This window comes from Lepisosteus platostomus, chromosome 3 (assembly GCF_059453375.1).
Source record: "Lepisosteus platostomus isolate fLepPlt1 chromosome 3, fLepPlt1.hap1, whole genome shotgun sequence".
Taxonomy (NCBI): Eukaryota; Metazoa; Chordata; class Actinopteri; order Semionotiformes; family Lepisosteidae; genus Lepisosteus; species Lepisosteus platostomus.
This window is the reverse complement of record NC_142613.1, coordinates 10,372,427-10,516,605: the sequence shown is the minus strand read 5'-3', so window position 1 is coordinate 10,516,605 and position 144,179 is coordinate 10,372,427. Positions and strand designations below refer to the sequence as shown.

Here is a 144,179-nt window from a genome sequence, read left to right as displayed (position 1 = left end):
ATGCAGAAATTCCATGGGAGAAATGTGGATAGTTCCCCTATCTGTTGAGGATCTCATTAATTGCAGAATTCCTGACTGCACTCCTAAAGATGCAGTAGCTTTGATGCAATCAAAGTCAAATAGATATTGGCTTAGAGGCACTGCCAAGTCAATGTAGTTTCTGAATGTTGGCCTCATAGCAAAGGAGAGGCAATGCTGAAGGCATAAGAAACTGATGGCAGCGTTCCAGCCTTATCTTGTGAACCCGGAAGAGTAAGTGCTTGTTCCTAGTCTGCATCTTGACCTCTTAAGTGCTAAAACATGCTACGAACTCCCCAGTATCTAGTATTGTCCCTAGTGCTGCATTGTAGGGACGTGGTGATGTTTTTGTTAATGTTAATGCTTCCTTGACCATCTCATCCTGTCTGTTGTGTGCAGGGATCCCGACCCTTGGGAAGAATGTGGTTGTAGCTGGCCGCTCGAAGAACGTGGGGATGCCCATCGCTATGCTGCTGCACACCGATGGGCGTCACGAACGGCCAGGAGGTGAGGCTGGAACCTGGGAGGGGGAGGTGGTCCCTCTTGGATGGGGAGGGAGGCTGTTGTTCCCGCTGGAAGCACACTTTCCATTGTGCCGTAGGAGTTCAGTCCAGCCTGTATGTTGCTCAGGTGCTAGAACCTTGCACAAGAGATTAACGGGGGGAATGTGTTGGAACGGATTTGGAAAAGGTCCAAATTAAAAAGTAGTCCAGCTTTGTCCTGTGAAGCAACACACAGCCTGTCTCCTGGGTGAATTATGGAATTATGGAAGTATATTTAAATAAGCAGTTTTGATAATACTTGGGATATTGTCATATGCATGTAGTGTGACACTAAAACACCAGACGGTACATGCACAGAGCCAGAAGGCTGGGGCAGGTAAGTTAGGGCTATAATGGGACTGTGTTTTGACATGTTGTTCTTTGTCTGTAATCAGCTACATGAGATTAACTCTTGGACTCCTCCCCTCCGTCCCCTCAGGTGACGCAACAGTGACAATCTCTCACCGTTACACACCCAAGGAGCAGCTCAGACAGCACACTAAAATCGCCGACATCGTGGTGGCTGCAGCTGGTAAGAGGACGCCTCTTCTCCCTCTCCTCCTTCCCCTCCACCTCCTCCCCCTCTCCCGCAGGCTGGCGCTCGTGAACCTTGTGTTCCAGCTGGGATCACTCGGGCCTGACTCTATTCTTCTGTGCTCTCCAGGAATTCCCAATCTGATCACTGCTGATATGATCAAGGAGGGAGCGGCTGTGATCGACGTCGGGATCAACCGGGTCCAGGATCCAGTCACCGGCAAACCCAAACTGGTCGGGGATGTTGACTTTGAAGGTACATAACTCGAACGCCGGATTATTTCAGAAAATAATCACTTAGATTTGATTTTTGACAGCAAGTCTTTACATCAGGTGGCAGGATCCTAACTCTAAGTGTTGGATATGCCTGTATTTAGTTTCTCTCCCTCCTCCTGTCTCTCCAGGTGTTCGTCAGAAGGCCAGTTACATCACCCCCGTGCCTGGTGGAGTGGGACCCATGACAGTGGCCATGCTAATGAAGAACACCATCATTGCTGCCAAGAACCTGCTGGTTGAGCCAGAGCGCCTACACATGGTGGCATCCTAACCAACACCATCCCTGTCACCGTGACTACACATTCCACGCCAACGCCCACTACACAGCTGTCTACGTTCTCAACGCCCAGCCAAACAGAGGCCGACAGCATTGCAATACCTTATTTATTTCCGGGTCATTTGATGTTATTTATATATGTATATTTTTCTTTCCATTTTCAGTGTTAGTGTTTTTCTTACAGTGCATCCTTAAATTTGTATTTATTTTTTTTTCCACGGAGTTGCTGTTCTGTTTGAACACTTTGTTCGTTTTTGCGTTATCCTTTTTTTTTTTCTCTACAAGAAAAGGCAAACACAAAGGAAAATGGCAAGCTTTTGGCCCTTCTAGCCTTTGATCAAGGAGTGACAAAAGAGACAGAAAGAATATTTCCTAAATTTCAAGGTACTTTATACTCTCTTGCAAGAAAACCAAGAGCAAGGTGAGGCGTCAGGGTGCCCTGTTACACCCGGTTTCCTCCCACTGGGAGCTGGTACGCTGTGTAGGAATGGGCAGGCCAGCTGTTCGGGCACAGAGTTGACTCAGTGTTTTAGGAGGAAAGCCTGGCTGACAAAGTCAGTCTAAAGACAAATTATTGGACAGACTTCTTAGTTGTTAAAAGAATTCTGTTCCTTCCATAAGCGGTTATATAGAACACATGGCGTGTGACCCAGCCAATTATGGATCAGATAGGTCAGTTCTGTGGCATTGCTAAAAGAAATTGCCCACTATGAAATGCTGGAACTGTTTAAGGTGAAAATTGCCGAATTTTACAACAGGAGTTTTCTGGTCTCCCTGCGGCAACCAGGGGGATAAACGGGCAGTGCAGTTTGGTAACAAATGTTGGTCTTCTTTCAGAACTATAACAAACCCAAGAGCTGCTTATACCAAAAACTTGGACAGAAGGGCAGAGTTGCTCTTAAAGACTTGGTTTGAGTAGCCAGTGCTGTAGCTTGGCTGCTTGCAGTGCTGATGGGCTATTTATGTATTCTTTTTCTTTTCTAATGAGAGTGGCTTTTAGCTTGATGCTGAGATCCTAGTGCAGGAGATCCAGTTGAGCTGTTGCAGAAGCAGCAATCTTTTTGTTGACGGGACAAAAACGTAAGGGCTATTTCTGATCAAAATCCCTGAGTAGCCATGAAAACAAATACAGGGATGAAATCAGTTCCTCCACCAGCGTTCACTTAAAGACCCACAGACCAGCAGAGAGTAAAACTGCTAGGTGAGGAACATAGTGTTCTATACTTTCTGTGCAGGTTTTACAGTGAGTCTGTTATGAGTTGACATTGCTCACATAGCATAGGTCAACCTGACTTTGGCAGATCCCTTGTTAAAAGGAATAATGTGTGCAGTGACGATTTACATTAAACACTATGCAAGTGGATCAGTCCTGCAGTTACATATGAAACTCAAAAAGGCTTCTGAATGTTTTTTTTTTTCAAGTACATTTCAAGTATACATGTATGTCTGGGAGAAAAAATGATTAGGGAACTGCTTTAAACAGCAGGCAGTAAATGGCACTTATCCAACCCTTGAACAGAGAATATTGCTTCGTTCTTTTGTTTGTCAAAAGCCCTGGAATTCCACAGTGGAGAGGTTTTAAACTGTCTGGCTTCTATCCCCTCCACATACAGATAAAACACCTCCACTAAATGAGAATATCGTATCCTTGACTAATCGATAGATATGTTTTTCTCCAATCTTTTCTCCGAGTACATCTTGCAATGCTGAGAGTTGTTTCAATCCTAGGCTAAATAATCCACACCCTGTGTGCTCTGCATTGTATATGTTGAAGGATGTTGGGAGACTCTTTGGCAAAATTTTGTAATGAAACAGATGAATAGATCAGTTTGAGTTCTGAAATTTGTTTAGTAAAGGATATAGCCAGTTGGGGTCAGAGAGTTGATCCCTCCTGGTGAAAGAGTGTTTCTTAGATGCGATTCATGTAATGTATCTATTTTCAGACTCTTGGGGAGGTATTTCAAAATTGAGATTACAAAGGGGTATCTAGGCCAATAACGCATATGCTGTTTCACTAAGCATTTGTCCTACTTAGAATACATCTGATGTGATTGCCCTTGTTTAAGTATTATAAAGATTTCCTGATATTTTTTGAAAGATTTGCATTTGATACTTCTTGTACTTGAAATAAAAATAGAGGTTTAAATACACATTGTGTGTGGGATAATTGTTTTTTTTTTGTTCTCTGTTTTAAGTCCTGTTTTAATTAGGTGTGAAAACCATCTTATTGAACTGTAGATCTGCTGGTACCTGTTTATCAGGGTAGTGTTATTGTACAAACGTACGCACTATTAACAATTTTTGTGAAATATTCATTAATCTCTGGTTCTCTCTATCGATGCATTGGTCTGCAGGATCATTTCCATTTAATAGTAGTATTCAAACAGACACTCACCTACTCTCCAACATTGCAGGGCTTCATAGAACCATCTCTGTCACTTGGTCTCGGTCTGAATAAATGGTAGAATCCATTCTCATCTGCCTGGTTAGAGTGAGAAATTGCACAGAAAGGATTAATATTCGCTACAGTAAGGGAATGTTAAAATGAGAAACCTGATGTTGTAAAACAAGTTCCATTTGAAATACTGAGAATTAAGAACTGCACAGGTGTGGTGTCAAATGCATACACAAGGTCCACTAGAGTAATCACTCCTGTATCATTCAAGAAGGTGTGACCAGCCAGCCACTTGTGACCACAATGCACTGTGCTGTGGTTATGGTGCCAGTCAGGGGAAAGGCATGATTTAGCATTCTGTTATGTAGGTATGCAAGGAGTCTTAGAGGGAGGGAGAGGGGGCAATCTCGTTACTGATTGCACTGTGTGTATCTCAGTATCCTCCTTTAAAGTAAATGCAGCGACTGAATAGAGCGTGATGCATTTGTTTTGTTTGAGTTATTTTGATTAGATATATATCATTATAGCAGCACACCACACTTTCTCATGCTGTGGGTACCAGCTCAAATGAGTGCAATTTCAATTTGGATTTAAAAGACTCAGCCTTACCAGTATTACTGATGTGATCAAACAACTGCTTGATATGGCTGCCGGCCAGCAGCCATATCACCCTGCAACTCACAACTGGCAACCCACTGAAGCTAAGCAGGTGTGAGCCTGGTCAGTACCTGGATGGGAGACCTCCTGGGAAAAACTAAGGTTGCTGCTGGAAGAGGTGTTAGTGGGGTCAGCAGGGGGTGCTCGCCCTGCGGTCCATGTGGGTCCTAATTCCCCAGTATAGTGATGGGGACACTATACCGTAAACAGGTGCCGTCCTTCGGATGAGACGTAAAACTGAGGTCCTGACTCTCTGTGGTCATTAAAAATCCCAGGGCGTTTCTCGAAAAGAGTAGGGGTGTAACCCTGGCGTCCTGGCCAAATTTCCCATTGGCCCTTATCAATCATGGCCTCCTAATAATCCCCATCTATGAATTGGTTTCATTACTCTGCTCTCCTCCCCACTGATAGCTGATGTGGGGTGAGCGTTCTGGCACACTATGGCTGCCAGGTGGATGCTGCACAGTGGTGGTGGAGGGGAGTCCCATTTACCTGTAAAGCGCTTTGAGTGGAGTGTACGCAATTATTATAATTAATTATTGATAAACCTACCTGTTGTAGGCTCAGAGGGGGGGTCCGTGTCCCAGGGTCTTTTGAGATCTCACTGTTCTGGCTTCCAATGTGCAGCATCAACAAGCCACGAGACAGCTGTTTCTTTGACATCACGTGTGCTGTTCTGTGTAACAGTACATAGACGTTGACGACGTGTCCACTTCAGGCCAGTGTGGGCACAGTGAAAGCTAATTCAGTGAGGTCCATAGTCTCGGCAGCCTTCTGGTCTTGCTTATCAAGCTGCTATATTTTCATATTTGTACAGCTATTGTTCTAATGAATGAAATCTTCTTTCCACCTCAATTACAGTAATTTACAGTGGCTGTACGGCCAGAATTGGCAAATCCTGCAAAAATATGAATGCAGTAATTTGTTTTAAATTATAGTCATACTTTTTCCTTCACCTATATCATACTGGCAGGTATGTAGCGCTCACCCCAGAAAAAATTTTTACTCAATTGTTCATGTCTTTTTAAGTCTCATTAAGACGTACAACTCACAAGGAATAGAGCTTTCTTTTCATTCCTATAACTCAAATAAAAATAAGCTTTTTATAAAAATAAAAAAAACAAGAATCTGATGCTGTTTTTTTAAACATAAGTTTATTGCTAAATGTAATAATCTTTACATTCAACATCAAATATACATTTGAGGTGACAAGGAATGGAGATTGTACACGAATTAATTGAATTTCACATAAATGAATAATAAATTAATTACTTCATAGCTCAGATTCTTCATTTGGTTACCACAACTATGTTTTTTTTTTACATCTACCAAGTTTTTTTTTTTCCTTGACGTGTAGTATATATATATATTTTACTTTTGCACTACTACATCACAGCAGGCTGGAACGTTTGCAGTGGAGTTTACAGCTTGGAGAGGAGAGGGGAGATTCCACAGTTCTAGGGTCCAGTTTTGTGGAAGGGTTCTGTGGTCACTACTCTGTTGTCAGTTCCGCATGAACCTGGCTTTTCACATCTTCTCTCTTGTAAGAACACCCACGCACCCCTCAGTCTAGAACAGCATTTCTTTATTGCTATTAATGTGAAGTTTGACAAAGCACATATTCTTAATATGATTACTGATAGACTAATTGCTTCTGACCGGAATAAGTGAAATTATTCTGCTGCACTTTGAGATGCAAGAGATGCGAGCTTAAGGTGAAGCACATCGTAGTCAATAATAAACACTATGGCTGAGGGACAGAGACGTTTTTCACTGGGGTCCTCTTTGTTTTTCAACTAATCTGGCTTTTTGGTAACTGATGGGATGAAGCAGGGTACAGCGTGTCAGCTGGGAGAAAAGAAAATGCAAAAGGCTGTGACACTCCAGTCCTCAACAGTCACAATCCTGAGGGCTTTACAGGTATCTTTAAATGGTCAAGTTAAGTCACCTCTTCCAAAGGGAATTAAGAATGGTCTTTTACAATTTACATCCTATTAAATGTCAGCAACTGGAATTTGTAAATTATGTTCTCCTGGGGGGTGGTTCTTTGAATGACAGTTGATTTCTTATGAAAATTGTACTTTTTTTCTCAAATTAAGCTCATAATTAGCTCTGTCCAAGGTTTTAAAACCCAATGCAGAAAAAAAACAGAAAATGAAGTTTGACACAATCTAAGATCAGATTTATGTTTTTAAAAATATTCTTCATACTCCCAAACACGCAGATGAGTTTAAAATTATTATATTGTTCGTTATTAATATGTAATATAATCAATAAATACAGTGTGAACTTTTAAAAAAATTAACAGTGAAATATTAAATTACTTACAAAACACATTTTCAAACTAGAACACTAAGTCTTATGTTAAACAGTTCACCTGCTTTGCACAGTCACTCTACACCACTCACATCTTAGCCTTGTTGGCATCATGAAACACAGCCTGTTACAGCTGCTCAAGATGCTGTGTTGCTGGTTCGAACCCAGACCTTTACCCGTTTCTCAAAAGCCCTGGGCCATTTTTGCATAAAAACTGGACTAACAACAAAGAGTTTCGGCATGATAAGTGTACTGGCCCCTGTGGCCTCTTTCCATTCACCAAAAACAAAGTTTAGGTTTCCAGGGACGGTGTAGAAGGACATCTGACACACCACATGCAGGAAAAGAAGCAGATGAACTGAAAATGCATCAACATGACATTTAATGTCCAGCTTGTCGTGAATTCCTGAGCCTAGGTTTCAGTTCAATTTGGAGCACAAAAACAGCATCCACAAAAGGACTGTCACATTTTGGCATGCACACAGGGAAGCTAGCACACAAATACAAGGAACCCTTCACACTGCACATATGCAAAAGCAAGATGTCAACAGACATATAGACACAACCACACATGCACATGCAGAAAACGCTTGCTTGGAACTGTCTCTTGTAAAGATGCACCCTTGTGAGATGAGCACACACACATCTCAAAACTACATATCATATACAGTACAAACACTTACTTCAATGCAACAGACTCCCATGGTCCCATGGTTAAAATTTGCCTGTGCAGTTGCCTACCCCTGCATCCCTTGCCAGACTGCTTGAACCACAATTCAGGACATCACAACAGATCTCAAGAAAATACCCAACCGATAGAAGAAGTATTCTGAACATAATTCACAAGAAGGTCCTTACAGGGTTAGATGCTCCATTCAGATAACTGGATTGTAAAAACTGTAAAATCATCAAAGCTTGAACACATGCTGTACAAAAGGGGCTATGAAGAACATGTTCCCATGTACAATACAGTACACACCAGAAAGCATGATGGGGTTCATCAGAAGGTGAGTGGTCTAGGGAATAAATCCTGTTATATATGTCTGGTGTTTGTGCCCTCTCATGTGTATTGCTACTGATAACATTCAGTATTCCCCACAGCTGAAACAGGAGAAGTACTAAATTTCACTGCTCCACAGCACGATTTTCATGAAACAGCTGTCAGAACAGGCCAGATAATTTTCTTATAAGTGCTTTACATAAACCATCTGCTCCAGTCTCATCTTTATGGCAGACTCCCCCTTCTGTTTCATCTCACCCCCATCTCTCTCTCTCTCATCGTTTTGAATTGCTCTGTCTCGTGTTGCTGCAGACGTGGTTTCAAACACAGAAATGTTAGGTTTTCTGTGGTAGGATGAATTAATGGTCCACAGAGTCTGCCAGTCAGTTTTCTGTTAAAGAGAATTCCCATTGAAAGGTCAGGGAAGGCGGTGATGAACAGGTGTGGAGATCACAGTGTTGGGTGAGTGAGAGAGAGAGACCACGTGCTTGCATATGAAAAAAAACTGAGTGTTTCCCCCCTGTAGGCAATTTATTTAGTGTTGAGAGGGCACTGTGCACAGTGGAATTAAGGACTCTTGTTTTACTGAGCTATGAACACGCACTCTTGCAATGCCCAAGCATTTGCTTGTTCTTTCTACAGTGTGCCAGGCAGTCAGCTGGCCTGGCAGGTTTGGTAGGGGTACACTATGTGCTATAAAGTGGTCTCACTGCCCATGTCTCTGTGGTGTCTGTGGTGTCTGTCTGTGTCAGTGTCATCATAGTCGGACTCCATCTCTATCTTCACCTGGGGCACGGCGAAGGCTGCGTTCCGGGACAGACTGACAGCGGGGGAGGATGGACACGAGATCTTCAGGTGCAGAGTGATGCTGGAGTGAGGAGCGCAGAACAAGAACCGGGTTAGAACACAGCCAGGGCCAGCCGGCCCCCCGCTCACCCCCACTGGGCTACACCTGCGCCTGAGACTATTTCACATCTGCTCTCCTTGCATTTACCTTCCAGTACATGTGTTTACATGTGCACAGGACTTGATAGTCATTTACAGTGTCGGAAATACACATCCAGCTATAATTCAGCAAATCATGAAAGAGATACAAAATATTTCAATAATATGCTAAATGCTAAATATCAAGCAGCATGGCCTCCCATAAAATGGATATATATTTTAAATAAGCATTTGAAAACAGAACTTACACACTTTGGCTATTAAATCTTAAATCATTACCCTTATATACTATATAGAGGTATTTACACACCTCATGAAACTAGGTATTGAAGTTCTAGCTAATGAAACAGAGGAGACAAGAGGAGAGACAAGGACAGAGGGAGGTCAGCTTAGGGAAGGTTTTAGAATCCAGCTTGCAGCTGGGGTTTAGTTTTCTGCAGACTCATTTTGATCTTGTAATGCATGTTCTCCTAGTTTAACCCACTCGGTACATAAAGGAGACTGGTGATTTAACTCCCTATCAGAAATTATCAATGGATAGTGTTGACCAGCTGAGCCATGGAGCAGTCCCTAGGAAGCAGCCCCTTCCTTTCAAAGCATATTCATATTCTTCCCCAGCATGCAGCAAAAACCTGCAACACTACTAGCCACTTCACAGCTTCAACATTGTGGGCTTGGGATGATCAAGATCCTTTTTCCCCATAAGACTTAAAATTGACAAACTATCATCGGCATTGCAAAGTGTAGTGGAATATTAGCTTCTGTCTCTCCTCTTACAACATATGGACAGAGGGGAATCAGAGCTTGGCACAGCATTAGCAAGCTTGGAGAGACTCGGTGAAGCACACCAAATGCATTACATTTAACAAAAGCATACTATATGCCCGGGCACAGCATTGTACACAATGCACAATTATCATGCACCACCTCCACTGATATTAATCTTTTCTAAGGAACTCTCCTTTATACAGTATATATAATTTCCTTGTAATGTCAATGTAGTGCTTGATTAAAACAGGGTTGTGCATTTCAATCTGAAATTAACTCCAACTCTTCAGTCTTTTTTTTATTTCCTGCTACTTTTTCTTCCCCTACCAAAGGGACAAGAGGTCCTTATTAAAGTACTAATGACTTGCTGCAATGTGAAGATCCTGTCACTGGCATTCTCACTCCCTTATACCTTTTACCCTGCGTACAGTATTCGAAAGCAATGGTGAGTTACAGTACTGCAAAGTCTTAGTCTGTGATGTTTATCATCCTGCCTAATGGTTTCACTGCAACTGTTAATATGTAAAAGTCGATGTCTTTGAAAATAAAGCAAGCTGCCAAAAGATTTCTGTGAAGCGAAAAGAAATTCTGAAGTCTAGCATGGATACAAATTCAGCTAAAGGGGAGGTGAAAAAGGTTTTCTTATGGCTGGTAGTTCCCTGCATTGCAGCCATGGCACGGTTCTTAGAAAAGTAGTGGTTACTAAATCCAAGCATGGGGATGACTGTGACTACCGGTTTTCATTCTATCTTAGCTTTAAACCTCTTAGTGCTTATTAGCACTAAGGTAGTGCACAGTAATTAGCACTAATGTAATTTTTAAATGATCTGCTTGCTTGTTTAGACTTTTGGTTTACTTGTTTCTGCACTCAGTCCCAGATTTCTAAACTAAATAGTTGTTCGAGGACATACTGTACAATTTACAACAAACAGGCACAGGTGGGATTGACACTGTGCCAGACACACCCATAGTAAGGCTTTTTCTGCAGAGGTCCAGTTGGTTACTTCTCATGCAACACACAGGACAGGTCTGATACCCCAAAAATACTCCAATTTGACTTTTTGAGAGCTGACAGCAAGCAAGTAGATAAATGGAGTTTTAGTATAAAATTGGTAGGAATGTTTGATCCTTATCTTGCATTCTTCTGCTTGCCTATGTACTGTATATGCGTCTCGCACCCTGGACTTCCTGTAGCACATCTCTCTAGAGCCTCTCCTGCCACCCCATCTACACCCCTGCTGCAGCTCCCTGGCTCAGTTCTCACTGAGAGGTGGGGTGTGGACAGCCTCTCCCTTCTGGCAAGGTTGCAAATTTCCTCTGCCAGGAGAGTTCCTCCAAATACACTCTGCGGATCTCGTCTCACTCAGCTTTTATGAGGAGCTCACAGAACTACTGAACTGAAATTCGTCTGTGATTAATAACTCGGCTGGAAAAACCAGAAGGCACTCCCAAGACTAGGGTCTGAAAGCACTGTTACAAAACACCGCCTGTAAACTCCAGAGCCTTGGCTATAACTAGAGGAGACAGCGTATAAGCCATTAACTGCAGGATAGAATCATATAAATGTGCATTCCTTTATTCAAATAATGTAACTGCGTTCACAGTGCAGTCTCCACAGAGGTTCAAGTCTGGGGCCTGACAGTACTGAGCTGCTGTCTATGCATCCTACTTCAACATATCCTTTGTTTTTAGAAGACTGTGATTACTTTTAAATCGTTTCTTAACCTTGTGTGGCAGTCATGCAGGAGATTGTTATTCTACCCATTTTTGTATTTCCAGTCAGATTGGTTTGTCTTGTTTCCCTCACTGTCTGCAATGCTACATGTTAAATTTGGTTTTAGATTTTATCGTGCAGCAGCCTGAGATCCTTTTTCAGGAAACCATTGTGTAAGTGAAAATATGTGAAGCCTGACTGGTTGCTTTGTTGCCTGACTGACTCCGTGTGCTGAGGTCCCGGGAAACGGGGTGACTAGTCCACAGGGGCTCTGGAGTGCGAGATGGGCAGTACTGGCATGCAGAACTGAGGGTCCACCAGGCCCTAGGAAAAAAGTGTGATCCATCGCGAGAGATTTGTATTGTAGCCAGAAGAGCAATTTTGCAGTCTATAAACCTTCTGGACTGAGGCAGCTCTTACTCTTCCACAGTTCATCAGATAATACAGTATATAAACACACAGCCTAGTAACTAACCTTCAGAGAGTTAACAGAGTCCACACTCTCTGAGCTGTTGTCATGGCGGAGATGTTATGTGGTATATTTTGTAGGGTCAGCGTGCTTTTCAGAGCTCTTTCAGACCATTGGTTAAGACATACAGTAGCACTGCATATACTGTATGTCACCTAACTGCAACTTGTCTATTTGGCACAATATTAATTAAAGTGAATCACTAGTTTCTTTTATTTTTTTCAGATTGGGGAACTACTATGAAAAATCATCCTAAAGACATAAAGATCCAGAGAGGCATAAGTAAATTTCTACCGTTGTATAATATTGCAGAATTATATGTATTTAGTTCACAGAGCACGTAATGCAACAATCCAGTGTAAAAATGTGGCAAACAAATTTTTAAACAGGAATCTGCATCTGGAAGCGTTATGCCCCTTTGTGAATACAAATAGACCTTTTCAAAACCTACTGTATCAACGGGGATTGATTTACAAAGATAAAAAATGTTTCTTTACTTTAGGGCTACGTAATGCATATTAACCTCCTGAGATGTACTCATTAACTCATAGGAAGCAGCAAAAATGCAGTATAGGGACAAAGTGGATTTGCAGATAAAAATACCAGACCATCCACTACAGGGAAGTCTTTTTTTAAAAGTGTATATAGTGGACCTTAGGGTAACTTCAGTACTCAAAGAGTTGTGGGAAATGACTGAACAACATCCTCAGACCAATTATCTGCTAGCATCCGAAAAAGGAAGATGGGTAGATTGAGCTCCTCTCATTGTACATTTTCTTCTATTCCAGTAGGTATCGTGTATTTTTTAAAAGCAATTTGCAAGAAAAAGTTCATTACAATTTTGCATTGCTTTCAGGAAATGTAATTTAAAGGCATGTAATTTCAGTCAATCACATCTTGTACAGTATATCCAATACACTGGGAGTGAAGAACAGTCTTTTAAATTCGGTACCAATGTAAGTGTACCAGCGTCATTCCTGAACCAGTATCTGTACAACTGCTATATAGTTCATAGTAATCCTGGGTGTTGAGATATTTGAAGTATATGACATGTGATGAGTAACCCATGTACTACCTGTGACATCTGCAGATGGACAGATAAAATTGTCATCTGATGGGATTTTTTTGACATCCAGTAGAATGGGAACGTTACCCAATTGCAAAACATATTCAAATTATTTAGGCCACATTGTGCTATACTAGGCATAGAACAATATGGTCTGAGTTTTTATGTAATTTGGTAGGAAAACAGGAACTTGCATAGCTGTTTATTTCTTTTCAGGTTTTATGAAGTGAACGCTTTTGTACAGAATGTGACTGCTGAAAAACAAAAATCATGTGTTGTTAAATAACTGTTTCTTTCCTTTGCACTCTTAATCAAGAAAACTAAAAGAATCCTCAAATATTCAGCACCCAGGTTAGATTTATAAGACTCAAACTGATATTTATGGAAGTAGAACTGTACTCAAAAGCTCATAATTTTCCTCTTAGCTCAATCACTGTATAACCTACTGTCCAAACCCCAGGCTACAATACAAAGGTTTAAAAATAATTCCAATGAGAGGGCTGGCTGGAGTAAATCTGGGCAACAGGGCTTAGGATATTCTGGCTATTTGCAGATCATATGCAAGACCTGTAACAGCTGTCCAAAAGACCCAAGACAAGAGTTTCCAGTAATTATGGCATGCCTTAAAAAAACAGGACTGTGGGACTCTAAAATATGTGGAACAACAGAGATGATAAACTACATTGCCCTGTCAGTTTAAAACAAGCAATTCCTAAATATTTCCAGATTTTCTCAATGTATTTTCTTTCCAATGAACGATGCTGCCAGATAAGGTGGTTGTGTATTCCATTTTGTGTCCAGTGCTGTGTCACATTACTCTTTGTATTACTTTTGTTTTCCTGCTCATTTTAATACACCAGAGATCTCCATCTACTTGGAGACTAAAATTTCTGTCCTAACAGGGAGACTCCAGCTAAAATTTGTGAGCCAAGTCTTGCCAAAAACAGTTCTTAACTATTACATATCAACATTAGAGAATAGTTACCGTGTACAGTAATAGAATTTGAAGTGCCATTAAAACTTGAATCATCTGAAGTGTTATTGTATGTATTTTCCTAAGAGTCAGTCACCAAAAGACTATCTACCTATGTGTATGTTACTAAAATAAAGAAATAATTAGACCTTTGCCTAAAATGATCATAACTGTGAAATTCAATTCTAATACTGTACATATGATCTACCCAGAAGCTATTTAAAGATGCAGTGACAAGTTAGCTAATGTAGATGGCGACTCGGTCTCTAATATATTGTGCAGGTCACGGGATGAAATTGTACACATATATCGCATTACATTGTGCTGTAAATCAGGAGTTCGAAGTCTGGTATGTTGAACACAACAGGCTGGGCTCTCTGGAAAACTAAATGCTGCTGCTGGACTTTACCACTGCCTGTGCAGGGGTGTATGTGTCTGTGGTCTGAGGGTGTTCACTCCCACTGTCGGCGTGCCCCACAGTCAATCTGGGAGCTGGCGGGCTGCAGGAGATCGTTGTAGGGGACATGAAGAGTCAGCACACAATACCTGCGGTCCAGGTCCGAGTCGCATGGGGAACAGTTAGAGTGAGGGTGCCCTTTCTCCTGCAAGAGAGGGAGAACAGGGCCCAACATGAGCTGTGTGAATGGCCCCCCTCTTATGGATAACTATTGGCAAAGCTAGAGTTGTATTCAAATGCAAAGTTGTTTTAAATGGGTAAAACAATGTAGACACTTTGACACTGACCACATGCAAAAAAATGCCAAAATTTTCTTACAGGAGGGTATAGGTCCGCAACTCCTGCAGGTTTTGCCAAATCAGATAAACCATCATTTATACTACAAATAATAAACACATTTTTGCCTCATGATATAAACACAGTTGGGTGGTAAGATGGCTGCAAACGTTACTTACCGTCCAGCCTCAGTGAGTCAAGGAGAGGGGTGGGACTGAGGGGCTCCATGGGAATCTTCACAGGTGGGGAGGCAGGAGGCTTACGCTAGAGGCAGACAGGGGAAGCAGCCAATTGGCATGCGGGAGGACAGGGGGAAGGAGAGGAGGGACAAACAAGAAAAAAAAACAGGAAATGTGGCAAGCCAATCAACACACAGAAGGGGAAACCGTGACCCAAGGGAATCAGCTCACAAGGAAAGAATAATGTGGCACTCAGGGTCCAATGCAAACAGAGAACAAGGAAAGGAATGAATTCAGGAATGTTTCCGGAAACTAAAGAGCAACCAGCCGTTTGTGTACTGCAGCTTCCGATGGGTTTACAAAGGCCTTAAAAGAAGCCCTTATATGCTGTGTAAGTCCTCAGAGGCTGGAGAGGATTCTTGTTCCTATTCTAATCAAACCTTCCAATTTATTGACCAAACTAATATATTTTGAGATTGATGAAATGAAGGACTGTATCTGAGGCAGAAGCAGGTAGAGACCTAAAGAGCTAAAGGGCGGCTCTGCAGTGTTCCAAGTACTCTTGTACAGTAATTTATAGTGCTGAAGAATTGAAAGGCTTGTCCTCTCAGCTGAGCTTCTTGTGTCCTCTGAATTCCAACATTCGCTTTGTATTGGCTTGGCTGGGGGTTTTCAATGTGTTGATCAAGATTACTTTTCATGATTTCAAAACTTTACCCTAGTCAGTGAGCATAAGCTACTGTATAAGTCTTTTCCAGGCCTGACTTGAATTGTTGAAATTGTCCAGTCAATGAAACGATCAGACCAGGTAAGGAAAGGTCTTATCTGGAATGAAAGCTCACAGACTTTGCTGTATTGCGTATAAGCTAGGCTTGGCAGCCATGTGCTAGTTTAAGAAGTGTTTGCAAAAGCTTAGTGCAAGATTGTTACTTTATCTGGCATTCTTGCTGTGCTGTAGCAGCCCTAATTAACTCCAATTTACATTACAGTACATTCATCTACAGTACATCTTCATTTAAATACGGAGCCACTTTAAAGCAAAAAGGAAAAAACTAAATGGTTTCAAAGCAAAACATATATTCTGTTGGTATGTCAGACCTCATCATCACTGTTATCCCCTCCTCCTCCTTTGGATTTCTTCTTTTTTTTCTTGTCTTCCTCCTTTTTCTTGTCTTTCTCTGGCAGGATGTCATCCAACCAGGCGAGATCGTGCTGGGAGAACACCAGATCCAGCATCTTCCTCACCACGATCAAAGCCAGAATCTGAGAGAGAGTTTTATACAGACACTGCCTGACTGACTGAGTAAAAACAGCATCCTAACACTTTCTTTAAAGGTCAAGCAGTGTTCACATTAACAGGTGAAGTTCAAACTTGATTGAGTAACAAAGAGGGATAAACTGCAAAAAAAGACCAAACAGATGAGGAGAGAAAAGGTGAGCAAAAACAGTAAGCAACCTTATGAACAGACAGGACCTGAGGAATTGTGTGATACTGTGCTTGTAATCACCTTGAAATTGTAATAAAACTCTACAGTTTGTGTAACTAGCTGCTATTCTTTTGATTACACCTTGTTGTTGAGTGACTGTTGCTAAGACAATGAAGAAAAAGGTTAAGAGAAACCCTGAAAGAAGAATCAGAACAGGTGCATAAATATATTAGCAAAATAAGTCAAATTGTAGCCTTTAAAAATAAATCACAGGGTTATAGTACTGATTTAAGGCAGTTTGAGGTTGTATCTATGACATTTTGCTTTTTATAATCTGGCAGCCTCTCATGCCAGAAGAAGATATCATGTGTAAGAAATTTCCCTTCGGACAGCTCTATTTCTGATGACACTACAAATAAAATGTATCCGTGCTGTAAGGAAGAACGATGAAGTGAGCATACAGCGGGAAGTACAGGGTTTTTGTTCACGGCTCGGAGATCTCTCACCATGACTGGGAAAATGATTGCCGCCACGGTTGACTTGAGAACCCACAGGACAGCCAGGCAGATCACCTGCACAACTGTGAACAGGTGAACCCTTCGCAGAGGGACATGGCGCAGGTATATGTAGTCTGGCTGGTGCTTGGCTGGCATCAGGTACAGCTTACACCTGTCCCAGAACTGAAGGACCACACAGATACCACCATTGGTAAAGCAGAAAACCCAGATTCCTCAGCCCAGCACAAGCTGAGATATTAATAATAATAATAATAATAATAATAATAATAATAAACTTTATTTTATATAGCGCCTTTAAAGGTGGCTTCTCAAAGCGCTTTACAGGATGACAATAACAATAAATAAGAAGACTACAACAATAAATAAGAAGATTTCACAAGATATTCACAGAGCAAAGCCGGCTCTCCATTTCTCCGACAGTGATTTGCCATTTCAAGAGGTCAAAACCGAGCAAGAGTGAGTTTAGGTATAGAATAAAGAAATGAACTTAGAATTTCCTTAAATTTCCTGGAGTTAGACAAAGAGGAGGCTCTTTTAATATTGAAAAGGAAAACGTTAGTGAGTATGAAGTAGAAGGAAAACAATCTGGAATTCAGGTGTTGCAAGGTGACAGTCCAGTCAATATTCTGATTTAACTAATTATGTTTTTGATTGGTCAAATCCCATTTTTTCTCAGGTCTCTCCCTGAGAATCAAAGCAGTGTGTAATTATTTCAGAGAACCTACATTCACTTTTATTGCCACAGTCAGTGTCAAAACCATTACTGAAATAAGGTTTCTTTTGAACTGGAAAAACTCTAATACTCCCATTGCTAGTTAGTTTTGAAGAAAAGTACTGTTAGACTTATGAGTCTGGAACTGATTTCACTGAAAAGCTGTAACATTGATTCATTGAGGCATTTGTGGGCTAAAGCGCATTGTAGAGTGCTGTTAGTTATGTTTCACAAACGTCACATTGCTTGAGTGCCCTGGAGAACAATGAGTTGAGGAAATGTGTCCTGCAAATTGCAAAGTCAGGAGAGAACGTCTGTGACGCACCTGTATTCCATTGAGCGAGGCCACTCCCATGTAGAGGAACACACCATACAGCACAGGCATGGGGATGTACTGTGAACGACAAGGGGTCAGCATGGGAGGTGAACACATCTCATAAGAACCTGTTCACTCCTCACATCATCAAGCGGTTTCTGGTACTTCCATCTAGTTTGCTGCAGTGAAGGGAATTTTCATACTCTGTTCATCTCAAAGCCTTTCTATGTATTGTAAAAAACATATTGATATTAAAAATGAACATATATCAATGTATTATTAATAAATAAATGATATGTTATTGGTGCAGTAGTCACATTATGTGATTTTATGTAATTTCCATCTAAACACATCCTCAGTTTTCACCCTTTGAAGTGAAGAATAGCAACATCCAAACACAGCTCAATACTCTCAATATTCTCCCATCAGTAAGATGTTTGATGTTATTACCGGCAACATTTTACGTGAGCCTAGGGCTACAAAAGCACAGCAGAAAAGAATAATATATAGGGGAGTTTATAAAATATAACCACCGCAAAATACTTTTCATAGGCTGAAGATTTTTGTTTCATCCCTTAAGGGTTCAAAACTATCAGGCTGGTCTTGCTTTCAATACCTCATAGAAAAACATTTTAAAGCAATCGTCGAAGACCTGAAGCAGAGCTTTTTAGTATTGGTATTTGGACAGATAAAACATATTCACCTGGAGAATGGGGGCCATGAAGATGGAGACTCCAGTGAGAACAAACACCATGATGCCAGTGAGCCTCTGTTCTCTGCAGCCCAATGACCATCAGACAGAGGAGAGAAAGCATTAAAACTGCCAGGAGAACGACAGACACAGATCACCTCCCAGGCTGCTACAGCAAAACCTGCTTGCTCTGCCCTCCAGGAGGACAGTCAGTTTGAACTAGTGCTGTTTCCAAAGAAGGAACCCATCAAGTGTGGACTTGGAGCAGCGCAGTCATCACTTCCTGATTTACTGAGCCCTATGTCTTTTGGAAAACAGGGTATTCAGGTTGGCAAAGGTACGGTGCAACACTGAAGTTTTTCTATAGGTCTCTCCCTTTTCATTCTCCACTCCTCTTTCATTCCAACAGAAAACTTGTTGTCCAGGTAAATAATAATTAATAATTGCTTACATAGTATATAGCGCTTTTCTGGACACTCAACACTTTACAGGTAATGGGGACTCCTCTCCACCACCACCAATGTGCAACATCCACCTGGATGATGCGATGGCTGCCATAGTGCACCAGAACGCTCACCACACATCAGCTATGAGTGGGGAGGAGAACAGACAAATGATGGGGATAGATGGGGATGAATCATAGATGGGGAATATTAGGAGGCCATGATTAGTAACGTCCAAAGGACAATTTGGCCAGGACACTGGGGTTACACCCCTGCTCTTTTCGAGAAACACCCTTTGAATGACCACAGACAGTCAGAACCTCAGTTTTACGTCTCATCTGAAGGATGGCACCTTTTTTTTTTTACAGTATAGTGTCCCCATCACTATACTGTTTTTCCCAGGAGGTCTCCCATCCAGGTACTGACCAGGCTCAAACCTGCTTAGCTTCAATGGGCTGCTAGTTGCGAGTTGCAGGGTGATATGGCTGCTGGCTAATGCAAGATACTTGCTATGCTGGTATTGACAATCTACTGTAGGGCTGTCACAGACGTGTTTGTGGGGAAAACTGGAATGTTACAGTTTGGGGCATGTTCACTTTAATAGGGAGTGATATGTATTTGGATGGTATGTCAAGGCTCCCACAAAGGATGAAGGGACAGTTCCTCACCGGACTCCCAGGAACTGAGGTTGCTCCCCAGGTGCGCTGGACTCGGTCTCCATTTTCAAGCTGTCAATGTGGGCAATCGAGATGACGGTCGCGGCCACGTACCAGGGCAGGCCCATGAAGGAACACACCGCCATCAGTACCCCAACCCAAAACAGGTCCAGGTGGTATCCTCCTCCCTTCTGCAGAGAGCGCACAGAGGTGCAGCATGTCACTCAAAATGTATTATAGCATCCCGCACCCCCCTGCTTTGGACTGTACCATGACCTTTTCCCCTTTACCAGGGCCACTCTTTCCTCTTCCTCTCCTGTTCTCCCTTCTTTGTCATTGTGTCTATTCAGCATATGCTCTACGTTTTTTTCAGGACATCCAGCTATCTTCCTGCAGTGACTAACATGCCATTCTATAAATCATAGGGCAATAAACCTCTGTAAGCATGTTTCTCCTTCTGGGCCCTGTCTTTCAACACTGCCCACACTAGGAAACACCAGCATGCAAAAACACAAGGAGTTCCCACAATAGGTAACACACGAAGACTAACCAGCTACTGTATGTTATTCCCGTGATGTGTTCTATGGCACTGCACAGCCTCATTTTTCTCTCAACTAACTAACAAAAATCAAATAACAAATCCTTTCCAGTTTGAAATTATTGCCGGGATTTTAATGTGCTCAACGGCTCAATCTGTTTATCTCGCTGTTTTTTATCGCCTCCAGGAACACGAAACTGACGGAAATGCTGTGATATCTACATGGGTAAACGCAGCCACCTTGAGCTTGTGCTCCTTGCGGTTGACGATGACGGCACTGATCTGCTGGTCCATGAAGATGAGGATGGTCACGAGCAGAGCAGGGAGGAAGCTGGCCAGGTACACCCACCAGGGGTTCTTCCCGAACGGCAGGACGATCCAGCCCCTGCCTGGGCGTGTGGGCTGAGGAATGACACACACTGCACACATCACACCACGCACAAACATTCTCCAGCTCTGGAGACTGTTGCATGCAGCACTGGTATCCACTACACTACATTGGGCAATCTTTTTTTTTTACTTTGACCCACTGTGCCCAGTGATACCATTACATCCATTCCCGCATCTAAAATGTACAACAAAATTCATCCTCACAGTTTCCAAGCAATCAAGAATTAAATAAGCCTCTACAGTACTTCCATCTTGTGGTTATAAAAAATGGTGAAATAAATGTCTAATAAGTCCTAACAATGGAACTGATGTCTTACAATAACTAACATTTTTCCAGTTGTGGTCAGAGCTAATTATATTCCTACGTGACACTGCTGCATGAAAATGTGGCATGCCTTTACAGTAATTCTGCTGATTGAAACAGTAGCACTAAGAAAAAATCAACATAGTCCTTTACAATCATAGGAAAGTTAAATCAAAAGACATTGACAAAGAACATGAATAAACATGACATTAGCTTGTTAGCAAGTGAGGATGAACCCTGTATGCAAACAATTCAAAACAATTCAATTCAAGGTACAGTACGTCCGGGCCTGCTTTACTTTTGTCAGCTACAGTTATGCAAACCCAGTGTTTGAGTTGGCAACACGTGATCTTGTTTAACAGCAAAACACTGGATAGCAGATGTATGTTGTAGCAACACCTGCTACCAACACATTGCCAGCAGCATTTCTGCCTTCACTTGTCACATTGGTCTTAGCAATGCTACTATTAACTTAATCCCAAGGCTAAAAAATCTGACAAAATGCACATATACCTGATGTTCAGAGATTCAAATGAAAGAAGAAATATTGATTAGAATGGACAAAATACTGACAGCCTGACTCTCTACTGCTGGTGCTGGAGGTTGTCTTTGTCCTGTTCTTTCTTGAGTCATTTCTGAAGCAATGGGGAAGCAATAAGTATCTTGCGAAAATCAATACCAATGAGGCCGAAACTCCCCCTTAGAACCCCCTTGAGTGTTAGGTGTTCCTGGCCCAAGCAGCTGTAAGGACCAATCTGAACTAAAACAGCATACCATGGGCCTTTCACCCACATTTTATTTAAAAATCAATTGTGGTGAAAATTGAAATCCTCTAAAACAACCGTCACACTGCATTAAACTATCAGCCACCTGCCCCAGTATTGTCATACCCACCTGAAACCTGGAGCACATTGCACTGGCAATTCTCAACATTGATTTTGCTCCAAATCACACTACTGTCTCTTAAGAAAGGGGTGGTAGTTACAGTCATCTGCCACTAGAGGCCACTATGTGGCTTCTAATTACATTACTGTACTTGTTAATAGTCCTGCTAGGGGCGAAAACCTGGTAAAGGGTTTAGAGTTTCGAGACTTTCATGTGGTAAATAAGGGGCATGCACAGGGCTGGGAGGGGTGCAAAATGCTGTTTTATTCTAAGACCTTGTAAAGGCCTACACTAAACCCTCTTGACATTCCCTTCTTGGGAATGATTGTGGTCTTTGTGGGTTTTTGTGTGTGCAGGTCTCCAGGACCACGCTGGTTGAGGGGGAGACTAGTATAAACCAGTCAAAGGTTCTGGTTATATTTATTTCATAATTAAATAGCCCATGATTTCTGATGAAAAGACTTTTTGACACATTATAAACTAAATCTGCTTGAACCGTTACACACAGTAGCTCCCTGATGTGAGGAGTAGAAGAATGTACATTAGCATTGCGGTATGTACACTAAGGTAGGAACTTAACTCTTACCTTGAACTCTGTGGGCACAATGAGTTTGGGAGTATTGAGCCCTGCTAGCATGTCTATACCCACAAACATCATGATAGACACGAAGATGGAGAAATCGCTGATTAGTTTACGTAGCTGGACAGGACAGACGGCGAGAAAGGAAGAGCAGGAGAGAGAAAAAGAAGAAATGATGACAGAAAAAAATGAAGAGGTTAGTATTTCTCCCTCAATTTGTCAATGTGAGCATGCTGTCGTTGGAGAAATTTCTTAAAAATGTTTTTAGGTTTGACTGCACTGTTCCAGTACAGTGATGATTGCTTCATTGATATTACATAAAGCATCTTTGATGAAATATCTTCCCTCGCTTTCTCATTCATCTGCTAATGTGTACATAAAGGGTTTGGGGAACTTACATCTTTCATTATATTTGTTTTTTGTTGCGTTACATTGCGTACTTTTCATTATAACAATGAAACAAATGTCATCTCACTTTTAATATCACCACATATACAAGTCATACCACATTTTTCAATTAAGTGACCAATAATTGCATAATGCTGGTGGATGTGATCCAAGTATTCAAAATTTTCAAAGACATTAAAAATTTCAACCCAGTGGATCTCTTTAAAGTATACTATGAAGCTCAATTAGAGGACACACATGGAAAGTATGTAAAAGAGTATTTAAAACTGAGACAGGAGGCACTTCCTTATAACAAAGGGTTGTGGGAGTGCTGGACCAGCCATGCTGTTGAAGCCGATACTCTGAGTTCTTTCCAGGAACAAATCCTTCAAATCATCATGTCAATTAACTACTAACTGCCAAATAGGTAGGATGGGCCAAATGTAACCTTTCTTATGTTCTTATTGATGCCTTTTCTCAGGCTGACATGCAAAAAATGTAAATAATAAGGTAATCTACACTGTCATTATGGTTTGATTGCTGAATGATTGGATACTTTTTAAATGATGATCTTTGTAATTACCCGGTTTGTCAATCAGATCATTGAACCCCAAGACACCACCAAATAAATAAATTGAGGTCTCCTTACTGGGGAGTTGACTTTTGTTTGACAAGTAAAAAGGTACCTTGCACCTTTCTCCAGAGAAAACATTATTCTGAAATAAAATAAGCCTTCAGTCTGCGAAGAGAAGTATGCTCTTCCAAGAGAGGAGGAAGATCAGATCACCATGCAAGGAAAGGGGACAGAGCAGATGGTGTAGAAGAGGAGAGGGACTCAGACCTTGATCTCTGTGGGCACGTGCAGTTTGGGAGTGTCCAGAGCCAGCCAGTAATCCACCATGCAGAAAACCAGGATGGAGAGAACGATGGAGAAATCACTGATCAGGGAACGCAACTGGGGAGGAAGGAAAGATGGAGGGAAAGGGAAGCAGAGTGAGGTGTGTAAGAAAATAGAAACAGGTGGGGGAGTGGGGTTGAAGAGTGAGAAGAGTGTGTAGAAAGAGGAACAGGTAGGGTAGACAAAGAGAGAAGAGGAAAAGGGTGGAGAGGGGATCAGGGAAAGGAAACAGGACCAAGTACAAAAATGAAGAGGAAAGGTTGAGATTGAGAAAAGTGCGGAGAAAAACAGATGCAGAGAAAGAGGGACAAGGAGGAAAGGTGGAAAGGGAACATCAGGTCAGGGCATGGAAGAACACTTTTCCACTCTTAAAATGACATTCCTCAAGATCTGATGAAGTCCAACAAATACAAACACATGAGATACACATAAAACTGAAACCACTCAACACCCCAATTCATTACTTTCTGTCCTAACTTATTCCCCTCATAGCAATGTCCTTTAATAATCCCACCCCATCTGCCCGAAATAATATCACAATGGTGTACTTCTCCATCCCTTCCTCTAGCAACAGGCCTGGATTAATTAATGTGCCCCCAGCTTAAAAGCTGTCCCCCACACACTGACCGGCAAACGGAAACAAAGTTTTTCAATAGACCCACTTTAAAATTGCCGTAGCTGAATTGAAAGAAACACACTGCTGTCACAGAGAGCATTATTTTAAGATGTCTGGTTGCTGAAAATATGTAAACAGTTCCACCAAAAGAAACTTGGTTTAGGAAAAGAAAGGTGAGGAAAGGATAGGAAGTATAGTTCCTGTGATCTGAAATGGTTCTCTTTGAAACTGCATTCATGGTAGAGCTGTGGAGTCACAAACTTCAGTAAATTCCTTCAATAAGGTCCAAACTTCAAACAAAATGGAGATAGACCCTGATTTTCCCAACTTCCATAGCTGCTGTGTGTTTTTGAACACAGCTGAGAGTCACCGTTGACTGTGTGCCTTCAAAATGATCTTGAGGGATATTGGAGTGGCGCTAATGATTTTGGCTTCCCGATCAACTCTGATGCCACAGAGGTCTGACATCCTGCAAATAAATTCAATCAGCAGCAATGGCTTTGATTTACTCATCTGACCTCTGGTCTTAAGCCTGCTTTTCCATAAGACTGCTCTTCTCTGTCTGGGTGCCTGGGCTCACCTTGGTGGGGAAGTAGCGGCTGGACTTAAACTTCTTCAGTGTGACAGTCATGGTGTAGGTGCCGAAGAAGAGGATGAAGGACATGAGAGCCAAGTCGGGGACATACTTGCAGGTCTTGCCCACCAGACTGCCCCCATACTTCAGACACTCCTTCTTGCTCAGTTGGCTCCAGTCCAGCGCTGTGACATTGACAGGATTGTACTGACAGGGACACACAGACACAGAGAGAGAAAGAGCGAGAGCAACAGAGAGAGAAACACAGAAAAAGAGAGAGAAAGGGGAGCCAATAGCATAACTCAGAGTAGCACCTTAACATCCAGGTCACTCACAACACATGAAGCCAGCAGCCCTCTGTTGCAGCCAACAGTCCAGGATCATGCTACTGTATATGCAGTCTATGAATATATGCATGTTCATTGCCATAGATACCAAACTATTAACCTGACATCAATGAACCTCATCTCAATTAGCTTCCAGTCATTTGTAAGTTGCGATGTTAAGATGCTTTAAAAACTAAAGCTGGTCTACATCATACCCGTCAACACATTTTCATACTCTTTTGTATGATTTACTGATTTCAAACATTTAAAATCCTTAAAACTCTCCAACGTGGGGGATGTACCCCCCTCCTGCATATTTCAATACATAGAAAGCTATGCTTCCTGCACTCGGGATCAACATTAAAAATAAAAGGCAAGGCTACTGTCAGCTTTCGGTCTTCATCATCTCTGAAACGATGAAAGGCCACAAGACACAGAGTCATCTGTAAAACGCGACGTCTGCTACTGTGTGCTGCTGTAGCAGGCCGGCTGTAAAGATGGCGGAACTGTCTATTGTTTTCAAAGCCCTTCCAGAGCTCTGATGCGCGCAAGTGATCATGCAGATGTGTCCGCAATAGACCCTGCACGGCAGACAGATCTGCTGTGGTGCCTGGGTCTGCTCTGACGACGGAGTGGATGTTGTGTGTCTCTGATTTTGAAGGCAGATCCTATTCCTACAGTAGGGCTGTGAGCAGGCTGGGGTACCGGAGCACAGCCGCTTCACATGCCTTCTAGATCGAGCCTCTTGCCCGTCTTGTACCGCCAGTCGCTCCCCTCAGTGGTTTCAGCTAGCCTGAGCAATGGCTGGTGCCTGGGGTTTCCAAATATATTCGGTTGGAATTAAAAAAAAAAGACTCCCTACTGTACATGTCCAGATTCCAGTTTTAATTGAAAAGGCTATATGGAAAGGAATCGAAACATGGAGGACAGAGGAGTTTCTGATTAAACCTGAAGCGATGCAGCTAAATCTGTCCAGCACAAAACAAAGCAACTTACCACAGAGATATTAGTGTTGTTTGGGGCCGACAGAGCTGAAACATTGAAGGTCATTGTAGCCACTGTTTAAATACAAAACAAGGATAGGTTAACATTCATTAATTGTACGTTTCAGATACTGTAGATGTACTAGATGTACTTTTTCCACAAAATGCAGACATCTGTGGATGTCTTGGCAATATTTTGGGATGTATTTGAAATGTAAGAAAAAAGTTGTTCAGCTGTTTCCTCCATTTTTTTTCTGGATCACATTCACCATCTTTGTTGCATTTGTAAACCTTTGTTGCACCCTAAAATGGACATGATCAAAATCACATTCTACATGCGGAACTCTCTTTTTCTTTGCAAGTAAAACAAGTAAAATGATAAGTATAGTAAGATTTTACTGGTAATTCTAATCCTAACCCTAACTCAAACATAAAAAAGCTGTTTCTGGCATTTCTGTAGACTACATTAATTCTATATTTTAAAGATCATTTGTTATAATATCAATAATGACATACTTTTCATGTGATTATGAGATAACTTGGTATTTTTGTCCTTGATGACAGTGATTTGCTCCAGACTGCTTTTTAATAGCATGTTACAAAAAAAGCATAGAAATTAAAACAGTGTCACAGCAGATGCTTTTACAGTAGTGAATAGCTAGCACACTGATTGATTCTGACTACATTCTGGTTCATTAAACCACAGTTTCAGCTCATTAATTCTTAGTTTACATCTAATTTCTCTGCTTTTTTAAGGTGTTACCAAATACTCAGGTATCTTCAGTTTGATATACCACTCTCTTTTGATCATGTGATCTCATTTGGTAATGTGAGATGATCACAGTACAGAAATAGCCTTAAAGTCAGAACAGGGTTAAGGAGGGTGCTGAAAGATACCATTTCATATGCAAACCAGAGGTGGATCCTGCATACAGCTTTAGAGAAATGTGAATATTGTGATCTGTGAGCTCATAGTCGCATCTGATCTTCAGACAGGCTTTTTAATAAAAGAGTACAAGTGGCATGGTCAATTTCTGCGGGGCAATTTGTATTTGGGATCCAGATCTGAATCTTCAGGTGATAGCATGTTTGTTCAATCACACTCAGCACCATAGCAGGACAGATTATGTCAGAGCACATTTTGCAGAGCTGTAAATAAATGTGATACTCACTCAGAATTAATAGCAGCCGAAATGTGTGTGTGCAGCAGAAAGAGACATGGTACAAATCAGTTACAACAGTTAAAAATCACAGACATTTTTAAAATGCAACTACATGGAGGTCTTTATATCATAGGACACTTCCTTGGGTTTTGGAAAAAATACCAAAACACAATTTAGTGGTAAACTGATTCTTTTGCAGTCTGTTAAAGACAAATCATTGAAAGAACTTGTGATTATTTATGATTATTACATTATGGCAGAAAAATCTAAATTTCCTCAAAAACATAACACACAATAATTCAGACATAAAGACCTCACAATATCTTACGTCTATACATTTTACACAGCCACACCAACCCAATTATTATTATCTTTTAAATATTCCTTAAGGTTCAAGCATTGTGGTGGGAATATTTTGTGCATGTAAGAGAAGAGAACCTGCAACTTCAGTAAATACAGTATGTACAAAATGACAGATAATAAGACAGCCTTTTCATTTTTCAATACCTCCTTGGTGATAAAGAATTTTGGCAAGATGAGACAAAAATCTACATCTCAACATTTTGTATAGTGGAAGACAGAGGTCAGGTATGAAGCAAGATTAATGATGATCAATAATGAAGATTTTTTAAGATACACCCCCTTTTTGACTCCCTCAAGTGGAGTCAAGCTTGAAATACATCTCATTATGGAGTGATCTTGAATCTCCAGAGATGAATGAAATCTCTGAATGCCTCTATACAGATAAGCAGATACATCAAGCAAAATACATATCACCCCTATTTGTGCAAAGCTGGCTAAAAGGCACAACACTGAAAAGTGTCCAGTTACATTTCTGGAGAGATTTTAAGTGTTTGTTCCTTCAAAAGTTGGAAGGATAACAATTTAAATTTCCTAAGGTACAGTATGCTCAGGATTTAACTAACTTTCTATATAGAGTTCTGCTAAAATCTACTTGCTTTACTGTTTAATTTATTGATCCACCAAAACAGCTTTAGGATGGAAATATCAAAATGGTCCATATCTTAGGAGTAATGAACCCCTTGGGACTGTAATTTTTGGTGAGCTCAAAGATAAGAACTTGATGGAATTTAGGGTGAGTGAATTGACTTGGAAATCTCTTCGATCTGTAGTTTTACAAATGTACAAATACGAATTGAGCACACTTATATTGTTTTGGGTTGCAGAGATACAGCACACAGATAAACAATATTAATAAGCAGTTTGAGTTTAATTAAAATGTATATTCATGCACCAAGAAATGTATACAAGTGGCCGTAAATGTACTGTCTAACTAATGTAACAAAAACATAGATCCTAAAGTTATTTAAGGTTGTAAAAGCCTTTAAGACTTTAAGACTAAAAGGGGCTGAAAGAACTGATGTTTTTTTCTAGAAAACCACCATGAAACAGAAGTTTCTAAACCAAACTTTTGAAAACTCCAGACCCGATTTTCCACTGTGGGGAAATTATGGGCAAACTGCCCAAATAATTAACTTACTAATGATTGGGCAGTTTGCCTAAAGAGGATAATAAGTACCTTAGAGTGAAAGGATACATTTAAAAAGAGATTTTTAAGTTCTTTAAGCCAGAAAACTGCAAATGAAACTGCTGAGCAGATGTAGAATAACTAGGGAAAAATAATTAAAAACAAGGCACTGTCAGTGACTTCACCCTCCTGCCCCACTCCCCTTCTGTTCCTCCCCCAGAGGAAGTGAGCCAAGGGCAGACTCACCTGGATCAGGGGCCATGCATTCGCACTTATACAAGGTCACGTAGTCGGATTTGAAGTCAGAGTTGATGGGGTAGTACTTGAAGGCACCTATCATTTTCTTGATGGCATCGTAGATGAAGATGAAGGAGATGAGCGTGGAGAAGCCCTCTTCGGTGAAGCGGGTGATGTATTTGATGATGAAGCTAGCATCTGTGGCGACTAACACAAAACACTGCAGACAGGAGTGCAGCCCAATCCACAACCGGAACTCCAAGTAGTCAATGTCGTTTCCCCTAGGACAGGAATTACAGTGACACTCACTTAAATACACACATGTTGGTATGTTAGGGATTTTATCTTACTGCTTTATTTTATTTTTTGCTAAGAATGCACAGCTTGCAACTGGTGTGAATGTGCATGTATGTATGTATATGTCACTGTGCACTGCTGATAAGTGGAGAAGCCCATAGATTACATTATTTCTCCTTCAAATTCTAATTAATTGAAAGAAACCTAGCTGTAACTAACATTTACATGAAGCACTGGTATTGTCAGAGATTATGTAAAATATATGACAAAAGAATGTCTTTGACAGGACATCCAACATAATTTATATATTATGACATACTTTTTTTAAGTCTGTGTGTTCACTTGCCTGTGGAGGTGTGCATGCATACCTGTATATTTATGTGTATCTGTATGGATTTACAGCCCATAGGTGTATGCAGAACACTTACAGCCTGTAGGCTCTTACTTGCTAAAATCAAACAGCAGCTTCTCGAAGATTAGAATGGGCCCTGTGCTGCTCAGGATGATGAGTGGCTGTCCCCCAAAGAAGCAGAACACAGTGCCTGCCATTGCCGTGCCCAGGAAACTCTCCATCACGCCCTGGCACAGACACAGAAAAACCATCATGCACAGTTCTGCACACAGGTGAAATTTCTCAGTACTATACAGTATATTGACAGCGCCAGCCCTGAAGGCAAAAGCCACAGACACAAACCACAGGTTTCTTAAAGTTCTTCTTCTATCAAGGTAAGACTCCAAGCCGATGTGTTCATTCTTAGTTCTTGGAAAACAGAAACACGCTTGATAGTTGCAAGAAGAAGGTGGATTAGACAGGGGTGAGGATCAGAGCATTTCCTGTTTCCAGTGCAGCTTGAGCAGGACCACCGTCCTGGAATGTGAGGGTACCTATCTGTGCATGGCAAACAGTACGATTAGATTGAAAAACATGTGACTTCAATTACACCCATTACCTTTTAGACTTATTGAACACCCTTTTCATGTACAGTAGATGTTATCTGATGGCTGTCTGTTGTATACAGATGTTGCTTTGAGTGCCTTTGAGAGACACTGTGCGGGTGTAGGTGTGAAGAGCGAATGGTGCAGGATGTACCTGGTAGTTGTCTGTGGCATCTCCCAGCAGCCCCCCGAAGGTGATGGCATTGGTGATGCAGCCCAGGTAAATGAAGAGGATGGTGGAGATGGACTGGATATGGAAGCCCTCATATAAGTCACTGGGAAACCACGGCAGCTTTCTCTTGATGTCGAGGAAAAGCCCTCCGCAAAACCTGCAGCAGAGCATGCCTCAGGTCAATGTAGAAAACAAGTCAATGTAGGAGCACACAAATGCCACAGCTGACATCTGAGAGTGCTTTTCAGCAGCGATAACACCATCATCATCATCGTCAAGAATAAAAATTAGAATAAAAAACAACAGTACATTAAATCAACTTAGAATTAAACAAGTAAAACCACTTAGGCTTACTTAAACAAATGAGAGTTTTACACATTAATAAAACAGGGTCCGGATCCCATTTTGTGGACAGCTCCAGAGTCACACCACCCTACCAGCCAACAGTCAGAGCACAGATCTGATCGTATGCCTACGTAGGAACGTGTGCTCCTCCAGACTCCCTGTTGTCCGAGCATACCTCCCTGTCCAGAGAAGTTCCTCGCCCACTTCGTGGGGTGCTGGCATCTCCTCGTCCTCACTGACACCTCCTCCACCTCCTGCCATCCCATTCATTTGTCCCGCCTCGTTCACAGAGAACACAGACTTCCTGTGGAGACGGCAGGCTGATTTCACACAGTGCTTTTGAAAGCAATCATCTCAAAACACTTTAGTCATTTTGCATGTGTTTCAGATGGTGTACATTTAGCAGCTGTTTTAATACAGTACGTATTTCTTTCTCAAATGAACACTGAATGCCGAGTAGCTGAAGCATTTATTTGGATAATTGGTGCAAAGAAGTGTAAATGTTCTTAATAATAGGAAAGAAAATCTCCAGACCCCAAGCAATGCATGCATGTGAAAAAATAAGGTGTGAGATACACATCGCTGAACAAAGTGCTTGTAATACAGTAACAGTTTGTCATACTGATTAACAAAACCTTCCTAGAACACCTGTTCTCACCTACTGTGTTGGTGCATGGGATGTTTATCTGGTGTGCAGTGAATGTGGGTCTTCAGTGTGAATCAGTGTGAGTATGCAGTTTAATAGTGCATGCAATATCAAAGAAAAATATGTTCTGTTTAGCTGATCATTTGTTTCTGGGTGGGTGTGAGTGTCCAGTTTACTGTTTGTGTGAAAGAGGTCATTCAGCTGACCTCTTCTCAGCAGAGGGCAGTTTCTTTGGTGGTTCTATGCGGATTGTGGGGTCCCACTCTCCAGGAGGAAGAACAATGACCTCATCCAGAAACTCGTCAATGCCTGCGATCAGGTCCTCTCTGTCCCGCGCCTTATACGCCACATCACTGAAGAGCTGCACAACATGGGCAATCACGCCCCAGAAACAAAGACAGACACAGATCACATCACAGAGATACCATGCAGCACACAGATAAACTATAAATAACTATACTATATACTCTATATATAAACTATATAGAATACAGTATACAAGAGAAGGAAAGCCATTGATTGAGCAGTAAAAATGTATTTACTCAAGTCCTAAGCAAAGTTTTAAGAAGCGTTTGAGAAGCTAAGTGATTGAAGAGTTAGCAGAGCTCAGGGGCCTATTCAAACGCCATTAACAACCACACTAAAGTTAACATCTATTTAGTTTTATCCCATATAGGAGATTAACACAAAACTATCTGGAAACTGAAATAAATATTTGAAGGAATCCATTTTAATGGAGAGACAGGCCTTGAGAAAGATCTTTGGAGTGAAAAATTAGCTTTCGTTTAAATCCCTGTTTGTGGAGAAGTAGCTGTGCAAGAAGGATTATACTGTACCTCTTTTACAAATGTTAGTTTAAACATTTTTTCTTGATACTGATATTATATCAGATGGCTATTGACTTTAGGTTACTTTTTTCCTTTAATTACATGGTAAATTAACATTGCAAATGTTGTATGCATATAGACCGCTGAATTCCTTAAGCCAGGAACATCCTACGCAATGTGACCACAGTTCTTCTCTGGGGAAGGCAGCCACAAAGAGCAAACTTCTGAGAAAAAGGCATCACACACCGCCAGATGCAACTATAGAATTGTGCAGTTTATACAGCAACAACAGGGCAATATACAGTACATGATTAAACTGTATATTGTAATTTGGAATTAAAATTGTAATGCACAGCACTGTTCACACAACAATGTCAAACATGATGACAAGAGTAAAAATGATATGCACTTCAAATTTCAATGCTGTTTGCAAATCTTCTCATGCCTTGGTCTTTATTGTCTTGTCACAGAAGGATTTGAAAGCAATATAGTAAAAGCAAGAGTGTTCTTGCCATTTTGGACCTGCATTGTTTTGCTGCTGTTCACAGCTTCTGCATTAAGACAATTTGTGGAAGGTTGATGCAACCCTGCAAACCTCATAGCCCGACGTACTTTCAGTGTGATTGAAAACTCGTGTTGGCTTTGATTGCTTTGGGGCTGATGTGCTCCTGAGTTTAAGTGACAACTGCAGTATTGCTCCAATGAAATCAAAACTTTCACTCTAAACTGTGCAGATTAGCTGGTCAATGGACAGATGTCACCACTCGAAACTACTGTTGGGCAGGAAGGATCATTTTCCTTTATTTTTCATGTTATAAACATTCAATCTGGATATGCTAAAAGTTTCTGTATCTGAGCTGACAGCCATGACTCCTGCAATATACAGGCAGAATAAAGACGACCTGACAAGCAAGTTGTCAGAATCTTCCTGTTGCCCATCGTTTGGCACCGCACACTCTACAGAGAATCACAGGAGAGTCCGCTGTTAGGCTCCCAGAAAAGAGTCACGGCTCTGCCGAGTGCCCGAGGAGTCCTAACGGATTAATCCCAGACCAGCCCCTGGCAAACACTCTGCTGATTGTGCGTTTCAGGAATACTGGTCGAAGACAACTTCTGACATGACCCAGGCTTGGATCTGCATCTTGGTGCTGTACAGCTCAAACCTTTACCATCTGAGTCTTTCCGGAGCCTTCTGTTCGCTTTTGATTCAATTTACAACCTAGTACTTGGACCAATCTGGTTACAGCCCAGAGCTCCACAACACAGTAATGACATACAGGCCAGTGACTCGACGTTCTCAAGCAAGCATCTTTCTTGTAGTCTCATGCTTACATCATCCACCATGAGCGTGGCAATGGCCCTTCCTATCTCGTTGTAGGATTTCGCTTTTCCATGGGGACCAAGCAAAACAAACAGGAACCTGGGGGACACAGGGAGAGACAGGCAAAGTCAGAGAGAGTGCACTACGCAGCTGGCTGAAACAGTAACAAGCAGAATACAACTCTTTAGCAGGTTATGGTCTGATTGCTTTCTCCAAGTATAGCTGTAATATATACAGGTATATACTGTATATTGTCAGTATTACAAGTCCTATATTTTGTCTGATATTCAGTAGTGATCGCAGAGAGAGATGTTTCAGAGAGAGATGGGAGCTGGCAGGTGGTGTAACACTGTGACCCTGTGTAAGATTGATGTCTTAATCTCTCCCAAGCTTGTTGAAGTGAGAACTGGCTCTTCTGGGATGGTGGATACCTAATGTCAAATAGACCTCAGCCACTGCTCTGTTCTGGGCTTTGCATCAGTGGATGCTCCCAGAGTCACTTTTTCACCGTCGGGACATGGCGAGGGCTGACCTGGTGGGCACGGGCACCTCGGTGAGCCCGCCCAGCGTGGTGGCCTGCGCCAGCCGCACAAACGCCACGAAGGGCTTGTCCAGGAAGTCCACCTCCCCCACCAGCACGTTTGAGGCTTCGGCGTCCCGCGGGATCTTCTTCATGAACTTGTTCTTCAGCTGAGGACACAGGCCAGAGACAGAGTTAGAGCAGGACACACCTGGGACCCCGCCTGTGACGCAGGTACTGATCTTCATGTTTGAACACACTGGGAATGTGATGCTCCCACACTACTGCTTGCACGTGTTTCTCCATTTACTCTATTAACTGGAAGCTTTAGTACAAACTGCAAAAATGAAAGAAAAACACTTACAGATTTGTTTTTTTACATGAACATGTTTGCCATTAAAACAAGGTGACAGGCTTGAAATGACCAACAACTAATATTGCTTTCTTCATGTAAGAAACTTACTTATAGAATTATGTAAATGCAATAAATGCAGCCAATGCGATAGGGGCAATATACAGCCCTGAAAATATTACTGGGAGCTTGTACGCTTGATAAATACTGTAAAAACTTGTATTATTAACTTTTAGGGATGACAGATTAAGGGGAGGAAGGAATGAAAGTATTAGATAATTCAGTTGTACCTCTGAATTTCAGTTTGTCCAAAAATCACTAAGATGTGCAGTTAGACAAAGACAACGGTAAAATAGAATGCAGGGAGCAGATTTTTCCTTTGCTACAATGCACTCTACAGTGGCCAGGAACTTTGATTTAAGCTTCCAGCTATGGGTTGCTTAATTAAACTGGCCAAAATCAATCAGCCTGTTTCCTACCATATCTTACTGTTTTTTTTTATTTAAACAACAACAAACATTTCTATAATGTTTGCTTCTATAATCAAGCGCAAAAAAATAAACTGGTCATGAATATAAACATTCATGATAGACAGTTAACCACTTGGAGTTTCATCACTGTAGTTCTGAGTTGCACTAAGGAAGGCGGAACTGGATCTGGCTGCCATGATTGATCATCATGCAGAAAGTTAATTTATTATACCATGTAAACAGAAAGCACAATTCCAGGGGCTTTTGTAGTGTGGTAACTTCTCACCCCATAATCACTGTCTATGGAAGTAGAACACTGTGACAGCAACTTTCAATTAAATTAAAATGTAATGGAAACAGGGTGAATCATTGTAATGTGGATTAAAGGACCATGGTAAAATGCAAAAGTCACCACATTAATCATGGAAAAGTTTCATTAGGCAGCGGTGTGCAGCAGACATTGTTTGCCAACTGTTAAATGTCACTGTCTCTGATGACTACATGTGACACTATGAAAACGTGGGCCAGAGAGAAAACTCTGCAGTTTTCAATGCAGCTCAATACATTTCTGTACAGACATCCTGCCATGCCCTCTGGTATTCTCATTAGGACACCACTGAGAGTCAATATTCAAAAAGAGCACTGGGGTGTTTGGCCAAGCCTCTCTTGAGGGAAGCATTTTAAATCTGCATATTGTACCTGGTAAATATACAATAGGTATTTCAAATATGCTGATCCTGAAACCGAAGGAAGGAAACACCAGGTACCAAGAGTTATTTGTAGTCCATGTTGAGTAATTACACTACCATGATTGCCTTAATACTTGCTTGGTATTCACATTTTGCAAGATTACTATAAATATATGGTCTCTATTTCATCATAAAAGACATATACTATGTAACACATGGGAAAAAAAAACATGTTGGGAATATTTTTTTTGATAACACAGGAATTGTCCCATCTAAATCTAAACACAGAAGAACACTGAATGTTCCTTCATTGAGCGTTTTATAGTGTCAAGAATGTTCTGCCTGCATGATTCAGGTCTCCTACTGTAAAGAATGACAGTGCACCCTGTTAGGTTTCTAAGAAATACTTGCCCTCCCACCACGTGCACAAGGAATGGCAAGTGCTTAGGCAAAATCATTTCATAATCTTTTAATGCCACTTTGAAAGTCAAATTGATGTTGTTTTTTCAGCAATATGAACAAGCCTGAATTGTTGTTGCTTTCCCCCCCATAAGTCCCCAGTTAAAGCCCAGACTGCGTGTGTGCTTGGGAGGTAAAACTAAAATAGCAGCATGACTTCAGACCTGGGGTGCTTTCATGCACTGGGGTTTCTAATACAGCCCCCTGGTACCATGCAGTGATTTGGCTGAGGGAAATCAGTTTAGATTTTTGGGTTTTTAAGTCTCTGAGCCAGATCCCACTGTGAACAAGGACACCGACGAACAGATGAAAAGGAGGCATAGCAGGTGTTATATTCATGTCCAGTAAAAATGAATTAATCCCCAGCTAATGTGGGAGGCTGCGGGGGGGGAGCTTTGAAGATATAAAACCTTTGTCACCAGGGTCAAAACATGCTGCCCTACGATCTATGGTGACCCCAGGTATAAAAATAATATAAAATCAGATTGTGAATACCTCAGAGTATTAAGTCACTTTCTTCTCCATTTCTTTAGCATGACCGAAGAGTGACCTAACAGCAGGTTTCGGCCAGTGGCTTTTCTAAAATGCCCTCTTTTGCCTTATATTCCAGCAAGGTATCCCAGCGGCTTTGGAGGCGAGTTGTAAAGAGATTAAGGTCCCTTCACATGACTGTTTACTAGACCAGGATTTCTCCCACCTCCAGAGAATCAAACCCAGCCTTGTTTATGATGGTAAATAGGAACAAGGCCTGACTGTTACCTTCCTAAGCTCCCCGAAAGCTGGAGTGACAGCAGCAGTTAATGAGGACGCAAAAATAAACAATAACGGAATTGAGACTGAGGTACCAACTCTTTGAAAAGTCACAATATAATATAGATTGCTTTAAAGTAACACTACTTGTTTACCGTTATCTTGAAAAAGAATAGATATTGTACAAATGTTGTGCTCTGTATATTTAAGAGGCGGTTTCTGAAATCACTCCAAATAGAAGAAGCGTTGATTTACCTGGTCAGTGCTGGGGGTGTCAGAAATGTCATTCATGCTCCTGCTTTGTGCATGACCTGCGTGGAACCAGGGGAAATAAGAAAAGGCATTACCACTTGAACCAGCAGTGACATCAGCATCTCATGAGTCAAGATGGTGCTCGCTGCTCTTTTCACGCGCTCTTGCTACTCAGCACATGGGCTTCTCACACAGAGGAACCTGGGGCACCTGTGAGTTAGGAATAGTTTGCCACTCCCGAAGCACTTGAGCTGCACTGTGTAACAGCAGCTTGTGTGAAAGGAAGCACTTCTTTTTTGACTGGTTGCTATACCTGCTTTTGAGCATTCTCCAGTTCTCACTCTCAAATTGTGAAGTTCTGGTCTTCAGTGTCTAGTAGCCTTAAGTGAAATAGCATAACTCAAGTGGTGTAAGGAGTAAGGAGCTATTTGTCTGTACAACTTGAAAAGAACCAAGTTTTTGCTTTGTGTGGGGACTTGCAGTTTGCATCATGAAGCTTTGAAATTGTAATCTCTTCTAAGCTCTGAGGAGTTATGTTAAGCTAACCAAAGCCTGGAACATTATATAACACTCAGCAATCTACCAGTTTTCCTATGTGGACTGACTCAGACTTCCTGCATTCACAGAGGCTGTCTTGGATCAAACCTTAAGCCTCTGTCTCTGTCCCTGCTGTTATTTGTTTCTGTATCACAATTATTTCATTCCAGGCCTTGTGCCCTTGTTGCCCAACACAACGGTCTACTGTTGAGGGCTGACCCAGCCGTGACCTCTCCGATTTCCACCTGTGCCTAGTAACATAATTAATAGACAACTAAAATAGGAGGGGAAAGAGGTCAATTGGAGGGAAAAAGTAATGGACACATCAAAATGCTTTCCTTTTTACCCACTATTCCCTTTGGGCATGCTGTAACAGGTTAAGTGAGAGGTTTGGTGTGAGACATTAGAAAGGGGCTTAGTTCTGCCCGTAATGAAATTAGGAATTTTCTGAGGAACGGATGCAGCACTGCCATATTGCAGCTTCCGTACGAGCCTCCTTTCCAGTAGAGGAGGAGGAGAAAAGTTGGATCAGCAGGACTTACGCAGACGCCCGTAGTTCCTGGCCTGCCTCATGCACAGGTCCTCTGTGGAGCGATGGAAACCAGCCCCAGCACTGGGACTCCGGCTGGGGCTGCGGTCTGCCCCCAAGCAGGGGGAGAGAAGGGGAGAGAAAGAGGCCGGGGGGGGGGGAAGAGAGACAGAGGGAGGCAGTTTTGAGAGGGAGAAAGGGGGCAGAGACCGAGAAAGAGTAGGGTTGAGACAGAAGAGAGAGTGGAAGAAAGAAGATGGAGAAAACAAGAAAAAAGTGTGGATTTATGAAGAGGAGAAGAGAGAAAAAAAGGTAAGAGTGGGGAAGTGGTCCCGAGAAAGAACACACAGATGCAGAGAGAAAAAATATCAAGACAAGACGGGGTGGTAAGATTTGGGTTTAGAGGGAAAACAGAAAAGGAGAAGAACGTTAGTGAAAGGGCTGTTTGATTCAGTTAAAGATTACAGTTGCCCCGGTCAGCTGAATGGCATTTTTTAAATAATCTCTGCGTGTGACATAATTTTAAATGGGGGAAAAAAAAATCTTTCAAGCACTGCCAAAGTTTTACATCACAACAAAGTGCTGAGAGTTACGACTTGTCAAGAAACATACCTGCAGTATCTGCCACTCAGCTGACTCTCTGTAAACCAATCACCATTCTGATCATAATAAATCATTACAGAAGAACTTCACAGGGACCTCATCCTCTCTGGTACTGAAGGTGGGGACAGAAAATAGTAAAATAGAAAAAGAAGATCCCTACAAAATAGGCCTTGTATATTGGTGCTATGTTCTCTGATGTTATTGATGGTTACATTACCTACATGCTGTATGCAGAACATGAAAGTGCCTCGAGATGTGTAGTTTAGGTTAATAGTCTCTAAATTGCCCCTGTGTGTTTAGTGGTGGTCTGGCATCCTCTTCAGGGTGCATGTTGCCTTGCCTCCATTCTCAGTTAGGAACTGACACACTGTGACGTTCGTTGGAGAAGCAGCGGGATGAATGAACCTGAAGTGTTTCAGATGTTCTTTTTCAACAATTTGTGTATGAGAGATTTAGGACTATGCAACTCTTTGCATTTAAGAATTTAAAGAATGTTTCCAGAGAGATTGTGAGCAGAAAGATTGTGAACTATAGTCCAGATAAAATAAGCTTTTTCTTAATATTTAAGCAGACACATAACTTATGCGTATATAATATGCAGTGGGTGTCATTGTGTACCCAAATGAATCCAGCAAAACCTGAAATGGACCATTTTCTACATGATGGGAATCTTGTTTCTCATGGTTACATACTGTACAACCCGTTTTTCCAAAACCGTATTACAGGATCCAGCAAGTCTCTTCTGGCTTGTGATCCCAATTTATAAGGTCACACCTGTATTAAAATGTCGGCCATCGCTATTTTAAAAATAAATTCAGTAGAGTCTCGACATCTGGGAATTAAACATTTTGCGAGTTTTTTATACGTTATTCGGTCTGGACAACAGGATATTGGATGAAAGAAGAGCAGAGTGGGATGAAACCAACCCAACATCTTCTAGTAGCAGCTTTCAAATTAGCGGCGCAACAGAGTAGCATTGTGTGACGAATCTAGCTAGTGGGTGAGCCTCTTCCTGCCCTCTGCCCATGTACCCCTTACCCAGGATGTGCGTCTCAAGGTGTTCTTGTTTTTATATTGCACCGAACGCTCCAGTTTCCTTGTTGCCAATATGGCGAATAACAGGCTGGAGATGTCTTTATAGGCTCACCAACAGTTATATTGCCAGTTTCATTACAGTGAGGTGTGCCAATCAGCAAAGAGGCAGAGACTGAAAGTGCAGGCATCTGCTGGATGCAGAGGAGGGATTCATGTTGTCATCTTAAAGCTTCTTACACTATATACATCTACCGTCGCTCTCCTAAGTCAATAGCTGTATTGATTATTGCTGTTGGCCAGGAACTGATGTCATCTGATGGAATCCAGATTTCATCAGGAGTTTTGACCCTTATCCATATTGCCCTCCTGCTGGCGGGTCAGCAGTGATAGCCAGTCACTACTCATCTCCTCCTGGCCTCCAGAATAAGGTTCTCTCTCTTCGCTGCCTCTCCCAGTCTTTGAAATGCTGTCTTTCTGTCCCTCCCAATCAGCGCAACAGCTGGAACCATTCTCCACGCTGATTGTGTGGGAAATCCTCTGCACCAACCTTCACTGGGAACAACCATGTCTGGGACCCTTTCCCTCTGTAAATCTGTACGACAGTGTACTGTATGTGGCACTTATGCTCTTAAAGACCTCCTCACATCCTTCCTCCAACGGTACCATCAGCTCAAAGAGGATGATCTTTCTCACTTCTGTGGACCACATCACCACATCTTTATGGATGCTTGTACAACATCTGGAAAATGCAGCCTTTCTCCAAGATCCACTCTCATGTCTCGTGATGGAGCTCTATACAAGACAGAATCTTCGATTTTCCTTGACCTTGTCTGCTTCTCACCCTCCTTGACAAATGCAACTGCGCTTGTAGATCCTTCATGAGCTTGCCCTTTCTTCCTTCTCTCTTTCTCCAGGATGTCCAGAGAGGATATGTGTCATGGTACCCCCTCTCCTCTGAGCCTGCACAGTTGATCTTCCCTCACTTGGATAGATTTGTCGGTGATGGGAGGATGTCATAGGCTGCCCACAGCAGAACGTTGTGATTACTCATGTTTTTTAATTTAAATTAATAACTTATAATACTAATAACTTAAATCCAGTGCATCAGTACTTTAATTATCATATAGGGAGGGTTACTTACTGTATGTCTTTCAACCATACATATACCACTGAACATTAAGTGACAGTATAGCGGTGCACTTGGTTATATGTGAATTTGACTGTTCAAGACCTCAAGAATGTCAAGACCCTACTGTACTGGGAACTTAACAGACCCTGTTTTTATAGAGCAGGTCACACATACATTCTATACATAGTGTACAATACAGAAAGAGAGGCAAGGCCAGACAGGGAGGTGGAGTTCCGGGGACTCACTGGTGGAGGAGGTGGAGACGGACTTGCCGATGTCCGCCAGCGAGCGGTGGATGGGCTTCTTGGTCTGGTGCCGGTGCTTCCGGAGCAGCACGAAGCTGATCTTGTCCCGGAGCTCGGGGTTGATCAGCCCTTCCTCCACCTGACGCTCGATAATATCGTCTGAAAGAAACACATGCGGTCTGGAAGGATAGCATCTGAATCATACTCAGATTGTATCGCCCGAGCTTGTATGTCCTGGACTAGTCTGCAATTGAATTTGACTTCATTCTAGACAGGCTGTACATCAGTACAGATATTCATTTTATTTAACGGTGGGACTGTTGCCTCCATTTCTCATTTCTACAATCTCTAACTGTTTCGGCCATGTCATCTCCTGTCTGTGGTCGTCCATGGACACTAATGTGAGCATTAGTTCTCTTAATGCTTGGAACTGCTAAAAATAAATAAATTCATTGATCTGCTACATGGTAAGCACGGCATCTCCTGCATGTCGTACCTACGATCTGTGGCAGGGAGTAGCCATCAAGATCCAACAGGATGGTGCCAGTCTGCAGGCAGGTGCGCAGCTCAAACAGGCTGTGCAGGGACAGTGTGGACACGTGGGGCTTGCTCCACCTCTCACCGCCTTCTTCCACCTTCTCCTCAAACTTCACCCACCTGAGAGACACACACACACGCAAACATGAGCTCCAGGCTTCTGCTGACCTCTAGAAGAATTCTGCCCTCTGCACCTAACTTGCACATGGTCCTCTTAGAGAGGTCAGGAGCTCCATTCTCCTCACAAGCCACCAGCATTGATCTTCAAGTGCTAGATAGAGTGTTAGATAGAGTGTGTAATTGTGTTTATGATTTTCATAAGACAAAAGCAAGGACCATAAACCCTAACCTAATTATGATTTTTCTGATGCTGTGTAAAGCTCCAGTATTAACTGGTTCACCAATTTATGTATCTGCTTTTTCATCCATGATGTTGCTCTACCTCAGTGACTAACATTATTAAAAGCAATATTTTATATTTTCTAATCACCTGCTGCCTTTTGGAGTCCCCTGGTTATACATTTTTAGACCTAAAATATATTTTTCTAGACTATGAGAACTGAAAATTCACTGTAAAGCAGTAAAGATTTTGGAGAAAATTGGTTGGATCAAAATCCTGCAGTGCTAGTTTGTCTCTAGAACTGGACCAGGCATCTCTTCTCTCTTTTAAGAACAGGCTTCCCAATCTTTGCTCCCATGACCCCCAGTATCTTCTGACTTTTGTCTCCACTGTCTCAATTCCTTAACTGAAATGTTAATGGGAGCAGTGATTTATTAAGTGTGGTGTTTAACTTAATTTTTGTTAAAAAAACTAGAACACTAGGGTAATTAATGCCTGGGCAAAGAATCCTAGTTTTATAACCTCATTTCTGTATATGCAAACTGTTACAATTTCAAACAGTTGGGGTACAGAGGTAATGAGACAAAAGGTGGAAAAAGGTGTTTGATTCGGTGAAAGGGGTGAAAGTTGAGAGGCCAGTGAGTGTGAGAGAGTGTGGCAGGAAGAAAGGAGGGGTAAAAGAGAGGGGGGATCTTATTCTTAGAGCTTACTAGCCTGTTATATTAAGGCACAGTTGTATTCTTCCAAAGGCTTTGGCAAGGTTAATATTGGCGTTGCAGTAGCCACTACTGCAGCTTCATTAGTTAGGGATTTACCACTGAGGGGATGTGCTTTTGAAGATGTTATTAGAAAGGCATTATTACACTGGCATGTTGTAACATGAGGGAAGCCAGGAGGACCAGCCCTCTTTTCCACTGCTTTTGTAGGCTCTACTTCCAAGTCATATCCCAGCAGTGGACTCAAAACACACTCCTGTCGAAGTCCCAGAGAAAAGTGGCATGCAAGGGAAAATTAGGGTAAAAAAGTGGGATACAAAGGAGCATGGAGAAACCAGGGAATAAAGAAAAAACTAAGGAAGGAGAGAGAGAGAGAGAGAGAGAGAGAGAGAGAACACAAAGACAAGAAGAACCACCCTCAGACACACATTGAATGACAGAAACAGGCGACAGAGGAAGCAAAGAGTATTTGAAAATAAGCCATAAAAGTGCACAGAGACAGCCAGCGCAGACAGGCAGATTAACAGAGACGCAGTGTGAAGTAGCAGTAGTAAGAATACCATTGATTCACTCTGAAGGATTTCAATATGTTTAACATAGGAGGTCATCCACTTCACTATTGAAGTGCAGCACCCACCTGGGTGATGCTGGGCAGCCATTATACTGTATACCAGTAGCCCCACTACACAGAAGTGTGAAGTACTGAGGCAAACAGTGAGACAAACTGACCAAAAAGAAGCAAAACACACATTCCAAGGCAACAAGATGACGGCACCAAGACAAAAAGTCAGATACGATCTCAAACATACAGAGACACACCCAAAGGAGTGGCAATTTGCAGAGGCTGAAATCAATGATACTTTTGTAAAAATGATACTGATTGGACAGAAAAGAAGTACAGTACTCCACTGGTGTAAATGTTTTAACTCGGTGAAGGTCAATGGGCCTTTTCTTGTTTTCTAGTTTTGTCGGGAAGAACAAGTGATGCAATTAATTAGGTTTGAGGCCTGAGGGTGGCCATCTCTGGCTGGACATAGCATGAGACGGCAGCGATTGAGACTTGACCGGCCAGTTATTAAGAGCCATAAGGGTTTCTGGCTTTCATCGCGGTTGTTCTCTTAGTTATGCAATTGAGCTAATTAGTTGATCAATTGCCTGTGTTCTTTCCAAGTGTTTAGCAACAGAGGAGGTAAAGATTACAAGACAACCTGCTGGACTATAGATTATGTGGACTGGGCTTTAATTCCATGTATGTCTCTGCACGATCATGCAAAAAAAGGCAGATGGATGTATTCTGCAGCCTTTGCTGGGATGTAGACTGCATACACAATTTTACAGCTGGGTACAAAGTGAGACGGATGAAACCGTGCGAGAGAATTCCTGTTTTCTCCGAGAAAGTGACCTGGCAGACTCCTTCCACTCCAGCTCCTCGCCGTCGTGCTGCAGGGTGTCCATCTCAGTGAAGAGGGTGGGGGTGGGCACGTCGTCCTCTTCGCCCAGGATATAGCGGAGCCGCTCTGCCGCTGGGGACACTGCCAATACACAGCGAGTACGGTCAGACTGCATGCACTGACACAGGCTACAGCTCTTCCTCAGCCACTGCGTGCTCTAGGCCCGGACATTTGCGACAGCACAGGGGTGGACAAGAGAAAATAAGCAGAATATGATGAGAAGGTTTTTCATTAGTGCAGTCAACTTTGAAAGTTGTCCTTCTAGTTTTTCTTTTTTATTTTCTTCTTTTAAAACAAGAATAGCTGTAAAGCTTCATCACTTGCATTCATACCAATGCCATATTGGGTTGGCTGGTGACATATTTTAACACAGCAGGTTAAAACATGTCGGCGGGTTCTGCTTTTCCTTTTTATGAAGAAACAAAGAGTGAAAAGAATTCTCAAAGCTTATTTCAGGATCGGCGTTACTTATCTGTAAACAATAAATGCACACTGCATGAGAAACTACTGTACCTTGGACAGTAACAATATAATAAGGGGAAAAAAGGATAAGAGAAGAAGAAGCCCACATCACAATCAGCAAATTCAAAATAAACCACTGAAAATCAATGCAAGGCTGGTGAGATCATGGAAAGATCCAGACCAGACTGTGTGTGTGTGCGCATATGTTCATCAGGGATTGTGAGGCATGATGATGTTAATATTGGTATCCAATGTGCGACTCTTGCTTCTGCCTGTGACCAGGAACTGGAAACTCAAATTCCACGGCCCTCAGGGCACAAACTCTGCATGCTCCCCATTGGAGCTAAAGATCTATAAAAAGCGTCATGCGGACACTGGAAAACCACAGGACAGTTTTTAATGGGTTTAATTTAATGAGCCTGACCCACTAAAAGCATTCAACGTTTAAGACATAAGTATACAGTATGAACCCTGTGTGTGAGACCAGGTTATATACTAATTTATTAAGTGGAATAAATATTATACAATTGCACAAAATAATGCTGGTCTCTGATTGGTCAGTCTGGGACCAGCTTGACATTCCAGCAAGTTGAAAATCTTGTCACCAGGTACTGTATACTCTAGGTTGCCATGCAGTTCCAAAGTTGACAGATGTGATATTATGTTTCCCAAGTTATTTATTAAAACTAATTTAAAATACAAAAAAACAGTCATTTTTTTCTGAAAAGGGTGCTTTAACAAGGCAGAATTCAGCTCAGAGCAGATGCTGGGGTAACTTCAGTTCTGATGCTAATGTCAGATTTCCAATATTTCTACATACTGTTCTTGATAATGTTTCTCAAAAGAGCATAATTCGATCAGAAATTCAAGTAGGTAGCCGTGTCAGCATGTATAGGCTGAAAAGGAACAAGTAAAGATTTATTCCATGCTGAACAATTTCAGCACCTTGTTCCATAATTTGATCAGTGTGTTTACTGATCAAATTATTCTGTTAAAGCAGAATAATGAACTAACAGATTCTACTGTGTTAGTGTGTGTTCCATTTGAGCTCAGTGTTTTACCCTAGTTATAGTAACCAATATGTTAAATCTAATGTGTGTTTAATTTGAGCCTGGTATTTCAATCTTGTTATAGTTACCAATGTGTTAAATCTGCTCCTTTTAAAGCTGTATGACTCCGTAAGTATCAACACAAACACTGTATTAGTTAGTATTCAGTTTGAGAGTTAATATATATAACATACTGCTGTAAAAAGTAAGGCATCCATACCTATACCATATTACCAATACAGTATCTTTACAGTGATCTAACTCTGAAATCCTGGATCTGTATGAAATTGAAAAGATAAGTAAAATTTTCAAACTGAAATATAAGTAATTCCTTCAAATCATGTCATTCATGTCTCTCGTGTCACTACAGTCTACTCCTATGTTTTAGGCTTGGATTTGGATCTTGGATCTTTCTTGGATTTGTATCACACACAGGGCGCAGACAGCCATGCTAGTCATGATCTCGGTTCAGACTGCCCTACATTTCCTGTGGAAGTCTTTTTTTCCCCCTCAGAACTGGAGCTTATCAGCACGTGCCGGTCTTTCCGTTTTAGTGAGGAACAAAATAATCCAGTTAATCACAATCCTCGGCAAGCCTCGTTCTCCTGCTTCGGGCTACAACAAATGTACAAATGAAGTTTGCTCAAAAACGGCAATGAAAATCGCTTAAAGAAACCTTGGCATTTGCTAGGAAATCAAATATCAAATTGAAATTTAAAGCAGTTGCTACTACATGCTGACATCTGTCATGAAAAACTAAGTGAAGAGAAACTGATCAACTGCAAGGTTTGCCAGTGTAGATCTACTGAGATTAAGAGCTGGTTATAAACATTATCATACTTAGATAAATTGCTAGACAGTCATTGTGCGGACGACACTTCTTCCTTTGGACTTGTATTTCCAGATTAATGTCCCAGATTGTTGACGGAAGGTTCACTGTAGGTGGTACCTGTACTGTCCTATGGGTAAAATGTTAAACAAAGCTTCCAACTTCTGTACTGGGTCTTTAGAAATCCCATAGCATTGCTTATAAGAGTAGGGGTGTTAACTCCAGTGTCATGGTTCAATTTCACCATGTCCTATATGCGAGGTGCTTTGGAATCTTTTGGGAAGAAAGGCGCTCTATTTCAGCAAACAATCAGTTTTTATTATTATGTAGGTGTATATACAATTATGGACTTAAACAAGTTTTAAAAGAGATGGGTGTTCAGAAATCCCCCTAAACTGAGCTAAGTGGATGTGTAGTGCATTAATGGTAGGCCAGTCTTGAACATTTCTCTGCTGAGTTGCAGGACATTACTAAGGTACTGTATAGTATTAGTAAAGTCTTTCTCCTAACAGACATTATACAGTATCCCATCCATGCTGCAGTGAAAGCCATAAGCAGAAATAAAGAAGAAACTTCTGTTAAGTGTGACTTCCCTAGTGATGCTTGAGTCTTGCATGAGTAAATACTGTATGCCTTTATGCTGTAAGAATACAGTCTGTTGCTTTCATTTCTGCAAACATAAACCCACAGGAGAGTTTCTCTAGAAGTCTTTTTCTCTCAAGGGTCACTGATTATCCACGTCCAGGATGTCTGTACACTAAACTTTCTGAAGTGTCCTTCCCCTTCAGAAGGCACTGGGGCACCTCTTCTAGAACTGAGGCCCAGGTGAGCCAGCTGTGTTTCCGATTACTATGCAGACCAGGCTTTTGGAGAGCCTACTGTATGTCTTGCGGTTTTATTCACAAGTTGACAAGTCTCTCTGTCTATTCCATTCAACCATTTCACTGATATTCCAGAAAAAGAAGTATGAACAGGCTCGGGGTGCTTGTTACTGTGAAGAAGGTGTTGGCTCACGAACCACTACTGTGTCGTGCAGTAAGTCTGAGTATGAATGTGCAGCTAGCTTTAGGGATACTAGGGTAAGTGTGATGATTGACGCTCAATGTACAGCCACTAAATCCTCAGACTCAATGATTCCAAGTATTTAGTGACTGCACCTGTGCCAACAACTACCACATAAGCTTAAGTGGCTTAAACCTGTTACAAACAGGTTTACTAACAACAATTGTTTCATTGCGTTTTTCCCTTTAAATGCTATCCTTATTTGCGGATTGAGAAGAAATCATCATTTACAGCACTGAATCCCACTAACAAAATCCATCGATCAGCATACCTGAAAATATCAGGAAGTTTTACTTACACTTGCACATGAGAATGATCTACGTACTATATTACAAGCAGTACATAATAAGTTATGGATTATTAAGGCGCTCTTAGGCAAGGAAACATCTATATAAACAGAGGTAATGTTTAGAGTCCAGAAACAGTAAATGTATGAAATAAATATGATGTTAAACTTGTCGTGTACGCACAGCACTGCTAAAAATTCTACCACAAATACTAAACACTAAAAACTTGAGAGCTCCAGCAGCAGACCACAAGCGAATTTGCTAGCAAGAATGAATAATTCTCAAAGTTAGTAAAGAATCCCGGCTCTGTTTACAAATGCAGATCTGATTTAAAAACGTGGAGGGCCCTGCAGCTCGTTTAAGCATAAAAGGTCTAGATACAAACAACGCAGAAAACAAGAGACACAAAAACAGTACAACACAAACTGCAACTGGCCCTTGTTTAACAAAATCAATCTGCACAAAGGGGCTGTGCTGCTGCCATTCGCCACAACACTTGATTTCAACTTGACGCAACTCTGTGATCTCATGCGTTCTTGATGGCTGCGTCGCACGAGAAATAGTTCTCTCTCGCTCTCTATTAATTTCCCACAAAATGCAGACAATCCACAGTTTGGCTCCTTTACCTGGCATGATGGGCAGCATCAGTCCATGTGTTCCTTGCTCTTGGATCTGCGCATCTGTGGAACCCAGAACAGTGCCAGGGCTCTGCACCCTGTCCATGACTTGGCGTGAAGCTTGTGAATCAAACCACGGGTGTGGGGAGTGGATTAGTGGACCTGTGGCATGCACCTCACAGTTCCTGATTCACGTCCTGCTGCTACTGTAGCTGTAGCAAATCCAGGGCTTGTTTAACCCAGCCTGCACAGGTCCAACTCTGAGCGCGAATTCTCCCCCGATCCCCCTCCCCAGCTCCCTGGCAGGGATTAGCAGAGCAGAACTGCGTGTTCAGTGTGGAAAACTCCAAGCATGGGCATTCACTACTGATCACGGCTGAAGAGCCATTAACAGTGCATGACATGGGGCAGAGGTTTTGAATAAATAAAAATAAAGTAATTGTTTAAAAAAACAGGGCACTACAGGGTGCTACACTTCAGTGGCAGATGAAGTGAACACTTGATTTTAACCTGATGACAAGTCTGTCTGGGACCTTTCAATAGAGCTAGTTTGTTTTGTATTATAAATCAGCAGCATAACGCAGTTTTCACCCAGAAAAACAACTTAAAGAACATTTTTAAATGCTGTTTAAATAGCCTCAGAAATATTTCCCAAAAGCATGAAAGAGCAACAGAACCCATCAACTTTTTACTTATCTCTCTGCTCAAAGGAACTGTTGAGGCTACAACACATTAGTGTAGTTCTGTATAATACTTAGAGAAAAGCTCTGTGTGCTGTTTTTGAATCCTACACAAAACTGTCAGGTTTACCGGGCAGAGCAAGGGTTAATAAAGATGAGCAGCAGTGGAATGCATACTTGCGATGTTTCCATTCTAATCTGCTTATGAAGTTCATCCATCACCACTATTTATATTTTACATTTATTAAAAAGCAATACCTCATGCACAGAGAAGAATGGTTGTTGTGCAGCATTCGATACATATTGCTCAATATCTTCTGATATTTTCGGTTATCAGTGTGCGGGGTGTGTTTTTACACTGTGCGCATTTGAAAAGCATTTATTCTTAATAATCTTAAAGACTTTCATATATTCAACACTGATGAACACAATTTCTTGCAGATGCAAGGGTTCTTCCTGATATGTCTTCTATTTTATTACCCACTCATTTCCCTGTAGTGCTGCAGAAATGAGTGTTTCATAGACACCTTAGAAAACACAATATTTCTCAAGGGCTGACAATTGTTTAAGGTTTTTGAATTCAAACCAAAATGTGTTTGAGTTGAGTTCAAACCAAAATTGCATAATGTTAAATATTACATAGAGCATTTTCTTGCTGCGGTGACACCTACCGCAAACATTGAAAAAATGTCCAAAGCTAATATGCATTTGCTTGACAGTAAAAAATATCAACAAAGTCAATCCACTCATTTTCAAACAGTATCTGGCCCAATACAAACCCAATCTAGTAGACCATGTCCACAAGTCAGGATAGACCCTGGACAGGATGCCAGTCCATTGCAGGGCACACACACATTTAGAGGCAATTCAGAGATGCAATGACCCTGGGCAGCATGTTTGTGGACTTCAGGCAAAACTGGAGCCCTTGGACAAAACCCACATGGGCATGGATAGAAGATGCAAACCCTGCAGAGAAGATGCCCCAGGGTTTAAAGGAACCTAAGATCTGAAAACCAGCTGCTCTCACCACCATGACACTGCACCCACAAGAAAAGTCAATATTGATGCAATTAAATCATTAGCAGATCTGCTGGACTGAAGACCAGCACCACAGGTGCAGCCCACTGGTGGCAGAACATGAGTACCAGTGTTGTCAGTAATGAAACTGGGGTCTTCTACTTCTCACTCAAAACGTCAGTGTTGGTCTCCCAACAGGCAGATGGCGCCATACTCACTTGTGCGGCTGAGGTCCGCCGCGGCCCCGTTCTCGTGGTGCCCCGGTGCTCCCTCATCTGTGTCGGAGCGCTCCTGCCTCTCCCTCTCGTAGCACCTCTCCCGCTCGCCCTCTGCATTCTCACGGCTGGAAGTGGACCTCCGTCGCCGCCGCTTCCGGCGGTAACCGCGCGGCACAGGCACTCCGATGTAGATAGAGTGATGGTCTGCGTGGGTGGAGGAAAAGGTTTACATGTAGCTGGACCAGTCCTGCGCTGACAGGCTGAAGGAACTGAACCTTTTCGGTCTTGAACAGAGAAGACTACAGTGGGACCTGACCCAAGTATTCTAAACCCCTTAAAAGTCAGCTCAGCGGACGTCTCCACACTAAAACAGGAACAAGACACCACAGGCAGAGACTACACAGAAGTGCGTTAAAGCCAAGAACAGCAGGTACTTCTTTACCTAGAGGTATGTATAACAATAGATCAGGCTACCCAGCCATGTGATTGAAGTCAGCCTGGCTTTCTTCCAGAAACAGCTGCATGAAAGCCTAGTATCAATTAACTAATGACTTCCTAACGTGCTAGATGGGCTGAGTGGCCTCCTCTCGTTCGCAACTTTTCTTCTGTTCTCAGGGCTGAGGTGTTCCTCCTAACACAAGCCTGCCATCCGTCAATAAAAGACTATCAGGAAACAAAGATACTATTAGCAAGGCGTAGCTCCATCTGCTGGACATAAGAGGAAAGAGGAACAATCTGCTCGGTGAAACTAGCCTTTACACACAGTACTTCAAAGGAGCGCTGTAGCTATGAATTTCAAGCTTGGTCATAAGATAAGATTCTGGCAGATACGTTCAGGGACTGAAGCCGGAAGGGCTGTGGGCTGTGGAGGGTGGTGGAGGGGACTGGAAGAGTATGTGTACAGTACATGGCGCGTGACTGTTGCCTGTCTCGGGCCAGAGAAACCCAACAAGAGGCTCACTGTGATATAGTACATCCCCCTAGAGACAGGCTGACTGTAGGAAGCAGCACACTGCCTTGTCCTCGGCTACTCCCTACTACTACGACATGATTAAAGGATCAGGTCAGGGGGGAACGTCAGTTCCACAGGTGTGTCAGGTTCAACACAGGTATTGCAAAAACAGAGTACGTGAAGAGGAAGAATAACAGTAGCAGTACAGTACCTGTATGGAACTTCTGCCAGTTCACAGATGCCCAAGTACCCAGTTAAATGCACATTACCACTTGAGCAACCCCAGTTACAGTGGCTGATCACGTCATCTAGCTTCGAAATGGTGACATCTAGACTGTATAGCACTCAATCTGCACCCTGAGCAAATCTTTCCAGGCTGAGTCACTTAGGAGTTCCTAATGGCTTTCCACAGGAGCATCACCAGCGTCCTCCCCTGCCCCCTGACCTCAGAGACACACACCAGAGTGTTCTCACACCCTGTGGGATGTACAGTAGGCTGTCTCTTACTCACCTTCATCATCCTCGTAGCGCTGACGGCTGCTGCCAGGTCCTCTTTCCACCAGGCCATCATGATCCATCCTTGTCGAGGAGGCTGTGCGGACAAGGGAAACAGTCAGAGACTGATGGAGGCAACGGCTCAGCGTGACACGATTTCAATAAAGGATACAAAATGGAGCTCCCATACCAGCCTCTCCCCTCTATTTCAGTGTCTGTTTGTATAACCAGCTTGTTAATTAATTTTAATGTAATGTTTCTTTATTAGCCCTATACAATTTCTTGCATTAGGAATTCGTCTTTTCGCATACCCCAGCTTTTCTCCATGGAGACACAGACACACAGACAGGGAGAGAAGCTTGGGATCAGAGCGGAGGGTCTGCCATTGTATGGCGCCCCTGGAGCAGTTAGGGTTAAGGGCCTTGCTCAGGGGCCCAACGGAGTAGGATTCCTCTGCTGGCCGCGGGATTTGAACCGGCAACCTTCCAGTCACAGGTGCAGATCCTTAACCACAGAGCCATAAATTTCTCTCTTCAAGAAGAGAACTGAATAGAGATGCAGGATTTAACATTCCTGTTTGTAAGATCTGTCTTTTCCATCTGTTGTTTATTTTCTTCATCTTCAAAACTTTTGTGTGTTTTCAGTTACCCCGGTTTTGTGTAGTTTTTGGTTTGTCATTTATAGCATTGTCTTCCAGGCTCAAGGAATTTGCAGACAAAAAAAGAACTTCACACAATGTCATTCCTCCCTGTCTCAATTACTCTAACAGGAGCTCTGTTTCTGCTGGAGGCCTTAGTGCTGCAAATCACAATGTGATTTAACATGATGAATTATTACAAAGATCATAGAGGATATCAGTAAGTGCTAATTAGTAAAATAGCAGGAAATTACAGGAAGATGCCTTCATCTTAAAATGTTTCCATAATCAGCAGGGTGATGAATCTTTCCATATTGAACGATAATAAAGGCACTATGCAATTATAACAGTAGTTGGACTTCACATGCTTGCAAACTCAGTGTCTAAATAATTAGTTAGAAAATACTTTATCTCTTAATTAAGGCAATGCATGGAAAAACAATAAAAACCTTGAAATAAGTATTAAAGCCAGTGATTTAATACTTAAATGTCTACCAAACTTGAATAACATTCATTAAGGGAAACAATTATTGTTCACATATACTTTATAGTCATAGTCACTGGTGCTTGTTCCAGTTGACAATAGAAAACATCCATCTTATGTCTTATGAACAAAGCAAAAAATTGCAGGCGGGAAACAGTTAATCAAATGATAATAAATATGAATCAAAAACATAATTAATTGACCCACTGGGACTTGGTCATAGACTTTTCCCATAAGTTACAGGGAGATATTAATGAAAGGCCAGTGTATTGATTTGCACTACACTAACCTTAGGTAATTGTACATTAGTCAAGCTCATGGATATTTGTTTCTATTTCTGCCAAAGCATTATTCCTAATTTGCTTCTTTCAGAAAAAAAAACATACAGTATAACATGAATTTGTTTGCTTTTAAAAAACTTTATTACTTTTAAAAGTTGGCATAATTTCAGTTTTTCTTTGCTTCCATACAGTAGTTAATTTCCAGTATTAGTTCCTTTTTCACAATAATTAAAATCCCCTAAAATGTAGTTAAAATAGAAGCAATTTGCTTTTTGGGTCCAAAATATTCATAAGGGGGACAGTGTTGTACAGTTCCCATCCCTCCTTGTTAGATAGCTTTATTTGGATATTAAATTACTTTGTGTCCTTCATGCCCACTGAGTATCCAGTGCTTATCTGCTCTGACAGCCCGATCAATGGTCAGTAAAGGCACTTTCACTCTGACACGCCCACTGGAGCTCCATATCTCCACACAGCACTCTCACACACACATTCAGCACAGTCAGAAAAAAAATACTTTTTTCAAACCTGTTTGCCTTTGTAAGCATCATGTAGTTTGTAAAGCACCTCATTCAGCTACTGTAGCATGAGTAAGACATTATAGGGGGGTTTAACAAACCACCTACATTTACATTACATCAATTAGTGAGATAAGGAAATCGTGAAATCGCTGGTATATAAAGATGTTGTTGCTATAGAAATGTTGCTAATAAAATGTCATGCTAACAAACCAGAAAAGCATGCAGTTGACATGTCAATGACATATTGTGATAATTATTCTCTTCTAAACATATAAACCTGTTTGTTCACTGCAAAGGCACTATAAACATGTATTGTCTATTTTAGGAAATTATTTCTTGCTGGATCAAACTCTACAAAAGAATAGCAAGGTGTGAATTTGGTCAGAAAATAAAGAATGACTGATAAGCATCCTATTCTGTCCTCAGTCATGAAAATAAGGTTGACTCCTAGAGACACCTTTTTTTTTGGTCAAAGAAGGTTTTAGGCGTTTTTATTTTTATCTGTAAAGCTGACTTATGTACAAATTAAAATTAAATTTAGAAAAATGAAAGTGCTCCTCAACGAGCAAGGAATTTCTAGACAACGTCATCGAGAAAAAAGGGCTTCTACTTAGAAGTCATTAGTGTGTGAAATTAACTAGTCAATAGGAAAGGTTCCATTTTGATTTAATCTATTTGATCCACATGTTTTGCTCAGTCGTAATTATCAGCATATAACTCTTTCCACAGATAGGGGGTTTTGCATATAAACCTTTGCCCCTTTTTGCATTATAATACATAAAGAAAGCTAATCAGCATACAGCATACAGTGAAAATAAAAGACTAAACACAAGTGGTGAGTTTATTCCATATTACCTTTACCCTTCCTGTAAATAACGTGTTATTTATCATATGAAGAGTGCTCAGACAAAAAGACAGTAGAAGAAATGTACCATCAATCATCAAACTTTCCAGCGATAATCATATACAGAATCAGCCAAATCACCCACTAACTTACTGAAAGGTCAAGAAGACAAAATGAGCAGGAGTGCTCAAGACACATATACTGTAAGATGCATAATGACCTTGGTTTGCTGCAAAGCCTGAAACACACCCATACCTCAAAATACTGACTTTGAAAAATCTTTGTACTCTTTCAACTTTATAATTTTTTTCTATCTTCAGTCTTAAATCCTGAGTTTTCGTTATAACTGCCTGATACAGAAGTTGCTACAAGTTTATGTGTTGCTATTTTTCTGAAGTTTCACCCATGCTTTGTACATTCATATCAAACCTTTGCTTGAGAGATACTGTATAAAAACAATAAAGAAAAGACAGGTACACAAGTAAAACTACACACATACATGCAAGAAACACCCAAAGAAAAATGACAAATTAAAGAAGGAAAGAAACATACCTGTAGATGTTGGAGAATTGTGAAATTTGTGGAAGAGAGATATACTAACCCTGGACAGTACGGAATGGAGATCTACTGTGTATTAATGATGAGTCGCTTTGTGTTCCAAAACATGGAGAGTGGGAGCCTATGGGAGCCTAGCTCACACTGGACTGCTGGTATTGGCAGTTCACAGCCTGGAGGTCTTTGGGGAGAACATGCTCAGGGTAATGTGCATTGAGTTCCAAATCAAGCAGCTGTGAAAAGGCATGGTCATCTCATCATCAGTGCACAGCATGAGACGGAATGAGATAGGGAAGACTGACAGACAACAGCACACTGTAAAGTCATTCAGCTCTCCCACACTAAGGACAGCATTCCAACAAGGTGAAGCTCAACCGATGTGCCTCAGCTGTACTGCAGTATTTGTTATTTTTCACTCTTACACACTCTGCTTGTTTAAGATGAAAGCAATTAAGCCAATCTGGTGATAATTCAATATATCATACAGTGTTGACAAACAATCTATTGTTTTATTAAATGGGTACTGTACTTAATATAATATGTGAAGGAACAAGTAAAGGTTTATTCCATGCTGACAAGAGAAGAAAAGAAGCAAAACATTTCGGCTATGGAGCCTTCTCCTCACACCTGAAGAAGGCTCCACAACTGAAACATTGTGTTTCTTTTCTTCTCTTGTCAGCATGGAATAAAACTTTAGTTGTTCCTTTGCAGCCTACGCATGCTCATGCAGCCACCTACAGTACTTGAACTAAATGTAATATGTTGCACGTGGTTTAAAATATGGTGAAGTAATATGTACAGGACTGTTTTCCTGCAATACTGTATTTTAGCCATGTGGATAGAGTCTATTTGTATGTTTCTAATCCATTCTTTATGCATATAATTTTTTATATCAGACCTCTTCCCCCTCAGGTACTAGATAATCGATGCTCTACTGTCATAATTTACCAACTAGACTCTTCTCATTCTTTTAATTTCAGAATCTGAAAAAAAACTAGAAAACATTTTAAGGGGCAGGAAACAATTAAAAGATGCAGTTGATTATAGATCATTAGATGAGGCCCCCATTGAGCAGCTCAAAGTCCAGTTAGAGTGAACACCAGCAGTTACTAGGGAGTCACCAGTACCAGTATTGGGAAACCGTATACTAATCCTGGATGGAGAATGAGACCAGAATCCTAAAGCCTTGACATATACAGTACAAATTAGAAGCTTTGATATTGAGAGCACAAGACTTAGCACAAAAATGGAGTAGACACTAACACAACAGTGTTTGTGTCATGAATAGCCCCAAGCAGAGGATTTCTATACCACAATCTAAGTGGTGGTATGAGAGGAAGCTAAAGTGACTGTGTTGGCAGGTGCTCATTTTAATATGGCAAGATTCGTGACACATAGCTACAAATAAAAACTTGTAGTGTCTGTACAGTGACTGCAGTAAATCGGACACTAAGCAAAGCACATACAGTACTGCAAGAGTAATAATAACAATAACAACAATAATAATAATAATAATAATAATAATAATAATAATAATTGCTTACACTTATATAGCACTTTTCTAGACACTCCACTCAAAGCGCTTTACAGGTAATGGGGACTCCCCTCCACCACCACCAGTGTGCAGCATCCACCTGGCTGACGGCAGCCATATGACGGCAGCCATAGTGCGCCAGAACGCTCACCACACACCAGCTATCAGTGGGGAGGAGAGCAGAGTAATGAAGCCAATTCATAGGGGGGATTATGAGGAGACCATGACTGATAAGGGCCAATGGAAAATTTTGGCGAGGAGGCTGGGGTAACATCCCTACTCTTTACAAGAAACACCCTGGGATTTTAATGACCACAGAGAGTCAGGACCTCATTTTTAGGTTTTACATCTCATCCAAAGGACAGCGCCTTTACTATACTGGGGCATTAGGACCCACACAGACCACAGGGTGAGCACCCCCTGCTGACCCCACTAACACGTCTTCCAGCAGCAACCTTAGTTTTTCCCAGGAGGTCTCCCCATCCAGGTACTGACCAGGCTCACACCCACTTAGCTTCAGTGGGCTGCCAGTTGTGATTTGCAGGGTGAAATGGCTGCTGGCAAGTAGGAAGCACATCAAACAAATAATCAATCACATGGGCACACAAGAGAAACACTGAACTTTCTAATGGTCCACGTCTCTTCCCCATTATGATGCACTATGAAGAACTGAGATTCATCACTTCTGATGTAAAATTTAAAAGCCACACTTGCCCTCGCAGAACCTATTAATAAAATAAATGCCGTCACCACAGGCATAGTCATTCCTTTTAGTGCTTTGGAAAACCAGATTAAGATAAAGTCAATTTGGAAAACCAAATTCAGATAAAGTCAAGAGTGAATCAGTATCTTATTACTTGTAATCCAGTATAACAGCATAAAGGGAACACGAATATTTAAACTAACCAAAGTTAATAGTTTGCCCCCATTCCCAACTGTCCGTTCTTGCACACTACCTGGAGAAAACCAAAAAGTGAGACTCTTTCCCAAAGCCCTGTACCTGAGTAGACTGCTTGTACATTTAAGCTTACAGCCTGCTCCCCACCAGCAGAAGGTACTGTAGGTAACAGTGCGGTGCTTAAGTTTTATGATCTTCGCCGTTCTGTAATGTGCAAAAGAGAATGCATTAAATAAAGAACAAACAAATTTAGACTTGGTTATGAAGGAAGAAAAGACCCCATGGCTTCCTGATGGAACCAGGATTGATTTTAAAATCCTGCTCATGACGTACAGCAGAAAGTTCAACCACAATCTTTCTGAGAACTTGTCGTGGTCAAGGATGGTTGTCTTCTGCCACTGTGCAAACTGTGGCTCTGGAGATGTCTGATTAGCCCAGCACGCAGTGTTTCTGGCTGTTTTGTTCTGTGGTAGCATGAGAACTTTCGACACCACCCGTCTCCGTCTCACCAGACCTCTGCCGAGCCTGTTTGGTGACAGGTCCCTGGTGGTTTACCAATTGCTGCTCACCCACGCGTCGCCTCACATCGCAGATTTCCATGACAGGCACTATAGACTCATTTACTGTATCTCCAGCTCTGATCAATTTAATGACAACCCCCCTACCCCCACCTCCTCTCTGTGCCGGTGTTCGCACACACTGTCCCGCGGGGGAGCGATATTCGCTTGCTAGTTGTCCAATACAAAGCAAAGCGCTCGTAGCGCTCGTCCTCAGTCAGGGTGACACTGGGCTCCTCTCTGCCAGGCAGAGTGAAACAAAGTCACACTAAAATTCAGATTTGGGCGAGTAGTTTGCAGGTGTGTGGGTGTCTCTTTTTTCCTGTAGGTACCGAACCATGAATTTTAAACAGATGTTGGTTGAAGCAGAAACATTTAACAATATTCTTCAAATTTAAATCACACTAATGAAGGCAAAGCCTATAGCTCTCCGTAGCCCAGATGACTTCAGATCATTTTCATTTTACAGTAATTCCTTAAGTACTGGAAATATTTTACCTGTAGACCAGTCTAGCACTGCTTGTATACACGAAAGCATAAAACAATATATATATATACTGTAACGGAAGCGTTAGAATACTAAAAATTATATACTATACAACAAATCTTAGGCTTTTCGTTAAGGCATAGCGGAGTGGTCGCGTCTTAAGTGATTGCAGTTAGGGGGAAAATATATTTCGTATCTATTGCAAAAGTCAGTTACCAAGGAGGATTAAAGTTAACAAAGCTCTAAAAATAAAATAACTTTATAAGAAAACAAGTCTGAGTCCTTAAATTATTTACTCGTCGTATGCATTTGTAAACATCGCTATTGAATCTAAAGGCAGCAAACAACATTAATATATTTTAGCCTCAGAATACCAATTACACATTTAATTTCGTTTCCACACTAAATTTGTAATCAGACTTTTAAATGTCTTGTGATAGCCCTAACAGAGGGATAATAGGACAAAACATAGTTCTATATGTCCTATTACTATTATGTCCAACGCAGTGACAACAATTTCATATTTCCCTGTCAAGCCCATAGAAACAAATTTAAAGAATAATGGGTGAACACGATATGCAAAGTAAAAGTGATATTTGTCAAACGGCGAGAAAACATATCACAAGCAAAACGGATATTTTTTTTCGTTTTACTATTTTCAACGTAAGAGAGAACCAGCCAATTGACCTACTCGAAAACGGACATTTTACCAATTGACCGCTAGATGTCGGTAAACAGCCGTGTGTGCGATGCAGCAGTGAAGAAAAAGACATGCCCGACCCTGTCAATGCAGTGTGAGAAAGCGGTATCTCATGATGTGACTGAACTCAGATCTGACCGATATTGGGAGAGTAGGGGGCACGGCTCACCATCACGCTATACTATGACCACAGCCAGTTTGAAAACGCTTAAAAAAACGCCTGAGGAAAATGTAAATAGGAAAATACAAGTATACAGATGCCAGACTTCAATTACAGATCTATGTAGAAACAGTGCTGATTTTATCATATCGAGATATATCGATGCCTAACAAGATTCGTAGCCATAAGGTTAATGACTGCACTGTAAATGTTATTAGAAGACAGCACTGGCCAAGTGACTCATGATTAATGCAATTACTTGATTTTATTTAACCATTTGCTTGAAGTTTACAACACACACACACTGGATTTAATATGATTCTTCAGGCATCAACTCCAATAATATCAACTAGATGCTAAACGTCTTAAGAGCCCACTGCCCCATAATCAAGTTACAAGCTCTTAATAATGTCCTAGGCAGTTATTATTTTTCAGCATGGTGAAACAGGTCACTTATCAATTATTTTCTTCATTTTAGGTCAGCCATAATGGTGTCAAAGCTTTTTTCTCCTTTGCCTTAATTCAATCAAGCACTATAACCGAAACTCTGGCATTGAATCAATCAGAGCTTGGAGATACAGTACAAACATAACAAAATACTAACAGTGTACAATGAACAGAACATTAAGAGTGGTAAGCATTGTTATCTTGCAGTGTTGGGGCCCTGGGTTCGATTACAGACCTGGGGTGCTTTCTGCGTGGAGTTTGCATGTTCTCCTTGTGTTCACATGGGTTTCCTCCTTCAGTCCAAACACTTACTGATTTAATTGTCTAATTGGCCCAGGTGTGAGTGTATGTATCTCTGTGTTTGTGTCAGTATGACCAACCACAGATTGGCATCCTATACAGGATGTACCCCATGAATGTGCCCATATGCCAATTGCTTGCTGGGATAGGCTCTGGCTACTCCATGACCCTGAACTGGAAAAAGCATTTAGAAAATGAAAATGGATAGATGCATGAAAAATTATCTGGCAGAATAAATAAAAAAAACGAGTTGTGTCTGGAGCAAACTACCCAATCATGTTGTTGCAACCAATACCTTTAATCAATACCTTTGACTTTCTTAAAGACACAGCTGGATGAGATCATAGAATCAATTAGCTACTAATTACAAAATGGGCTCCTCTCATTTGCAGCTGCTCATGTTGTTAGAGTAGTTTGGACTTGGCTCAAAGCACCATGCACTGGGCAAACGCAGCAGTATCAGCTAGAGACCAGACTAAATTTGTGGGTCTCTGATGCAGAGAGCTGACACATAGGCTGTATATACAGCGGTGTTGTAAAAAAGCCAGGGCGGGCATTCATTTGAACATGCAAGAAGTATTTCATTCTGAAATGCAAGCAGTCCAACAGCACAACAAATTAAAAACCTATGTCCTGAATGACTACAGACCAGCAGGTTTTAAACAGATTTCTCATCTTGAAAGTTCTTGACCTGCACAAGTGAAATCATTGCTATACTGTACATGAAATGTATTCTTGTAATGGGAATATGTTATTCCAGTTGATTTATACAACCACTTGGATCTAAACCTATTCAACGTTGGTGCATATGAGCCCTTTAAACCATGGAAACCTTAAAAGAGGTTGAATTAGTTCATCTGACGCAATTTAACATGTTTACACCTCAGAGAAGTAAGATAATGTGTTCTCAGGCATTTTTGTAATTGTGTGTATTCAATGATAGCATCTTACATGCAACTACACATAATTTACTTGCAAGACACATGCTTGTTATGATGTAAATACAATGCAATTGCAGCATAGATAGTGTACCTGTATTATAAAGTATTTCTAATGAGGGAAAAACCAGGAGATCCATAATTTAATTAAAGACTTAGGTAAGCAAGAAGACACTGCAGCCCCTGAGGTACAGTATTACTGGTATCTACAACAAAGGACTGCAATGATTGTGAAAATCGTGCTACATTACTGCCAGGAGGCATCCCAGTCCTGTGACCCTTTCAGCTCCCACCTTATCTCTAATGTTCAAATCCCTCCTTCTCTTTCCTACCTTCACTCCTGGCATACAGACCCAGTGGCAGCAGTGCAGTCTGGGAAATGACACTGAAAAATTCTAAATTAACAGGTTTTTTTTTTAAAATTGCAACACCTGCTGGGAACAAATCATTTTTGCTCTCAAATGCCGACATTAGTTTTTTTTCCATATTTCTTTATTAGTACGCAGCCAGGCGGAACATGTATTTACTCACCAGACGCAATCTATTTGAAGAGTTTGTCCCCTGGGAATGGCATTCAATGTGAATTTTAACACATTTCCACACAGGTTATGTATAGATGTCTGCGTTGCATTGCAGTGGGTAACACTGACATTGTAAGAATGGCAGCTCAATAAGCACTAGGTGGCTGTTAAGCAGGTAACAACAATGTCCTTTTTCTAATGATGATGTGTAGAAAATGAAGGTATGCTGGCAGATAAGCAGAGCCAGAATGAGGTATAGTGCATCAAAAGATCCTTCTCAATCTACTTATGCATCCATACTTTTAGAAAAATACACAGATTTTGATCATGATTACATATTTTTTATGTCATTCTGATTAAATGATCATTCATGATGGGCACCAAGACAAAACTAGACTGATTTGGAGTTATTTTACACAAGCACTAATTTGACTGGGCTCAGGTGATTTTACCTGTTGAATGTCAAAGCTGAAGAAAATCGAGGAATATAACTATAGAAGAAGCCCAAAAGCCTTTCTTATAAAGAGAACAATGCATTTGTGTCATTATAATACTGGCGAAGCCCAAAAGCCTTTCTTATAAAGAGAACAATGCATTTGTGTCATTATAATACTGGCGCAATACCTCAGATGAACACAAGTGGTCAAAGTTCGCTGTAGCAATGAATCGTGGTTTTGTGTAGACCATTGTGCTGGACATCCAAGTGTAACCAAGAGCGTTTAGGCACTAAAAGCTCTGCTTGTAGTGACTGATGGAACCTGACTGGACTGTACAGTGTATATTGTTCCTGGGTTCTCACTTGTTGCCCTCCTACAGACTCACCCTCACATGACAACATCCCAGCAGGACCACAGGTATCCTCCTGCTGCTCGTGTGACGACGGATTTCTTGAGAGATGAGAATGTAATAGTTACTCCATGGACACCCTTGTCTCCAAGCTTGAGCCCCATTAAATATCTATGGGTTGAGCTGGACATCTAGGGCTCACGGACTTGTAAACAGGCACAGACCTGCCTGACCAGACTCTGTGAGAGGAATGGGGACAGAATCCTACGTTACAGTATCTGCAACGTGGCAGAAAGCACGAGTCACAGATTTACAGCTTGTATGCTTTTAGGAGTGACCAGTAATGTTCACAATAGAACCCCTGTTGCTGACAGATGTTATCCACCATATTGAATTTACCTTCATTATGTCTGTTTGACACATGATGCACCTGCTGTTAATAATAACATCCTTTTCCTGATAACTTTGTGAATCTGCTGCATTTGTGTGACTTTTCTTTTTATGCTTACTGTCTATGTGAATAAAGAAGACAGAAGCAGAAAGTAAAAAAAGGGCAAGCAGACCAATAAAGAGAGTGGCAGAGGTAGAGGAAGACAACGATGGACAAAAAGAGATAAAGACAATGTCGAGCAACAAACAGAAACAAGGATGAAGAAAAGTTCAGACTCAATTCCATTGACACGGTCATTATTTGGGTATTTGCTAAGGGTTTTGTACGCCCCAGTAACTGAAGATACTCTGCCATATCAATATTACATACAAATCCATTATCTGGGATCTGATTTATTTTTTTAAAAAGGAAACTGGTTTAAATGATTTCCTGTCTATACAGTTCCTTCTGCGTTTCTCGGTCTGGCTGCACTTTACAGCACAGGAGACAGAGGCAGCATGCTGGACAGAAATATGCACAAGATGCAGGAACTGTTAAAGGGCTAATGCTGTCTCCCTCACATCTGCCTTGAGGGCAACAGGCGTTTTGTATCTCAGGGTGCTGAAATAAGCCAGGGTCAGTAAGAGCAAACGCACACAACGGGTCACAAGTAAAAAGGCTACCAGGAGAAAGACCGTAAAGGGGATTAACAAGAAAGAGACAGGAAATGGGAGGATAAAAGAGAAAGTGTCAGGAACACAACAGGAAAACTAGAGGGAATGAGACTATAAAATCAAGAGAGATGGAGGGAGACACTGACAGCTGGAAACAAAGAGTTAACGCACAACAGTGCACAGTTAGCAGGCCGGAGTCAATCTAGGCTACAAGCCTGGTCTTGCGCCGTCACTTCTGTGAAATGGCTCCCCCCCACCCCGAATGGCAGGTGCATATGACAAAGCATACTCAGCTGTGAAATTCAATTAGAAATCCTCCCAACGGGAACGGCCATGCCAGTGGGTTTGGGGGCACACCAGCTCATCGCGACACGGGCTTCCCGACAGTGCAAGGGCCCTGCCTCCTCCTGCGGCACACTGCTCCTGCTGAACCGATCCACTTGGAAAGTCAACCCCTGAGGGTGCAGTTTTAAAATCCAGGTCTCCATACAGAGCATTAGTGTGATTACAGCCTTACTGCACACTGCGTGGGTGAACTCATTACTCTCCATTAATTGCTCTATAATTATTTTAAAAATTGTCTCTTAATCCCTCTGAGCCCCCGTGGTGACACAGGATGTACTGTTGTAAATGTGTGCATTTTGCATCATCTGTACAGGCTCTGAATAAGCATTTATGGAAGTAATAGGAAAATGACCCTTTTAAACCCCCACAAAGGGTTTTCACTTTTCAATGACTTTCACCGCAAAGCCCTCATGAGTTTTGTTCAAAACAAAGTTCAGACGCACTGCTGCTCTTTAGCAAATATTTTGCTGAGTGCCAAGCTATATGAAATTTGACGTTTCACATGCCAGCCACAGAAGGCATTCTCTTCCCGTTCTGTTTACTGATCCAGTAACAATGACCATTCAGCGGTTTTTGTGCTTGTGCTGTGTTCCCCATGGTCCTGGCGAGACCTAAGATTCTGTACATGTCCAGTAGGTCATCTTACACAAACTACTGTATTTTAAGAGACAGGGAGCATTTATACACTACTGATCAATTAAGCAAGTTCAAATTAAGAAACTGAGGTTTTTGAGGCATGGGGGATTATTAAGACTTTTCAAATGTTTCCTGAAATACTCTGATCAAGTGATCACAATTAATTTGTTCACAACCCTGGCACGTTACCACCAGAGCCCCCGTTCTGGTGCTGAAGACTCCTGCTCCAGGCCAAACCTTCCACCTCTTACCCGAAGCACAGATTCCAAAACTACACTGAATGAAAAAAATACAGCCTATTCTATTCCAGACCTACATTGTGTCTTTTGAACTTCAAAAATGAATCTAGCTTCAGAAAGTGGGGGCACTTCTCTTAGGCCTGATACGACAGCTGGAGAAACTTCTGGCAATATTAAGAGGTTCCTCACAAAAAGTGACAGCGTTGCAGTTTGTGTCTGTTTTGTGTGAACAGATGCCATCATCACACTGCCCTTCTGTGGTGTCAAGACGTGAGGGCAGACTGAACCATACCTCTGTCTGGGCCTTGTTCATAATGTTTCCTTTATTCCAGATTTTTCTCACAAATTTCAAAAGAACACAGAAACAGTACTTCTTTAAAAATCCCTCAAGTTGTTTTAAAAAAAGAAAAGCAGAAGGAATGTTAACAAAATAAGATCTCCAAAAAAATCCCATTAGCCTGAACACTGACAATGTCTTACTGACAATAGAAAAAAAACTACACTGTTATACAGTGCTTCAAATGATTCTGGAATAAAATTATAAATAATAAGAATCACACTGATAATTTGCATTATTTCTTGCCCTCTGCAATAGTTCAACAAAAGACACATAACACAGTATAACAGAGCCTCACAGGAATGGACACTAGTCTGTAAGGAGGTGAATGAGGACAGACATGCACACGTCACTAAGTAACAGCTAAACAGGAGTGCCAATCGGCAGGAGACGAGAGGATTTTGAACACCTTGTGAGACATTTAGAACAAAAGAAAAACGGCAGTTTGGTGTGGTCAGGCCGAGATCCGTTTTCAGCGTTGGTACAAAACCAACCGACCCAGCCCAGATGTGAAGGAAGAATTTAAGATGCAACACAAAAAGCCACCCATTCATCAACCTGTCCTTCCTTGTCAAGGAACTGCGCAGCAGCATGTGGATGATCCTGAAAGGAAAAACAGCTCCTCTACTTCGACAGCCGCCCAGTCCTGAGCAGTCAAGGTCTCTCCACTTGTGTCACTCACTAGCTGAAGAGCTTCATATCAACAAGCTATTTAGCAGTCACTTTTCTCCAAAGTGGCTCTACACAGAATTGCAGTTGGACAGTCCCTGTTAATACTTTTCCATCTCTTGGTGGCAAAGCAAGCCAAAGTCTGAGCAGGAAATCAAACAGGAGTTACCTGAAAGTGCCTTTATCTCAACCACTGAATCACACACCTAGACTCAAATGTTCCGTTCAAGGAAGAGGAAGGGAAACTTACTGGCCCACAGGCACTCTTTGGCATGCATAAGGATCTCTCCTGTCCCGTTCATTTTTTAATCCAGTGGATTTAATTTTTAAAAATCGCATTGGAACACAGACTCAAAAGCATTTTGGGAAGGCCTCCATCTTAACATAGTCAGGACCTGAGCTCAGCTGTCGCAAGAAGTGGAAAGCAGTGACCACATACATAGGTAGGAATATCATTTCACATGAGCAACAGGGTAAGAGTTACAGCACAGAATGTCAAGAGATGACTGGAATGCACGATGACCAAAATATAAAGAATTGCCACATGAACTTGACATTTCATACAAAATGCTGGTTGAATAAGCAAGACAAAGGTTGATTGTATCAGCTCTGGCTGAGCCTCAGTTTGGATTTCAAGTAATATACAGTATATGGAGACTGCAAGATGGCGGCACCCATGTTACAGTGATATTTGCTACATACAAGCACTTTAAAGTCTTTACATTGCACTGAGTTTGCAATTACAGTACATTTTACCCGTGGAAAGGATTCCTGGAAAGGATCAGAAATATCGCCAGACTACGACCTATAGTATGCTGTCGCTAACTGTTGCTGAAAAGCTGGTCAATACATTTGTCTTCTCTCGAATTGACTACTGTAATTCTCTACTCGCTGGGGTTTCTAAATCCACATTGAACAAACTTCAGTATGTTCAGAATTTGGCAGCCAATATCCTGACCACGTCTAATGCAAGTGATTACATAACTCCTTTCCTGGAGTCCTTGCACTGGCTTCCTGTCAGGTTTCATGTCGACTTCAAAATCCTCATGCTCACTTATAAGGCTCTCTATAGCTTAGCACCTCAGTACCTGTCAGAGCTATTATCATCCTTATCCCCATCTCTCAACCTTCACTCTTCTAATTCTGGTTTCCTACCTGTCCCCCAAGCCTGTCTACACTCTATGGGTGACAGGGCCTCCTTCTGTTATGCCCCAAAGTTCTGGAACTCTATTACCTTAGGCTAGAGTTAACCTTCCCTAAACTCCTTCAAATTTAGATGTTTTTAGAAGAGCCTTAACTGGTTCTGTTACCCCTTTGCTACCTACCGTACCCCCATCTACTATTTCCTCACATTACAGCTGTTCTGTAAAAGGCTTTGAGAAGCCACCTTTATAGGCGCTTTATAAAATAAAGTTGTTTATTATTATTAGGGTCACAGCAACAGAAAGCCTACAGTGGAGGTACAAGTCATCAAGCAGGACCACACCCTGGATGTGACGCCGGTCACTCGTCAGCATCAATTTAGAGAAACCAATTAATAATTGCACATGTGTGAAGGCTGGAGGAAAATGATGCGATTGTGGCTTTCTCTTTTTCTCATAATCTACCACTGAGGCACATGCATAAAACGCTCTCTGACATGTCAGAAATGACATACTTGGGAGTGAAAAGTCTCAGCTTACGGCGTGTGCTAACCTAATCAGCCCCCACTGCTCTGAGGTCTTGTGGGAGTCAGGAACAGGCTACTCAGTCATTTTGTTGAAACCAGTACCTTGACTTCTTTCAAGACACATCTGGATGAGCTCCCTGGATATACTAGCTACTAACTATATAACAGGCCATAGAGGATGAATGGCCTCCTCTCTTTTGTAACTGTTCTTGCGTTCTTGGAGCAGCTTTCATTAATGTCACTGAAGACTCTTCTCCAAGTGAGCCCTGCAACACTGAGAGCCTCGAGGGTCTTCCTCCAGTCCAGATTCATAAGCTCAGCCTTGACCGCGTACCTTGAAGAGCTCTGGATTAAAGCTCCATCCTTCTAATGCAATTCAAAGACACAGGCACGACCACAATGTCTGATCTATTAATAGGAATGAAGGCAAATTCTTTTTTTCCTTTTCTTCCTTTCTAAAAAAAAAAGTCAAACTCATTAACACCCGTCTGAGTCACACACATTCCCTTTTTTGAATCACTTAATTCTAGGAAATGGCTTTGATTAAAATGACAGCCCTGTAATTATTTTGGTAAGGCATTTTTTTGGCATTTTTAAAACAAGTCAGTTGTCCACTAGCATAAACAATCAAGGCCTCCAGGTTTGAGATTACTCTTCCCAGCCTCAGTTTCAAGGCTTACCTGAAAATATTTGCACCTTAAGTGAATTAAGTAGTGATGTTTTATAAAATATCACTTTACTTTATAAAATATTTCATAGAATATTTTATAAAATCTCACAACTCTTAATCTTCCTAATCTTAATTTTGCTAAAGTCTCAAGATTGCATCAGTTATTTTAGGCTTCCCTGTAAACATCTTCACCTGAGTGATAAGGGAAGAAAATAAATTAATTAAAACAAACTACTAAGCAGGGGAAGGTACTATACTAATACAGTATTCATATTAAAATAGCAATAAAGCTTATAAAACTATTAGAACATACAAACACAAAAACATCAGTGCAAGAAAGTCTTCTTCCCTTTTGGTAGCTTTTTGAAAAAGCAGGGAGATCAGACTCTCATCGTGCAGACATTTGATCCATTTCAGTTCTATGCAGGCTGCTGAACAAATTGCCCACAATTAATATCACTTCATATTTTGTCTGTGCAAATTTATTCAAAATAACCGACGTGAAATATCCAACTACATACAGTACAAAAGCCTGCAGTTTGTAAAAGCTGAAATGGATCAAAGGAAATCTTATTAATTTTCCTGAAAATGCTACAATAATAATAAAAAAAACAAAACAAGTCCAATTCTCTAGTTCTGTTTTTCAAAGCCTATGTCCACTTCGTCAAGCGCTGGGGTGTCCTGGGACTCTGAGAGTGGTCTCTGGGTCTCGGTACACGATGATGGGACACTCTCGATGACAGGAAATGGATCAGGTTCGGGGTCCCAGGTCTCAGACTCCGGTACCGGTAAGTATCCGCCATCCCGGGGCAGACAGAGGCACCAGCCTGCCCCAGAAAGGTCCAGCTCGCTGTACTGGATGCCAGACAGCCGCAGAGCCCGGAAATCCACCACATCAAAGGACTGGCTCATCTCCACTAGCATGTTCCAGAACAGGCAGCTCAAGATGATCCCAAAAATCTGTGGGCACAGAGGAAAGACATCATTTGGGTAACGATACAGCTACCTGGAAAAGTAGGGGAGCCAGACTCGGGTGTTTCTGATGCTATGCACTCCACTCTGGGGTCTCAGTCACGCGACGGGTCTTTCTTTTTTGAGTAACTGGACAGAGGAGTGTTTTTACAGAGAGCCACCTCTTCAGTCAAGAGCACCAGCTCTGTGTCCAATTATACAATACACTGGAAATAATGCAAAACATTCACAAGATGTAACAAAGAAAATGAATTCACTGGACTGAGGGAAACCTAATTTGCAAAAAAATAAATAAAAAAAGACTCAAGGACAAGATTCTTGTAGCTGTAAAAATGAAAAAATTATATGCTTCTACTTTCAAGTTCAACGTTATTATTTTTCCAGGTGAAGAGAAACCTGACGCATAGAGATTGCCAGAGGGGAAAGAATTAATCGCAGACTCTCAGCCAGGAGGGTCATCACTGGTTACACATTTCTCCCTTGATTGCCAAGAACCTCAGCCACATACTGAATCTAAGGTCTGGGGCACAGACTATTTACATACCATGAAAGATCTTACTGTTGAGGATCAATCCATTCCAGTATACATTCAAATGGGACGTTTGAGACAATGCTGGTACCTGGTGAATGTCCATTAGAGGGCACAAAAACAACACATAGCACTCCTGCCCACGTAGCACCGTACGGTGCGTACTCCTGCTATTGATATATACAATCCATCTACAAGTATGTACAGTATATGTGATTGTACAGCCATTTGATTACGTGCTATATTTCTTTGCTCCAAGATGCACTTCCAAAATGTGGTCTTTATAAGCATCCGGCAATACGAGAGAACAAGCAAACAGACCAGCACACACCAGGCAACAGATGAACCACACCTGTGGCGTCGCTAATAAAGAATAAGTCAGTCTCTTTGTCAGCTGTTACCAACCAGCACTGCAGCCAAGTGTCCCCTGCTGTAATGGAAGACATGGCTGCACCTCTAATAAGGGGGAAATTCCAGATACAGGTTTGTGGCACGTGCACATATACATTTACAGCATTTCTGCTATGGCTGGCAGGGGTTTTATACCACAAAAGGTGGCGTGAGAGGTTACATACCGCACTGCACTGCCTCCTTCGCGCTTCACCTAGCTGTAAGTATTCATAGCACAGGGGGAGGTATTTATGCTAAACGTGCGAACGGAGACCGTGAGAGTCCTGGGTGGACTGCAGCATGCACACCATGGCTACAGCCATACATTTCAACAGAGGTAAAAATAACATTCTAATTTCATTCTAAACCTCTTCCTAGCTTCTGAAAGTATGAAAATTCCGGTGGCTCATGCTGTCCAACAGGGGTTAGGGTATGACCCACAATCCCTTTCACCTACTGCACCCCGATTAGATCTTTTCCACAGAGCTTCACTCACTGAAGTACATTTACAATCCTCTCTTCGCTACGCATTCCTACTTCTTTGTTGAATACTGTACAAGAAAAACATAAATCAATACATTCTATATCAATAATACGTTTCACAGCACAGCTGAAGTCACCCCTAAAGCGTGCAATATCGATACACTCGTCTGAGTGAGGATGCAAGGTATCTCGACACTATGACCGCTGACACCACTCAGTTAGCCGCCACTGAATCCCATACTAATTGGGAGCTGAGTGACAAGAAGCAGGATGTTGGAACACCCTGGTGCCTAGAGAAACAACAAATCCCAAGGAAGGTGACCCCATCTTTATAAGACCCAACAGCGTGCTGACACATTTGGGCCTAATTAGCCCGCTTTTCAATTATTTAAAATGGAGAAGCGAAGGAAAAGGACTCCTGCTTCCACCTTGAAGGTTTTGTTTTACATCTCAAAGCGCCACCGAGAGAAAGAAAATGCACTCGCCTGCTAAGCTCCAGCTTTCCAGCACACTGCACAAAGGAGAGAGAATGTGCTGGAAAGCGATAAAGACGCACAAGTCCAGGTAAACACAGCTCAAGTCCCCCAGTCGGAGGCTGGCTTTTTTTAATATAAGAATTTTAAAAAATCAAAGGATTTTTAAAATTAAATAGAAGCGTGGCATAGAAACGAGATTTCCATGTTGTGTTTTCACCCTTTAATAATATAGCTGGCTGGAGCTGGATGAATGCAAGTCTGTTTTCTGCCACCATTGTTTTCTATTTTATTACTGGCTTTGAAAACACTGTGACTCCCTCCCCACCACACACATACGCCACCCATTGCATACAGCACAGGGCTGGAGCATCTCATCTTCGCCAGTGAGATATCACTTGAGGACACTGACAGTGGGCAGCTCACAGGGCCTAAACGAACCAAGACAGGAATACAGCAGTGAACAGCGCTTGAGACCCTCTTGATTCATCTACTCTGTAACTGGTACAGCACGCTTAAAACCTCTGTGTTGGATCTGGGACAGAAAGTGGCACAAAATGTTCTAGGTCTAATGCAGAATTTATAATATTGCAATATTAGAATAATACAGTAATCTTAAATATTGGCATGGGTTTTACTCAATTCCATGGACTATAAGCTATAGGTTGTGCTCAGTATTGTGATTAAAGCTTTACCTTCATATGGGTGTAAGTGGATACTACATATGCATGTATTTACTGTAGTCATGTAAATATGCTGGCTTTTCTTTCTTTACTTTTGCCGTTACAGTTCTACCTATGTTTTGAGGTAGGAATTGTTGTCGACATTGTGCCATTTAAACCATCATTCTTTTTCAACCCCCTGGTGATGAATGTGGGCTCATTTCCTACTATTTCAAAAGACCAGTGCAGCTATTAATAGATTTGTAATGGATTCCTAGGGGGGGGAGAGAGATAAATGGAAGTTGGAAACCCAGAAAGTAGGAATGCTGTAGGTGGAAAAATGAATGGCATTTGCGCCAGCATGCTCTCTGACAGTCTAAGAAGAGACACTGCTTGGCAGAGAAGGCAGGTTTATCAAAGAGCACAAGTGCTGTCAGGAGGCACTCTTCAACAATGACATGATTTCACCTTACAGAAGCAGCAGGAGAACAGCATGCTGAAGAGGCGTGCTCAAGGACTGTCACTTTGCCAAGAGCAGGAGCTGTTACATGAACTTCTCATTCAGCTAACAGAACAATCCTGCCTTGTTTTGGAATCAAAGAGAAACAAACGGTTACAACCTAGCAATTACGGCTGAGTCAGAGTCAGAGAGAGTACACCATTCAAATTAACAATGGAATGAGGTCTCTGGCACTTCAGATGCTTAAACCAGACCACCCACTACATAATGAAGAGCTACAGTATCTAAATGAGACCCAGACCTCAAACAGGAGTGCCCATATATGTTTGTTAAAAGGAGAAGCAAGACCCCAGCTCTGAAACAGCATGCTTATTAAATGACACTCACTCCAAGTCCAACATCTATGCCTTTTAAATTATAATATATACATAGGATCTATCTACTACCCTAAAGTTCAACTGCCTTTTTTATACAGACAGGGAAGTCTGTGTGATTCCTGGAGTGGTTTGAAATAAAGATAGCTCAAGCACAAAAAAAATGACTTTTTAATGGGGTTTAACTTATGGAGACACACCCTGATTATTTTTGATAATGCTCTTAGCTTATACTGACAGGTCACGTCAATCCAAACTCATCTAGGAACTAGAGTTTGAAGCAGTGCGTCTCCTGTAGAATGGAACTAGAGTTTAGCATTTCTCAAAGATGGAAGCACTGGGCAAAGATTGATCTGTAATACCTCAGTCCTGCATCTGGTGGCTCATCTTGATGGCCAAGTAACTTTTGCCACAGGATACTATCATTTGGGTGTGAGTCTGTCCAGTACCTGGATGGGAGACCTCCTGGGAAATCTAAGGTTGCTATTGGAAGAAATGTTAGTGGGGTCAGTAGGGGGCACTCACCATGTGGTCTGTGTGGGTCCTAATGCCCCAGTGATAATGATGGAGACACTAAACTGTAAAAACAGTGCCATCCATCAGATGAGACTTCTGAGGTTCTAACTCTCTGTGGTCATTAAAAATCCCAGGGCGTTTCTCGAAAAGACTAGGGGTGTTAATCCCGGTGTCCTGGCCAAATTTCCCCCTAGCCTTTACCAATCATGGGCTCCTAATAATCCCCCTCTATGAACTGGCTTCATCACTCTGTTCTCCTCCCCACTGATAGCTGATGTGTGATGTACTGGCGTGCTTTGGCTGCCATTCCATCATCCAGGTGGATGCTGCACATTGGTGGTGGTGGAGGGGAGTCCCCATTACCTGTAAAGAGCTTTGAGTGGAGTGTCCAGAAAAGCACTATATACTGTACATTTAATAAAACCACAGCTAAAATTGTTTCTAAGAGGGAAAAGTGCCATGTCGTTATGGCTTGAAAACACAGATAAGATGATCAGAATTCTGTCATAGGAAGAAGAGGTCATGACTGGTACTCTAGTCTGTTTCAGGCTTGCTTGAACCTTCCTAACTAAATGAAAAGATTTTGTGTTTGAACATCTGTTTGTAAGAATTCCTATACCAGAGTTTGCTCTTCCGGAAAAAAAACACAAAAAATACTCTGGTGCTAATTCCAGATCAAATGCGTGGAACACAGACCCGCAAGGGCTAAAACACCAAAAACATCTGTTAGAACAACACCACAACAGACGCTGGGATGTTCATAGCTATACTGAACTCTTCCTCATGTGATTAAACACGAGAATTACATGCCCTAATGGTCTGCCAACAGACTCGAGCTCCAGTTCTTGCACTGTGCTGTCCATTTTCTGCTTGAGTGTGAGGGTACACCAAAGCAGATGTTAAAATATTTTGCCTGAGGAACGGGCAACTGACGTTTACGTGCAGTAAATATATATTTAAAGTGCTTTACACAAATGAATTCATAAAGTATTGCAATAAAGCAGCCTGCAGTCAATATGCTTGATTTTAAAGCAGGACAAGCATGCAAAGCAAGTCATTTTAAACTCCAAATCCCATTACACTTAATTTTAAAAAGTGCAGCTGGTCTGATCTAGTTGAAATTCTCAGAGCTGTCGAACCAACCCAATTAAAGACGAATTCCATTGCCACCCTCTATTCAAGTCAGCGCTATTCGTTTGCATGTCAGCAAACCTGGAAGAGCCCCCTCAAGTGGGCATGCAGATGGCAGCTCCCTGAGCCGGGCTTGGCAGGTGCAAGACTTCGGCTTGTTCATCAGCTGGTACTCAGAAGCGAATGAGTGATCTGTGATCATACTGGCAGCTGTGCCCTGGCACTAGGACTGATGCAAGCATAGCACAAGGGCTACTGTGCATGCATGCCCATGCGGTGCAGTTCTGGCCAAGCCGGCAGAAGGGCTTCTCCCGTCTTTCTCGGCCTTTCTGGCATTGAAATGATGCAGCAATCTAATAAGTAACCATGTGAAGTGTTTAAATCTACTGTGAGAATTTGCAGAGTAATAATAATAATAATAATAAACAACATCACTTTATTAACCCTTTACAATTTCTTGCATTAGGAATTATCTTTTCGCATACTCCAGCTTGCTCTCCATGAGATACACAGATAGGGAGAGAGCCTGGGGTCAGAGCGCAGGGTCAGCCATTGTACAGCACCCCTGGAGCAGCTGGGGTTAAGGGCTTTAACGGAGCCCAACGGAGCAGGATTCCTCTGCTGGCTGCGGGATTTGAACCAGCAACCACAAGACCAGACAAATGTCCTCGATCAGAAGGTGTTTCCACAGGTGAACAGTGCCATTATGTGATTTGTTTGAACAAAAATTATATTTGAACAAAAATCAGTATTGTTCATTCCCCTTTTCAGGATTGGTTAGGACTGCTAAGTGCTAACTTTTTAACAATCTGTTCAGTCAAGTACATTCCTAGCTGAGAAGAGTTTTAGCAAACAGCAAGACAGTGCTGTGGCCCATCAGGACCACCCAGGCCTCCTCACCCCTCCCAATTCTTTTAATCTGATTGTAAAAAATTCAGCGAACCACAAAAGATTGAACTGGTCCAGTTAAGACAAGAACATCCAGGTGCAGTACTTTAAAGTTGCAGGTGTTGGTAGTTTCATTCTAATATGACATTTTATTCCTGATGATCTCTAAAGAGCTTTACAGGACCCTCTGTCCAGCTGTCTGTGAAGACCAGGTGGGGCTCAGTCTGTGATCGTCAAAACTGAGCAGAGCAGATCTGCTATAAGACACAGAGACTGAGAAGGGGGGAAAAAGGAGGAAGAGCTTTTGCAGTTTTGTGCTCTGCCTTGAATCAAAATGATACACTGACGATCATCAGACTGTAACATTCTGGCTCGTCAGACAGCAGCACAGAAATGAGAGCTGAGAGGGAGAAAGGGAAACAAGGAGAGAAGATTGGGCAGGAGGGAATCACAGGGTGGGGGGAGAGAAAAAGAAAAGTGAGTGTGAGGAACAAAATCCTCTGAAACAGAGAAAAAGAAAGGGGAGAGGGAGAGAAAGACGGGAAAATAATTTTATGTTGTTGAAATTCCAACTCCGCAGTCAGTAAAGCCTGAACCCCCAGTGTCTAGGAATGCATCTCTTGCTCCAATGAACTTTCAGAGAAAAACAAACTAATGCGCGAAACCATACAGTGAGGAAACATTAGCAAAACAGCACTCAATTAGGAGAAACTGGGTTTTGTCTTGCCCAGATAGCTCTAGAAAAATAACAATGCTGCTCAATCTGCAGTCCTTCCAGTCCCTTAATTAGCTAGATACAGTATATACAGCATTTAAGGACCTGGTTGTAGTAAAACACTGCCATGGAGAAGCTCTGAAGGGCTGTAAACTGGGTAAGCCTGCTCTAAAACATCAGTGTAAGACTCAGATGGACAGAAGGACATGCTTTTTACTTTGAATCCTCAGAATTACATTGTGCAATAGTGAACAGACTTTAATGCCACAGTGAATCTTTACCCTACTTATACTGCACACCTAGAACTGACAAGATCCTGGGTGAATAATACCTCTGTTAATGCTCCATGTTTAAATGTCTGTTTTCCAAACTTTGCCTACTACAGACTGGGCATGAGAGAACAGAGCACAGCAGTATTTCCCAGGGCCATGTCAGGACAGGACCGCCTAAATCAGAGGAGGGATCCCTTTCTGGCAGCATGGAAATAGCTCCCTCATGCCAGCTGACAGTAGGCTGGATTGGCAAGTATGCCAGTGGTACCTTTCCTCCAGCTGGCACTTGAACAATTTGTATATTAGCTGGCACAGTTACAAGAGGAAGGCAATGTGATAGAACATGATGTTTGGAAGAGACTCTTGAAGTTTTGAGTGCACAAAAAAGTGCTTTCTGGTCTACTATGACGAACATGAATAATAATTACAGATTCGGAATTCTGCAGGTAGGACCCTGACGAGGTCACACAACAAGTGATCATGTCACTCCTGTCTTGGAGTCCTTGCACCTGCTTCCTGCCAGGATATGTTTTCAATTAAAAAGGCTTTCTGCTTACCTTCAACACTCTAAATGACTTGGCTCCCCAATATGTACCTGATACTGTATAGGTAACTGCAAAAATACAGGAAACTCTTGAGTAAACAAGGGATACAAAGTATACAGAAAGCAGGTGATTATTACAGTTGTGATTCCTGAGTTAATTAAGTAATGAACATCCCACCATACTTTGGGTCATGTATAAAAATGCTGAGCAGGGCCAATTGCTCATTATTTTGGGTACCATGAATCAAAGAAGAGATCTCAGTGACTTTGAGAGAGGGGTGATTGTTGGGACATATTTGACAGGAGCTTCAGTGATGAAGACTACTCCACTTCCTAATGTTTCATGAGCAACAGTGGCTAAGGTGACGTTGGCATGGAAGACATCATCATCTAGGGGCAACTGTGGAGGAAAGCGCCAACTCCTTCAGCGAAATGTGCATGCATTGATTTGAGATACAAAGTAAAACAGACAAGCAACTCTGAATCAAATGATAGCAAATGCTAATCTAAGGTAGTTTCATCAATCACAATCTATCGAGAACTTCATAGAGAGAGATACTGTGGTCAGACTGTAGTGCATAAACCCCTTATTACATATGCACTTTTGCAAGTAAAGTGGTACAAAGACCTGGCAGCTGACTACTGAGCAATGGAAAAAAGTCATATTGCACTTCACCTTGCTATTAACAAGTACATATGTGGCACACTCCCAAGAGAAACCTACCGGCTCAAGTGCTTGTTTTCCCACAGTGGAGAGTTCAGGCTGCCCTGTTATGGTTTTGGGTGTATTTTCCTGGCATGGTTAAGGTCTGCTCAACCCCTCAGAAGGAAAAGTCAATTCCAATAAATATAAAGCCATTCTGAGGAAGCTTGTTCATCCTAAGGTGAGGCATTTCTATCCTGATGACAGTGGAATCTTCCAGGATGGCAATGACCCCATCCACAGGGCACCAGTGGTCACTGAATGGTTTGATGAGCATGAAAAGTATGTAAACCATATTCCATGACCGTCCCAGTCATCAGATCTCAACCCAAATCAACACTTATGATGAGTGTGGAGTGGCACCTGAGACAGCATTTTCTACCACCAACAAAACTTCAAATGATGGAATTTCTCGTGGAAGAAAGGTGCTACATCCCTACAATAGAGTTCCAGACACTTAGAGAACCCCTGCCAAGGTGCACTGAAGGTGTTCTGTTGGCTTGTGCTGGCCCAACACCCTATTAAGACAAACTATGTTGGCGTTCCCTACTGCATATGAGTCTGCTGCCCTCTATGAGACGTTAGCTCATTATGTCTTCACTTGTTCACCTACAGTCTATGGGTGACAGAGTTTTGAGCTGCTATGGTCCAAATCACACACTCAGCCACATTGGAAACTTTTAAATCTAGCCTAAAAACAGAATTTCTCTAAAGGGCTTTCAAACGAATGTTTTATCTTCTGTATCGCTTTTGTTTTCATGCCTTTGTAATCTTCCTTAATGTGACTTTATACATAATGTTTTTTTTATGTATTTTGAAGCACTTGAGATGACTACCTTTCAAGACAGTCCCCCCCAAAAATAAAGCTGTATCATCATCATCATCACTTGGAATTAATAGCCGAGAGACATGCCAGATGCCCCTGGGACCCTCCCTGCCAGTTCACAAACACCCCTAATCAAGAGATTTGTGCTCGCAGCCCCTGAGAGAATAGATCTTTTTGCAAAGCCCTTACCATACTGTAATTGAATGACAGATGGGGACTATTTGTGCTCTGTTTATCCCACATCAAAGTGATAAAACTTGCTGTAAATAAGATGTCTAAAATTGCATGGTGAGTTCCTTCAGGAAGGACAAAGCTGCAATTTGGGCCTGTGGAACTCGAGCAGAGATAAGCTGTGAGGAATGCCATCCATCACTGGATGCGGGAAGGGCTCCAGCTCTTCTCACTGGTACCAGCAGCCCGATCCCACACTGCTATCGTCGCCCTTGTCTCTGTATTCCTTTTCCTTTCTGTTTTGTTCTTCCAATTGTCTATCGATTTTCATTTAGATAAAAATGCGCAGGAGAGGCATTACATGCTGTAGCAACACTTATCTTAAAGACTACAAATTGTTTAAAAAAAAGGAAACAAACCGAGAGAGACAAAGTGTCGTGTGACTGAACAGAGGCAAATGCAAAGAGGCAGGAAAAGTCACAACAAAGATAAGAGATTACTGGGATGCTGTTTCACTCCACCAACACTGTCTTGCTTTCTCTTCTTACCTAAAACCTCTGGTATTTATTTCAGTGAGATGCAACAATCAAATTCAGTAGCTGTAAATTGTTGTACAATTGTGTCACGGATTAGACATCCACTGCACACATGAAGAGTGCAGCCATCCCTGGCCCTCCTGGGGTTCTGTCCTGCTCGCCTGTGAGCTCTGCTCCCCTCCATAGACAGTGGATAACTCCACCATGCCAGAAGAGAAGGGACAGCTTTACCCTTTTCAAGATATTAGAGGGGGGTGACATCACTTCTGAAACTGGTTCGGAGGATGAGCCCTGTTACACACACAGCCGATATCCGTTACCTCCACACGAGGTATCCAGAGCAAGTTGGGAGGTCACCGTGTGGATGACTCTTCCTAAATACCCTGAACCATCTGGCCAGCAGTCATTGCCGCTCTGGCACCCTTCCCTCTCCTTTTCTTCATACAGTATGAAGCTTACCAGTGCACGTCCACAGGGCTGGGGTGAGGCGGTAAACACCACTAAGGCACTAGTAAGCCCTTTGTAAGTGCCACTTAACCCCAAGAATGGAGTTCTGAGGTTCTCTGAGGGCTGGGGAGGGTGGCAGGGCTGTTACCTGGGCTTGAGATAATAGGTCGTATCCTTAGACAATGTTTCTGTTATGTGGAAGGAACAGACGGCACTTTTCTACATTCAACGTTATCTGCCAGGTGCTTGTCTAGTGATGAATTTGATCATTTTAACTTCCTCTGTCACTTCTGCAGCTTTTGATTATCCTCCTATTTTGGTACATGAATAGTTTACTAAATTAGATCAATGATATAAACTAGAGTGGTGATCCTAGCACAGATCCCTGTGGTACTCCATGAACTACGTTGCTCCAATTTGAGCATCCAGCTCCTGTCTCCTATCTCTTTTGAGCTTGAACTTTATTGCCATATGTACCCGGTACATGTACTGGTACAATGGAATTCTTACTTAGAGAAAGTCTCTCGATTGTTAAGACAAGTGTAAAAACACAAACTGCAGACAGTGCATCAAGACAATATACAAACAAACTAGATAATGTACAAGTAAACAAGTAAAGAGTTTGAATGTAAACAATGACTGGAGATGTGCAATAAATTAGAAATCATAATGAGGTAGATGGTGTAGGTGTGGTCCGAGGGGCATGGCTAAATGTGTTCACCAATTGCACTGCTTGTGGATAGAAGCTATTGAGGAATCTGGTGGTAAGTGTATGCTTTTGTATCTCTTGCGTGAGGGCAGTGGGGTGAAGAGCTCATGCCCGGGGTGGTGACTGTCCTCATAGAGCTGTTTAATCTCGGTGAGACCACAGCCAATGATTTTCTACTCATTAACAAGTTCTTAGCCCTAAAATATGCATTACCATGAATGCTCATCAATGTAAATATAAGGCTTTTTATAAAATCTTGACTATAAGTCTTCTGAAACTCATTGTGATCATTTTCTAACTGCTTGCTCTTGGCAAAGGGTCATGATGGAAATAGGCTGAGACTAGACCAGACTCCCTTTCCCCAGCAACAATCTCCAGTCTCTTCCTGTGGGACTCCCTAGTGCCTCCAAGCCAGCTGAGAGATATACAGTGCCTTGCGAAAGTATTCGGCCCCCTTGAACTTTTCAACCTTTTGCCACATTTCAGGCTTCAAACAAAGATATACATTTTTTATTTTATGTGAAGAATCACCAACAAGTGGGACACAATTGTGAAGTGGAACGAAATCTATTGGATTTTTGAAACTTTTTTAACTAATAAAAAAATGAAAAGTGGGGCGTGCAAAATTATTCGGCCCCCTTGCGTTAATACTTTGTAGAGCCACCTTTTGCTGCGATTACAGCTGCAAGTCGCTTGGGGTATGTCTCTATCAGTTTTGCACATCGAGAGACTGAAATTCTTGCCCATTCTTCCTTGCAAAACAGCTCGAGCTCAGTGAGGTTGGATGGAGAGCGTTTGTGAACAGCAGTTTTCAGCTCTTTCCACAGATTCTCGATTGGATTCAGGTCTGGACTTTGACTTGGCCATTCAAACACCTGGATACGTTTATTTGTGAACCATTCCTTTGTAGATTTTGCTGTATGTTTGGGATCATTGTCTTGTTGGAAGATAAATCTCCGTCCCAGTTTCAGGTCTTTTGCAGACTCCAACAGGTTTTCATCCAGAATGGTCCTGTATTTGGCTGCATCCATCTTCCCCTCAATTTTAACCATCTTCCCTGTCCCTGCTGAAGAAAAGCAGGCCCAAACCATGATGCTGCCACCACCATGTTTGACAGTGGGGATGGTGTGTTGAGGGTGATGAGCTGTGTTGCTTTTACGCCAAACATATCGTTTTGCATTGTGGCCAAAAAGTTCGATTTTGGTTTCATCTGACCAGAGCACCTTCTTCCACATGTTTGGGGTGTCTCCCAGGTGGCTTGTGGCAAACTTTAGACGAGAATTTTATGGATATCTTTGAGAAATGGCTTTCTTCTTGCCACTCTTCCATAAAGGCCAGATTTGTGCAGTGTAAGACTGATTGTTGTCCTATGGACAGACTCTCCCACCTCAGCTGTAGTTCTCTGCAGTTCATCCAGAGTGATCATGGGCCTCTTGGCTGCATCTCTGATCAGTCTTCTCCTTGTCTGAGCTGAAAGTTTAGAGGGACGGCCAGGTCTTGGTAGATTTGCAGTGGTCTGATACTCCTTCCATTTCAAGATGATCGCTTGCACAGTGCTCCTTGGGATGTTTGAAGCTTGGGAAATCTTTTTGTATCCAAATCCGGCTTTAAACTTCTCCACAACAGTATTACGGACCTGCCTGGTGTGTTCCTTGGTCTTCATGATGCTCGCTGCGCTTTCAACAGAACCTTGAGACTATCACAGAGCAGGTGCATTTATACAGAGACTTGATTACACACAGGTGGATTCTATTTATCACCATCAGTCATTTAGGACAACATTGGATCATTCAGAGATCCTCGCTGAACTTCTGGAGTGAGTTTGCTGCACTGAAAGTAAAGGGGCCGAATAATTTTGCACGCCCCACTTTTCATTTTTTTATTAGTTAAAAAAGTTTCAAAAATCCAATAGATTTCGTTCCACTTCACAATTGTGTCCCACTTGTTGGTGATTCTTCACATAAAATAAAAAATGTATATCTTTATGTTTGAAGCCTGAAATGTGGCAAAAGGTTGAAAAGTTCAAGGGGGCCGAATACTTTCGCAAGGCACTGTAACCCCTCTAGCCTGTCCTTGGTCTGCCCCAGGGTCTCTTCCCAGTGGGTCATGCCTGGTATATCTCCAGTGGGATGCTCTATCCGGAGGATCAGCGTCTCTACTCCAAAGTCCTCCCAGACGACCTAGCAACCCTACAGAAAAATCTCATTTCCACCACATGTACCCATGATCACATTCTTTCAGTCACTACCCAGAGCTCGTGACCATAGTTGAGGATAGGAACGTAGGTCAACTGGAAAACCGAGAGCTTCTTCTAAAAACTCAGTTCATGTTTCACTTGAATGTCCCAGGGAGCCTTAGAGCTATCCTGTCAAGAGGGAAGTTTTGTGCTCCTGGTAAAGTTACCCTTGGCAAATCAGCCTAAGACCATATGAAGAACAATCAAAACTCCACTCCTGCCATGATTCAACTAAAACCTTAGAGAACCCTGCCCAGATTAGAGACACCAGGACCCACCCCTGGAGCCAGGCCTATGAGTGGTGCTCACCAGTTCGGACAGATGTAGACGGACTCAGCCTTCGGAATCTCTAAATATAAAAATAAATCAATTTCCACTGCTGCTTGTTTGAAGAACTCTTTCTTCATTGTTCAAAAAGACTAGACTGAGGTCCTCTGGTTTGGGATTGTTGCTGGGGTGGGAAAGCAGATCGTAAGGGGAGTGGGGCATAACTGTTGTTCTTGCTTGTTTTTAACCTTTGTACTGTTGGCACAGATCAGAACTCTAAAAGGAAAACTCGCTGACCCCTGATATATTAATTCCAAGCAACTCCCATTAGAAACACCGCAGACAGACTTCAGACTCTGCCCCCAGCACAGACATTGAGTTTACTGATTAAAGAGAAGAGACTGATGGTAAAAGCACCAAGAAAACAATAATTTCAGACACTATGCAAACACCCAAGAAGTTACTCAGAGGTGTAAAAGGCCAATATCCTTTTTTCATTACCTAGTGCCAAACACATGGGGTGAGCAGGGGTGTGTCTATGGTTCCTTGTGCACTGAAATAAAGCCTGCAGTAATTTGTTTTCTGCTTATTGATATAATCAATCTGCCAGATCTCATTCCCTTAGCACAAAATGCTATTTAGCTGTTAGATGCAAAGACACGAGAGGTTATGCACACTGATGCCAGATGATTTAGTTATTAATGCTAACTCCTAAGTGAGTGTACCTTGATTGCATATCTTATACTGCTTTGGTCTGCATTACTTCAGTATCTGTCACATCACACTTAACCTCTTCTTATATTGATGTGTGAGGTACTGTACACATCAATACCCCAGGTTTTTCTCTTGTGTGCGAGGGGTTTTATTTCTGCTCATCCTCTAATTTCAGATGTGTTTTAAACTTCACTATGGAGGTCTTCTGGGGATCGAGACAGTGGTGCCTACAGTGGAAGCTCAAGGATGGAATTGCAGGCAGCTCTGCTGTCAGAGTGCACAGATTGGGTTTTAGCACTGTCCTGCTTTTCTCTCTTTTCAGTGTGAGCAAAAAGCATATCTTTCTAGTTGATAGTATTCTAAAAGTATTGCTAAAAGTTGGAACATAAACATTGTTTTTTTTAGACCTAGCACAGTTCTTAAGGGATATGATGTATTCTGACCAAAGGAATATACTTTACTATCAGTCAATCACAAAATCAAAAGTGCAAGTTAAGTTTATCTTAAGAAGCAGTATCTTGATAAGAGACATTATATTCAAGGCATGGATAAATACGAGGTTTGTCAATGTAAAAACAATTTAAGACGTTTGAGAACTCAAGAAAGCTATCAGTTTAGGGCGATTGCCATCTGAGAGAAAAACAATCGACTGGTACTGATCTAACCGTGACTGTTTTTATTACTTTTCAGCACTATAACAGAGAAACATATAATAGCCAAATCATGCCTGAAGAGTCGTTATTCAAGGGTGTAATGAAACCTTCAAAAAACAATCCAAAGAATATAACAGACACAGACCGATGCTCAGTGACTTCGTGCTGGGAAACCCAATACAAAGAGACCAGAGTTGTGGTACAGTAAGTGAGACTAGACAAGAGTTACAGCTGTACCTGTACGAGAGGGGTTACAATTTCTTCAAAAACATCGTATAGTAATTTTGCCCACTCGGTTTGGATTCCACCATTTTCTTTACATCAATGACTAACACTCAGGGGTGAATGAACCTCCCCTGGCCTGCCTGCCTGAGGAGCTGAGAACATCTTCTGACAAACTGCAAGATCCGACAGGAGAGCCAGCAGCAAATGGAGGAGTCTTGCACTTCCCTGCTGGTGTATGCCAGCTGATTTAACCCAGACGCAGGAGTTGTGGTTTCTCAGACATTGGAGAGAGGAAAAAACCAAAACCCTGGAGAACTCATTCCCACCAGACTCCCAGTGGCACTCTTATCAATTGGGCTCTTTCACGTGGGGAATCAGGGTCACAGTCAGCTAATGACACAAGGGGAAGTCGTGAGTGTTAATGAGTGTTACTACTGAACCCATCATGTCCCATGACTGAACACCCTCTTACCTGTGGCAGCCCCACGGCGAAGCCAATGCCCAGTGATGCTCCAATGTTGTCCTCCAGCCACAGATGAAGGGCATGGATACAGCCTCTCACATAGATCACCCCATCCAAATCCACGCGCTGCACAGAGAGATCCACACACAGGGAAACACATCAGACTTCGACTGTGGAGCAGATTCGTCCCTTTTGGGAATCGTAGAATTTAGTGTGTGTGTGTGTGTGTGTGAGAAAGGGTTCATTATAAATCTGGTGAAGCTTTGCTAAGGAAGAAAGGCAGGCACCTGTTGTGTGGAATTTCTGCAGAGAGTATACAGTACTGTATGTGACATTTCAGAGCAAATGGAAGGTGAGGATAAATGTTATAAAAAATGCTATTGTTCTATTATGGTTATCTTTATGCACGTTCTAAATACATATGCTAGAGTTTCGCTCTCCTAAACATGGCATTTATGATAATACAAGAGATTGACAGGGGCTGTATTCAGATAATAAAAACCCTTTGAGAATGACGGTATATAGAGCATAACAGGAAAATGCACTTTTGTGTGTTCCTGTTCGTTCTCCGAAAATGGCTTTTTGTAACAGATTAAAACTCCTTTCGAACCTTCACAGAACTGCGCTGTGACTTCTTGCAATCCTACGGTGTGAAGTGTGAAGATCAGTCAGCTTTTTGACATGAGCCAAAAACAACTGCGGGGAGACTGTGCTTCTGACAGACTGGGGGAACTTTGCCTCACCTCTGACCACTTTCACAGCTCATCACACTTGTCATTTTGCATGAAAAAGGTTCAAGGATGTGAGATTTAAGCAATATTATATCACTGTGGAGCCATGATCAGGAATGTCCAGTCACTTTCAGAGGTGATCTTGGCAACCAAGAGGTGGCAGATTATTGGTTATGGCTTTGGACTCAACACCACTTAAATTCAGGGTCCCATTATTGTTATACTCTTCAACAAGCTATCTTACCCAACCGATGGAGCTGTGTTCAAGGGTAACAGCTTTGCTAGTGTTTATTGTGATGGTCTAGTATAATCAAAGATTTGAAGGCACAGAATCAATACACTCCTGAATCTGTGGAGAACGTGTTGGAAATTAAAACAGCTGGAAAACGCCTGACTGCGAAGTCTTGCACTCTTAGCATGCACGGTGATTGTGATTGAAAAAGCCAGGGACCAAACTGACCAGCTGGGTGTCAAAGTGTCTCATTCTCACCTCTCTGTTCAGAGTCTTGTATCCACACAGCGTGTTGACCACCTCTCTTGCTGCCTGTCTCAAAGAAACACCGCAGCAGGAGTGTTATAGAGGAACATTAGACCACTGATCATGTCACACTTAAGAGCTAAAGGAAGGGAGAAAACCCAAAGGACTTACAAAATAAAAAATTACATTAAGACAGAGAAAACGTATTTATACCACATTTCAAATAGAAACATGTTCTGAATAGCTCCACAGTTTTGTATTCACAGTGTCTCTCCATGGGTTCCATTCCTTCATTTTCATGAACAGAGAGAAAACAACAAGGTCTTTTAAAAATGGATATTATTTAACACCCCCGCCCCCGGAAACAACAGGGTGAGAATCGAGAACCTTTTTCTTCTAAACAAGTGAGTGGTATCCTTTTGTAGTTCAAATAAAACCTTGTGCTGAAAGGGAGGTCGCCTAATTGCTCTGCCAACTGGTGCGCACTGTCAGAGCAGCTTGCCAAATGGGTTTTAATACCAGTAGTGAGCAGACGATTAAGCGCACATATCCCGGTTCACAAAGTGCAACCTGCTGCAAAACCAGAATGAAGACTCATTGCAGGTGACAAACTGCAGGCTCTTGAACAAACTTTAAACATAAATGAGAAAAGGCTTACAGTATCTGTAGACATAAACAGATACATAATATTTCTAATGTGCAATTTTAAAATCGTTTTATCTTCACATTCAACAATGTAGTTTTACTCTAAATAAGGTAGTGAAAAAACTGTGCTCGACACATGCCTTTTTCACAACCCAGTGCAATCCATGACTTGAGGAATGTTTATGTATAATTAAAATACTAACCTGTGGATATATTGTCAAGGTAAATTGTCATTGGTGCTTTGGTAACAGATTTTTCCTTATTAATGAAATTCTGTACCACCCAAACTTCAATGAATTTTAATAATCAGTTTACATTCATATACTTTTCATCCCAAAAGACACCAAAGTAATTTGGATAAACTGGGGGATCAACTTCATCCTCCACTGAAGAGCATCATTCAACTGGGAGACATGGGGAAACAACCATTCTATGCCAGCAGCCTTACTACACAGAAGACTGAGCGGAGAATTGATAAATTACTTCACCAATCCCAGGGCGAAATTCAGAGACGCAGTACTATTCTAGCCTGGAGTGGAAAGTAACCAGAACACTGGAGTTAACACCTGTATTCTTATAAACATCACATGGGATCTGCTATCATTCGAGTACTGACCAGTTCCACCCTTGCTTAGTTACCGAGATGTGACAAAGACGGGCTACAAGGTGATTGCACTGCTGTTACATACAGTACATTTTGAAACGTACCCTCTTTTCCCTTTGGCACACAAATAGATAGCATGAAACATTAACAACCAGAGTTAATTTACCAGCAGCTGGTAAAACTCGAAAAGGTTCCCGTAGCTGTGCAATAGGAGTCTAATTGCCATCCCAGCAAGCATCACACTTGAAACTCCTCACAGAGATACTTCTATCTCTCTTGAACATAGAAAAGATGGACTCTTCCTATAGACTTCATCTAATCTATCCCTGTAATAGGAAAATTACTCGGTAACTGAATCAAAAGAGCAAGCAATTCCGTCTGACTCGCCAGAATCTGAGCCAGACAGCAGGAGCCTTTTCTAAATTAATATTTTTTTAGAAGCCCGACGTTGTTTTCCTTCACTCCTGCTGCTCACACTACCTTTTAATAATCCACATACCTACTGCACCCTGCCCCCACCCCCACAGCTCTCTTTCTGATTGCTTGCGTCAGAAGCAGCTATTTTAGATAGTAGAGGGCTATTTTCCCAGCCTGACATTAAGAGCTAGAGATCTGGAGCTGAGAAAACATCAGGGTTTGGGCCCTCACGGGCAACACTCATAAAAGCAGGATTCCGGCTTCCATCCTTCACAGACACAAAACCACCTGATGCATCCCCAAAATAATAAAAAAAAAAGAACTTTTAAACGTTTGAGTGCGGAGCCGTGTCAGCTCACCAGCTGCAAAGGGACAAGTACAGATTAATTCCACAGAAAGAAGTGGACTTCCACAGAAATCAGAAACAAGGAGAAGAGCCTCAAACCTGAAGATGTCTTTAGTTTTATTTTGGAGCAATGAGACTATGATTCTAATATGTGTGGATTACACAATTTTGACACAAACAGTAATTGAGAGAAAAATCGAAGTCTGTCTTTTTAAACGTTATACCAGAAGGGGTAGGCAGCACAATGTGATGGTGTTCAGCATTTTGTGCCTCTCTGTGTGGAGTTTGCATGCTAACCCCATGTGAGGAGTGACTGGCTGCTCCAGGCTGCTCCCACATCCCAGAGACGTTATGTTTTTTTGGCTATCCAAAATTATTCTAGTAGTACTTCTCCCTCATGTGAAAGTCACCTGGTCTCCTTAGCTCATTACCTAACCATCATGGTGTATGGTATAGGCTGTTTGTGTTTGGGAGCAGATGGGCCGATTAGGAGTGGCAAATATTGTCCTCCAAGGGCAGAGGACAAGAATGAGCAATTATTTTAGACACTGATCTTACAATGGCTAGTGTTACTTTCCCAAGAAGTTTAATGTTCATTAAAGTGCAGCTTAAATGCCATAGCATAGGTTAATAAGATAAAACAAAGATGTTAAGAGGATTAGCTGTGCAAACAGAACCCTTGAATAGGGGAGAAGCCGGATGACTGGCAGATGATGACAGAGAGCTCACTACAGGGATCTCCTGCGATGCGAAAAGCATTTAAAAATAAGGACTCGATAGCTATCTGACTGGAGTTTATCTGGAATACAGCCGGTAGTTTGAGCAGGACGCATTGCCCAGTTATGTGAAACGGTGCTGAGCAGGTCTGGTGAGAGGTGGGACAGTAAATGCTAAACCTGTTAATTCATTCGGACAGCTCATTCCTCTCTCCTGCCGCCCGTCACAAATGTAGTTCAACATCACCAATCACAGAACAGCAAATCGATGCACCAGCCACTTGTTCAATAATTGCACCTGCAGTGGAACCCTCAGCCACACACTTGCATGACATTCAAGGCAATTTATATGATACAGCAGCCTTTATGTAGAGCTCTTTACAGAGCGCGTGGGCATGGGGAAGAGGAAAAACTCCCAGTGGGATAAAATAAGCCCCACAGTTGCCCCTCTCCAGGAAATCAGTCTCCAATAATCAATAATCATAATAGATCTTGGACAATCTCTGAAAAGCCTTAAGATCCTTGCAAAGACACATGTACACCCACACATATGCATCCTGTATCTGAACCAAGGTTAATCAGCTAATTACTATTAAACATAATCCTGATAAACTATGTTTATGAGTTATGTTTTTTGAACACCCACTCATCCAACTAGTGGTAGTGAAGGAATTACCTATTGCAGGATACAAGCTGCCAATATCTTTTTGGCTCCCTCTTTTCTGATTCTCTACTGGGCTTTCTCTTGCAGCCATTATGACTGCAACAAAGTTATCAGGGAAATCACAAAATCCTTTATGTACCAGGTGCACTGAAATGTTATCAAACAGACGTGACAAATGAATTCACTGCACTAAACAGGAGTCTACTGTGAAATTCACAGGCTAGCAGCATGAGGCTACCACTGAAAGCAATACAGGCTGTACATGTGTGGCACTACTTCACATCATCAGGTTGTGGATGCTATCCCGTGGGATTCTGTCCCACTCTTTTCATAGTGCATGAAAAAGGCTGTTCACTGGTCTCTGATCCCTAGAGGCCACATGTCATCCCAGTTCAACCCATGAATGTTCAATGGAGTTCATGTCTGGGAAATTGGGCAACCCCAGAATAACTGTCACACTCTTGTCATGCAAGAAAGCTGTAACACAAGCAGCACAAGGACAGGTCATCCTGCTGGAAGCTGGAATGCCATCGTTCCAGGTTGTGCTCACAGGTAGGGGAACAAGCCAAAGGCCCCAGGACCTGAGCAATGTCGCACCATTCAGTCAGGCTGCCAACAATCACTACAAATGGAGGCCAGTCACTCCTGCCAAGACCATCATGCTTTGACCTACCCATCAATCTTCATGAAGTGTCATGAATATGGTCTCCCAGATGGTGGCACATCATTGACATACATTGATAGGTGGTAACGTCTTGCCAGGTTAGAAGGTTCTGGCTGCAAATACTCCAGGCACCAGTGCTAAAACTTTATCCAGTATTCAATATGCTGATGCCTTGAAGGCCATGTTCTTGGTTTCTTGGTTTTCACCAGTCTTGATATTTAACAGGTTAAATCACCTGACCCACATCAATTGAGTGTTTGTGCAAAATCACTCAAAATCAATATTGGTGCAGTTTCTTCTGGTCCATCATCCAATTATAATTTCAGTAATGAGGTGATTTTGTGCTTGTTGAACACGCAGTCATGAATGATCAATTAGTCAAAATTACACCAAACATTTCATTCATATTCAAAATTAGTATATTTTATCTTTCACCTGCTCATGCATAATTAGAGCAATGGGTTTCTATTGATGCTAAATATACTGCTAGCTCAGACATGACAGTGGAAGATGTAAGCTGGGAGACAAAGGATGAAGGGTAAGATGGCTTTTTTTAAATCTAACAAGCTTTTTTTGTAAGAGACACTTCCTGAAACCAACACATCAAATTCCCCATTAATGAGTAACTTTGATTTGGTTGATAACAAAACCCAATAAGAGCAAAACAGCAGTGATATTTCGATTACTGCCGAAGGCTCAGTAACCCCAGTCACAATGTATTCTTTTTGAGAAATTCAGCACGTCTGAGCTACAAATGCAAGCAGTGCTGGAAACCGTCTAAGCCAGAAGTATGCAGTATTTGTCTCACCAAAAATCTTCTATTGCCGTAGTGACCTTGACTGTACAAATCAGCCACAGTCAGAGAGGGCCTGATGTCTGTTTATTTGGAAATGGACCTTTCAGATCCAATAGAAAGCTTCACCTCCTTGCCCTGTTGCAGCAAGAGTGAGAAAGGCAATTTTATTGAAAACACAATGCTCTACTACTCCCTCCAATTTCTCTTCCTGTCTGCCTCAATCCCTCTCTGACCAAACAGAACATTCACTGGCCTACAGCCTGAGTCAGATGTCCCTTGACAGAGACAAGTGTTCTGTAGCGACGGACAACTACATCTAAAACTTCCGCTATCAAAGGCTGGAAAAAAATTACCCGGCATCACTGCTGTGCCATTTCCTAGTAAATGTTTTCCCTGAATGCTTTTATCATCATTTCTGCACCTATGAAGATGGGAGGAGGAGGGGTAGTGGTGGGGGGAGCTTTAAATTAAAATACCTTAAAAAACAAGGGAATACTTTTTCACCACTCTCTTGTGTGTGGTGCAGCTTCCAGGGGGCCTGTGCCATTATTAAAGACTATCATGGTCCATCTGCTTGCAGCTTTTGCCCTTTCCTCTGTGTATCTCAGATTAATTCTGTTCCATTTCCAAGTTTGCGTCATGCTTTGCAATTAATTCATACTCTATCAGGGTTTACCAATGTTTTCAATCAGCTTCTCTACACCTGCCTACGATTATACCAGGGAATATCAAGGTTAATATACAGAAAAGCAGCCCTACAGGTAGTCTTGAGTATAAATGGTAAAAGAGTACGTTGTGGGGTGAAAGGCCTGCTGCTAAAACTGTTTATGGAATGAATCCCTACCTGCTCTTCTCATTCTTTGCACTTCCTCAAGTTTTCAGGCTTGTGAATTCTAAACTTGGGGCTTTGCAGGCATCAGCTTGCCATCAATGCAGGGCTGTCACCTGTAACATCTTCAGCTCCAGCGTTAGCAGAAAAAATAAGACTATTTGAGGGTCAGCGAAACCCTGGACACACAAAATAAGAGTCTCCTAAACCCCTGAACGATAAACTCCCAAGGTAAACAGCCTTCCGGAGTGCCTGCCGAAACATTGGCTAGCAGTATGTATCAGCACCGCTAATCATAGTTTCTTTCTCTTGCTGCCCAGACACACAAAGCAGAACAAGATTACCGGGAGATGAACAAATCCCCGAGAGGCTGTCTATGCTGATCAAGATCAAACAGCATCTGTGACTCCTGCCTTATATCATTCAACAAAGCAGATACCTGCTGTCACTCACACACCAACAGCAGATACCTGCCCAAATTAAATACAAGATATTTAAAGATCGCTGATATATTTGGAGTAAATCTGAGTAAACAGATCAATAAATCTAAAATATAAAAACAGTACATAGCTAATCAATAAGAGTCTACCTAGAAAGACTTTGTGCACATTTCTCACCTTAGAGAAACAGGGCTCATTGCCATTACAGAAACGCACTGGTGCTACTCAGACTTGAACTTTAATGAAGTTTAAACTCAAGCTTTAATGAAGAACCACTACGTTCCATACTCTCCGTTTCTTATATATGATGCTTTTTAAAAGTGCGCAGCAAAATCAAAATACAATCTATGAAAAACAAAACCAAGATTTGTCCTGTCATTGGTCCACGTACAGTATGTGTGAATTTGGGGATTCTCTTGGGCTGAAGACATGTGGTCGAAATTCTGTGTGCAAAAGATTTAATAGCTTGTGGAACATCGTACTACTGTACTGCTTTTGACCTTTCTGTTCTATTCTAGACAAAAGAAAAATAAACAAATAAACAGACCAATAAAACATAAAATCAGACGTGTATAAGGAACAAGACATACAACATTCAGATGCACAGCACAGGAGTGTTTTAAAACCCCACATGCCAGGAAAAAGTGTTATTTTACATCCCATATGAGCTACACAGAAAGACTTTCTGCGATACAAGTCGGAAAAAAAATGGGAATTCAGTGGTTCCTGTGAGCGATGCGGTGATTGAACACCTAACACATCTGCACTGGTCTCAAGACACAGAGGTACCATTTTTGAAATAGCCACATGCTGCTTCTGCTGTGAAGTGAGAGCAATCTTGCATAACAGTAGGCGTTCTGTAGCAACATATCAGCAGGTTGCCAAAATACAGCAGAATATTAAAACATGTTAATTTTACTGAATCCGGGAGAGCAGTGGTGAGGAGAAGAGGGGAAAAAAAACGCATCATTGATGGGGGAAGCCTTCCTTCCCAGCTAAGCTTACTGGCAAAACTCCAAAAACATTATTTTCATGGAGAATTTAAACTGAGGAAAAGGAGGGATCAATTAAAAGCAGGACATTTTTGTCTGGAGATACACAGTTTACAATTACTCATATGATCAGTGCATTCACGGCAGTACATCAGACATTCAGCAGATTTGCAGAGGCTTCTTCAGAACAAAATTCCCTTCACTGAGTGCAGAAGAGGCACCTAGGCTGGCCAGAAGGGGGAGCCACTGAGAGAAGGCTAATGTTCCCAGGCTGCAAAATGGCTAATAGGCTTCACTGCATAGTTTTAGATTTTCACCAAATCAATCACTGTCACTAGACTGACAGAAGAAGAAATGCCTCCTGTTCTTGCTTTTAAATGCCTTTCTACATTACTACTTGTGCCACTTGGTTTATGTTTCACTGTTCATTCTGCAGAAATGTGCTGGGCTGACTTGATTACAATCTTTGAGGATTTTGAATACTTAAAGCAGGTCTCGTTGGAGTCTTCTCTGCTCCTGACTCAGTATTTTCTGGTGTATCGGGTCACTATTCTGTGCACTGATTCCTGTGAAGAAACTGTCTTTTCTATAACACTGTACTTGACAAAACTGTACACAATATTCTAATGAGGCCTTACTAATGCATTATACATTTTTAAAAGATCATCCTTTGATTTAAATTCAATGCGTTTAATTCTAGCACATAGCTCCTATCTCCTCTTGAACAGTCAGTCCGCTGAAAACATAAAAAACTCCCCATACACCTACACATTTCCTCTCTTCAGACTCTGGCCTGGTTTCACTTTCCAGTATGGGAGTTCAATCACTGGGAGACCCTGGGAAACTGGATGTTTTGAATACAGTAAACAAACATGAGAAATTACAACAAAACAATATCCCTAGATAGGGATGATTCAGTTAAATGACTAAAGCCCGGTACATTACTTTCTGTTTAATTTCATTAGAGATTTGAAGAGATCTTTTTGATTTAAATGTGAGATTGCTGGCTCTGACGCTTCCTGTTAGAAGATGAGTTATTGACAAAAAATGCATATCTGTGGGAGCTGCTGCAGAATGGCTTGTATCCCAAGCTGCATTGCAGTTCTGAGTGGGCTCTTGCAGGACATGTTTCTCACGCCAAGCTGCTCTCTTCCAATCATCTGTGAGTCAAAAAGTTTGAGAACGGCAGAAATGTAATGTCTGTGTTGTTTCTTTGCACATGCTTCCTGACAAACACACATTCTGACTTATAAATTATGCTAAGTAGAGACTCAAAATGCACAGGAAAAAAGGATGTGAAATTGACTATAGGAACTGATACATCAGCAATGGTTTACAGTTTCTTGGACAGGAGTATATGGGGGAGGGGAATCGGGGATTAATAAATGACACACTCTCCCATTTCTCTGCTTGACTTCACTGAAATTAAATTGGCAGTGGAAAGACAAGATTCCCTGAGCAAGTCTGACAAAACCAGCAGCTTGCCAATTTAAATATTTTCCCCCATTATTCCGAAAACTGGAATATATGCTGTTTTCTTTTGAGGGAAATGTTAAAGATATTTAAGCGTTTTGAAGAAAACTAAAATTTCTCCTGCTGATCGTATTGACTCTGATATGGGAGGAATATTACAAAACCGAGTGTGACCTTTTCTTAATCTGACTAGAGATTACTGAGAAATCTCCCACAGTCAGTTATGTAAAGAAAACGCTAAAAAACCCTAGTGGGCAATAAAGCACCCCAAATCAAATCTATTAACAGCCTAGTCTTCGATCTCAACCAGCTAACGAGCGCTTTACTGGATTATGAAGTAATTATCTTTTGTTTGTCACGAAGGAGGTTTTCCTGGGCGTGTGGCCTGCTAGGAGACGACCAACAGAGATAATTAAATAACGACCCTGGCAATATCTTAATCCACAGCTCTATTATTTTAGCAACAGAATAAACCCTCTTCATACTGATGACTCCCAAAAGGACAGAGGTGAGCGATTGTGACTTACCCCCTAACACTGCTGGGTTAGAGGAGTTGCAAGGGTTTCTGCTAATACACAGTAAGCTAATAGCCACAAAGCCTCGTCAAATACCACAGGAACACTCTATACAAGATCCTGAAAGAGATAATTAGACCCAGGGAGAGGCCTCATAGAAGATGCCAAACTGAGAAGGTGGCAGGAATGATACCAATGAAAACATTTGAAGACGAGCTTCTGTGTGAATAACTAGAAATGTTCAATCAGGCAACAGATTGAAGAGTGCTGATGACAACCACCACAGGAACAGCAACTATCGTATGGATGTCCTCTGTGCTTTGATGCAGAAACAGTAATCTCAGCCTTGTTGATTTCCTATAGTAAAAAGGAATTATTGCTTATGCTTTTTGTGCATTCTCCAGTTATTCCAGTATGTTGCCACTATCACAGTTAGACTATTACAGAAACTCTAGACATGCTTTTCCATGATGATTGAGGGGTAGGAGGTATTCATAAGAACCTTTAGCAATGCACCATGTTGAGGATGCATAGTAGTCACTTCTAAATTGGGCACCTTTTCGTAAAAATTAGAATTTTCTTAAAGTGCACCAGAGGATGACGCACTTTAACATTCATACAAATGCACACTTGTGTATGCTATTCCTGTGAGAACTGCAGAGCACTGTATTCCCAACACCCCCACTAAAGAATCCAAAGAATGATCCTCTCGGATCCCCATTTACAACAGCAACCCAAATTTTTCTTTGTGTGAAATTTAAATATTTCCCCTCCAGACAGCCTGTAGTTCACAGAATGGCAAGCTTCTAGCACAAGTGCTAGCAAGGGCCAGGGTGTTCAGGGCTCACCTTGTGTCGCACACAGCAGGTGTAGGGCACGCCGCAGGCCAGCGGGCCTGTCCCGTTACAGAAGTGATACTGGTTGATGCCCCAGTCCTGGTATTCATCTCCTCCACAGCATGAGAACTGGCTCCGCCAACAGGGGAAGGTTTGAAGGCGAGAAAAAAAAAAAAGAGACAGAGGAAATGAACCAAAATGAACCAAAAGCTTTTGTCCTCAAATTGTACAGAACTACAAAGCATGAATAATTAACACTCCACCCTGATTTTACATAAAATAATTATTCATTTGCTCTGGCAGATACCTCTCCATCAATTAAAAGGAATATTTTTGTTGTTTTTAAATACACATAAAACCATTCATTTCCCAAAAATCTAAAATATATTTCTTACTCAGTTGACACACTAAGATGATGACAGTGCTTTTCAGTTAATACCAGCAGTGAATCTGGGTCTTTTACAGATCCTCATAATTACAGTACAACAGCTGTTCCCCATGTGGGATTTGAACCTGCAGGCTTCTACTGCTATGTCCAGAAGCTTCTCCACTAATCCATAACACCACCACATTATTTCAACTATTCTTCTTGGAAAGGTAATATCTCTTAAACAATAACTCCTTTTCACTTAATCTGAGCTCTGCTACTTATTTGTACAATATGCTTAATCCCACTCATTCATCTACTTCTTCAATTGTTTCTTTTATAACTTAAGCAGCTAATTGTCTGGGCACCAGCAAGAGCATCTTGACATTTACAACTTTCTTAGGAGTTGAAAATAAAGTGAATTATTGGTTAGTCGTTCCTCTTGCTCAATTAAGGGCTGAACTGAGCGACAGTGAGCAGAGATGAAATGAACACCAGCAGACATACCTGAAAAACCTTTACGTCGCCCATTACCTATTCATAATTGGGTTCTGAGGTCAAATGGAAAGGAGAAGACCCTGAAGAGGAACCCAAATGTGTTTGCTCCGCATAACCAGACCCAGACAGTGCCGGTGTCGCTCAGGCCGAGCCCCAGGATCCCAGCCCTGTGCAGAACCACTCCATGCTGACGCACAGCCAGGTGCTCCGAGGTGACAATCATTCCTCAGGCATGTGAAGGCAATCCTGGGAGCGCTGGGAGTTAATTACGGTGATGAATGTGCCCACGCTCCCTTCCTCGCACTCCTGCGACTCCCAATTAACCTTTTAACAAGGTGATGAACTGGGTGACACTTCCAACATTATTATAGAATCGTTCAATTTCCTTCTCTGCCGCGGGAGTCACACTGAGTGGAAGCGAACCTCATTGCACGACAATAATCCAGACATATTTTTATACACATTTTTTTTGTTCTCATTTCTATCATTACGCCACTGATGGATGTCTCTGTGACTAATGTAATGAAGCTGTAATTACAGCCAGACAGTCTGGTGATGTCAGCAGTCCTGCAGTAGAAACTGAACATATCTGACGCTTAAAATGAAAGTTTTCCTCGGGCATATGGATCCATGGCGAAATGATCCACTTTAGGTAGTTTCATGAATTCTTGAAAGCAATGGACTCACAAGCACCCTTGTGATCTCACAGCTGCCACTGATAAACCATACTTCACACTGACAATGCAATTTCACAAGTGTACCCACAAACCAGTCTGCTGCTGCTTGTGCCAGAGCTGTCTCTCGTGGTCAACAGCCTTGACCTCGCAAGCACACAGGGTGCAGAGGCAACTGCAGACACTACTAGTGTCACAGTGTTATGGGATGCTAGATTTAAATGATGATACTTTTTGCACACTTCAAAGCTCAGATTTCAGCGATTTTCACATAGGGAAGCAACACACCTCTAAGGCAGACACTGAAAAACTGCAGCATGAAATAGATTACATCAAGCCCTTGGAGCTGTCGAAAAAGGCACCAGTGCCCAGACTAGAGTACGGAGTCATACTGTAAGTCATTTTACATGCTAAAAGCACCACAGCACCTGAAAGGAGGGCCAGCACCTCTCTCACTGATGTCACTGTGTGCCTGTTGTCACCTCACAGAAGTTGCTATTTGCCAGAAAGCCAGGAGAAGCCAGCGCTTTTAATCCCAAGCCCATACCAGAGGCATTCTGCTAATTACATGCCACCATGTGAAAAATCAGCTGGTGACACGGCAACTAATCTCAATACAGGATCTTAAACCTACCTGAGAAACCACCACACCACTTTTTTAAAGATTTTTTTTTAATTACATTTTGCATGTAGCATCTCATTTACAGACAGCTATTACAACCATCAATTCATTTTCTAACTGCTTTATCCAATACGTGGTCATAGGGGCACCGGAGCCTATCCCAGCAAGCAACAGGGCGCAACGCAGGGTACACCCTGGATGGCACACAGTCCATCGCAGAACAGACATATAGACAGACACAAACACACACACTCTCACCAGGGCCAATTTTCCCAGAAGTCAAATAAAACCTACCAGTATGTCTTTGGGCTGTGATCACTGGGAGGAAACCCTTGTGAACATGGGCAGGAACATACAAACTCCACGCAGACAGCACCCCAGGAATTGAAGCCAAAGGCTCCTGCCCTGCAAGGGAGCAATGCTGACCACTGTGCCTCTACAGCCATCACATGATTTTGCTAAACTTCAAAACCATAGCCCAAAAAGAAAAACAATGAACAAACAATTTAAATAGTAAGATGACAAATTAACATTGATATAATTAGAAGCAACTTCACCAGACAAAACGTTTAGAAAGGAACAAGCCTTTGAAAACACAAAAATCAATAAATGCACTCCCATAACTGACAGCTGCACTGTTTGTTTTCCAGCCATAATCCACCACAATGGCTGTACTCTCCTTTGAGATAATTTGCCATGGGACTCCAGTGCAGCTTCTCTTAATTTCCCTGCCTTTCCTTCCCCCTGATTGCTTGAGAGTTATTAAAGGAGAGTTCTCAAGTGCACAGCCAGAAAGACCAGATGCGCCAGCACAGTCACGATTAGCATTTCTTTTTTAAAGGTCGAGACTGATATTGCTTTTTTTTTTATCACTGTCAAAGCAAAAGCCAGTCTAACACAAACAGTAATCAGAGGGGTATTGTGAAAGATGAATCCTCTTGTACTGCACATTGATCTTCAATTGATAACCCAGCAAGTCTGCATGCAAACCTGTGACCCAGGGGATGGACAGCTCACCCCATCACTGTAGTCACTCATGTCGTGGACAGATGGGTTAATGGAAACGATAAGGACTACAGATGAGGGGAAAAAGCTCAAACTGGAGTCCTTTTATATTTACAGTACATATTTTATTGTGTTTGGGAAAAATGAAATTTGTTCACAATAAACTGGGGTGAATTCATTAGTGGAGTACCACAGGGATGTATAAGCACCACTGCTCTTCCCGATTTATATCAACGATCTAGATTTGCAGGGATAGTAAAATTAGGAGGATTGTCAAAAACTGTAGAGGAAGTTCAAAAAGATCAAATTCAGGACTGGGAAAACATTCAATGTTATCAATTTCATCATAAATAATAAGAAGAATTCCTTACATTTATATAGTGCTTTTCTGGACATTCCACTCAAAGAGCTTTACAGGTAATCCCCTCAACCTTCACCAATGCGCATCTCCACCTGGATGATCCACCAGTACTTGCACTACACATCAGCTATCAGTGAGGAGAAGAAACCAGTTCATAGATGTGGATTGTTAGGAGGCCATGACTGGTAAAGGCCAATGGGGAATTTGGCCAGGACACTGGGGTTACACCCCTACTCTTTTCGAGAAACACCCTGGGATTTTTAATGACCATAGAGAGTCAGGACCTTGATTTTACGTCTCATATGAAGGATGGCGCCTTTTTACAGTATAGTGTCCCCGTCACTATACTGGGGCATTAGGACCCACATGGATCACAGGGTGAGCGCCCCCTGCTGGCCCCACTAACACCTCTTCCAGCAGCAACCTTAGCTTTCCCAGGACGTCTCCCATCCAGGTACTGGCCAGGTTCATACCGGCTGAGCTTCAGGTTGCCAGTAGTGAGGTGCAGGGTGATATGGCTGCTGACCACATAATAAGATGGGAAAAAATAGGTATATAGTCAAAAAAGAAGAATTTTAAGGATGCTGTGTTAAAATTGCACTATTGCACTTTTATGACCACATTTATGACCAGCAGCCATATCACCCTGCAACTCACAACTGGCAACCCACTGAAGCTAAGCAGGTGTGAGCCTGGTCAGTACCTGGATGGGGAGACCTCCTGGGAAAAACTAAGGTTGCTGCTGGAAGAGGTGTAAGTGGGGCCAGCAGGGGGCGCTCACCCTGTGATCCATGTGGGTCCTCATGCCCCAGTATAGTGATGGGGACACTATACTGTAAACAGGCGCCGTCCTTCGGATGAGACGTAAAACCGAGGTCCTGACTCTTTGTGGTCATTAAAAACCCCAGGGCGTTTCTCGAAAAGAGTAGGGCTGTAACCCTGGTGTCCTGGCCAAATTTCCCATTGGCCCTTACCAATCATGGCCTCCTAATAATCCCCCTCTATGAATTGGCTACATTACTCTGCTCTCCTCTCCACTGAGAGCTGGTGTGTGGTGGGCGTTTTCGCGCACTATGGCTGCCGTCGCATCATCCAGGTGGGGCTGCACATTGGTGGTGGTGGAGGAGAGTCCCAATTACCTGTAAAGCGCTTTGAGTGGAGTGTCCAGAAAAGCTCTATATAAGTGTAAGCAATTATTATTATTATTATTATTATTATTATTATTATTTTAATCTGTCCAGACAAAGGTGACCAGATACATTTCTAGATTCAAAGGAATGTCCTGTATTAGCTGAAAGAGCTGGACCTTTTCATGGGCTTCTAAAGAATCGACAGTGAAACACAAACCAGAATCCAAAAGTGGAAAATACTGTACATTGAAGCACACTGAAAAACTGAGGTTAACAGTTTAGCAAATACGTAAGGACATTAGTCTATCATTTGTCCACAGAGAAAAAATCCTGGTAAAGATCAAGGCAGCCTGAAGCTTCTTCTATAAGCAGAGGGCAAAAGGCAAGACTGCACCCTTGATGGTCATGAATTAACGTCACATGCTCTTTCATCGGCAGCCATGTCAGTAACTTCTGAAAACTACATCCTGTGCAAACCCTACTTAAATGTCAAAATGTCAGACACAGTTATCTTCAGCTAATTTGAGAAACTTGCCATGAGAAATTTATTTGAAAGAGAACTTATCTAACATAATGGCAGTAATCATCTTAAAAGAAGACACAGTAATTAAAGCAAACTAACAAAAAAAAACAGCATTATGCTGTTTTACAGAGATCAATTTAAGTTTTTAATATGGAGGAAAAAAAGTTTTCAATGTGGGTGGGATGAGTGATGAGTTAAAACGCTGTGTGCTGTTTCGAATCATTTTGGCATGCTGTTACTGCAGTAACACACATTTTCATGTTCATTTTTTTTTTTAATTCTGACAGATGGCAGAAGGTCAGCAAAGCAAAACTGCAGTACAGCAGTTTGCCAAATTTGGCCCTGGTACAGCAAAATGCAAGTGTCTTCACTAAATTCTATTTAAGATGATGTATTACAAGTGTTTCACTTTCTTACTCTGTTACACAAAGTTGCTCATGTTCATAAAAGGATGGTGATTGGCCTACAATCCCCACACCCTGGCGTGGAAAAGAATCTTAAGTCTGCATTGGCCTGGTACTATCAACATTGACTGACCTCTAGGATTTGTCTTGAGAGAAAACGTGGATCTTTTCAGCATAAATAATATTATCTATGTTGCAGAAATGAAAAGGAATGGAAATCCAAAAGCAGGCATTGGCATGAGACACCGGAGCTATGTCTAGGGACAAATTTCCATCAAGAGATGTTATTTTAAAATTGTCAAAATAATTAGTAAGACCTCCTTTAGAATACAGTGTACTATTTTGGTCACTATGTTACAGAAAAAATATTGCTTCTCTGGAATCTGTCCAGTGAAGAACAGCCAGTTACCATTCTGAGATCAAGGCAATGTCCTACACTGACAGGCTATAAGAGCTGAGCCTTTTTAGTCTTGAACAGAAAGACAACCAGGGGACCCGATTCCAGTATCCTTAAAGGTAGACCTCTTCAGAATCAACAGTGAAACACCAGTGCGAACTACGGGCACTAATTAAATCTTGTATAGAGGAAGCTGCCCAGCCAGCAGCCATGTCGCCCTGCAACTCACAACTGGCAGCCCACTGAAGCTCAGCAGGTGTGAGCCTGGTCAGTACCTGGACTGGAGACCTCCTGGGAAAAACTAAGTTTGCTGCTGGAAGAGGTGTTAGTGAGGCCAGCAGGGGGGCGCTCACCCTGCGGTCTGTGTGGGTCCTAATGCCCCAGTATAGTGATGGGGACACTATACTGTAAACAGGCGCCGTCCTTCGGATGAGACGTAAAACCGAGGTCCTGACTCTCTGTGGTCATTAAAAATCCCAGGGTGTTTCCCGAAAAGAGTAGGGGTTTAACCCCAGCGTCCTGGCCAAATTTCCTATGCCTCCTATTAATCCCCCTCTATGAATTGGCTACTTTGTTCTCCTCCCCCCAACTTCGACGGCAGGTGGAGCGACGCGCCGGTTTGAGTATGTATTCTTGGTCGCATTTAATGGCAACGTCAGCTCAAAGATTTGGTTCAAACCACCAAATGGAGACGGGCGTGCCGACAAGCGGACCCTGTTGATGCGAGATTAACGCTAGGATGAGAGATAGAGGAAGCTGCCCATCCATGTTGTAGGAGTCAAATCAAAGAGGCCTCTTGTCATGGCCTCTTCTCATTTGAAAAGTAAGGACTTCTTAAATAAAACTAGAGGACAGGATTTAAATAGGGATATGATTTGATAAGCTGCCATGACTGACAGAGGCTGAGGGATCAAGCAGAGTAGGACCCTGTAGAGAATGGAGGTCAGCCTTCAGACAGTGCTTCAACTCAGACGGCGAATAAGATGTTGAAAAGACAGTAAAAAAAAGAATGGGGTTGGATTGTCGGCAAAAGTAAGTGGCATTGGGTGTGCTTTTATTGCCATTAGCTTGCATTTGATTTGGTGCTTTTTGCATGTTTTCCTGCTAAGGAAAAATACATTCTGTTACTGGGGAACGTCATTCCTTTCAAATGTCTTGGAGATGATGGAAAGCTGGGAAATGGAGCACAAAAAAATTGCACTGAGAGAAGGAGGGGGTTTGGGTGATTTAAAGGCTGGGAGAAAGATTCCTCTGTGACTGAATGGACCATAAATCACCTTTCTGCTTGCTTTGCAAGCTCTGCCTCACCACATAACCTGCCCCTGACACCAGCTATTGTCAGAAGTCTTCAGTATCAGTAATGCTCTGTCTGTGCTGCGTACACTCCTTCCAAACAACAAACACTTTAGTTTAGGGTAGGACAGAACAAAAAATGCGTAATAACCTAGTCATACCAAAACACAGTTATAATAGACTGCATCGTCATGCTGAGACACCCCAGAAAAGATGTTATCCCCAGCACAATATGTATCCTACTGTACTCCTTTGTTACACAAACCACATGGAAGAAGAAATCTGGTCACTGTGTTGGTCTGGGATTGTTATCCTGATGCAGCATCACAGATGAAGGTCCAGGTCAGTCTAAAACATTACCAGGTACAATAAGAGGCACCTTTGCTTTCCTACATCACACCCCTACACCTACTGTACAAACACCAACAGAAACCATTTGATATGATAAAAAGGATTACTTCAAAGAAATACCATGGTTCCTTCTTCTACTGAAAGGAGCCATCGTACTATTGAAGTAACACAAATGTAACAGTAGTAATACAATTCTCCATTTGCTATAAAGCCTGATTACACGTGTGCTGGCCTTTCTAGTTTATGAGTGGCACATGGAAAGCCCCTACACAACCTCCAGAGAGTCATTTATATGGACAGTGAGTCTTACCTTTTCCTGAACAAAATCCAAAATGTTCTTGAAGTCCAGGTCGTCATAGTAGTGCTTGATGCCTTCGCGAATGCTGTTCTGGAAGATAGTGGAGGTCTGGGCAAAAGACAGAAGACACTTTTGTTTTAGCCATAGGGTAAATGCTGGAAAACCCTAGTTTTTCCTATCTAGGAGAGACACTTTAATAATCGGTCTGGTGTGATTAGTTCTGGGAAAAGAAATACATTAAATTGTAGTCTGGGTCGCTCGCACTAGAGTAATGAAAAATATGCGGTTTTTGCATTAAAGTAGAAGAAAAATATTTCTGTAAAACTACAAAAGGTGATTTTTAGGCTTAACTCCAGGGGTAACAATAAGTTCCTTTACGATGTAGATAAAGTTCTACGATTAATCACCAAAGGCATAGCATGACATGACACCCAGGGAGCATGACACTTTTGATGACTTCATCAAGAATTCCTGAAGTTAAAAGAATCATTACAGTAGACATCACTCACTGATATGCATTACCACCATGAACTAATGGATGAAAACATTTATATAAAAATATTTATATAAAAAATTAGTCTCACTCCCACTCCAGCTTATGTTTAATGTACCTCCTGCCATCACAAGAATCAGCTGCTCTTTTCACTTAAAAACAGCAGCAAAAAGACTGGAAAAGCCTTTACACAACCACTCAGAAGGATTGAAAGAGATCCTACTGCCAGGGTTTATACAGTATATCCTCTCTCCAACACTAACACACAAAGAAGTGGAAATGAGCTTTTTTGATAATGAAATAAGCCATCTATATAGCTTTACGTATATACAGAGCAATGCCATTTTAAAACTAAAATTAAGAGCTAACATTAATGGGAACAACACCAAGCATAAACTGGAGCAGGCACCAACCTGTCTGCAGTTAAACCATGTGCTTCAGGGAATGCCTCTTGCCCAAACCGTGGAGGCCTGGAATGCAATCATAACGACTAACATTTTGCTTCTTTTTTGGGGGGGTAGGGTTGCTCATTTTAATAGTGTAGTGCCCTGTGCCTTTTTACTGAGTTATCTTTAAAACAAAATTAAAACTCCTTCTGTCTTCTTTTTTCTACTGCCTGTTTAAAATACTATTTTGCTGAAGTGAAATACTCCCTTCACCACCACACCTCCCTTCACCAGAAGTTAGGCTTTTGATGATCTTGACTTTTAAGAACAGCTGCTAACCAGGTGTTGTACAGTCCTGACAATGGGAATAAAGGCAAGATGTACAGTACTTCAAACATTCCCCCTTCTAGCATTGAAATGAAGATAGAATACAAATGTTCAGGAACTGTATCAGAATATCAGATAGGCAGAGACTGTTTTAGATGAAAGCACTGCAAAGAATAATTTCATTTTTGACTTCTTCTTCAAAGGGGGTGAGACTTTATTAGCACCTAAGCATTTTTTCAGATCAACAGCAGAGCAAGTCAGAAGAATAAAGCAGAATCACTGCTGCAGCTGCCTGATGTAATTTGGGAAGACTGTGGGATAACGAGATTTAGCGTAGCCTTTGGGGCTACAGTAGCACTTGCTGAACATGGAGCACTTGACAGAACATTTTATTTTCAGTTAGTTGAGAGCCAATGAAGAATTCCGGAGTTCTAACACTGGCAGATGTGTTCCCGAGCTCTAAATGAGCACTGGATATTGTTGTACTGTAGCACAGAACAGGGTGTTCTAGAGTGTTCAAGCAAAGGAACGAGCTGAGCACAGTGTACCGGTGAGCAACAGCAGGAAAACTTTGTTCCAATCTGTTATGACATGACAGATGCAGGTCTAGTTTTTCGGCACAGGCCGGGACTGAAGGCAAAGTCATGGCCTTACCTTCTTGCTGAAGATGAGGGCTGTGATGAGCCCTACGGCCTGCAGGGCCAAAAGCACACTGAGAACACACAGGAACTGTGGGAAGAGAAACACACGCTGGTCAGCACAGAGAGGGGCCTTCAGGCTGCTGCCAAAAAAAAACAATCACAGCACACTCTCTTCACAGAACCTGTACAGTATCCGCAATGGAGGCCTCCTGCTGAATAGTCAGACGTGACTTTCATTTCATTTGTTTTAAAGATTACTGGGGCAATTTAAAAAGCAAATTAGGGCCACCAAGGAACCAAACATTAACAAGCATTACTTACATCGCAGTTTGACCTTGGTTTTCAAAACCAATGTCACAGTTCCAAACCATTTGCCATATGGTGTTTTGAAACGCATAGAATAGGCTATTTCGAAATTAATTGAAACCAAGCTCCAGAACACACATTGAGAAAGCAAACAGGGCAACTAAGACATAATCAATGTTCTACATAGCATATTTACATGAGTGTACAAAAGGCTTTAGCACAAAAAATTACAGCTCTGTAAGGATCATAGGAAAGGTTAGAGGAGAGGAGGCCAGCTGATTTATCGGAGGATCTCATTCTGCCAGGAGTCAGTTTTCCCTGAAGTGTTTTCTTATATCCTCTGGTTCGTCTTTCACTGATGGTTCTGAACAAACCCATTGGGTTGTCTATGTAGATCCATAGGATCCATTCAGGAGTCAGTTCTTTCAGCTGATCAGCGTATCACTTTCCTTTAAGCCTAGGATTGTGACCCATTGAAGCTCAATTCCATTCTTGAAGCTCCAGGTCTCCTATTTTAAAGTGTTTTTCCCAACTGCCTGTAACTTTCTATGCTTGTCTACATGAATTGTGTCCAAATATATCTGAATATCTTTTGCAGCATTGTCAGTGTCTGCTAATCCACTCATTTTGGTATCATTGTCGAACTTAAATAGTTTAAAATACCAGAATCTAGATATATTAGGAAGAGCAGGGTTCCTAATAAAGATCCTTGTGGTACTCCTCTAATGACATCACCATTCTGATCAGTAATCACAGAGCCCAGCAAAACAGCACTGCAAAGAGAACCATAGCACCAACTCAGACATGCTTTTTCTAGTGGTTCCAGTTGTACTGTTCTTCTGAATAGGAGTTTAAGTTTTAAAGCCATTAACTGTTGTAAAAACACCTAGATTGGGCTGCTTGGCTTAAATAATTATGGAGCAGTCATTGAAAGCATGTTAACTTACATTTATTAGGCAACTTCCCAGACCTGGGGCTATAGACCCCTGACTTAAAATAATGCTGACCTTGGATTCGCATGCAAATTCAAGAACTACCTACTGACTGAGCTGTCTGGAATTTGGAGGATGTGTACATCTGTACTTGGAAAGAATCCATGAAGCCCATTATTCAGTATTCAGTACCATGGCTACCCTCTCTCTACTTCTGCATTACAATAAAGGCTGAATAAAATAGAAGGGAATTTCACAGCTGAACTGAAGCTTTAAATTGCAGTGATTACCCATCATGGACTTTCCAAAACTAAATAGGCTCTATTGCACAGAGGGATTCTGCTCTGATGTAAGGTTTACTGCGGATTACCAAAAGGCTCCCCCCAGGTCATATCAATCAGTTTTATGATCGATCTCTATTTGGAAGTACGTCATTTCCTATAAATTCAAAACAGGTGCGAGATAATAAGACACAAAGCAGCTAAGAGTACAGTATATTACTCTTTGAAGGAAAGTACGTCAGTGTAGAAAATAACTAAAAATGAAGCTGTAAGTGGTTAGCTTGTATCTGAAATCTATACATCATCCACTAATAGGCTTAGTCCCGTGGAATACCATTTCTGACAGTTTGATCCAGCTCAATTTGTCAAACTTCAGACGATTCCTAAGCATGTCCCGTAGGTACAATTGGGATCATTATCAAGGACAGGAGGCAACAGCCTGACATCAGACATCACATCTGCACTGTTCTCTTCTCAGCACATCACTTATGTCATAGACACCTCTAGGTTCAATTAACACCCTTCGTGACTGTCCACTGGCAGAGCAAAGAACAAGACTGGGCCTCCAACTTTCACTCCACATCACAGAAGAAGCAAAAGAAGTCATCAAATAAGTAAACAAAACATTCGTTCCTGTAGGTGGCTATTGCAAAACAGTGCTCCTTCCAACACTTTGGATCAGGGTGGGGGTGTGGGGCCTGGTTCTTTCGTACTGATAGGCCCCTAGGCCAGACTGTGCGATGCAGGAGGTCACCTCACACCCTGCCGCCCCTCATGGGACAATCCAAGACAGGGAGAGGAAAAGATGATTCATCGCCCTTCCTCATCAGCAACATGACGGACACCCTCTCATCTCGCAAGCCACTCCTGGCAAGAGCAGACCTTTCTCAACAGGCCCTGCCGACACCGGTCTGACAGGCACATGCTGCCTGCAGGATATCTGTCGCTCTGAGGCACTCATTCATTAAATTCTGGGCTTAATTCTGCTAATTGCAACCTCGGTGCCCCAACCCCTCAACCCCTGCCTCGTCGGCTCACACACAGGCACACACACTGAATACAGCATCGACCTGACTCCAGCAAATTACTCATCCCCAATCACAGACATGCAAGATGTCAGTGCTGCTTTGCATAAACATTACAGGCCCAATACAGCAATTATTGTTTCCACTACGCATTCTTTCTGCTGCAATTGCTTTAGTGGTTGTGATATCAAATGCTGCTTAGCATCTGCATGGGCAGAAAGAAGTAAAGAAAGGTGCCTTTTGCGCAAATAAATGTCACACTTGTGATGAATGACGTATAATACAAGAAAACTCTCCCTTATTACATACTGTGCTGCACTTAGGTTTTCTGTAAGAATGATCTAAAGATTGCATGGCTTTAATTAAAACACTGTTTAGTCTAATGGTAACACACATGTTGTTACATAGTTACGTAACAAATGGAGGTTTTGCAAAAAAAAGCTTCCAGGACTATGCAATACTCAAGAAAAGCCAAATGCTGTTGTTTGAATCACTACAGTTGCTGAACAACAACTAAATTTTGCGCTGTCTAAATTCTAGGCATTACACTTGTACTATGCAAATTGTTTAGAATGTCTGTTGTCTGCAGGAAAGGCCTATAAAATGGCTATTCATGATGATCATTTGATTAATGATGATCCTGAGACTCCAGAATCCACCATTACGTGACTTGTGACACCTTTGAGAACCATCCGAGAAGCGTTTAAAGTTTCAATGCCGAGTGGCAAGGTGCCCTTGAAATGTGACAGTTTTTTTGTCCTTGTTCACCAACTCTGTGAAGTTGGCCCCCCTACAAACAGCACAATGAAACCCACCGCATTTGTACTAGTTTGTGCCGTTGAAAGTAGCTCCTATGGTCCTTTCGTTCTTGAAATATAGCACCTTTGTTTCGGGGTGTGAAGTCACCCACCCCCCCTACAACACCGATAAGAGTCACGTGACCCCCTGCAAAAAGTTGGCACCATATCTCTGGGACAAAAGCACCACCGATACACAAATGGAGCACAAGCCAATGCATCAGGTTGTACTGTTTGTAGAGCTGCCAACTTCACAGTGCTCGCCACGTGAAGCTACAATATTGATTTCTTTCCCTTTAGGGCAAGAATGGCGACAGGTAACTTGGTCACTCACCATGTGTAGCAGGGTCTTGTTGTCACGAAGGGACCCCACCATGCCCACCAGAGAGACGCAGAACATGACCAGCCCCAGCAGGATCAGAACCACGGCCGGCGCCAGGAACACACCCTCCAGAGTCCGGTTCTTCTGCCTCTCCACCTCCGCGTAGATCCCTACACAGAGCACGGTCAGGCCCAGGAACTGGGAGGGAGGGAGAGAGGGAGACGGAAGGAGAGTGGAACAGAGGAGGTGAGTGTAATGGAGAAGGAGAGGATGAGAGGAGGAAGGGGAAAAGGCAGATTTAAAGCTGTCAGTAAAAATGCACATTTTCCAGGATATTTTTGAAATTCTAGTACATTGCCTCCATTACCCAATCGAACCTCCCATGAAAACTCAACATGCAGGGTGTGACTCTCTTTAGCTTTCAAAAAATGACCTTCAAAAGAATTGAGAGAATAAAAATATGGCCAGAACAGTGACACAATGAGAAGTGCTACTGCCTCAGGTCTCCTGGTCCTGGGTTCGATTCTGAATCATGTGTGAAGTTTCCATGTACTCCAACCTGCGTTTTCATTTTTTTCCTGCCTCCCAAATAACATATTGGTTTAGATTAAGTGGTGTCTCAATATTAGATTAACTGTGTGTATGCATCTTATGTTCTGGACCTCCAGAGCACAGAGCTGCCCCATACTGCTCCGTTGCTGTACCTTGTGCTCTGTGTTTCTGGGACAGGCTCTGAGCTGCCATAACCCTTAACAACGAGCAACAGTGTTTGGATAAGGAATGGATGGGATAAAAACTCATTAAGAAGAACAGTATTGCAGCACGGCAGTTACAAAAGCTAGCTTGTGATGGTGCAGTGTGATTTCCGCATGAAACACAAAAAATGGGATTGGGGACAATACAGTTTCACTGTTGCGTGAAAAGATAAAACAAGAATTTAATTTCCGGTTAAATGCGCGACATTAATATTTCGAGGGAGGTCTTGAAAACCGGCTGTGGCCAGTTGGCACAGGCTGCATTGAGGTTTCAGTGTAAAGAAAAACTATCAGGGAGAAGAAAAGAATTTCAATAGAACTCTATAGTTCACAAAATAATGTAAATGAGCAAATGGCTCATTAGAATTTTCGAAAAAAAAATTTATCGATTTTTTTATTGGAAACATACTGTTACAAATGGGGGGTTAAGAAACTGGTAAAAATCAGCAATTGACCAAGCGGTTTAGTCAATAAGTGAAATAATTATTCATAATCCCCAACTTGTAAGTGATTTCTAACCATATACTTGAGCCTTTGGTATAATTGGAGGCACGTGAATTCTTTATTTTCTGGCACAGCTTTGGTGAGAGGAGTAATAATCCAGGCACACTTGGATAAACAAATATTTATTAAAATGACAAGACACAAACTACACTACACACAACAAAACATACAACACACAAGTTACTCCTATGTACAGTATTTACAAACAAGGCGTTTCAGAGGCCTAACATTCTGGTCACCCAGAAAACCCCACACTGCTACTAAGCATTAAGCGCTTTATATGCCTACAGAGGCCACATAAGAGATGAGCTGCCTTCTAACTAAATACAAAGCAAACCTGCAGCTAAATCTCTCTCTCTGCTCCCCAGATGCCACAAAATAAATGGGAGCCTATATCCCATATCCATCCACTCTAATCAGAAAAGATGTTTCTAACTGAGGTATCTTTTATCCAGGAAAACCAAGGTCCCTAAAAAAAAAACACAGAAGAGCAGGCTCTCTCTAACAAGGTTCAAATACTTAGCTCCTGTCAGGTTTGGTTTGGAAGATCAAGAAATATGGGTTCTCGCCTGGTGCAAGCTTCAAGTCCCAACTCCCCTGGACTCCTCTCTCTTCTCCCTGCTCTCCTTGTTTCTTCCTTCTTCCTCTCCTTCCTGATTATCTTTCTCTTTTCTCTCCCTACTTTTCTGCTTTTAATGTGATCTTATATTGTCTGTTTCTGTGCTTCTTGCCAATCATTAATCCACACCTTTCCAACCTTTACCATTGTTCCTGCTCAAGAGACCCCCCCAGACCTCAGCAAACATCCTCTTCTTTGAAGTTAGAAGTGTTTACTCTTCCCAGTGTCACAAACTTTATCTAAAATCTAAGAGACACTTCTCAGTCACCCAAAGCTGTAACAATATACATAATAAAAAGATGTAAGAAGCCACAGTGCTGTTCAGCGGAGGTTTTACATTAGCTTTAATTTGTGATAGAAAAAGGCGATTTTGGGAGAACACTAAAGAAGACTCACACAAGATGCATCTCTCATGGTGTTCTGAATTCAAGCAGTGTTACAAGGCGTTTTACAGTCCAAATATAGCTCTGGCCTTATGTTGTTGCCATATATGGGTGTTTAGTAGTGACCACTGTATACGCATTATAGAAAAACTTCAGAAAAAACTTTAACACATGGCACAATGGCTATTTCTGATAGTGTTATCCCCCCCACCTTTCTGCTATTTATGAAATGTCACATAGATGTACATTATCAGGCCTGGAGAGATTACTTATCTGATTATAAGGTTACTATAGAGTCTGCTAGATCCACCTACTTCTCTCACATCATTGAAAATCACCAAAACAATCCCAGACATCTTTTCTCCACCATCAACAGACTGCTCAAGCCAAACTGCCCCACCACATTACCTGCCTCATCACAACTTTGCAACACATTCTTAGATTTCTTTAGTTCTAAGATTGACAACATCCGGCATCACATTCTCTCCACTACGGATATAATTTCCACACCTCCTCCCTCCTCATCCAACTTCTCTGGTTCCCGTCTCTCCAGCTTCTCTCTTCTTGACTCAGCATCCCTAAACAAACTAGTTACGCGCATGAAACCCACCACATCTATTTTAGATCCCATTCCCACCACTTTATTCCAGTCCTGTTTCTCTTCTCTCTGTCCCATTGTCCTCAATATAATACATGAATCCTTGAGCACCGGCATTGTACCAACGGTCCTCAAAACTGCTGCTATTACCCCAGTGCCAAAGAAGCCTAACATGGCTCTCGACAATCTTAACAACTTTCGCCCCATCTCCAACTTACCCTTTCTCTCTAAAATTCTAGAACGTGCTGTCACACTTCAGTTACATAACCACCTCATGACAAACAACCTTTTCGAACCCCTCCAATCTGGCTTCCGTCAACTTCACAGCACAGAAACCGCCCTAGTCAAAGTCACCAACGATCTCCTAATAGCTTCTGATTCTGGTTCTCTTTCCATACTCATCCTTCTTGATCTCAGTGCTGCCTTTGACACTGTTGACCATAACATCTTGCTTTCTCGTCTCGAGACTGTGTTTGGAGTCTCTGACACTGCCCTCAAATGGTTTAAGTCTTACCTCACTGATCGCTGTCACTTTGTCTCTCTCAATGGGTACAGGTCTGAAATTGGTCTTGTCAAGTCTGGTGTCCCTCAGGGCTCAATACTGGGCCCCTTGCTCTTCAGCATTTACATGTTCCCACTTGGTCAGCTTTTAAGATCACATGGCCTCAGCTTTCATTTTTACGCTGACGATACTCAAATATACATCCATACCAAACCCGACACTGATGTGGCTGTCTCTATTCTATCTAATTGCATCTCTGACATAAAAATTTGGATGACTCAAAACTTCCTTCATCTTAACTGTGACAAGACAGAAGTCATGCTTATTGGTACCCCCCATCAACTTCGCAAAGCCAGTCCTGTAACCCTGTCTGTAGATGGCTCTGTACTTGAGCTCCAATCAAAATTGAAAAACCTTGGGGTTATATTCGATTCTGGCTTAACATTCGACCCACATGTACAGCATACTGTCAAAACATCTTTTTTTCACCTTAGAAATATCGCAAGACTACGCCCTATGCTATCATTAACTGTGGCTGAAAAGCTGATCAACATATTTGTATTCTCTCGAATTGACTACTGCAATGCTCTGCTCCCTGGGGTATCTAAATCTACTCTGAACAAGCTGCAGTATGTCCAAAATTCAGCAGCCAGAATCCTGACCAGATCTAGTGCAAGTGTTCACATTACTCCTATCCTGGAGTCCTTGCACTGGCTTCCGGTCAAATTCCGCGTAGACTTTAAAATCCTCATGCTCACCTACAAGGCTTTACATGGCTTGGCACCTCAATACCTGTCTGAACTTTTATCGCCCTACTCCCCACCTCGCAACCTCCGCTCTTCAAATTCTGCCCTCCTTACTGTCCCCCAAGCCCGTCTACATTGTATGGGCGACAGGGCCTTCTCCTGCTATGCCCCCAAGCTCTGGAACTCCTTGCCCAAGGATATTAGAGAGTCACCTTCTCTAAACTCCTTCAAATCCAGACTCAAAACCCTCCTTTTCAGAAAAGCCTTTACTTAACTGGTTCCATTCTTCACCCCTCTGCTCTTCTTAATACCATCTTCCACGGTCTCCTCTATTGTTATTGTTGTATTGCTGTAATTATAATTGTGTCCTGTCTTGTGAAATTTTTCTTATTTATTGTTGTAGTCTTCTTATTTATTGTTATTGTCATCCTGTAAAGCGCTTTGAGAAGCCACCTTTAAAGGCGCTATATAAAATAAAGTTTATTATTATAGCTGTATAACATACCTGGGACAGGTCAGATTTCTACAGCATCCCTACCTGAAAATCTTTTTCCGACTACTACATAGTCAGTAGTGTGTTAAGAAAATACTGTGAGTCTGAGGGTGGTCTGTGAAATATTTCATCTACTGTATATAGCCCCTGAATAAGGGAACTGTCTGAACTAATACTGCAGACCAATTGTTTTCAATCCTGGTCCAGTTTACATTTCAGATGGGCTATTAATCACTGGTGCTAATTAGCACCCATAACTTATCGTCTTGCTTATTTAGACCTTTTCTGTGCTTAGATGCTGGGCTCACAAATACCATAATATACAGTACATTACATTTAAGGCCTTCAATACAACAACTTCAATTCAGCTTCTCCTTACTCTGCTGTTGTAAATTGCTCCCTCATTAATAACTGAAAGGTTCTTAGAGTAGAGTAGATGGACTGATGGATGATCACATTTCAGCTGACATCCCTGAATGTAGCATTGTGGCCAGCAGCACAGGAGGAAAGCACAGATGCTCGCCAACAAAACAATTTTTGTTAAGCCGACTACAGCTGGGATTTATAGTCTGAAAAATAGCTCCCAGGACATGAAGAATCTTCAGCTTTATTTGCTGCAGCTGTATTACCCTCCAAGCATAACCAGGAGAGATTAGGATTTAGCAAACAGCCTCTTAACCTGAAAGTTTTACAATCCAGTGGATCTAATGCAGCACAGGTTTTCTGTGGCCTTTGTACATTGCCTGTTCACCCCTCTTAAAGCTATACTACTTAAGGTACTGTAGATGCAGGGATGATCTGCCAGATTCTTCTCTGATCTGACTTCTGACCTTCTCTGGCCAATGTTTTCACAACCAGACACCTTGCACCTGTCACCTGTCACCTGTCGGGGTCACAGTGCTCATTCTTCCTCTGGCAAGTCATACTGTACATGTGTAGCACATAATGTAGTTCCATTTAAACCTCTTCATCCTGCAACACCTCAGGCCTCCTCAAGTGCAAAACTCCAGGGACGCTGGCTTGTTTCCCCTCTTAATAACAACAACCAAGGATCCAATGGCAGATGGATTCGTGTCCCATTCGTGTGTGGTGCAAGACCCAGACGAGTAACACCCAGGGAGGAGAAGAACCGGTTGACAAATCGTGCCTGAATCCACAAAACATTTGACACCCATGCCCGTCTGCAACTAACAAAACCCCTGAAGATGGATGCTGCGAAGACAGGCCCACAGCAGGTACTGCTCACCCTCACAAAAGAGCCCGGCTAACCTCCTCACATTCCACCCCATTGCCCCACACCCAGAATCACCACATCCACCGGAGTACACTTCATTCATAGCTCTGTCTGCATTCCTCAGCTGCTGCAGGGTCTCTCAAAGTGTGTGTCAGACCCACAAGGCCCAGTGAGCCTGGAGCACTTGGATCTGAAACAAGGTAGGGCCTCCATCCAGGGCTCAAGCACAAGCCGTATAGTGACCTTGAATACATTACCACTGCCCTCAGTTATTCTTTTCATACCTTAAATGAAAAAAATGTGCAGCGCACAGAATCCACAGGCTTTTCCTAGTGACTACAATATTCACAGTATTAGAGTTGGGAATTAAAAATAAGGGATGGTGATTAAATTTAATAAACAGCAAGCAGTAATAAGTAAAATTAATCACTTGGAAGTACTAGATTATTCAATTGTACTTTTTTGCCAATGGTGGATTTAATATTTTTGAGTGGTAAAGTGTGAACTTCTCAAGACATTATCTCCAACCCATCGATTTTAATGAACCCAGTTCGATATTTTTCATGAAGACATTTCAGTTCGTAATGGTGGGATACGTGTACACAAACGGAATAAGTTAACAAGGGTAAAGGTGCAGTACATTTGATCTTTTTAATGCCCACCTGCTGTGTATGTGCTTTCATTGTGTCACTGGACTTTGATCATTCCAAAATTCTGCATTGGAAATTTTAAAATCTGTCATCAGAAATATAAGCACTAACTGCAGAATATCACAGTCTCATCAGAATTCAGTGTAGGGAGACATGCTGGAAGCAACAACGCTCAGAGAAAACCTGGCTGAAGGCAAGGGACTCACACAATTGATCTGTAGCTGAACTGCAAAATTGCCAACACGATTTAACACCATGACCTCTTGTAGAGTCAACCTAACCTTGGAACACAAGAATTCTTAGTGTTCATACAAGACAGCCTGCTGAACACCTCCTTATTTACCCCCCTCCTGCTGGTATTTAACCCTTATTATCTACTTCTACTCACACTGGAAGAGAGCAGCTTGTTTTCCTGTTAGTTTTACCCCAGGTTCTGGGAATGGATTTTGTTAACCAGTTTTAAAATGTTAATTTGGGAGCTCATGCTGCTCGATAGCCGCTGGAGGAATACAAGGAGGGGGGTGGGGTGGGTGGGATAATTCCCTTTTTCCAGCAGCAAAAAATGGATACAAACCCCAAAAAAACATTTTAAAACTGCATAGCAAAAAAGCACTTATTTAGTACACATACAGTATATACACATCTCCCCCACTTAGCATTCTCCAGATTGTGACAGATATTCATAAGTCAGTTGTCTAGGTTTCTAGATTTTTGACAAGAAAACCTCTATCCTCCAGCCCTTTTTCTTTTCCGTTTCCCTGCATTCACTCCTAATTTTTTATCAGCGTGGCCTTAAGTGCCAGGAGGGATCAGGGACAGGCAGGTTGACGGGGAGATCAGATGTAAGAGACATTAGTCGGTCAGACTGCAAATGTAGCCCCTGGCCCCCAGCCCGCTATCTTAACCAAATTAAACAAACCATGGCGTTCTCGAGAAAAGAAAAAAAGGAGAAAAGAAAACTGATTTTGCATTCCGTTACACCTCTGCCCCCATACAAGGATCAAAAGAGTCGACATTAAAAGCATTGCTCTGCAAGAGCTCGCCAGACTTCCCCATCACCCAGGCTCCAGCTTGGCACTGTTTTTACCACAGGATGTGGTGGGCTCCAGTTCAAGTTAGCTTTTCACACTTTTACTTTCTGCTCTTTCACAGAGCCCACCGCCTCTGGGGTGGCCTGCCCAGGGACTGGACAGCCACAGAGCCCCAGAAGATTTGAATTCTAATCATCAATTTGAAAAGACGTGGGGCAATATCATTAAATAAAATAAAAGCAGATGATTTCTTCGATGTCTTGGTCTATAAATTATTTAAAATGAAAATCGCAAGGCGCCGTGGCGCTCATTGGCCACAGGTGGGCTTTCCCGGCTTAATTGATCCATTTAATTGATAAGCAAAAGGCTCATTGGCCACAGGTGGGCTTTCCTGACTTAATTGATTCATTTAATTGATAAGCAAAAGGCAGGCGCGTTCCAAGTCTCTAGAAAGCGATGATTTCAGGTTGACCTAGAAGACTCCCTGGATTGTGGCACTTCAGGACTAATGCTGGCCACCCCTACACCTAACCCTTCAAGCGAGAGTGAGCACGTCTAGTGCTGGAAACTTGTGGAAAAGATTAGGAAGCGGCCTTGATTGGCACCTGAATATCGGTATCATGGGCGCACTCTTCCCAACATGAATGGCAGGACAGAATTCAGCATTATTAGAGAATTGCGTGCTGGGAAAGACAGCCCACTGACTGGAGCCCCTTGTATTATAGGCAAGAAGGGGTTTGGGATCTACAGTGGTAGTACTGGAGCTCTACAGTCCTGCTGGACTAACCAAAAGAGGTGTTAGTGGGGCCAGCAGGGGGTGCTCACCCTGTGATCCATGTGGGTCCTAATGCCCCAGTATAGTGATGGGGACACTGTACTGTAAACAGGCGCCGTCCTTCGGATGAGACGTAAAACCGAGGTCCTGACTCTCTGTGGTCATTAAAAATCCCAGGGCGTTTCTCGAAAAGAGTAGGGGTGTAACCCCGGTGTCCTGGCCAAATTTCCCATTGGCCCTTACCAATCATGGCCTCCTAATAATCCCCCTCTATGAATTGGCTACATTACTCTGCTCTCCTACCCACTGATAGGTGGTGTGTGGGGAGCGTTCTGGCGCACTATGGCTGCCGTCGCATCATCCAGGTGGATGTTGCACATTGGTGGTGGTGGAGGGGAGTCCCCATTACCTGTAAAGCGCTTTAAGTGGAGTGTCCAGAAAAGCGCTATATAAGTGTAAGCAATTATTATTATTATTATTATTATTAAATGGCCAAGCAGAAAGGACCTGAGAAAAATTGTCACCGGTAAAAACAGCATACTTCTCCGATGAGTCAAGGTAACAAAAAGAGCAAAACTGAATTACCAGCTTTCCTCTCAATAGCCTCTTACACACTCACCTCACATCTCTGCTGCCTATTCCAGTACTTCCAAAATGAAGCATTTTCTACGCTAAATGCCACAGCACATTTTTTAAATGCCCGAGCTACACTTCATTTTCATGATCTCAGCGTCAGGAGACACAACTGGGAAATAAATGCGTTCCAAATTGTAATCATTCAGAACGGCAACTGGCTCATCCCACCTCACGTCAAGTACAGGGAGCTGTGCATCAGGAGCCGCTGCTGTGGGGTCACAGGTAATGAGACCTCGTTTTTAAATCCCATCTGCAGGAAGGAGAGCAAGTTCGGTAAGTGTCTGGAGCAATCAAGATGAAGAAGCACCTTGCTCAAGGTCACGAGCATTGGCACATTGATGAGGAGGAGGGAGTGTTCAACCCACAGAAACTCCACTTTTTTCTAAAAAAGAAGGTGAACTAAGAAGGCCCTATCAACGAGCTTGGCCAGCACAGCCTGGGCCTGTGAGGCTGGGCACCTGGGAATAACCAGGTAATGCAATTCCCTTCTTAAATCACAGAGAATGTTCTGCCCCCCCCACCACTCCCCAAACCCCATCCGGACCTGCTGTTGACGATGAAGGTCTCTGACAGAAATAAGATGAGAGGGCAATAACAATCGTTTAACACAAGATGCTCAGCCCAGTCGTTCACACCCACGCCCCAACCCACACCCACTATTAGCACAGAGTATGACATCACGCCGTTTAAATCCGGAGCAAATTCGCTATCCTGACCATAGTAATGACGGCGAATTAAGAATACTGAATTGTCAAGTCCGTAATTGAGCCATTCCATTAACAGTGCAGGCAAAACGGCGAACTTTGTCCCCGTTATACATGATAAACTTCCGAATCTAAAAAGGTACAGAATCCAGGGACGAACAGTACCTCTAGCGCGCAGGCGCATTAAAGCAACCCTGAGCGACAGCCCTCATTATATGGAAACAACTGGGCTTCGGCGTGTTTGCCCGCTGTGAATCAGGCTGAGCCTTATTTTCTAAACGGGGACAAATGATGGATAGCAGTTTTCAACTATCCAGCTCTCGACTGCACTGTGCTCCGGCGATCCGTCCCGCTAAAGCGCTCTGACAGAATTCAGGGAGAGGGGAGGGCGAGGCCGGCGGGTTACTGCACAGCGCCAGCGCCGCGGCCGGTAATGTGATTCAGTTCCCCTCTCCTGTTGAGCGGACGAAATTGAGCAGAATCAAGAGAAGTGCCTTTACACTTGCTACACCGTTAATGAGAAATTGCAAGCTGTAATTAAGTCTCGTCGCGTGCCCGAGCCTCAAGCATAGCCTCCGCTCCATTTCAATTAGAAAGCATCGCTTCGCTCGCGCGGTTTTTTTTTTTGTCTGAACAAGGCCGCGTGCGACTGGGAATTTTAGAACCTAAAACTTAAAATGAACTCATTAAAAAGAAGAGACTTTACTGATCTGCATGGTCTGTTTTCGCAAAAAGTGAAGTTTTCTTTTGATTTCTCAGTGGAGAATAATTCACCAACAGTTCACCACTGCACACAAAGGACTGCAGTTCAATTGTTTCCCCCTCGTCTACAGTAAATGAAAAGCAGGGTTTCCAATATTGATTTAAGATTAATACAGCGACAGCACTCCCCCTCTCTCTCATTCTTTATGCAAGTCAGATCAAAACTATACCACTCCAAATAATAAACAAATCAAAATGTAATAGCCAGTTGTTTTTTTACCACTTCTTCCTCTGGAAAAATCTATTTTTTTTATTTCAGTTTTTTTTTTTTTTGCCATATCACCCTGCAACTCACAACTGGCAGCCCACTGAAGCTCAGCAGGTGTGAGCCTGGTCAGTACCTGGATGGGAGACCTCCTGGGAAAAACTAAGGTTGCTGCTGGAAGAGGTGTTAGTGGGGCCAGCAGGGGGCGCTCACCCTGCGGTCTATGTGGGTCCTCATGGCCCAGTATAGTGACGGGGACACTATACTGTAAACAGGTCCCGTCCTTCGGATGAGACGTGAAACCGAGGTCCTGACTCTCTGTGGTCATTAAAAATCCCAGGGCGTTTCTCAAAAAGAGTAGGGGTGTAACCCCGGTGTCCTGGCCAAAATTTCCCATTGGGCCTTACCAATCATGGTCTAATAATCCCCATCTATGAATTGGCTTCATTACTCTGCTCTCCTCCCCACTAACAGCTGGTGTGTGGTGAGCTTTCTGGCGCACTACAGCTGCCGTTGCATCATCCAGGTGGGGCTGCACATTGGTGGTGGTGGAGGGGAGTCCCCATTACCTGTAAAGCGCTTTGAGTGGAGTGTCCAGAAAAGCGCTATATAAGTGTAAGCAATTATAATTATTATTATTAAATGGTGACACAGACAAAAAAACCTCCGGGTGATATACAAAGCATTTTAATCGTGTAACAAATTGCTCCACTGGTTCACATTTTAGGTGAATTTCAACCACTTTATATAATTAATATTTCATGAAGAAATAATGCAAAACATATAGAGTATGCCTGTATTTATGTAGAATGTCAATATCCAATTATTCTTCCCATTTCCCTTTTCAAGAATTGCATGCTCTAAAGGTTTACCTCGAAGCATTCGCTGCATATTTATGAAAACGAAGTAAATGTAAACATCAGCAAAATAACGTAAATAAAAAAACTTCGCTAAGCACCATGGTTGCCTTATGCCGGTTATAATGGCTGTAGAGAATTGAAAAGGCGCAAAAAAACCTGTTTTCATGTTTTTTTTTACTACAGTAGACAGTAGAAAGTGGGTGAACGCATCAGGAATGTAATGCCCCAACAATGCTTTTATTCTCAAGCATCTGTGATGAGCGTCCTGCAGTATATCCAAATGGGGGGAAAGTACACATTTAAAAGATAACAGTTAACTATTAGGATCTACAAGAGCAGATACCTCAGAGCTTGCCTTTTATGCGGGTCTTATGAAAAGACCTTGAATAATACAACGTTGGTTTCTTCTGTGCTTGAGTGACTCGTACGTTTTTCTTCTGCTTAAATCCTAGAAATATTTTCCACATTAATTCAGTCCGAAATTTGCATCTTACTTATGATTGCCGTTTGAAATTCAGAGCTAGTACAACACCCCCACCTCCAAGCCATCACCTTTCATCTCTTTCTTTCTCTCATCAGCTTCCACTCTCCGTGTCCCACTGGGAGTCCAGTACTGTATATCCCAGCTATCCCACCAGACCCAAGTTCTTCCATGCCGGCTACCAAGCCTATAAGGTTCATCTGTCTGCACCCAGAGACAAGGTAGGTAATATTTCACTTCTCCTGAGAAGCCAGATTCCCTCCTTTGGAGAACCGAGAAGAATGACACCAGATCAGTTACAGAAGGTTCTCAGCAAGACCGAGAGAGAAAGGGAAGCTCGGGTTTTACAGCCTAGTCCAGCAATCAAATATTTAGGTTTTAAGGCTGCCCAAACTAAAACCTTTTTTTGATGTGTGTGTGTGTGGGGGGGGGGGGGGTTTGATTTAAGTGGGAGTGGAAAAGCCTGATTACCTACAGGCTCTCCAGTATTGATTCCAATCGGAGGACAACAGAATCAGCGCCTGTTTCTTATCTTTCCTCAGTTGATTTATTCCAGCAGCAGACCGATACGGGGCCAGTGCAGGTTAATCGGCCCGACCTTGAACTGGCTGGAGCAGGTGCTTGCAGCTCCTTTTTGTTCTCCACTGCCATTCTATCTCTCCGAGACGTTGACTCATCAGAACAGTGACAGACTGTCCAACACGAGAAACTGTAATCCTGATGGTTGGCCTGACAATATTAAACCCTGACAATATTTAATCGAACGGCTTCTTATCTATGGGCTCTTAGGGTTTGCATCGTGTTTTTCCCGGTGCTTTCCCCATCATCATCCCACTTTCACAGGGGATGTCTAAAGATAACCCTCAACTGGAATATATCACAGGGGAAAACTGAGAAGAGGGATATCCAATTTGTGAAATACCACAAAGGTGAAGCTTTTCGGATAGGAAAGCTGACATTTAGACTCAGACTGGACTCACGTGGACCCCTGGACTGGATGGCTCTGCCTTCTGTACGGCCGACATCTCCGCGCCCAGAGAGAGCTGCCCCACATTATCACAGTCTTTCAGCTGGTTGGGATTCTTGACATGTTCTGGAGTTGCCGCATTTAATAATCTAACCCTTGATCATTATTACCTCATCGCACTGCATCACCAAGCACTCTCCAATTCCCACAGCCAACAACCTTCTGACCCACACACGTACAGCCCCCTCCCCTCCCCACACACACACACTCCTTCTCCTCCATCCTCAGTCATTCTGTGTCAGTTTGATCATTGCCCAGACACGGCGTGTCCCCACTCGGCCCTGAGCAGGCAGCTCTTGCACCCCGATGCCCAGGAAACTACAGTGCTGGCCCCTCATAGGGAAGAGGACAGCGGTGGACATGGGACGCAAGACCCTTTGAGAACACTTTGAAGGTCACGCCACGTGCAGAGCTGTCCCCAGGACAGCAGCGTACCGAGTGGGGTTGGAGCCCACAGGACCCGTTTCCCCACTCCTTGCAAGCTTCAGTATGTTTGGGATAAAGATCAGTACAGAGACAAGCCTCACTTTCAGATGTGCTGAGCTGTTAAAGGATGTGCATGTCTGCTCAGGGAGCAAAACGGGGCAGAAAAAAGCAACTAAACCTTTTTACCCATTAACCATGGTCAATCAGCGGAACATCGCTGTGGCTAAGGATCTGCGCCTGTGACTGGAAGGTTGCCTACTCCGTTGGGCCCCTGAGCAAGGCCCTTAACCCTAACTGCTCCAGGGGCGCCGTACAATGGCAGACCCTGCGCTCTGACCCCAAGCTTCTCTCCCTGTCTGTGTGTCTGTGTCTCCATGGAGAAAAAGCTGGGGTATGCGAAAAGACGAATTCCTAATGCAAGAAATTGTATAGGGCTAATAAAGAAACACATTAATTAATAATTAATTAAATTAATCATGCCCTGGGATCCACTTCCAGTTAAAAAACCCTCACATTCAGTGTTTAGTTGGATTTTGGGAAGTGACATTGAGAGGCAGTAGATTCTTTTGTGGGTGTTGTTGTTAAGCCATTGAGCTGCTTTATTTTCAGTTTAACCACATTACCCCCTCAAAGTCACTGCTCTGAAGCGGCTAACCGGCTCTGCTCCAACATTCTTGACTCTGCCCGCGGCTGACCCTGCTGCAGCGGTCTTCTCTTTCCATTGCAGGACCTCTAGCGTAACCGAGACCCAGGGGCCCAAGGAGAGATTTGAGAGGACGCGCATTTAGGATTGAAAACAGGCCGACGCTTGCTGAAACACTTACTGAAGTTCGGAAAAAGCTGCAGAGCACTGCTGTTGCCAACCACTGCCTGGCATCCTTGGAGAACAAGAAAGGTTCGAAATGAGAAATTCAACCCATCTAGCCTGTTTGGTTTGATAGGCAACAGAACCAACAATCTTACCCAGCTCTTTCTTGAAAGAAGCCAGGGTATCAGCTGCAACAACAAGGCTGGGTAGCCTTGATCCATACTCCCAAAACACTCCCTAAAAAAGTGCCGCTGTTCCTACTTCCATGTAGTTTCTACATGTGTCCTCTGGTTTACGTCACTATTAATCCTAAATGAGTCTGATGGGCAAGCTTTGTCAGCGATTTGAAGATTCTGGGTATTTGCATTGGGTCCTCTCAGTCTTTTCTGTTTGCTAGCAGCAGTCATCAAACGGCTGCTTCTTATTTATTACCTTTCTTATAGTTTTCTGTCTGATCTTCATGTAAGGGTTAGATTGGTCACGAGCCCCATCAATTCAGAACCAACGGCTCCAAACTAGAATTGCCACTTATTTATTTTGCTTCATAGCAAAGTTATTTTTAACGAAAAAAAATCACATAAGAGAGAGGTGCTCAAGGCCAAACCTATACCAATGCTCAAAAACCTCTTTTCCAACAAAGAATGTCACTCTGCAGAGTTTGGGCTTCCTTGTGTCCCACTGCTGGGAAGAGACTTTGGCAGTCATGGGCCAAGCTGTGAGAGAGGGCATTCATCCAAAGCAAATTCATCCTTTCTTGCATAATCACAGCCTCACAGCTTTAAAAAAAAAAAAAAGACAGGAAAAATGAAAAAAATATCATGAATCTAAATACAGGTGTCAAGGCTGAGAACTCTTTTGTTTTTTAAATTAGTTCGCTAATGAGCAGAGATGAGACCGTAAGTGACCTGGTTTTCAGTTGAACACCAGTGGGTTTCAGAGTCTACTTCAGCTCCCAGTTGAAAGAAAATAAGTTGGGTCTGTGTGGAATAAGGCAGGTCTCAGGTCTTCACTAATAAGCACAGATACCAGCGGGACATGAACGGTGCTGCCTCTCAAACCGTAGGACTAAAACTCTCCCCTACTGCTTACGTAGCCTCAAACTCTGACCTGAGCAGAGCTGAGCAGTTAAAGGATTCCACCTTCCATTTTTTCCACCACTTTGCTTTGTGTCTATCAGCGTTTCTCCAAATGGCAGGCAGGACATATGGGGACTGTCTGGGATTCCAGGTCACGGCTGGCTGGGCTCTAGTATAAGGAGTGGAGGAACAACAGACGCAGGAATGGTTTCTCTCTTACTTTGGCAGTCAAAGTGCAAGCCTTTTGTGTTGCTTTACTGACAGGAGTGCTCTCAATTCAAGCCAATCCAATCGTATCGGACTCAGCTGCTGGGGGTCCTGCTCCTGCGGGTTTCCATGCCAACTCGACCCCTACAAAATCCGCTTGGTCTAGTTTAACTGGACCAACTTAACTGCTTCTTCCAGCTCTCTGGTTCTGGGAAGACAACAAGAAAAGCTGCAGACACATCAGCCCTCCAGCACCAGGACTGGACACTCCTGGCCTAGTTTCGTCTGGTTTTTGTTTCAATCTGAGTAGCCAATTAAAGATTGAAACTATTTTTTTCTTAGTCAAATACAGGAATTTCTTAAGATCTTTGACAGCTAATTATTTAAAACATTCACTTAATTATAGTGGCAAACAAAGCTGCAGCCCAAACTTAAATCTCAGCAAAACCGTGAGAGCCTCAACAAACTTTTATACCCGTGGAGACAGACTGAACTGAAAACAGCCGTTTCTCATAACCCCCTGGCTTCTGCTAGTTCAGCAGCTTCCTTCTAATTGCCTTCTGGGAAACAGTCTCCTTATCCCTAAAATACATACTGTAGCAAACAGGGTTACAGTGAGCTGTATAGGTTTGTCTATGTAGGTTTGTGAGCTGTATAACCTTGTCCTGCGTTTTGCCTCTGGTTTCTCAACAGCAAAGAATTCTCTCAGTTAAAACTCTCAGATTCTCTAAAAAGAGATGAGATGTTATACTGGGAAGACTGCAACACAGGCCTTTCTAAGATCAACAGCACCCTTAAAATCCCCAAAACATCTTGCCCTGGGGGGTGGCATGGTGGCACAGTGGCTAGCATTACTGCCTCACAGCACTGTGCCTGTGTCTATGTGTGCCCTACAAAGGACTAGCACCCCATCCAGGGTGTAACCTGTCTTGCACCTGTTGCTTGCCAGGATATGCTTGGGCTCCCCTGCGACCCCGAATTGGATATAGCTGTTAGAAAATGAATGGATGAGTGGATCTAGCCCTGGGATGCTGTACGTTTGATTTGCTTATAATGAGGTTAGGGCTTTTTGATCATTCCATCCTGAATACTGCCAGGTCAGGCTAACATCAAAGCGAGCAAAAAGAAGAAGGCCAAATGGCTTTTCCTCATCTTGCACTTTTCTTTGGTCCAAATCCAGCCTGGGGGCTGGGAGCTGTATCTTACTTCTGTATAGGAAGATGGACACAGATGCTTGTCCATCTGTTCACTTGGGTCTCTATCAATCTGGTCGGCTGCATATCCCTACTTCATTTTTTCAATCTAGGTCTGTGTCTGTCTATGCTGGTCGTGTTCCTCGCTCTCTCTCTCTGAATGAAGCACAGCAGGGCCAGACAGTGCAAGTGTGTATCAGAACTACAGGTACCCCAGGCCCTCAGACAGTGTGGAAGACTTCCTCCTGTATCCTGTACTGTACACAGCAGCTGAGCCCTTCTCAACTAACACAACCTGGTCTGAACACACAGAGGCATGCACCACAGCCACACCCAGTTCCACACACCCTGTAATAAACAGCTAAATCTACACCCACAGCAAACATAGGAACTGCTCTGTTCTCAAACAGGATAGAACAGAAGCCTAAGTGCTGTGTTTATGAAGGCAGAAGCACACACACGTTCACAGAGAACACTGCCTTATTTCAAAAGAGAATGGCAACACAGGCAGCATTTCTTCCAGCTCATTGACTAAGCACTGTGTGAATAAATAGTTTATTTTATAGACTGAAAGAAACCGATTTTGCAGATCCTTTACAGATATTATCCTTTTTTAGTGCATAAAACGTTGTGGTTTTAATGCAGTCTGTGCCTTTAGGTATTTTTTACTGGCATAGAAAACCTCTGTCAAGGAACAAAATTATGAGACAGTTTGCTTTATTTTAATTTATTTTATGGATGACTGTGCTGCAAAGGACAGTCTGGAGCTGCAGTACAGTTTCAGATTTACTTACACTTACATAACTCAATCTGTTCTGTCACACCATACAACTAAAATGCAGAAAAACTGTGCCCCTATTTAAAAAAAGTCCTTCTTGACTACATTTTTATTTTAATCAATAACAATGAATAGTTTTATTCTATATATAGTAGTGTACGAGGGCAGTAGGTTCAAACAAGATGAACATCCTTGTCGGAACTACATTCCCCAGAATGGTGTGAGGCATGAGTTGCCACCCTCAGTCACATGACCACTTAAGAGCCAACAATTGATCAGGTGACAACTAAAAACCCAGGAAAGAGGCTTCCAATTTTGGTGTGATCTGCCATATTGGGAAAGAGAGCAGATCTGTGTGAAGATCCACCAGTGAGAAGAAGAAAGTGACTGTGAAGCTTTTTACAAACAGTTTGGGTTTGTACGTGTCTCAGAAAGACTTATTTTTTGGAAGCCAGTAAGCAGCTTAACTGTCTGGTTACTTATTGTGAGGCACTTGTGAAGAAGTCAGTTAAAGTTTCAAAGACGGATTTAGCTTTTCTTTTAGATTTTTTAGTTTTGACTTCATTTTCAACATATTATACAGAAAAGGGGTACTTTTTGGTACAGTACCTACGGGGTGTTTTCTAGAGAGTCGCCTATAAAAAAAAAAAATCACCTGTTACAGTACCCCAATCCCCTATGTGTTACATGTCTTAACATCTTGAGGCGCTTTGCAAGCAAAGTATAGTGAACACGATCAGAAGGATCTGCTGAAGTAGAGTATTCAGAGGGCCAGTGTTCATTCTCTCCTGTTCTTGGCTCACACTGAACTTTAAATGGCATTCTTACAGTTAATGTATTGTTCGCTGGGTGTAATGTCAAGGTTATCATTGGAAATATTACATCTGTGCTCTGGGTAAACTATCAGACACTGAAGCAGTCATTGGAAACAGGAAAAGGGGAGGGAAAGGAGAGGAGAGATAATTTGTCTCAAGTAGCTTGTTGGAAAAATCAATGTTTTGCACAACACAGACCCATTAATTTCCATGTACTTAAACTATATACTGCCTGGCCCTTTTCTGGTTCTAAACTCTCCTCTGAACTAGAGCAATCTGTCAAATGCTATGTTTTTGACTGTGAGCATTTCTCACCGGTGATTGGAACTTCCTATTGATTCTGCATGAAGATACAGAGAGAGGGTCACATCTTCCAGTGTCACTCCCCACACACCTCACCACCCCCTCCACCTCTCTTGTTTAAAACAGGAGCACGAAAAGATCAGCGTTTGATGCCAAGCTCTGATCTGGATTCCCTGAGCTGCAGCTGGATACTGGCCACCAGTGAAACCAAAGCTAGGAAAAAAACAAGGAAAAGGCATACTTTTTTAAAAAATCAAATAAAATGACTTCTATTGTTAAGGAGAGCCTAATCTCATTCATCTTCTCATCAAACTAAAAACCTGAGAAATCTGGGATCAGGTATGAAGCATCTCTCTCAGGGGCTGAGACTGGAGTACAATTTAGCATGGCAGAGATTGTTTTTCCCCAAAGTACTGATTGCAAAGCTGTACCTTACCTACAAAAATCAAAAAAGCAGACTCGACTCTTTCCTTTAGTAGTCTGTTAAAAGCCAGGACAAGCAAGAGAGATTTTCTCTCTTTATGGATTTTGCTTTGTCTGTTTCTATACAACCAAACTCTGTGATGAAAAGAACACTATTGCATTGCATGTCTATACATACACATGTATATTCATTATTGTTAATTAATTTGGCAAATACCGAATAACACTTAATATAAGTGCTCAAGCGCACAAGTGGTCTGAGAAGCCACCTTTAAAGGCCCTATATAAAATAAAGTTTATTAATATTATAATATAGTACAAAGATCCTTAACATTACACGGTAAAAAACAAGGAATTACAACAATAAGTAAAGAACACAATGACAGTATCTTGTTTTTGTAAAGACTATAATCTTGCAAGAGTGCAACACAGTGGCTCAGCAGTTAGCATTGCTGCCTCACAGCACTGGGGTCCTGGGTTCAGTTTCTGAGGTGCTCTCTACGTGGACTTTGTACTGCACATTCTCCCCATGTTACCATGGGTTTCGTCTGGGTGCTCTTGTTCCTTGCCACAGTCCAAAGACATGCTGGTAGGTTAATTGGCTCTGGTGCAAGTACAGTATGTTTGTGCCCTGCAGTGGACTGGAGTTCCGTATTGGATGTATCCTGCCTCGCAAGCATTGCTTTGGATAGGCTTGGGTTATTGGATAAAGAGGTAAGAAAATGGATGGGTGGATATTGCAAGCATACAATTACGAAATAGGTTTCTCAATATTTCTGCAAAATCTATAATTGTACAATTACCAACACAATTGGTACCTGTAAGCAGGATGGATAAACTGATTCTTGGTTATAAATGAGAGAGCGCTGGGAAGACAGCACTTCTAATGGACAATTGGGCAGAGAGCCAAGAGCTTATTATCTTGATTAGGGGCTCACTGCAACTCTCCCCTCTGCACAGAAGGCCATTCGTCTCCCTCTGCCTGGTTAAGTGACACTAGAGGACTTGGACTCTCCTTCACACACAAACACACGTACAGCCGCAGTAGAGAATTACCGTTGCTCATTAAAGGAAGCTACCGCACAGGAAGTGATCATGATTAACCCTGCAGATCTGTGCCACATCAGCTCACACCAGCCCTGATATGGCAGAACTGCCTGATTTTCACACAGAGTTCTGCCTCTCTGGGATAAACATGCCACCAACCTTTTGCATGACCGTCTTCATGACACGAAAAGCACAACACTAGAAATCAACATCTTTCATGATCTGTTTTGTATTTCACTTGCGCGGACATGATGCATAGGGTTCATATAATAAAAAAAAAGAGGAGGATTTTCAGGCAAAAAGAGATGTTTATATTTGAGTTCACCATATGGTAAGAAGAAATACCAACTGGTGCAGGATTTCAGACTGTCCACACACCCCTCCCTGCCTTCTCCGTCTACCCAGAAAATGCAGAAATTAAGATCCTGCCAGCACAGACCCGAGACCTGCTCCAATGCCAGATGCTATCCGAGTCTCTATTAGAAAACTGTTAAAACCCTTTTGCACACAGAGAATTATCTACACAGTATACACACAACGGATCACACGGCCAAGTTATGGAGGCAGAGATGATGGCATCTTTCAAAGCAGAGCTTGTTGATGTGACAAAACCACCTGGTGTCCAGGAAAGTGCCCGTTCTCAATTGCCTGTGTGGCCCGATCTCATTATTAAGTTATTCTGTGCTGAGGTTTAGATCGTTCTGCTTCTGGAACGTCTGATCCCTTCTGTTTTTAGCGGAGTCTACTTGATCTCCCCAGACACTAATTCACTGCCCCAGGTGAGAGAACTTCTGCTCCACATAGTTACAGACTCACCCCTTGGACTTGACACACACTGTGTATGGTTCTTGGCACCACCTACACTGCACAAACAACAACATGTTATTAGAAGAGTACAAAAGAAAATCTATGCATAGAAAGCTTGGGACTTTAACATTAATTTCTTGCACGGGTTTTCAATCGTTGCTTGACTGACTACACAGCTGTAGCCTAACTGCATATACACATATTGTAACCTACAGTATGTATGTGGTGGGCAAAACACTCGAATTAACTGGAAAACCTCATTGCAGAACATCTCTGCATTAACATACCAGAGAGTTTTCATCGATCAGGAGAAGAGTGTCCTGATGAAGGGTTTTTCAGTTTCTAACGGCTTCCTTTTTTCTACACTAATCTAACTCTGCTGATGGTACTTCTCTGCAGATGAGAAGAGAGGAGGCAACACTTCACTCTTCAAGCGCCTGGTGATCTTGCCTCTAAGCAGCCACAGCCCTGCAGGGTTTCGCGCGTACTCCGAAACCTCATCGCCACTCACTACAGGGAGTACAAAGCACCTGTCCTAGTGTACCACAATCCTTTTACCCCCCAGCACCCAAAGAACTAGGAAAGTGGTCCAGTTAAGCCATCAATTAGATACTTATAAACATGAGAATAGCTACAAATGCATGGAGGTCACTCAGCCCATCTAGTCCGTTTGGTATTTAATTGATCCAAGTATCTCATCCAGCTCTCTCCTGAAAGAAGCAGGGGTACCTACTTCAACAACATGGCTGAGCTGGGCGTGCTCCATACTCCAACAACCCTTTGGGTAAAGATGTGCTTTCCGGTCTCACCTTTGAGAGAATGAAAGCCTTCAGACTAATTGGCCTTCCAGGTCAACAGCACTGTACCCCACCAGTAAACCAATTAGAATTTTGACAGTCTGTTAAGTGGATCCATTAATTAATTAAAGGCTGGGATAAAGCCCAATCAAACCAGACCCTGAGGCAACCAAAGACCAGTGTAAGTCACTCCTGTCTTGGCAGCCCGGTGACCCCCTCACCCTATTGGTCACTGCTGGTCACAAGTAAGAATCCTTGGTTCACTCAAAACAAAAGATTTGCCCTCTGTTGCCCCCCTCTAGATGACAAGAGCAATTCACATGATGGTTTTCAGGAAGGGACTCACGGGGTTAAATTGGACTGTGTGGTACAAATAAATGACTTCTGTGAAAAAAGAATAAAAGAACACTGCAAGATGCCAGATAGCAGGAACAAGTGTTCTTGGGTATCAAAACATTAGTCAGCGAAGCAAGGTCAGAGAATCTGGAAAATTCCGGATTATGGGCCTCATCCCTTTATCTACCCGGAGAAAAGAAACTTTACTTGTACATAAGCTGCTGAAAACTCACATTCTGTAGCTCTCTCCTGCAAGGGCTCTAATGTGATGTAAAAGCTTTAGGTTTAAAGACAACTCTACTGGGCAGTCATCGCTCCGACTGAAACCTGCAAGGCACAATCCAGTCGAGCTGTCTCTGAAACAGCTGCAGTAAATAAATCCAGGCAAGGTCCATTTTCCCCGATGCCCTGCGAGTCATCTTCTTTGCCACTACTGCACAGCTTTCTACTAGACATATCTGCCATGTATTTGATTATTCAGCATACGGTAGACTGGCTTGCCAAGCACTCAAGCCTTTAATGTTTCACTGTTGTGAGAGATTTTAGCACAGCTGTTACTTAAGCCACCTAACTGACACAAACCTGGCCAGGTCTACCGCCCGCAATCCTTATTCTGTCAACGGTGAATTGTGGTACTGAAATAAGCACAGCTCCTTTCTCTCCAGACAGTGTAGAAGAGAAACCGGCCCAGCCTCTGCTACCAATTAAGAATTGCTTTTCAAATCAAGCTTGGCATGAAAATAAAATTGCATCAGAGTTCCTACTGAAAAGGCGTTCTCAGCAGTGCAGGGACGAAGGACATCACCGTGCAGCTCAGTGTAGTTTTGAAATAGGTTTTTATTAAGGACGCCAAGTATAAAGGCTCCATCACTCTCTCAGAGATCCTTTCTAAAGGCACAGGCCACTTCTATGTGATTTAATTCCTCAGCTACAGCAAGCAAAGCCTTCCGTTACCATAAATGTCATGTCAAGGCAAAGACGCATTCAGAATGGACGTCTTTGGACATTGCGAACGTCACAAAAATTCAGCTGGTTACAGTTTCTGCCACAGATGCACAACAGGTGTGCTGCCTGCCTGCTCTTTTAAACACAAAAGAGTCCAACCGAATCCTCCACCAATAATTATGACATTTTGTTTGACGCACACTTTCAGATATTCTCTTTCCCCCCCCTCTCGCTTTCTTCAAGAAGCGCGGACCCAGGACACGGCATTAAAAGCCGTTTCAGAATGCCAAATGGCTGCATCTGAAGGATTAGCACTTTTGTGAAGAGGACAAAGGACTGATCAGCACATTCTTCTCAAACAGCTGGTTCGGGTTTCGCGCGCGTTGTCATACAGGGCCCATAAATGGCAGCACGTTATTCTTTCTATCATCCATCGCATAAAAAGCAAATGAGCCAAGGCAGAACAGTAAGAACACCGTCATGGTATTTTCAAATACCAGAGCGGTTTCCACAGCCCTTCACTGCTTGCATAGCACACATCCAGACTCTGTTCTCATCGCCAGCATCCACAAGGAGAATAAACATGAGAAAGGTTACAAAGGAGGACGGGCCAGCTCATCCACCTCTTTTGATTGCTCACAGCTTAGCGGTCCGAGCATCTCATCTGGCCATTTCTTGAAAGAGCTTCAGATGGGTTTTCTTACACAAAATGAAAAGGGTCTGATCTGAATTCCTTTAAATCCAGCGACTTCTATAGCACTGGTTTTCTTACATATTGCTCTTTACCAGATATCCCCAGTCTAGGTTCCGCAGGGCTGCAGACCAGGAGGAAACCTGGGTTCTGGAGAGCTGTTTTGGCTGCAGGTCTGCAATCCAGTTAAGGTCTTAATTCCCTATTTCAAATAACTGCTGTCTTAATTGGACTGGTTTAACAGCTTGTCACAGTTGTTAAGGCTCTAGCAATCTGAAGAAGCTTATGTAAGATGGACAACAACCATGCATGGGACACTTGCTCTACTGCTACAGAGACTAAATGAAATAGGACATTTAATAAATATTTCAGCACACACCTAATTGCCGATAACTGTGACCAATTTTTTTAAAAAGGCTGTCGAAAAACTCCCCCCCCCCCCAACTTCACCTCCTTCCGAACTTCACTTTCCAGGGAGACCAGTTTCAGAATGCAGCACTGGATTAATAATTGATTACACCAATCAAGCTTCACCGTCTCCTGCTGTCAGCGTCTCATCGGTCTACCTGCTGATGTGTCGTCTGAAAACCCAAGCAGTGCCAAAGAGAGATTGCTCCTGGGAAGGCCAGGAACACCTTTACAGAACAACCCTGACTGGAAAGGAAAAACAACAGCATAGAGAAAAAAATGTTGCAGTCTACACTTGGATGGCAGAAAGAGCATGAGAATCGAAGTTACAATGACTGCAATTCCCTGCGAGTTAAGACACTCTTAATGGATTGATTCTGAGACAATATTCCCAAAAATACTTTTTCAAACAAAGAATACAAAGGCATGGACTGCTGGGTGATTAAAACAAATACTGATCCTGTGTGTGCAGTTGGGAGGAAATAACTTTTTTCAGCTGATAGAAAAAATACAAATAATCAGGCCCATAAAAATCTTTGATTTTATCCTCACCCACATTCAAGCGCCGTAATTTTCAGTGTTGTGTAATGGAACTCAAATGAAGAGAATCAAAAAAGAGCCCGATGTTCTCTGGCACAAGCGCGCACACACACACGAGCTGTGAAAACGGCTCTGCAGTGAATTGGTCTCATCAGCAGCTCTGTTTATTAATCCCAGAGTGAAGCACGCAATCAGGGCAGGATGGGTACATGTGACAGACGGGAGATATGGTGCCCCCTCTCTCTCTCTCTCTCTCAATGGCAACTCCACAGGCAGACTGCCATTGTCACCATTGTGCCTCTCTGAATATATCTCTGAATATCACAGCTGGCTGCCAGCGAGACGCCTCAAAAGAAACACCTGCTCATTATCTCCTCTCTCTTTTCTAAGAACTCCCTGATCTCGCACTACTCTGGAAGGCTTCTAAAGCACCGAGATGTCCTACAGAGTCAGACGTAACTTCCATTTCTGTGGCTTGTGCAGAACTATAATAGTACAGTTCATTCCTGTACATCTAAACCTGTAATGATATACAAGTACACATGCATGGCTGCAGTGTGGATCAGTGGTTAGGACTCTGGATTCATAACTGGAAGGCAGGGGGTTCAAATCCTGGGTGGGGATGCTGCTGTCATACCCTTGAGCAAGGTGCGTAACTCACAGTGCTTTAGTAAAATTTTCCAGTTGGATCAACTGGTAAAGGAGCTTTGTTGAGCTCTATGATCACGGGTTCGAGCCTGGGCTATTTGACTTTCTGACTCTAACCTAGGTTTCCCCACACAAGTGGCTGAGCTCTACCAAGAGTAGGGCAGGATTAGCTGGCCAGGCCTCTCAGTGACAGCGCCCTCTGCTTGCAGGCGTGCTGCACTGTCAGGGCTGCAGCACCTGTGACATGTTAAATGACAACTGGCTCTCGGGTCAGTGGGTGGGAGGAGGCTGTGTGCACTTCCTCACTTTCTGCTTGCAAGACAATAATAATAATTATGATACGTTCACTGCTTGCGAATACAGAATAGACCATAGAGGACACCTGCCCACAGGCAAAGAGAGGGTACGAACAGCCCATCAGAGCATGCAAAGTGTTTCTGGACTATAAAAGCTGTTGAGCACTGGTGCCCTCTGCTGCGTACTCCCCATACAGTACGTCCTATTTTATGGGTGTAGTGGATTGTACTGGTCCACCATGCAAAATAACTTAATAAGCACCACAAATATTAAATTGTTCGTGGGGGGGTGTACATCAAAACACTCTGAACATCATATGGAAATATCCAACAGAGCTCTCCAAGCTTACAGTGACCAACACTAGAAAATCCAGGGTGCAAAAAAAGACCCAATCAACCCATTTACAAAGAGCCATTCACTCCTTATTGACCTTTCCCTTGGCCAAGTAGATCGTAAATTGTGCTGCAAAAAAAGTCAACAATACAAATCCTGCAGTGAGCTGTCCTCCTCTTTTGAATCAATCCCGAGCAAAAGGAAATTTATGATCAGGGGCTGGCTCTGCTGGAAGGGCCAAAAATAATAAAAAGGAGAGCCAAAACGATACACTCAACCTACATTATAATAAGGAACTGCAGCTAGCTTTGCTTCCAGCCATTTCCATTTGCATTAGACTCGGCACATTTCCACCTAGCCTTGTACAGCACTGGAAACGCACATATTGAGGAAGGCCTCACCAAGGCTTTTTAGAAGGCAAGACATTTTTTTTGGGGGGGGGGACCAGTTTTAGAACGCAGCACTGAATTAAAAATTGATCGTGCCAATCAATCGCATCAGCTTCACCTGTCTCCTGATCAATCCGTCTACCTGCTGATGTGTCACTTGCACTGCCAAAGAAAAGTAGACAGTTCTCCTAAAATGTTATGATCAACCCATTACGTCTCAGTACTGCTTTATTCCACCTTGGAATACCCTGGGAGTGCATGTGAGGTTATGCGAAAGATCATGTTCCCAGAATATTCCACCCTTTTAGCAGGATGGAACATGTAAACATGAAAAACAAAACCAGGTTGATCATAAACTTTAAGGAGAACTGTGATTAACTTAATTTTTGTTTGACCTTTTTCCTTTGTTTATCATCATCATGTGTTCCTAAATCTTGCCAATGAAATCTTGCCTGATGACTATCATCAGTCCCAACTGAGGGACAAGTTAACATCTTGCAAAAACTGCTTTAATGGTTCTGAACCTGGCTTGTAACAGCAATTTCTCTCCTCGAGACTGTAAAATAGTTTAATTTTCCAAACCGGACATGCACAAGCTCGTCAGGCAATGATGTCCTGGAACTTTGATTGACATTCCATTGGCACTGTAGCGATTGTGATAGCGATCCCCAGTGTCCTGTGATCACCACGGAAACAGCAGCATCAAGTTTCTAGAGAACAGCATCCCCTGTCGTTCCACTGACATTGTGGACTAAGACTGAAACAAGCTCCCCCTTAGGACAATTTACACACACCAGTTCCCTCAGCTATCTCACCGCGACACAGCCCGCTGGCTCAATTATATAGAGATGTCAGGAGTCACAGATGGAAGGATAATAGACACATAAAGATAAAGACAGAGACGGGCTCAGAAAAAGATTGAAATATAGCTTAAGACAAACAGATGGCAGAGAGTCAGCGAAACAGACACTAGAGGTCACACACTGGATGGGCACAGACACAGATCTGACCCCTCACCTTCGCAGCCGCTGTCAGTACTGTAAGGTAGAGAAGTCAGATTATCAGAAAGGGCTATGAACCAACAGCACCGGACTTGATAATAATAAACGGATAAGATAAACAATTTTAAGCACATCTCGATTACAAGGCAATGATGTGGAAACACTTTCTCTCTGCTGTGGCCTGCCAGAGTACATTTCCAAACACTTTGTGATTTAGATGAGAGCCGTGACCCTCCTAAGACGCAATGTAATGCACAGCACTGGTCTCTCGGGGGGGAGAGACAGGCCACCCATTCCCCACATCTTCTCCATTTACAGTAACAATGCACAGGGCTGGGTCAACAGCTCACAGGATGGTAAGCTGCTCTGTGAACACTACCTCATTGGGGAGCTTAGGGGTGTCCATCATCCAATCACAATGCCACTCATTCCAGACAACAATCGCAGCACAAAGCGGCCCGTCCTGGAAATATGAGGCACAAGGCAGGACACACACAGACATGCAAGCACAGACGGACCATTCAAAGGCACCAATTCACCTAGCCAGTGTCTCTGGTAGCTTGGAGGAAACTGTACCGAGAGAACACACAAACTCCATAGATAAGGTGTCTCTTATCTGGATATCGAACCCCAATACCCAATAAGTGGGAAGCTATAGTACTAACTGTCATGCGAACCCCGCTAAAACTAATCATTCACAAAACTAGCCAACCATGGCTGAGCGCAAGCTTTGTTGATTTGCTCCCAGACCCCAGAGTTAGAGAGATCAGCCAGTCTGCAGTACAAACTCCTCTCAGTTTGTTAGGTCGAAGATGACTGTTATTGGCATGGTAACTCCTGGATGGCTCCATGCATCTGGTTACATTTCCATCCTGGAAAACACATTCCCTTTGACAAAACATGTACTTAAAATGTCATATAAAACACTAAGGAAAGGGGGTCTTAAATGGATCATCTGGCAATACCCCCAGGTCAGAGCGCAAAATGTGCACTGCTGCCTGAAGAACATGAATTCCAGCCCAGGCTATAGTCCAGACTTCTCAAGCTTGTGGCAGATACTTGCTGGAGTTTAATGTGGCAGCAGCCAGTTCCAGTCCTCCTCCCCTCACCATGATCCAGGGCACCACTGCTGACTGTGTAGCCGTGAGATAGTGGCCCTGGCAGTGAGAGCTACACCAGACCACCAGTTCGCCGCTCTATGGGCCAAATCATAATTGTTCAAACAGATCACAGCACAGACGTTTTCAATGGAAAAGAAAACATTCCCCGCTATGTCAGCGGTTTTGAGAACACTTGTTTTTCTGCCTTACTAACAACTCAGGGCAGCAGTCTAGGCCATCTCTCACAGACACTGAGCTCCAGTGATGAGTGGGCAGAGAGGAGCACATCACCCGTGCTCTCCTATCTCCTCATCAGCGCCCACAGCCCAGAGGCCAGAGTGCCGGCAAACGCTCGCAGAAAGCGCACTCTGGACAAATTAATCTCCTGTGAAAACAATCAGCGAATCAAAAGCTCTCCGGGGGCAACAGACACTTTGACAGCGCAGCGCGAGGAACCGCAGATCCAGGATCAACACCACTCAGCTGGCCTGTTGTCTCTGGGCTTTGTTTGGAGCCACCTTAAAAGGCCGAGACCTCAAAGAGCCCCCCGAACCCTTCAGAATATGACTGAACAAAACGCCTCTTCACTGGAACACTTACTAATCTTATTACACAGAAAAACAGAAAATAAAACCTCATAACCTAATACCCACACAGCTGGGGATGGAGTGAACTTGCAATTGAATATTAGGAAGAAATCATTCGATGGCAAATTCTGAGTCATGACATGGAATTGGGCTGAATGGTGACGTGGTGGTCCTGCTGCTGCTGCTTCACAGCTCTTGGGCCCTGGGTGCCTTCTGTGTGGAGTCTGCATGTTCTCCTCAGTTTCATGTGGGGTGTTTGCCAGGCTCTGGACATTACCGGACAGGTAAATGTCTGCAGTCCTCCCAGTGTGCACACTCTGTGATGGGCTGGCATCCTGTCTAGGGTTGCCTTCCTCTGTGCCCCCTGTCCTTCCAGGATAGACCCCAGGCTGCCTTGACCCCTCCCTGGATTCTGGGATTCAGCTGAGCGCCCCCCAGAAACACTGTACAGACAACTACCCAGGTGAGGACTGAGGAAAAGAAGATCTGTGCATTTAACTGCAGTCATACCCTGGAGTCTTTGCAGTCATGCACTGTGACCAAAGCTGAAGAGAACAGGGATTTCGATTTGTGAATTAATTTGAATGAATTTGACTAAGTGCAATGCCTCATCAATTCCTTATGGGCTCCTCTCACTTGTAACCTTTCTTATGTTCTTGTCTAGCACTTGTCAGTCAAACAGATCTGAAAGAATGCACTTTGGCTTAATGTGCAAGGACACACCACAAGCAAATAGTATAGTGAATTCTAATTTCTTTAGGGTATAGATATGGAAAGCACCTTTTCCATCTTTTTTTCTAACGTCTAATTTGTTAAAGTTTAGTTTCCAGAGTTTTCGGGACATTCAGAGAACACGTGTCACAATCAATTTGAAGTGAATTCTGAATACAAGAATAACGGCTTACACTAACGAGGCAAAATTAAAGTTTATTTATCAAATTCACAGCAATACAACATGCAGCAGTAGTTGCTGGCAATGAAATGTCTTTTCTACGAGCTCACCGGGGGCGGGTAAATCACAAAATTAAAAGTTATCTAGCCTAATTTTCGCAGTTGTCTTCTTTGAAAATCGTGCTTTTTCTCAGCTCCTTGATATTATTAACCCATATTAGTAGTAGACCTATCATTTCATGTGGCACTATTGGCCTGTACGATCTGCTGCAACGTTTTCATTAGGTTCTTTGTTGCAATGATCAGACTTCGCCTTAAGTTCATTTCCGTCGGCAAACAGAATCCCAATAAAAGCCAGGGCTGCGCCCCTTTAAGATGGACCCACACAATGACTGACACAAAAAGCGAACATCTGTAGCCCGACATAACATTAAGTTGTTTTTGTTGTATACCTTCTCCAAGAAGACTATAAACCATCCACAGCAAGGCCGTGACTATAAACAGACCAAAATAAACAAATATATAATTAGTGATTAGCCTTAGTGATTTTGTTTAAACCGCCTACTGTCTACATTCCGGTCCTATCAAAGATGATAGGATCGCCACTCAAATATTATCAATCGTAATCAAAATGCACCGGTAGGTCATGTCTCCCCACATTTATTCAAACGAAATGACGTTAATTACAGGCAGCTGATAGACAGCAGAGTATCGAGATTTAGGGAAAACGAAGCTGTACTTACCGAAAACAACATTGAATAAACATTGAGTGTGAATTTTAGGCAGTAGTAATACTGGTTGCCGTTTCTCCACTCCGAGAATGTGGGCATTTTTATAAAAACATACACGTCTTTCAAAAAAAAACCAAAATGATCGCAGGACTCGGTTTCGGTCTTTGTACTGTTTGCTTGTGTCTCCCACGCTCTCGGCTTTGCCCAGTAGCTGTCAAACCTTATCCTTCCCGACGATCTTGCGAACAAAAACGAAACAATCCCTTTAAACAGGTTGAAAAACTTTTCCTCCAGAAAAAAAAAACAACTTCCGCGCCTTCAAGCTTTGTGGTGCTAATTGGCTTAAAGGGCCAGCCACCCCGAGGGGAGCTGTGTCGCTATGCCAGCTCAAGGTGTGCAGTTGTAATCGCAAACACACCTGTGTGTCCCGGAACAGTCAGACAGACTTTGTAAGGCTGGTCACTTCATAACCCAGGCGCTCCCGCCTGCCACGAAGCACGCCGAGAAAGCAGTACGCTGGATACAGTGGGTTAGTTTGAGAAAATAGGTCAAACGCTGCCTCCGTGTTAAATTAATCGTGACACGTCTTCTTCTGCACTGTCAAGAGACATCGAGGGTCTCCGCTTCGCCATTGTGTCGTGGGAAGCCGGTTGTTTATGCATCTTTATTCGAAGGAATAAAGTAACAGATTAATATCTTACTGTCTGTCCAATATAACTGAAAATGATGTTTTATTTTACTGTGTAGACCGAAGTGAATTAAAGGTCACCATCGTGTGTTTCCTGCACAATTAAACACATCACTTAATTACATATAAAACGGACTTCCTTGTTTTTATAGTACAGGCTTTTTATATGATATTGAAAATACTAAAATGTGCTTGCTTCGCACAGCCCGCCGAGTTTCCCTTCAATGTCAGAGTCCTCTTACAGTTAAAAAGCCGCATAGTTTATGCTGGATACTTTATTGCTATTTGCTTAATGCATGTCGCACAGAGCAGAACTAAAGATCGTGTAAATCAATCGTCGACTCATGAGATGCTTTTAATTAATTACCGCTGTACATCGCATGACTTGCTAGCTAACTGCTAACTCACAATCCGGCGAGGCCCGTTTCACTTCAGCGGTCCGAAACCGGTGTAGTGTGCCTCAGCTGTGCCGCAATCTGCGACAATCCCTGGCAAGAATGTTATTTATTTGTTATTGTCAAATTGCTTTGCTAATTAGGCCCGACTGCGCGCCACGACTGCACTGAATGGACTGGCGGCGTTGGCTAATTTCTTCCAACCTTGCCTGATTTCTGAAGCAGGCAGACGGAAAATGTTAGCTGCGTCCCCGTCACGTCCAAAGTCCTGCTCTGTCAGAGACATAAACTGAGCTATATAGTCTTCACGTCTACATGCGCCAGTGTAGTTTATCATATTGAATTTACAGAGAGCAGGCTGTGACAATTGCTATTTCCATAGGAGACTGGGCTATATTCATAAAACATTTATTACAACCACATTCAATGGTGACTTGTCCTTAAAAAAAATCACGTTTCGTTTTTCGAGTCCTCGAGTTTAAACAGTGATACTGTGTGGCCCAGAATCAATGAACCCTTAGTTTTTTTAGGATTATCCAGCATTATTTCACAAGATTTGAAAGACTTCTGTACAGCAAAGGCATCAGAAGCCAGCAGTATCCTCAGACTTGCTTCACACATTTCCTTCAAATTGATCCAGAAATCTTTTTTCTGATCTCTCCCTATTCACACAGTGGTGCCTTCCAGAATTCTCTTATTAGGCTTCCCCCTCTTTAGCTTCACTTTCGCCTGCCACTACCTGTTACCATGTCTTCTTCTCTCGTGCAGATCACATCTATCATGTCTTCTCTCTCTCATGCAACCCCTTGGCCTCATATACTGTACAGTATCTCCGATACCCATCGGAAAAAGGCTCCACAGCCAAAAGGTGTTTTTTTGTTTTGGCTTTTTACTTTTCAGCAATTTAATCAAGGGAAATAGCATCTACATGTACCTTTGCGACATGCACACTGATGCAACGCACAGCTCTTGCATCCAAGGTCATGAAACCACAATCATAATTACGAATACCAATACAGTAGTTATTGAACAATTGTCATAACATGGTGATTTAAACTGCTTTTTGTATTTGGTGCTGCAAAAAAAAAAATCGCCATCCGCACTAGATCGGTAGGAAGTAGGAAATCCGTTTGAACAGATATTAGGAATGTTGAGTTCAATCCAGTTCAAGCTTGATCATCCTCTGGGGAAAATGTGTTCTAGTGCACAATCCAAAACAACAAAAAAATGAAGCAAACATTACTAACAAAGAAGACCGTACAATAACTTAACTGAATATAATTGAGTTACTTTACACTGTTTGAGAGATTGCAATGGGAAAGAATTCCTTTCACACCTGCGGACACAGAGACGTGTATTGGAATCTAATTGAACCAAGACCAAAATACTGCATTTACAATTACACTTAGAATTCATGTTGTAACTTTAATTAAATATAAATGAAACGACAATGGTATTTTTAATAAAGCATGGAATATTAAAATCCTTGAATGCTTGTTGGCATTAAATTGGTTCTTATTTTCCATTGGGCAAAATATTTGCAGGAGAAAAACCAGATGTGTTAAGTTAAATGTCTTGTTAGTTCACTCCTTAAGTGATCCTTGAGCTTAAGGGTTTTTTAAAACAAAAAAAACTGATTAACATGTACTGTATGGTGCTCTATGCTACTTAAGTGTTCAGGTATCCTGTATGTTAGTTAATTCTTAAAGAATTTAAGCAAAAGCCTGATCTGTGCATCTTAGCTCTCAACAACCCTGTGAGACATCGGTGGATCTCAGACTCCTCAGTGACCACAGACGTTGATTGAATTGTCCCTAACTACAACCATGCTTAACTCAATGATCCCTAATCATCAAAAGCTCCATAACCAGAAGAATTTATAGCTCCCATGACTAAGAGTGAGTGTTCCTGCTGTGGTTCGTGGTCAAGCTCAGAATAGGCTGGCTGTAAGACACTGTCCTTGGACTGGGTAATTAATAGGATAGGACAGCTCCCTCTTTACCACCCACTAAAGTTCTTTATCACTTTATAAGTGTAATAAATATAAATATGCAATGAGTTTCATAATAGAAGATTTCGCTTTGATTGCCATCTCTTGTCTGCAATCCATGTTCTAATGTATCAATTTTCCCAGCATGCTCTTTTCCATTAAGATATTAAATAGATGTTATAAGATAAAACAAAAAAAATCTTATCTCCAATGTGATAGCAAGGCCCTTCTGTTGTAATTAATGGCTGGCGTATTTAAATAACAACAGCAGTGCAGGGAAGACAAATTGATTTAATTTATTTTACAGCAGGTGGATCAATTCAAATACATTTAGCAGTTTAAGAGTAAGCATTTTCTGAAGTCATGGATTCTGTTTAAAAAGGGGAAAAAAAAGAGGTTCCTACAAACCTCTCGTGATGTTTGCAATCAGTCTGAGTTGTGTTGCTGTACCCATGCTCCCCTTTGTGAGGGAATTTATCTATTCCTGTTGTCAGTGGCAAGGAGCTAATATCACTGATAAAAATCGCATCGTTCACTACTGCATCCTTGTTTAAAATGCTGGTTTTTAATAATTACCTGTTAAAGCTGGCTCAACCGTGCATGTACAGTACATACATATTACCAGTGTAATAGTTTATTAACATAACCATGCTCGTAATTTTTCTTGACTGTAAGACTCCTTGTCGAGCCTTAACTTTTACCAGTCAGCCCTATAGAAGAATAAAACACAAAATTCAAATAAAGTTATTACACTAATATTAATAATTCTGTTTAAAGGTGCATATACTTTATATAAAGTGCAGAAGTTAATACATTGTCAGTTAACAAATGCACCCCAATTAGGCAGCACTATGGTCTGGTGGGGATTGTACTGCTGCCTCACAGCTCTGGGGTACTGGTTCTGAGTGAGCTGGGGTGCCCGTCTTACGGAGTTTGGATGTTATGTATAAACCTCCTGGGTTTCAGACTCACATTGAAACCTCCTGGGTTCTCTCTGGGCAATACGCATAATGTTTCAAGTGTGGGCACATGACTTCAAAATCACAGTTTCATGTACAATCAGACTGTTTCACACATGCACCGATTTTTATTGGAGCAAGAATGCCTGCCTGCAGCATACTGCCCTTTGTCTTATTCTGTAATCCTTCTGGTCACATGTACTGTAGGAATACATATTGGGAGATGAAGAGACTCTCCTGCCCGTTAATGAACAGACTTAATCTTGAGTCCCATTACCATGACTTCCAGTCCATGACTCATTCTAGATTTTAAGAGGTAACTGGTGAGGTGGTGTGAGTTCGACAGAAAAACCCTGAACCCAAACCGGCGACCTTTGCTTGTGGGTAGAAAACAAGGAGGTTGGAAGTAAAACAGAAACCAGGGGCTCAGGTTCCAGTCACCACATTCACACTACACTATTGTCCTTCTCATTATCCAGCTAGACCCTGGCCTATCTTCAGCCTCTGTGAATACAGCTTTGCAATACATGAGCTATTCTATTTTAGTGTTCAATACCGTTATAGGATATAGGAACAACTGTCTGCAG

The 144,179-nt window shown here is 42.3% G+C and overlaps 3 protein-coding genes across 8 annotated transcripts in view; 1 reads left to right on the top strand and 2 right to left on the bottom strand.

Moving 5' to 3' along the window:
• Positions 1–3,797, top strand: part of mthfd2 (methylenetetrahydrofolate dehydrogenase (NADP+ dependent) 2, methenyltetrahydrofolate cyclohydrolase) — an 8,384-nt gene extending 4,587 nt beyond the window's left edge. Inside the window, exons 5-8 of the mRNA XM_088624453.1 lie at positions 418–525; positions 1,000–1,092; positions 1,225–1,350; positions 1,499–3,797. Of these exons, the coding sequence (XP_088480579.1) occupies positions 418–525; positions 1,000–1,092; positions 1,225–1,350; positions 1,499–1,641 (470 nt within the window). The 3' untranslated portion in view covers positions 1,642–3,797. The remainder of the gene's footprint in view (positions 1–417; positions 526–999; positions 1,093–1,224; positions 1,351–1,498) is intronic.
• Positions 3,798–5,833: 2,036 nt separating this feature from the next.
• On the bottom strand, positions 5,834–55,349 carry slc4a5a (solute carrier family 4 member 5a). 6 transcript variants are annotated; one of them, XM_088624451.1, is made up of 27 exons: positions 55,141–55,346; positions 51,838–51,918; positions 50,375–50,578; positions 44,105–44,234; positions 41,606–41,766; positions 41,110–41,268; positions 38,111–38,206; positions 37,035–37,090; positions 34,072–34,229; positions 33,551–33,638; positions 31,598–31,752; positions 30,921–31,049; positions 30,383–30,557; positions 29,738–29,871; positions 29,005–29,276; positions 26,120–26,181; positions 24,804–25,004; positions 23,551–23,664; positions 20,404–20,565; positions 19,638–19,816; positions 18,539–18,611; positions 17,845–17,913; positions 16,796–16,969; positions 15,961–16,125; positions 14,863–14,947; positions 14,497–14,552; positions 8,748–8,883 (listed from the first exon to the last, which is right to left on the bottom strand). In XM_088624451.1, exons 2-26 carry the CDS (start codon positions 51,902–51,904, stop codon positions 14,530–14,532), a joined length of 3,291 nt encoding a protein of 1,096 aa, XP_088480577.1. In that variant the 5' UTR covers positions 51,905–51,918; positions 55,141–55,346; the 3' UTR covers positions 8,748–8,883; positions 14,497–14,529. The 6 variants fall into 6 exon arrangements, with proteins under 6 accessions (XP_088480575.1, XP_088480574.1, XP_088480573.1 ...); XM_088624449.1 differs by lacking the exons at positions 14,863–14,947; positions 23,551–23,664 and adding an exon at positions 22,329–22,442 and having other exon boundaries at positions 5,834–8,883; positions 26,120–26,154; positions 55,141–55,349; XM_088624448.1 differs by lacking the exons at positions 14,863–14,947; positions 23,551–23,664 and adding an exon at positions 22,329–22,442 and having other exon boundaries at positions 5,834–8,883; positions 55,141–55,348.
• Positions 55,350–65,038: 9,689 nt separating this feature from the next.
• On the bottom strand, positions 65,039–140,073 carry LOC148674344 (tetraspanin-15). The gene is made up of 8 exons (XM_088624445.1): positions 139,573–140,073; positions 109,031–109,216; positions 105,369–105,443; positions 103,521–103,616; positions 95,598–95,714; positions 85,661–85,714; positions 84,449–84,565; positions 65,039–69,040 (listed from the first exon to the last, which is right to left on the bottom strand). The coding sequence occupies exons 1-8, from the start codon at positions 139,657–139,659 to the stop codon at positions 68,711–68,713; spliced, it is 1,062 nt and encodes a 353-aa protein (XP_088480571.1). The 5' UTR covers positions 139,660–140,073; the 3' UTR covers positions 65,039–68,710.
• Between the last annotated feature and the right edge of the window lie 4,106 nt (positions 140,074–144,179).

Excerpts from the sequence above, each read along its gene's own strand:
- slc4a5a (XM_088624448.1), bottom strand. The coding sequence starts at position 51,904 with ATGGATCATGATGGCCTGGTGGAAAGAGGACCTGGCAGCAGCCGTCAG. Across the intron at positions 38,207-41,109 it reads CGTCTCCACCTCCTCCACCA|ACCGCAGCCCCAGCCGGAGT; the intron begins GTGAGTCCCCGG and ends GCTTGGGGGCAG. Across the intron at positions 37,091-38,110 it reads CAGGAACTACGGGCGTCTGC|GTCATGCACAAAGCAGGAGC; the intron begins GTAAGTCCTGCT and ends GGTTCCACGCAG.
- LOC148674344 (XM_088624445.1), bottom strand. The coding sequence starts at position 139,659 with ATGCCCACATTCTCGGAGTGGAGAAACGGCAACCAGTATTACTACTGC. Across the intron at positions 85,715-95,597 it reads CCTGCTGTGTGCGACACAAG|GCAGCAAGAGAGGTGGTCAA; the intron begins GTGAGCCCTGAA and ends TCTTTGAGACAG. Across the intron at positions 69,041-84,448 it reads TCGCCGTGGGGCTGCCACAG|ATTTTTGGGATCATCTTGAG; the intron begins GTAAGAGGGTGT and ends CTGTGCCCACAG.